This window comes from Thermobia domestica, chromosome 11, assembly GCF_964235325.1.
Source record: "Thermobia domestica chromosome 11, izTheDome1.hap1.1, whole genome shotgun sequence".
In the NCBI taxonomy this organism is placed as follows: Eukaryota; Metazoa; Arthropoda; class Insecta; order Zygentoma; family Lepismatidae; genus Thermobia; species Thermobia domestica.
The window spans coordinates 208,340,343-208,484,521 of record NC_137464.1 but is presented as its reverse complement, the minus strand read 5'-3'; the positions used below and the strand labels follow the sequence as shown (position 1 = coordinate 208,484,521).

The following is a 144,179-nucleotide window of genomic DNA, read 5'->3' as shown; positions in this document are numbered from 1 at the left end:
TAGATGATATAATGCAATGTGATTGACATACAACAGGCGACACTGTCTCCAAAGAGGGATGGATAACATAAATTGTTTCTGCACTGCTCGTTTCATGTAGTGCGAGACAGTGTCGCATGGTGATTTTTATCATGAGATGCGGTGTATTCATATGGTTTCATGATCGTAGTATACATATGTTAATATGGAAAATGATTGTTTTCTCATAATATCTTGTTTTAGTGAAGTGTGTGGATTAAGACCTCGAAATCCTCCCTTTGCACCCGTCTCTAAAACAATTAACCTACATTGTCGTGATTATTAAAATATTCCTTTCTAACCAGTTTTCTCTTAGCATTAGTTGTTTTATATCATTCTGATTTAATATTTGTTATTTAATCTAGTGCCGTGTACAGTGGAGTATGCGTGAAGGGGTTGGGGTTAAGAGTCCCTTTGAGCAGCATATGGGAAAATGAATATTTACTGTATTACAGTAAATAGTAAATCGTTTTTGTTCTTGAATATATTAGAGTCAAGTGGTTGACCCCGTTGTTCGTTCTGCGTACAGCACTGGGCATGTACACTCATGTCCAAAATTGTTGTCGCATGTCTATAGATATGCTGTAGGAACAGTGGCGTATTTACGATTTTGTTTCGGGAGGGGGGGCTTTGACTGAAAATGTGAAAATTCTGCAAGATATTTAATATACTTTACTATAGTGAGTATGATTTTTGGAGGTTAAGCCTGAAGCCCCCCTGCATACGCCACTGTGAAGGAATATAATTTGATAACGAATTCGCCCAGTATTTCTTATAATGTTCGTATGTGTACAATCAGCAAAGACGTGTATCTGCTACATTTCATGTCAAAAGAGCAGTAAATAAGAACAATGAAATGAAAAGGACATTTCTTGTCCATTTAACAACATTTTGTTTTACTCATTCTAATTTTCGTATTAATAATTTTTTTTCTATGAAATTTACCACAAATATATATTTCTCGATTATACACATAGTATCAGTATTGAAAGTACAATGCAAACTCGTTATCAAATTATATTCTTACAAGAAGACAGTAATGCTCACTTGAAGGCTTCAGTTGTTTGTTAGTATGTTTGCATGAAGGCAAACTGAGTCGGCTCCCACAGACATTATCTCTCTCTTAATGTTGTCGATATAGGCCTTGTGGGTTTTCTCGTGGCTCTCCCGCGTTATTCATTTCACCGATTTGTGCATCTTTATCACCATCTTTCTCAGCCAAGGTGCATGATCCTGGGACTTAAAATTGGGACATTTTAATTACTTTGTTCATACAGCGTTCTGTGAATAAAAGTGACAACGTTAAGATGAAGTATATTTCTATTATTATTGGTCTGTACGTTTTACTTTGACTTTTAGTTTAAAAGGTACTATTATTTTATTATTTTTGAGATCGATCCGTATTTTCCTGGTTACTTAATCCACCTTTGGAATATTTCTTCTCCTCTTTGTGATAACAGGTTTCGGAAACAAATTCAAACCTGCTAATATTAGATTTCACAGATCCCTACTCCTGAAAGATGGGGACCAATTACATTACTCTGACTGTCTCATTTGTTCAAGTAGAAATGTTTTCATCGTTTAGGCAACCAAGGAATTCTTGATTAATAATAAAACTCTAACTGACCAAACCAGTATATATATATTTATGTTACAGTTTCGGCTATGTAACATAACGATCATCAGACACATTATGAGGGACATGTCAATTTTTCCCATTTTCAAAGCTTATATGCAATGTGAATGCAAGACACGCCCACTTTCTCTTTACAAATAGAAAACATTTAATTGACTCTAAAAAGTATATTTTAATTGCTGTAATCGTAAACTTTTATTTGGATCTGAAGAGTTTTTTTTTTAAATTACTGTAGTTACTTTCTTTTCGCGCATCTGTTATAAAACTCTTAATTAGGTGTTTGCCAATTACACTTAATATTCGCATTGTCCATCTGCTGTTCTCCATAGTACACCTTCTCCGACGGCTCTTTTTGATCCTCTAATTCTTTTCTTTCTATTTTGTCTATCATCTTTTCCCACAATTCATGTATTACTAGTCCACTAGACCAATTCATCAACTTCTCCTTTCCATATTTCTTAACCCACTGGGTTTCTTTCCACTTTCTTATCACACTTGGTGATAAGAAAGAGGAAGTGGAAGTGTGAAGTTGACTTTTCCAAAGCTAGTGTCAATAATAATAATAATAATAATAGTAAATACGACTTATGCCAGTGACAAAAGTAAAAGCGCTTGAGTAAATTTCCACTAGTGTTTTCCCCAGGTTGGTTTCCACTAGTGCACCCAGGTTGGTTTGTACTTTTCTTCTTATCTTGATGTCAGAAATCAGCTCTCAAACGTTGTCGGGAACACCCTGTATGTATATTGTGTGTGTATGTGTGTTTGTGGTTTGTAATTGTAATTTCTTATCCTTCTTTTTTTTTCTTCTACAGGTGTTTGCAGGTGTGACGATATCGCCGTAAGGATTAAATGGCTTCTGCACACATGCTCTTGTATATTTTTGTATATTATATTTTTATGTTATATTTTATACTAGTATCTCTAATGTTTTAATTATCATTAAAAATATATTTCCACACAAGTGTATGTGATTTAATTTTAATGCTTCCTCCAAACTTTTGTATACGGGTCTCGCGTTATTCGTTGAAGTGCGTTATGATACAGTTCTCATTATTCATGGTTATGGCAGATTCTGGGTCATTAAACATTCAAAATTTTTTCTACACAAGAAATTTACTAGTTTGAGTAATAGTATCACATTTTAAGTTTTTTCTAGAGATCTATACACTCTTCCCAGGTACGGCACTCCAGTACTGTGTAGGGGTGGAGTGGGTCAAGGGTCAAGATTTGTGAGTGGGTCGTGGGTCAACAGGCCGTGATCTATTGTGACGCACCTACGTCTGAAATTTAGTTTCAAGGTCTCAAATTTTCTTCCTTTTTCGTTTGTTACTTACCTAAAGTGAGTGTATCTAAGTGAAAAAAGAACTTCAATCACTTTTGAATATTGATATTTATAATTGTAATAATAGCAATAGGACTTACTGCTTAGCTTTCCAGACAATCCAATTTTGCACTGTTTCGTTTTTTTTTCTTGATATGAGACTTTCGAATTTTATCCTATTCTCCACTGAAAAGTATCTGTAATTCAAAGACGAAATAATTATATCTGCTAATTAAATTTAAATTCATCATAATATGGTCCATCACAAACACTTTACCATTTTATACCGTAAAAGTCAGATCCATCGGTATTGTAACAGAGCGGTGCTTGAACGATTGACCATAGAAATTCATATTCCTATTAGTGAGCCCATTTCAGTAAAAAAAAGCGTCTACGATTAGGGGCCCTAGAAATAATATTTATTCGTATGGCTTTGAGATTTGTCAATATTGTCCCTCAATTAATTTGTCATGTATGGAATGGACCTAGGGACGTAACTGACGACCATGCAGACCTTGCCGTGGAGGAGGGCCCACAAAGAGTAAGATAAAGATGAAGAGGGGCTTAGTTTAGAATGTTGAGGGGGCCCAGATGTGTTGTTGGGGGGGCTTGCCCTCCCAGAAAACTGTAAGTTACGGCGCTGGAGGCCATCTGCGGTACTTAGCCTTAATATTCTTTAATTTTATAGTTACACAAAACAGGATACTATTAGTAAGTATCAAAATAATTTCAACTACTTTCCATGTCCACATCATATTGAATTTTAGTGCCACCGCACAGTGATCTAAGTTTGTTTTCTTTGATGCTGTGTTTGATAGAAATAGAACAAGTTCTATTTTAGAACAGTTGTATCTCTGTTGTAAGTAAACCAAACATTGCATAGTTTAGTTTATTTTAGTTTAGCGTCCCTCTCAGCAGCGAGGCTATATGAGACGTGGACCTACTGATTAACGTGGAATCCGAACCACATGAGCTCCCGCCGGGAATCGAACCCGGGTCTCCCACGCCAAAGGCGCGTACGCTACCCGCTTAGCCACGGAGGAGCTCAAACATTGCATAGAACTTGATATCGCACACGTTCAAATTCCACTTTGAAGAAATATTTGATAGTTGATACAATCTATGATGGAATGTTTGATCGTCTATAATCAGCTTGGGAAAAAGCTACACTTGGCGGCTAATGTTAGTGTTGCAGCGTTGCGCTACGACCAAAATATTTAAAAAAGAAAATAAGCAGTAGTAGTAAAGAACAGGAAAAACATACTTTCTAATACTCCCATATATACTTTAAATAACATTTTTTTTCTTCTTTAACTGTCCATTCCGTTAATCTATTTTAAAAAGCGAGAAACAATCCGTCACAAAGTCTCTAATTTATATTGTGTTGCAGCAAGCATACAACGACCAGGTTCATTCGGCGCGGGGATTGGAGCGGGAATCTCCTTTTCCCTGCTGTGCTTCTGCAACACAGCATGGTTTCTAGTGAACGAGAAGGCTTCTTGCGCTAAATAAGTGTAACGTTCCTCTTTGAGCGTTACATTTTCTCAAAGAGAATATTTGCGGAAATGTTAATTAGCTCTCAGTTAACGTTATTTCTTTCTATATTTTCTCAATTCTCGACTCTCATGAAGGATTCAAGATGGTCGACAATTAGACTAATGTGTGTAGTTATAGTATGCTACTTTCTTCGTATGTCTATGTTTTACGTTGAGCGGCTTTGGGAATAGCTCTGACTGGTTGAAATAATTTCGAATTTCGTGTTTCATGTAAATGGAAGGATTATTATGAACATATATATATAAATGTTCATTCATATAATTTTCATTTCCCCTTAGTTATATCTGTATTATTATTAAAGTTGTCATTTCCGTATTATGTTTTGATGCGCAGTATGGAATGACCAATTAGGAGCGAGCAGGCCGTGGAGCGTGCCCCTCCTTCGACTTAGCTTCTTTGTACTGAAAAGAACATGGCGGAGGTGTAGAGGGAAGAACAAATGTCCATGCCTTTGGACATAGAATTTCTACGAAGTACGCAGTAAACGACTGCCCTTTCAGTATTAATGTAATCTTAAGTTTTGTTGTGGTCGAACATTATGTCAGAGGAACGAATATCTAGTGCATTATGAAGGTTTCATATAAAACTTGCTCGGCGTGTGTGTGTCTGACGTATTACTGGGATTGGTGCAATACTTGTGAATCACTGCTGTGATAAGATCTGGAGTCTAATAGCCTTTCTTTATTGTCTCCAAACCACATTCGATTACGTATGGCTTCGTCCTCTTGAAGTTGGGAATCCTCGTCTCCTGACACAACGATTCATTGTCATCAGATCTTCTTAGTAAGGGACTTCATCCCATGTCACCGGTTATCGGTCATACCTGTTACTGTGGAATTTAAACGTTCCTGGACTGCCAATGGACAAACGGTTCTCATCCAATTTTGTTGAAGTTTCTTGAGTGATCCGTCGCCTATTCACTTACCAACAGTGTTGTGGCAACTTTGCAGCGAACTTCTGTCTACCCGAGCAGTGGTGGAAGGGTGTTTGCTTGGAATCAACTAAGGAGACGTTACCCTCTGGTCAATCTGTGCCGAATGGTGGTTGTGATTGCTGTATGGTGAGATGTTGGAGAAGTCGTCGGGACTTGTCGCCGCCCTGGAACATTGTTGCGCAATGTTTCTGCAGTGTTCCTACTAGTGAAGTGAAAGTAAGGTTTGGTAAGCTCTGGTAGCTGGTTTACAGGTAATTATGTCTACTATTCTTTATTCCGTCTTGTGAAGAAACTGATACCGTCCAGGAGGTTGTGAAAGAAATTTGTCCACCGTTTATAATCTGTCCAAATCGTTTTCTAATCACAATATTTAATGTCATATTAATATTTTCGTGTGTTCCTTCTACTGATACGATCGTTTATAAACAAACAATAATATACATTCAATAATTCTTGATTTCAGTGCTTTCATATTGTCTGCGTCAGTTTACAATGTCTATAATATTGTCTAAAGTGAGTTCTGTCCGTAACATGTCCGAGTAAACGAAAGTGAGTCTCTATCCAGTAAATCGAATCATACGCCGGCGGGGTAGTCTGATATCAACACCGTTCCTTTCTTGCTCTGAATAAATCATTCCCTAGAGATGTTTAGATGTATAACGTATCACTCGATACCATCTAGCTCATGTTCGCCCAGTAGTGGGCATTCCGTATTGTCTATTTCTAAGGTGCTTTATTTGACAAAGTGAAGTAAGCCTAGCGATGGCTAGTTTATGTCTATCTAGTAACGGGTATTCCGTATTGTCTATTAATGTCTATATCTATATATTCCACAATCTAAGTATTAAGTCGCCACACCACAAAAATTTGCATTAAATCCTCGAGTTGTTTTCATGTCATGTTTAGCTATAATGCTGCTCACTAGATCAGTGATGTACGTCGAGATGGTGGGTGTACGATACCGCTCGTACTTTGATGCGAAAGTGTCAGAAGTTGAGTTAAATTTCACTAGCTGGTCTTGTATTCCCCATAATGTGCTACAGAATGTATTGTTATTACCGCCGCTGTTAATTGTAAATTATGTTGAGGGAAATGCCTTCTTAACAGTTGGATGCGGACAAAGTGGAGAAGTTATGTACGTAAAGGGGGAAGGTCAATCGACACAGCCGTAGGTCTACTCTTCTCTGTAGTGAGATGTTTACGAGCAGTAATGTAATTGGTAAATTTCCCTTTGGTGAAGTAGCCTACCGAGAATTTTGTGCTAATGTCTAGAAAAATGTAAACATCTCTTACTGTTACTACAGTACTGTTTAACTTCTACTGTTACTTACCTTTGAGTTGTGTTGGTGTTAAAGGTTTGAGAAATTTAAACGGAATACAAAGATTTTTTTTCTTTCTTTTTCCTGAATCTAGCTGTCCATGATTTTAATTGTTAATGGGAGTTTAGTATTATACGTTATTACAACGAAAGTTAAATAAACCGAGTTGCAAGATATGTGGTGTTGTCCTAAACGATTTTTTTCCATCTCTCTTCCTCAGCATCGACGATGCCATTAGTGTACAAGAATCTGGAGTAAGTAGCGTTGTGTTTACTGGCCTATGAACTATAGCGTAAGAAGGAATAACGGCGACCCAAAATTTTTCTTTTTTTTCCTTTTCCTTTCTTTCCTTCATTCCCCGAATATCAGCTACGGATACAATTCAAGGTAATGAAAGTGTTGCTTTTCGAGTTGGCTACCCAGCCATAGAATTGGACTAGCGTAAATGGTACCTTTTCAAGTTGGCAACACTATCCAGGATTTTTAGGGGAAATAGCGCTTTTCATAAGATTTCTGGATTTTATTTCACTACCAATTAACAAATGGAATTTGATTTTATGTATTCATATTTTTAAATTACGGTACTATACTGAAGGAAACAAATATAATTAATACTAAAAAAGAAGAAAGAAAAAGTGATTTTGGAATTACAAAATAAGAATAAAAATATGTACTAGAGGAGAAAACAAAGTAAACAGGCATTTACAAGTTAATTTTTAGCTTATATAGATAAGGAAGGCTTCTTGTACAGTAATTTGTGAAACAAATATTAATAAGTCAATATATAGAATCCCCTCTTTGTGGATAGTATTTTAGTATATACTTATTACTTTTATAAAATAAGTGTATTTTATACTCTTGATAACTCTCCACATAAAACTGTTTGATGGGAAACATCACATGGAATTAGTTATTAGATTTAATTGTAGCTATTCTGTGTGTGCTCTAATTCTGTAAATAGCCTACAAGTTCTGAACGAATACTATACCATGACTTCTGCAAATAATATAATAATAATAATAAAAACATTGACGGAATATTGTTTACATTCTGAATCCTGAAAATACTAGCTATTGTGCACACCAGTTAAAATTAAGACAAGCCTCTGCTTACTTTTCCTTACTTGTGTTCTTTTGGAAGTCTCTACAAATTAATTAAATCATATTAATGTGTATAAAATGCAAAAGTAGAACTCACTTCTTCAAAAAGAAATGAGGGAACATTCCATCCTTATTTCTGTATATCACGTCCCAGTACTCCTCGGCAATTTATACGTTTGATGCTTTAATCAAGTCACAATTCTACCAAAATACAGTACATTAACAGCATTAAATTCCCAAGAACATATCTAACCGATTTAGTTTAATATTAAGAAACTCCTTTAAATTATCTATAACCCAATTAACATGAAGTACTTTATTGAAAATAAGAAAATAAGTTCTGGCATTTTTCTATATACTGAATGTTCATTTATTTCTCTGTCATCAATTTACAGTTTCTTTACTTTTAATATTGATTGCTTTTAATTACATTATTAGAAAAATGTTAATCAATCTTATTCCAGACCCATATTCCACTTACTCATATAAGCATCATAGACTATAACTACTCCAACCAATAGAACGGCATATAATCCAGAAGAAGCAATCCTATTGGTCGAATTTTGTTTTCCTTTCCCGAAAGTGCAACTTTTGCTAAAGCTGCTTCCCCCTCTGCAATCTCTAACTTTATAAAAGGTGTGACAATTTGATATGTCACACTTTGTGTTGAATAATTGTGGTGTTGTGTCGTGTCCAGAAAGTTATTGGTGTGTGAGTTGCAATGGAGAACAAGAAGCAAGTGTTTGAATTATTACATCCCGACTGGCAGCATTATCCTCACAATAATAACTTCGGATGGAGTGAAAATCATGAAAAGTTGTATGGGATACTGGTATCTAAAGTGTCAGCAGGGATAATACCGTCTCCATATTACAAGACAAGTTTAGAACATAAACATTTCTCTCTTATTGCTAATCGTTTTGGTTCTACATTTCTACCAGGTCCTAAGTTATGTGACGAGTTACTTAGGGAGTTAGACAACAACATTGATTCTGTCACTTCTTTGTTAGACAGTGTTTCGATTAGTGATCAGAATTTAGTGCGTAATGACTGTACTATAATTGTGGAAAATATTCCTGAGAATCTGAGATTGGTGGAGGTTAAGGTTTCTGTGAAAGGTGCCAGGAATCAGTTGTCAAGTGATAATATTGCTGAGAGTGATTTGCGGTCTGGACTTGAAGAACGGCCTCATGGTGTTTCCAGGAGGTTTGAAAGCAGATACTTCAGGGCACGTCGTGCTTTCTCTAGAAGATGTAGGTTTACTAGTGGTGCATGGCGGCCTATTTCATGCTTTTCATGTGGTCTTCCTGGACATGTTTCGCTGGTGTGTCCATCCTCGTTTAGTAGTGAGGAAGGTTCAGTTCTTGAAGATGAATGGTGCAGCTACTGTTTCACCCGTGGACATGAAGAATCCAACTGCTACAGGTCTTCACCATGTGATTTATGTGGAGAGAATGTCTTCTACCTTGGACGTGCTCTTCATCAGCCATGTTCCTGCTTGAAGTGAAATTTGATGGTAAGTTTTATTGAAGGTTTATTTTAAACTAATTAAAGTTCACTGTTAGATGATATAATGCAATGTGATTGACATACAACAGGCGACACTGTCTCCAAAGAGGGATGGATAACATAAATTGTTTCTGCACTGCTCGTTTCATGTAGTGCGAGACAGTGTCGCATGGTGAATTTTATCATGAGATGCGGTGTATTCATATGGTTTCATGATCGTAGTATACATATGTTAATATGGAAAATGATTGTTTTCTCATAATATCTTGTTTTAGTGAAGTGTGTGGATTAAGACCTCGAAATCCTCCCTTTGCACCCGTCTCAAAACAATTAACCTACATTGTCGTGATTATTAAAATATTCCTTTCTAACCAGTTTTCTCTTAGCATTAGTTGTTTTATATCATTCTGATTTAATATTTGTTATTTAATCTAGTGCCGTGTACAGTGGAGTATGCGTGAAGGGGTTGGGGTTAAGAGTCCCTTTGAGCAGCATATGGGAAAATGAATATTTACTGTATTACAGTAAATAGTAAATCGTTTTTGTTCTTGAATATATTAGAGTCAAGTGGTTGACCCCGTTGTTCGTTCTGCGTACAGCACTGGGCATGTACACTCATGTCCAAAATTGTTGTCGCATGTCTATAGATATGCTGTAGGAACAGTGGCGTATTTACGATTTTGTTTCGGGAGGGGGGGCTTTGACTGAAAATGTGAAAATTCTGCAAGATATTTAATATACTTTACTATAGTGAGTATGATTTTTGGAGGTTAAGCCTGAAGCCCCCCTACATACGCCACTGTGAAGGAATATAATTTGATAACGAATTCGCCCAGTATTTCTTATAATGTTCGTATGTGTACAATCAGCAAAGACGTGTATCTGCTACATTTCATGTCAAAAGAGCAGTAAATAAGAACAATGAAATGAAAAGGACATTTCTTGTCCATTTAACAACATTTTGTTTTACTCATTCTAATTTTCGTATTAATAATTCTTTTTCTATGAAATTTACCACAAATATATATTTCTCGATTATACACATAGTATCAGTATTGAAAGTACAATGCAAACTCGTTATCAAATTATATTCTTACAAGAAGACAGTAATGCTCACTTGAAGGCTTCAGTTGTTTGTTAGTATGTTTGCATGAAGGCAAACTGAGTCGGCTCCCACAGACATTATCTCTCTCTTAATGTTGTCGATATAGGCCTTGTGGGTTTTCTCGTGGCTCTCCCGCGTTATTCATTTCACCGATTTGTGCATCTTTATCACCATCTTTCTCAGCCAAGGTGCATGATCCTGGGACTTAAAATTGGGACATTTTAATTACTTTGTTCATACAGCGTTCTGTGAATAAAAGTGACAACGTTAAGATGAAGTATATTTCTATTATTATTGGTCTGTACGTTTTACTTTGACTTTTAGTTTAAAAGGTACTATTATTTTATTATTTTTGAGATCGATCCGTATTTTCCTGGTTACTTAATCCACCTTTGGAATATTTCTTCTCCTCTTTGTGATAACAGGTTTCGGAAACAAATTCAAACCTGCTAATATTAGATTTCACAGATCCCTACTCCTGAAAGATGGGGACCAATTACATTACTCTGACTGTCTCATTTGTTCAAGTAGAAATGTTTTCATCGTTTAGGCAACCAAGGAATTCTTGATTAATAATAAAACTCTAACTGACCAAACCAGTATATATATATTTATGTTACAGTTTCGGCTATGTAACATAACGATCATCAGACACATTATGAGGGACATGTCAATTTTTCCCATTTTCAAAGCTTATATGCAATGTGAATGCAAGACACGCCCACTTTCTCTTTACAAATAGAAAACATTTAATTGACTCTAAAAAGTATATTTTAATTGCTGTAATCGTAAACTTTTATTTGGATCTGAAGAGTTTTTTTTAAAATTACTGTAGTTACTTTCTTTTCGCGCATCTGTTATAAAACTCTTAATTAGGTGTTTGCCAATTACACTTAATATTCGCATTGTCCATCTGCTGTTCTCCATAGTACACCTTCTCCGACGGCTCTTTTTGATCCTCTAATTCTTTTCTTTCTATTTTGTCTATCATCTTTTCCCACAATTCATGTATTACTAGTCCACTAGACCAATTCATCAACTTCTCCTTTCCATATTTCTTAACCCACTGGGTTTCTTTCCACTTTCTTATCACACTTGGTGATAAGAAAGAGGAAGTGGAAGTGTGAAGTTGACTTTTCCAAAGCTAGTGTCAATAATAATAATAATAATAATAGTAAATACGACTTATGCCAGTGACAAAAGTAAAAGCGCTTGAGTAAATTTCCACTAGTGTTTTCCCCAGGTTGGTTTCCACTAGTGCACCCAGGTTGGTTTGTACTTTTCTTCTTATCTTGATGTCAGAAATCAGCTCTCAAACGTTGTCGGGAACACCCTGTATGTATATTGTGTGTGTATGTGTGTTTGTGGTTTGTAATTGTAATTTCTTATCCTTCTTTTTTCTTTCTTCTACAGGTGTTTGCAGGTGTGACGATATCGCCGTAAGGATTAAATGGCTTCTGCACACATGCTCTTGTATATTTTTGTATATTATATTTTTATGTTATATTTTATACTAGTATCTCTAATGTTTTAATTATCATTAAAAATATATTTCCACACAAGTGTATGTGATTTAATTTTAATGCTTCCTCCAAACTTTTGTATACGGGTCTCGCGTTATTCGTTGAAGTGCGTTATGATACAGTTCTCATTATTCATGGTTATGGCAGATTCTGGGTCATTAAACATTCAAAATTTTTTCTACACAAGAAATTTACTAGTTTGAGTAATAGTATCACATTTTAAGTTTTTTCTAGAGATCTATACACTCTTCCCAGGTACGGCACTCCAGTACTGTGTAGGGGTGGAGTGGGTCAAGGGTCAAGATTTGTGAGTGGGTCGTGGGTCAACAGGCCGTGATCTATTGTGACGCACCTAAGTCTGAAATTTAGTTTCAAGGTCTCAAATTTTCTTCCTTTTTCGTTTGTTACTTACCTAAAGTGAGTGTATCTAAGTGAAAAAAGAACTTCAATCACTTTTGAATATTGATATTTATAATTGTAATAATAGCAATAGGACTTACTGCTTAGCTTTCCAGACAATCCAATTTTGCACTCTTTCGTTTTTTTTTTTTTCTTGATATGAGACTTTCGAATTTTATCCTATTCTCCACTGAAAAGTATCTGCAATTCAAAAAGGAAATAATTATGTCTGCTAATTAAATTTAAATTCATCATAATATGGTCCATCACAAACACTTTACCATTTTATACCGTAAAAGTCGGATCCATCGGTATTGTAACAGAGCGGTGCTTGAACGATTGACCATAGAAATTCATATTCCTATTCGTAATCATTCCTATTAGTGAACCCATTTCAGTAAAAAAAAAGCGTCTACGATTAGGGGCCCTAGAAATAATATTTATTCGTATGGATTTGAGATTTGTCAATATTGTCCCTCAATTAATTTGTCATGTATGGAACGGACCTAGGGACGTAACTAACGACCATGCAGACCTTGCCGTGGAGGAGGGCCCCCAAAGAGTAAGATCAAGATGAAGAGGGGCTTAGTTTAGAATGTTGGGGGGCTTATCCTCCCAGAAAACTGTAAGTTACGGCGCTGGAGGCCATCTGCGGTACTTAGTCTTAATATTCTTTAATTTTATAGTTACACAAAACAGGATACTATTAGTAAGTATCAAAATAATTTCAACTACTTTCCATGTCCACATCATATTGAATTTTAGTGCCACCGCACAGTGATCTAAGTTTGTTTTCTTTGATGCTGTGTTTGATAGAAATAGAACAAGTTCTATTTTAGAACAGTTGTATCTCTGTTGTAAGTAAACCAAACATTGCATAGTTTAGTTTATTTTTGTTTAGCGTCCCTTTCAGCAGCGAGGCTATATGAGACGTGGACCTACTGATTAACGTGGAATCCGAACCACATGAGCTCCCGCCGGGAATCGAACCCGGGTCTCCCACGCCAAAGGCGCGTACGCTACCCGCTTAGCCACGGAGGAGCTCAAACATTGCATAGAACTTGATATCGCACACGTTCAAATTCCACTTTGAGGAAATATTTGATAGTTGATACAATCTATGATGGAATGTTTGATCGTCTATAATCAGCTTGGGAAAAAGCTACACTTGGCGGCTAATGTTAGTGTTGCAGCGTTGCGCTACGACCAAAATATTTAAAAAAGAAAATAAGCAGTAGTAGTAAAGAACAGGAAAAACATACTTTCTAATACTCCCATATATACTTTAAATAACATTTTTTTTTCTTCTTTAACTGTCCATTCCGTTAATCTATTTTAAAAAGCGAGAAACAATCCGTCACAAAGTCTCTAATTTATACTGTGTTGCAGCAAGCATACAACGACCAGGTTCATTCGGCGCGGGGATTGGAGCGGGAATCTCCTTTCCCCTGCTGTGCTTCTGCAACACAGCACGGTTTCTAGTGAACGAGAATGCTTCTTGCGCTAAATATGTGTAACGTTCCTCTTTGAGCGTTACATTTTCTCAAAGAGAATATTTGCGGAAATGTTAATTAGCTCTCAGTTAACGTTATTTCTTTCTATATTTTCTCAATTCTCGACTCTCATGAAGGATTCAAGATGGTCGACAATTGGACTAATGTGTGTAGTTATAGTATGCTACTTTCTTCGTATGTCTATGTTTTACGTTGAGCGGCTTTGGGAATAGCTCTGACTGGTTGAAATAATTTCGAATTTCGTGTTTCATGTAAATGGAAGGATTATTATGAACATATATATATAAATGTTCATTCATAAAATTTTTATTTCCCCTTAGTTATATCTGTATTATTATTAAAGTTGTCATTTCCGTATTATGTTTTGATGCGCAGTATGGAATGACCAATTAGGAGCGAGCAGGCCGTGGAGCGTGCCCCCCCTTCGACTTAGCTTCTTTGTACTGAAACGAACATGGCGGAGGTGTAGAGGGAAGAACAAATGTCCATGCCTTTGGACATAGAATTTCTACGAAGTACGCAGTAAACGACTGCCCTTTCAGTATTAATGTAATCTTAAGTTTTGTTGTGGTCGAACATTATGTCAGAGGAACGAATATCTAGTGCATTATGAAGGTTTCATATAAAACTTGCTCGGCGTGTGTGTGTCTGACGTATTACTGGGATTGGTGCAATACTTGTGAATCACTGCTGTGATAAGATCTGGAGTCTAATAGCCTTTCTTTATTGTCTCCAAACCACATTCGATTACGTATGGCTTCGTCCTCTTGAAGTTGGGAATCCTCGTCTCCTGACACAACGATTCATTGTCATCAGATCTTCTTAGTAAGGGACTTCATCCCATGTCACCGGTTATCGGTCATACCTGTTACTGTGGAATTTAAACGTTCCTGGACTGCCAATGGACAAACGGTTCTCATCCAATTTTGTTGAAGTTTCTTGAGTGATCCGTCGCCTATTCACTTACCAACAGTGTTGTGGCAACTTTGCAGCGAACTTCTGTCTACCCGAGCAGTGGTGGAAGGGTGTTTGCTTGGAATCAACTAAGGAGGCGTTACCCTCTGGTCAATCTGTGCCGAATGGTGGTTGTGATTGCTGTATGGTGAGATGTTGGAGAAGTCGTCGGGACTTGTCGCCGCCCTGGAACATTGTTGCGCAATGTTTCTGCAGTGTTCCTACTAGTGAAGTGAAAGTAAGGTTTGGTAAGCTCTGGTAGCTGGTTTACAGGTAATTATGTCTACTATTCTTTATTCCGTCTTGTGAAGAAACTGATACCGTCCAGGAGGTTGTGAAAGAAATTTGTCCACCGTTTATAATCTGTCCAAATCGTTTTCTAATCACAATATTTAATGTCATATTAATATTTTCGTGTGTTCCTTCTACTGATACGATCGTTTATAAACAAACAATAATATACATTCAATAATTCTTGATTTCAGTGCTTTCATATTGTCTGCGTCAGTTTACAATGTCTATAATATTGTCTAAAGTGAGTTCTGTCCGTAACATGTCCGAGTAAACGAAAGTGAGTCTCTATCCAGTAAGTCGAATCATACGCCGGCGGGGTAGTCTGATATCAACACCGTTCCTTTCTTGCTCTGAATAAATCATTCCCTAGAGATGTTTAGATGTATAACGTATCACTCGATACCATCTAGCTCATGTTCGCCCAGTAGTGGGCATTCCGTATTGTCTATTTCTAAGGTGCTTTATTTGACAAAGTGAAGTAAGCCTAGCGATGGCTAGTTTATGTCTATCTAGTAACGGGTATTCCGTATTGTCTATTAATGTCTATATCTATATATTCCACAATCTAAGTATTAAGTCGCCACACCACAAAAATTTGCATTAAATCCTCGAGTTGTTTTCATGTCATGTTTAGCTATAATGCTGCTCACTAGATCAGTGAGGCACGTCGAGATGGTGGGTGTACGATACCGCTCGTACTTTGATGCGAAAGTGTCAGAAGTTGAGTTAAATTTCACTGGCTGGTCTTGTATTCCCCATAATGTGCTACAGAATGTATTGTTATTACCGCCGCTGTTAATTGTAAATTATGTTGAGGGAAATGCCTTCTTAACAGTTGGATGCGGACAAAGTGGAGAAGTTATGTACGTAAAGGGGGAAGGTCAATCGACACAGCCGTAGGTCTACTCTTCTCTGTAGTGAGATGTTTACGAGCAGTAATGTAATTGGTAAATTTCCCTTTGGTGAAGTAGCCTACCGAGAATTTTGTGCTAATGTCTAGAAAAATGTAAACAACTCTTACTGCTACTACAGTACTGTTTAACTTCTACTGTTACTTACCTTTGAGTTGTGTTGGTGTTAAAGGTTTGAGAAATTTAAACGGAATACAAAGATTTTTTTTCTTTCTTTTTCCTGAATCTAGCTGTCCATGATTTTAATTGTTAATGGGAGTTTAGTATTATACGTTATTACAACGAAAGTTAAATAAACCGAGTTGCAAGATATGTGGTGTTGTCCTAAACGATTTTTTTTCCATCTCTCTTCCTCAGCATCGACGATGCCATTAGTGTACAAGAATCTGGAGTAAGTAGCGTTGTGTTTACTGGCCTATGAACTATAGCGTAAGAAGGAATAACGGCGACCCAAAATTTTTCTTTTTTTTCCTTTTCCTTTCTTTCCTTCATTCCCCGAATGTCAGCTACGGATACAATTCAAGGTAATGAAAGTGTTGCTTTTCGAGTTGGCTACCCAGCCATAGAATTGGACTAGCGTGAATGGTACCTTTTCAAGTTGGCAACACTATCCAGGATTTTTAGGGGAAATAGCGCTTTTCATAAGATTTCTGGATTTTATTTCACTACCAATTAACAAATGGAATTTGATTTTATGTATTCATATTTTTAAATTACGGTACTATACTGAAGGAAACAAATATAATTAATACTAAAAAAGAAAAGAGAAAAAGTGATTTTGGAATTACAAAATAAGAATAAAAATATGTACTAGAGGAGAAAACAAAGTAAACAAGCATTTACAAGTTAATTTTTAGCTTATATAGATAAGGAAGGCTTTTTGTACAGTAATTTGTGAAACAAATATTAATAAGTCAATATATAGAATCCCCTCTTTGTGGATAGTATTTTAGTATATACTTATTACTTTTATAAAATAAGTGTATTTTATACTATTGGTAACTCTCCACATAAAACTGTTTGATGGGAAACATCACATGGAATTAGTTATTAGATTTAATTGTAGCTATTCTGTGTATGCTCTAATTCTGTAAATAGCCTACAAGTTCTGAACGAATACTATACCATGACTTCTGCAAATAATATAATAATAATAATAAAAACATTGACGGAATATTGTTTACATTCTGAATCCTGAAAATACTAGCTATTGTGCACACCAGTTAAAATTAAGACAAGCCTCTGCTTACTTTTCCTTACTTGTGTTCTTTTGGAAGTCTCTACAAATTAATTAAATCATATTAATGTGTATAAAATGCAAAAGTAGAACTCACTTCTTCAAAAAGAAATGAGGGAACATTCCATCCTTATATCTGTATATCACGTCCCAGTACTCCTCGGCAATTTATACGTTTGATGCTTTAATCAACTCACAATTCTACCAAAATACAGTACATTAACAGCATTAAATTCCCAAGAACATATCTAACCGATTTAGTAAAATATTAAGAAACTCCTTTAAATTATCTATAACCCAATTAACATGAAGTACTTTATTGAAAATAAGAAAATAAGTTCTGGCATTTTTTTATATACTGAATGTTCATTTATTTCTCTGTCATCAATTTACAGTTTCTTTACTTTTAATATTGATTGCTTTTAATTACATTATTAGAAAAATGTTAATCAATCTTATTCCAGACCCATATTCCACTTACTCATATAAGCATCATAGACTATAACTACTCCAACCAATAGAACGGCATATAATCCAGAAGAAGCAATCCTATTGGTCGAATTTTGTTTTCCTTTCCCGAAAGTGCAACTTTTGCTAAAGCTGCTTCCCCCTCTGCAATCTCTAACTTTATAAAAGGTGTGACAATTTGATATGTCACACTTTGTGTTGAATAATTGTGGTGTTGTGTCGTGTCCAGAAAGTTATTGGTGTGTGAGTTGCAATGGAGAACAAGAAGCAAGTGTTTGAACTATTACATCCCGACTGGCAGCATTATCCTCACAATAATAACTTCCGATGGAGTGAAAATCACGAAAAGTTGTATGGGATACTGGTATCTAAAGTGTCAGCAGGGATAATACCGTCTCCATATTACAAGACAAGTTTAGAACTCTTATTGCTAATCATTTTGGTTCTACATTTCTACCAGGTCCTAAGTTATGTGACGAGTTACTTAGGGAGTTAGACAACAACATTGAGTCTGTCACTTCTTTGTTAGACAGTGTTTCGATTAGTGATCAGAATTTAGTGCGTAATGACTGTACTATAATTGTGGAAAAAATTCCTGAGAATCTGAGATTGGTGGAGGTTAAGGTTTCTGTGAAAGGTGCCAGGAATCAGTTGTCAAGCGATAATATTGCTGAGAGATTTGCGGTCTGGACTTGAAGAACGGCCTCATGGTGTTTCCAGGAGGTTTGAAAGCAGATACTTCAGGGCACGTCGTGCTTTCTCTAGAAGATTTAGGTTCGCCCGGTATTTCTTATAATGTTCGTATGTGTACAATCAGCAAAGACGTGTATCTGCTACATTTCATGTCAAAAGAGCAGTAAATAAGAACAATGAAATGAAAAGGACATTTCTTGTCCATTTAACAACATTTTGTTTTACTCATTCTAATTTTCGTATTAATAATTCTTTTTCTATGAAATTTACCACAAATATATATTTCTCGATTATACACATGGTATCAGTATTGAAAGTACAATGCAAACTCGTTATCAAATTATATTCTTACAAGAAGACAGTAATGCTCACTTGAAGGCTTCAGTTGTTTGTTAGTATGTTTGCATGAAGGCAAACTGAGTCGGCTCCCACAGACATTATCTCTCTCTTAATGTTGTCGATATAGGCCTTGTGGGTTTTCTCGTGGCTCTCCCGCGTTATTCATTTCACCGATTTGTGCATCTTTATCACCATCTTTCTCAGCCAAGGTGCATGATCCTGGGACTTAAAATTGGGACATTTTAATTACTTTGTTCATACAGCGTTCTGTGAATAAAAGTGACAACGTTAAGATGAAGTATATTTGTATTATTATTGGTCTGTACGTTTTACTTTGACTTTTAGTTTAAAAGGTACTATTATTTTATTATTTTTGAGATCGATCCGTATTTTCCTGGTTACTTAATCCACCTTTGGAATATTTCTTCTCCTCTTTGTGATAACGTGTTTCGGAAACAAATTCAAACCTGCTAATATTAGATTTCATAGATCCCTACTCCTGAGAGATGGGGACCAATTGCATTACTCTGACTGTCTCATTTGTTCAAGTAGAAATATTTTCATCGTTTAGGCAACCAAAGAATTCTTGATTAATAATAAAACTCTAACTGACCAAACCAGTATATATATATATATATATATATATATATATATATATATATATATATATACCTTAAGATTATATATTTATGTTACAGCTTCGGCTATGTAACATAACAATCATCAGACACATTATGAGGGACATGTCCAATTTTTGCAATTTTCACAGCTTATATGCAATGTGAATGCAAGACACGCCCACTTTCTCTTTACAAATAGTAAACTTTTAATTGACTCTAAAAAGTATTTTTTTAATTGCTGTAATCGTAAACTTTTATTTGGATCTGAAGAGTTTTTTTAATTACTGTAGTTACTTTCTTTTCGCGCATCTGTTATAAAACTCTTAATTAGGTGTTTGCCAATTACACTTAATATTCGCAATGTCCATCTGCTGTTCTCCATAGTACACCTTCTCCGACGGCTCTTTTTGATCCTCTAATTCTTTCTTTCTATTTTGTCTATCATCTTTTCCCACAATTCATGTATTACTAGTCCACTAGACCAATTCATCAACTTCTCCTTCCCATATTTCTTAACCCACTGGGTTTCTTTCCACTTTCTTATCACACTTGGTGATAAGAATGATGAAGTGGAAGTGTGAAGTTGACTTTTCCAAAGCTAGTGTCAATAATAATAATAATAATAGTAAATGCGCCTTATGCCAGTGACAAAAGTAAAAGCGCTTGAGTAAATTTCCACTAGTGTTTTCCCCAGGTTGGTTTCCACTAGTGCACCCAGGTTGGTTTGTACTTTTCTTCTTATCTTGATGTCAGAAATCAGCTCTCAAACGTTGTCGGGATCACCCTGTATGTATATTGTGTGTGTATGTGTGTTTGTGGTTTGTAATTGTAAGTTCTTATCCTTCTTTTTTCTTTCCTCTAAAGGTGTTTGCAGGTGTGACGATATCGCCGTAAGGATTAAATGACTTCTGCACACATGCTCTTGTATATTTTTGTATATTAGTATTTATGTTATATTTTATACTAGTATCTCTAATGTTTTAATTATCATTAAAAATATATTTCCACACAAGTGTACGCAATTTAATTTTAATGCTTCCTCCAAACTTTTGTATACGGGTCTCGCGTTATTCGTTGAAGTGCGTTATGATACAGTTCTCATTATTCATGGTTATGGCAGATTCTGGGTCATTAAACATTCAAAATTTTTTCTACACAAGAAATTTACTAGTTTGAGTAAATAGTATCACATTTTAAGTTTTTTCTAGAGATCTATACACTCTTCCCAGGTACGGCACTACGGTATTGTGTAGGGGTGGAGTGGGTCAAGGGTCAAGATTTGTGAGTGGGTCGTGGGTCAACAGGCCGTGATCTATTGTGACGCACCTACGTCTCAAATTTAGTTTCAAGGTCTCAAATTTTCTTCCTTTTTCGTTTGTTACTTACCTAAAGTGAGTGTATCTAAGTGAAAAAAGAACTTCAATCACTTTTGAATATTGATATTTATAATTGTAATAATAGCAATAGGACTTACTGCTTAGCTTTCCAGACAATCCAATTTTGCACTGTTTCGTTTTTTTTCTTGATATGAGACTTTCGAATTTTATCCTATTCTCCACTGAAAAGTATCTGTAATTTAAAAAGGAAATAATTATGTCTGCTAATTAAATTTAAATTCATCATAATATGGTCCATCACAAACACTTTACCATTTTATACCGTAAAAGTCGGATCCATCGGTATTGTAACAGAGCGGTGCTTGAACGATTGACCATAGAAATTCATATTCCTATTCGTAATCATTCCTATTAGTGAGCCCATTTCAGTAAAAAAAAAAAGCGTCTACGATTAGGGGCCCTAGAAATAATATTTATTCGTATGGCTTTGAGATTTGTCAATATTGTCCCTCAATTAATTTGTCATGTATGGAATGGACCTAGGGACGTAACTAACGACCATGCAGACCTTGCCGTGGAGGAGGGCCCACAAAGAGTAAGATAAAGATGAAGAGGGGCTTATTTTAGAATGTTGAGGGGGCCCAAATGTAATGCTGGGGGGGCTTGCACTCCCAGAAAACTGTAAGTTACGGCGCTGGAGGCCATCTGCGGTACTTAGTCTTAATATTCTTTAATTTTATAGTTACACAAAACAGGATACTATTAGTAAGTATCAAAATAATTTCAACTACTTTTTATGTCCACATCATATTGAATTTTAGTGCCACCGCACAGTGATCTAAGTTTGTTTTCTTTGATGCTGTGTTTGATAGAAATAGAGCAAGTTCTATTTTAGAACAGTTGTATCTCTGTTGTAAGTAAGCCAAACATTGCATAGTTTAGTTTATTTTAGTTCAGCGTCCTTTCAGCAGCGAGGCTATATGAGACGTGGACCTACTGATTAACGTGGAATCCGAACCACATGAGCTCCCGCCGGGAATCGAGCCCGGGTATCCCACGCCAAAGGCGCGTACTCTACCCGCTTAGCCACGGAGGAGCTCAAACATTGCATAGAACTTGATATCGCACACGTTCAAATTCCACTTTGAGGAAATATTTGATAGTTGATACAATCTATGATGGAATGTTTGATCGTCTATAATCAGCTTGGGAAAAAGCTACACTTGGCGGCTAATATTAGTGTTGCAGCGTTGCGCTACGACCAAAATATTTAAAAAAGAAAATAAGCAGTAGTAGTAAAGAACAGGAAAAACATACTTTCTAATACTCCTATATGTACTTTAAATAACATATTTTTTTCTTCTTTAACTGTCCATTCCGTTAATCTATTTTAAAAAGCGAAAAACAATCCGTCACAAAGTCTCTAATTTATATTGTGTTGCAGCAAGCATACAACGACCAGGTTCATTCGGCGCGGGGATTGGAGCGGGAATCTCCTTTCCCCTGCTGTGCTTCTGCAACACAGCACGGTTTCTAGTGAACGAGAAGGCTTCTTGCGCTAAATAAGATTTCTGGATTTTATTTCACTACCAATTAACAAATGGAATTTGATTTTATGTATTCATATTTTTAAATTACGGTACTATACTGAAGGAAACAAATATAATTAATACTAGAAAAGAAGAAAGAAAGAAGAAATAGTGATTTTGGAATTACAAAATAAGGATAAAAATATGTACTAGAGGAGAAAACAAAGTAAACAGGCATTTACAAGTTAATTTTTAGCTTATATAGATAAGGAAGGCTTCTTGTACAGTAATTTGTAAAACAAATATTAATAAGTCAATATATAGAATCCCCTCTTTGTGGATAGTATTTTAGTATATACTTATTACTTTTATAAAATAAGTGTATTTTATACTCTTGATAACTCTCCACATAAAACTGTTTGATGGAAAACATCACATGGAATTAGTTATTAGATTTAATTGTAGCTATTCTGTGTGTGCGCTAATTCTGTAAATAACCTACAAGTTCTGAACGAATACTATACCATGACTTCTGCAAATAAATTTAATAATAATAATAATAATAATAATAATAATAATAATAATAATAATAATAATAACAATAAAATAATTTGCCCAGCTTTCAACTGAATAAAAATGTGCAATTAAGGCTTAGACAAAACAAGCAAAGGGTAGTTCAGGAGAATGTTCGAAAAAAACATCGGCTTTAAACTCACAGGACATCTTATTGGAGTAATGTCGTTAGAGCTAGAAATATTTCCACAGTTTATTTTTAATTTTTCTAGATAAACTGTCAATAAAGTGTGTTCAATTTACATTTTTATATAACAATAATCTGCCACGAACTGTCTTCAGTCTACGCTGTAGACTCGGACCACTATCAGGAACATGGGAAGTGTTAACACAATGTCATGCTACGGGTGCAAGATTAAGCGATGAAGCTTATTCCAAGCTTTTGCAGGCGTTATTTATGCATTTTGGTTGTGATCCTCATGTTTTGAAAAAATGTAAGTCTGCAAAAGATATTATTGATTTATATTATGTAGGCTTCTTTCAGCAAGATAATATAAAGAATTTAGCTCGTGAGAAGTTTATGGAACTTGTGTCTGAAGGAAAAGCTGATAGTTTAACTACAGATGACTTTAGCGTGTTCATGGAAAATTTTATAAACTTTCCAAGTCCTAATACTAATTCTGTATCACAACCTAGCATGTATGGGAGAGGTAAAACAAATGAATATTTTCGTATTGTTAATAATAGAACCAAACATTATACTTATTTTGGACTTACGGGAAAGGAAGTTACAATTGAACGTATGCACACTAGCGGAATAGATGATCCTGAAAAATATATTGTTGTTATTTGAATTTGTAAAGGATCATGTTTTAAATGATGCCGATGATGATATGTATGTTGGTATAACAATAGAAAGTTCTGCTTCCACAATTAATAAACCAATATACATTTCGTGGCGTCAAAAGTCAGATTTAAGCTCCGACATTCTATTTCGTAATATTGAAAATGTTTTAAATAGTAATGAAAATTATTTATTAGCTAATAAAGTAAATGTCAAAATTCATATTGTTGATTCACGTAAAGGTAGGGGACGAACAAGGGGTTCATCAAAATTTGTTGATCTTGTAACACACCTGGAACAATGTACTATTCCTGTAGAAAAGGATGTGTATTGTGTTCCCAAGAGTATTATTCTTGGAATGGGTAGGGCTGATCATCGTTATAATTACGTATATGAATTGAAAAATCATTCTGAACGATTGATGAAACAAGCAAAGCAATTATGTGTCAGTGCTAAAGTTGACATTGTAATCCGTAATGGGTGTACTATTGATGATCTAAAAAAGTTTCAAAATAAGCTAGCACCTCATTATCAAATTGTTATTTACGAAGAAAATGGTTTGACTCGAAACTATAATGTAATTTATCCTGGAATACATGCATCAAAGAAAATTTTGATTTTGTACAGTGAAGGACACTACGAATTAATTACCAACATTACAACACTATTAAACAAACGGGGATATTGTCCGTATTGTTTAAAAGGTTATCATAATACAGATAATCATAAGTGTAACTTCAAATGTCCAATGTGTGAAAAGTATCACAATGTTTGTAATAATGATAATAATATTAAAGTCGAGTGCATTGATTGTCATAGACTGTTTTCTTCAGAAGAATGTTTTGCTAATCATAAAACGATAAATGTTTGCGGAAAGAGTTTATGCGAAACAAAGAAAATTTGTGTCCATTGTGGTACTATGATTGACATGCGTTCACGCAAGTCTGAACATGAATGTGGTGAACATTATTGTAAAACATGTTATACATATGTAAACGATGACCATATTTGTTTTGTTCAAACGGCTATGATGTACCATGTAGATACCTTTTTGTACATTATCTTTGATGTAGAAACAATGTTGCTTCCTAAAAATGAACAGGGAGAACAAGAACATCACGTAAATTTTGTAAATTGTATTCATGCTTGTTACAAGTGTAAGGACATAAAGCTTGATGATACATGCTTTGTATGCGGCGATAAAAATGGATTCCGTTCGTTTGATTTTCACAACATTGAAGAATTTGTTAATCATGTATTAATAACTCGACCAATGTTTAAAAAAATCATTGTACTTTCCCATAATGGCAGTAATTATGATATGCAATTCTGTGCTAAAACTTTGATAATAAACCATCATTTTACACCTGAAGTAATAATGTCAGGGCAAAAAATTATTGAAATGCGTTTAGGAGAAAAGATTTACTTCCGTGACACATATTTGTATATGGGAGTTAAATTATCTAAATTACCTAAGACGTTAGGTCTTTCTGCAAATTTACGAAAGGGAGATTTCCCGTACTTGTTTAATACATTAGAAAACCAAAATTACATAGGCAAAATTCCTGATCTAAAATATTTTGATCCTGATTCAAGGAGCACTGAAGATCGAGAGCAACTTATCATATGGCACAAAGAACGCGCTGCAAGTAATGAGGAATATAATTTCCAAAAGGAAATGATTGAATATTGTCGGAATGATGTTAAAATTTTAGCAGAGGCTGTCATTAAATTTTCAAACTTAATTGAAGATAAAACAAATGGTATCCAATCTTTTATCGTCGCGTCAACTATTGCTAGTTTGGCAATACTAACATATCGTACCTTATATTTACCCAAAGAAATTATTCCACCCTATGGGTTTGACCATCGTGATCGTCAAAGTCTGAAGGCAATGTACTGGGTGCGATACTTAGAACGTACTACTGGTAATAAAATTCTTCATTCTGGAAATGGCTTGGAAAAACGATTTGGGAGGTATAAGGTTGATGGATTTGAAACTAAAACAAATACAGTTTACGAATTTCATGGTTGTTACTATAACGGGTGTTTAAATTGTTATCCTACACTACGACACGTGTCCCTAGATTCTTCCTCTAAGCAAGGTAAATCACTAAAAGATCGGTATGAAAACACTACCATAAAAATAGCATTTCTTAAAAAATTAAATCTTAATGTCATTGAAATGTGGGAATGTGAATGGGACCATATGGTAAAAAATGACAAAAAATTACAGCAGTTTATTCAGACACAGTGTCATGATCTTGTCGATCATCTAATACCTAAAGATAGTTTTCATGGTGGACGTACAGAATGTTTTAATGCCTTGTACAAATGTACCAGCGAAGAGTTTGTGGCATATTATGATGTTACCAGTCTTTACCCCTGGGTAATGGCACGTAAGCCATTGCCTATAGGTAAACCTATAATATACAAGGGGCCTGACTTTCCACAAGTGCAAAGTATTCATGGATTAGTCAAATGTAGTATCTTACCTCCCAAAGACTTATATTTTCCAATTTTACCATATACGTGTAATGAACGCCTTTTGTTTGGGTTATGTCGTACGTGTATGGAACAAAGTGACAACAATTGCATGCATAATGATACTGAGCGTGTCCTTACTGGTACATATTGTACTCCTGAACTTCATGTGGCTTTAGATCTTGGATACAAAATTCTACAAATTATTGAAATTTGGGAATTCAAATTATCTGGATCAGAAAATAACCTATTTAAAGATTATGTCAATTCCTTCTTAAAAATGAAACAGGAGTCTTCAGGGTTTCCTAGCTGGTGCAAAACTAAACAAGATCAAGAAAAATATATTGCAGACTATTATGTTCATGAATGCATTCAATTAACGGAAAATAACATTGAATCAAATCCTGGTCTACGATATATTTCCAAAATATTTCTCAATTCCTTATACGGCAAATGGTGACAGCGAACAGATTTATCTCAATCTGTAATTGTAGATACTCCAGAAAAATTTTTAAGTTATCTATGGGCACCACAATATGAGGTACAAACTGTATTGCCTATTGGAGAGCAACATCTCATTGTATCATATAAAAACATTGAGAACAAAAACAAACCATGTAAATTTTCCAATGTTGTCCTTCCAGCCTTCATCACCTCGTGGGCGCGTCTAAAACTTTACGAGTTACTAACAGCTGTACATCCTAATCGCGTATTGTACTGCGACACTGATAGTATTATGTTTGTACAACGACGTAATGAAAAGCCTCCACTTTCTTTGGGTTCCTATTTGGGTCAGTTAACTAATGAAGTTCCTGATGGCTGGGAAATTGATGCATTTATAGGCTTAGGGCCAAAAAATTATGCCTATAGAATGAAAGAAGTTCAAACAGGTAAAGTAGATTATGTATTTAAAATTAGAGGAATAACTTTAAATCATCGTACACGACAAGAAATTAACTTTGATCATTTTTATCAACTAGTTCGGGATAAAGCTGAGAAAAAACAGTTACACAATCCAGGAAGAATTGTTCCTAAGCCTGGGTTTGTCATCGTATCCAAGTCTGAAACTAAAACACATCAAAAAGTTCAAAATAAAAGACGACGATTAAATCATAACAGTATTACTGACTATAGAACATTGCCATATGGTTATCAAAGTATTAAGTGTGTTAAATGATTGGTATTCTGTATGTATCTAAGTAAATATGCAAATAGTAGACTGTCTAAAGGTGCCATGATGTCATAACATAGTCATAATATCATCAAATATGTCCATAAGTTTTCACAAGACCTATCTGTTGGTACCTCTACGTATATATAATGTAAAATGTCAATAAGTTATTAAGAATATTCTAAGTATAGTAAATATCTTATTTAAATATATCTATATATGTATATAAATATGCCAATATTGGAAATAGAATATTGTAGACTATATAAATATAATAAAGCGTTACAATTTACAATATTATGTTTTATTCCTATGACTATATACAAACAAATATTGATATATTACGAAGTATCTGTATTCTATATAAGATAAAGGAAGAATACGTATGCTTCATATAAGGTTATTTATACGTATTTATCATATTTTATGTTCCTACAATAAATCATTCTAAGTTGGAAACCATGTTGACGTTATAAGGTCTTCTACAAGGTGAAGAAGCATCTTATAATTAAATAAAGGTATCAATATATGCCCTTAGAATACTCAAAACCATGATGACGCCATAATGTCTTCTACAAGGTGCAGAAGCATCTTATAATTAAGTAAAGGTATCAATATATGTCCTTAGAATACTCTAGTGAAAAGATATCTATAAGTAAATGGCTTATACTACAGTGATATCCTTTGTGCTTCAAATACCACTACGACATGTCTAACAACCATCTACGTACGTAAAAATCACAATATATACATCCTAACATGCTATTCAAGGTAATCTAAAACACATATATACAAAAGGAGTCACAATATATAAGCCTACAATATAATCGAAAAGTTGGGGGTTATGCAACCTAGCATATCACCAAAACAAGATATACAGCTCTACATTACGTTAAAATAAGGCTACATGTATAAAAAGTCCCAATATATAACCCTACAATACAAAACAATATTAATACAATACAAACACTTCAGGTGTTTGCATCCAGCCTAGTATAGCCCCTAAAGCTACGCAACCCAACAACACATGCTTAAAACACTTACGTGGAAACAAAAGATAATATGTCTACAATATGATACATATATTCCTGTCCCGATATCAAAACCAATATACATACATATATGTACTCACTTACAAACTAATCATATATTCATATATACATGTAATTTGTCATTCATCTAAGCTTCGTACACCATTAGAGCCATATAGTATCCAAAAGATAATATTCTATGCTAAAATCCCATATTAGCTACTGAAAATACCATATCAATACATAAAATACGATTCTTAGAGTTGCGCCCATTTCCTCCCCCAATTTCTGATACATTTATGTACAATCTGTACTACTCTATATACTCTATATATACCTCTAAATATACGAAAAACACAAAAAATCATTCTTTCTAACCCTTTCTTTACCACCTCATTAATATTCATTACCATCTCATTAATATTCATAAATAATTAATTCAATAATCTAGTTTTTAAAAAGGATAAAATCATTTATGCAAAAAATACCTTAAAGAAATCTTGTTTGAAGACTTCTTCCAAAAGCAAAAAAGGGAAAGTTGCCTTACGTAAAGATTTCATTCAGTCTTTTTCCCCTTTGAAACTCAGGTAAGAAGGGTCACTCTTTCTCTCCCTCTATGTGGCAAAGTCCTTAAGAAATGCGTAACAAGTCGCACGCCAATTAAAAAAGTGGTCCTTTGCTCACAAAAGGACATTACACTTCCCCCTGCAATCCTATGTCTGTTCCAACAGTATGTGGGAATGCAATAACTTTCACAAAGTGACATGTAACATTTAACTATCTGTTTCTTAAAATCTCTGTCGTTCACAATAATGAGTGCTATTTCTCCATAGGATACAAGTCAGACCCCTATTTAAAAATTTCCTTTACTCCAAAGGAGAGCATACTTCGCCTCCCCAACACCCTGGGCCACCCAAAAATACATCACAGATGCGTCTCTTTCCTTTCTTTACTTCCCCTCAAAGGATTTTCTACCTCTTTTCTATCTCCCCTACAGATCTTGGCTATCATTTAGCTGTGCTTTTAACAATAATGTCTTATCGACATTTCCCATGTTTCTAAAAGTTATTTGACATGTCTTTCTAACTTCCTGCGGTTAGACTATTCTCATACACCTATATGTCACTTTCAAGTGACACTTTCTTTTTTTCTTTTAATGACAGGAGGTTCAAATTATGCCAGTGTTACACAAGGAGCATCTGTTACGATTACAAAGGGTTTCTATTGTATTTACTTCCCCCCGTTTTGGTCACATAATTCTCGTTAGAATGTGCCCCTATACTACTCCCCTGGACAAGAAGATAACCAGCATTTGTGTTTTTAACAACTTGTGTTTGTCCTGTCAAGTGCACCTGACCCAATGATTATGATCACAAGATCATAATGTCCACATGGATACTATAATAAAATGAAATAAAGTTTAAATATAATAAAGTGCTACTTAAATGAATGATGTTCCAGTTCTCCTACATCCCATAGACCAGCTCCAATCTCCTTACTACCCCAATAATTTCACCACTCACCCCGGATAGAAGAGCTAGCCTTCGACTAGCAAAAAAAATAGTCTTGAAAGGGTCACAAAACATTTTTTTTCATCTTGGAAGGAGTTGAACAGTGTGCAACTTTCTGGAACGTCTTGCTTGCTCTCTGCTATCGCCCTCCGGTTGACATAAAGAAAAAAACAGTTTCGCTGCTTCTGAAACAACGGATTCTTTTGGACAGGGAGGGGAGTGCGCCAAAATACACGTTTTTAATGAGCAAGTTCACTGTCTGTCCACTAGAGTGCAGTGCTGCATCGGTGGAAATACCTTTCTTGCTTTCAAGAAGTTGTAATATGTACGCAGTAAATAGAAAGATTGGGTTTCAAGATTTTTTTATGACAGCTACAAGATTCATTTAACGTGGCAATGTGGCTTTAGTAACGTATGTCGACCAGTCTTAAGAGTCTTTCACCCAGTATTACGATTGACGCCACCGTCTTGTCATGGTGTTCCCAATCGAAAGCATATTATCTTCGTTTTCTCCTTACATCTGGATTTCGTTTTTTTTTTTTTTTTAGTGCATATTCTGTTAAAATACAAATAACAAAGATATTCATATTAAACACGTTGAATGCCCTCAATGTGAGTTTGTAGATAAGGACTCCGAATTTCACAAGAGCTCCTCCGTGGCTAAGCGGTTAGCGTACTCGCCTTTGGCGTGGGAGACCCGGGTTCGATTCCCGGCGGGAGCTCATGTGGTTCGGATTCCACGTTAATCAGTAGGTCCACGTCTCATATAGCCTCGCTGCTGAACGGGACGTTAAACTCAAACTGAACTCAACTCAACTTCGAATTTCACAAGCATATTCTAACTTACTACGTAAATTTGTGTAATAGTATATAACAGTGTGATTGCATAAGTGTTAATCATAGGTTTCATTGCTCTTATAAGAAACAAAAGACTTTTATACGATTCGGGAACTAGGGTTCTCAAATGTTAATTGAATGCTAAATTAATGCCAAGCGTAATACCCAAATGAACAACAAAATGGTTCCTGTCCAACTAAGTTCCGTTGATATAATAATAATAATAATAATAATAATAATAATAATAATAATAATAATAATAATAATAATAATAATAATAATAATAATAATAATAATAATAATAATAATAATAATAATAATATTTTTTTTTAAATAAAGGCAATAACGGAGTACTATTAATATTAAATGGCCCACCAATAACATGAATCGATTTCATGTTGTAGTTTGTTAGAATTTGGAATAGAGTTAATCTCTTTGTAAATTTTTAGATCATCAGCGTAAAGTAGAGACTGTGAGTATTTGACAGAAAATTATAAATCATTAATATAAAATAAAAATGATACAGGATATAAATTAGATATTGTGGGACAGCTGAGCTCCCTCTTGGCTAAATAGTTAACGTAGACGCCTTTGGAGTAGGACACATAGGTTCGATTCCCAGCGAGAGCTTATGTGATTCGGATCCCACAAAAAGCTGAAATGAAATTAAATCTTAAGTTTTACGTCCCACGAATATGCCGGCTAGGCTAAAGGGGACGGATAGGGAAAAATGAATGAAAGAGTGGAATGAAGAAAGTGGGAGGAAACGGGAGAATCCCGAGAAAACCCACACATACGGTGTTTGTCACTGCAATTTACTTGGCGCGAGCTGGGATGCACAATGCAATCCATGCAACCATGCACCAGAGGTGAACGCTCTACTATTGAGCCATCCCGGTCCCCCATTAAGCTGTAGATAAATATCTCATATACCCATGCCACTGAAAGGGATGCTAAAATTCAAAATCAAAACAATTTTGTTGAATACCATATAATGCAATGTAATGGAAAGACGATATACAATTAAAAATAATATGAAGTTAACAATTTTAATAATTTATCGGATAGGCAAAAATAATATAACTCACCCCTATGACCGTACAGCAGTGGTTTCGTTTAACTTTTTGCCTCTGTCGGAATATGATATTGTATGTGCCCTTACAATGATTTTAGGTGTATTACCAGACTCAGACGGTTTTAATTGATTAAAACAATCTATTTTATCTCTGTTATCCCAAAATCAAGGGTAGAACCTATATAATTAACAATTTGAAAAATGTTCTCGTTAGGTTTTTCATGAGAGATTTCATGAATTACGTGGGCATTAGGGCGGTCGTATTAATGCTGGTCAATCTGAGATTCCAATACTTTAATAAGTTTCTGAAGTGACATAATCTCAAATTTCAAATTGTCGAACAGATTCATAAACTTATTAATTGGCTCGTTTTATGTTTTCAAAAGATTAGAATTCTCTACCAATTTTTCACGGGTTAAATCTACGACTACTTTCCCAGCTCATCTTCGGTTGTCTTCATTTCATTTAATTCGTCTTCAATAGAAAACAATAATAATCAACTTGGAGCAAAGAAGGACAGTCACTAGGTCCAATCAGCGGAGAATTAAAAAAAAAAGAACTTAGTCTTCTTACCATGAAATATTGCTCACAACACTATTGTTGATCAGAATATCGCAAAAATTTTAGTTCTTTTTATTTTATTTTAACTTGACACATAGATCATGGTAAATGCCTTTGCAGGTAATACATGAAAGCGTTTTATGTTTTCATCGCGTTGAAGAACAAATTGCGAACGTTTTTCACAAACACGCATTCTAGCTAACTAGGTGATGGTTCAAAAAAGATAAAACAACCAAATACCAACCCTAACAGCACAAGATATGCTAGGCATGTGCCATTTAGTTGTCCGAGCTACGTTTTAGATATCCGACACTTGGCACATATGATATTCATGTGCTAAGTATCTACTTCAACTACCTACAGTTTTAGGCACTTGTTACACCTAATTGATATTTGCAACTATGTACCACACTGCGGTGAATCAGTAATAAAGCGTTCATCTCTGGTGCTTGAGGTCCCGAGTTCGATCCTAGGACTCGCCAAGTGAATTTCGTGGTGAACATACATCGTGTGCGTGGGTTTCCTCGGGGTTCTCCCGTTTCCCCCTACTTTCTTCATTCCACCATTTCATTCATTACTCGTCACCGCATCACCGTCTCCTTTAGCCTAACCGACATAACCGTGGGACGTAAAACTCAAAAATTTCATTTCATTTTAATTTTGTATCATAAATATAGCATTTATATACTATACCTGGTTTAGTTTCGCACTCTAACAGTCATTTGGGAAATATAACTGTCATGCTCCAGGTACGTCCTTTAGGTACATACTGTTTCAGATACAATAACAGCACAAGATGTGCTAGGATTTGCCATTTAGGTGTTCTAAATTCATCTCCTACATTTGATGCATTTGTTGCTTCTTGTTCTAAGCGATTGTGTACTAGAAACAATAAACGCATCAACTTTATTAGATGGCAACTGTCACCGATTATTTGAAAGTGAATATGGAAGAACCATGAAGTAAAGTAAATTGACACTCGTCATTCTGTTATAAAATTACAGATTTTATCTGATCCCAAACGATTATCGTCGAATATACGCGGTTAAAAGAGCATTCTGATTAGCCAAATTCAAAAGACTTGAACAATTTATCTCTACAAGCGCCATTCTCTTCATCGCCTCCTTGGCTAAGTCGGAAGGGCACGCGACTAGTAATCGAAACGTTGGTGGTTCGCGCCCACCCTGGGGTACATTTTTTTTTAGACTCACCTTAATGTAAAAACATTACGCATATAGGCGATTTTACATATTTTGGGGGAGTAATTTTGTGGTTCATTGACAATTACGGCACTTTTCCTGAAATTCCAATATAAATGTTCTCTCTTGGCTTTTATTAATTCTCAGTCCTTTGCTCTCCAATGCTTCTCTCCAGGTATCTATTTACTCTTGCAGTGCTCGCTTGGTTTCACTCACCAGCAATATGTCGACCTTAAATTGTATATTACAAGGATCGAACTCTTGGATATTCTTTGTAAGATGATCCATCACAACTACAAAAACGTTTGATTACATATAAAGTGGTTGTTAGGATTACATAGTGGGACTTACAGGATTGTACTGTTAGTACACCCATTCGTCTGTTATTTCACACGATAACTCTTGAACGGAAACGAATTTCTTAATTATGTTTTAGCAATAGATAGCTAGAGCTATTATCTCGGCCTAGTTTGTTAATGGAATCAACCAGTTAACATATTAATAGGTGACGATGATGTTAACGGTAATTATCCATATCCCGTTTAAAATTTATAACATCTCCTAGTTTCTACGCAATCTTTAGAGTAGCAAAGACATGTTTGTTTGCGTATGGTAAAAGGATACTGTATGTACTTCACTACTGTCTTTAACAGAGCTTAATTCCGATTGGATGCTCTGTGACGTCACCGCTCCTGTTCTAACCGAACCACAAAAGAGAAATGGAGCGAACAAGACTGGTTTTGATAAAAGCAAATGATGATGGGCAAACAAGAACATCGATGGCGTTTTGCAGATACTTTAATTATGAATCCAGAACTATTCGTTTATTGTTGACACTTATTTTATTATATTCCTCTATATCTCGTCATTTGCACTCATTTGTTCCATCTCTTATCTCTGCCTGTTCTCCGATCTTAAAACTGCCAGTTGAAATTGACTAATATAAGGAGTAGAGATGCAAAAAAGCCGGCTTTTTTGAATCGATGGTTTTTTTCACATAAAAAGCCGGCTTTTTTGGGAAAAAAACGAGAATTTTGGAAATTTTGGCTTTTTTCATTTCCATGATTTTTCTATCTAAATAGCTTTCTTATAGTATATTCTATAGTTAGATAAGAATTCCATATTTCGCTCTAAAATTCATCATCAAGATGGATGGAGCACATGTTTTACGAATTAAAGTTAACATGAAGAATGTAGTATTTGAGGGCAATTTTAGAGGCTATTTAACTTTATTTTAACTTTTGAGTTATTGATTTTTTTTTCTTTCCGGGATCATTTCAGTTTGTCATCTGTGTTTCATTTCTAAGAGCTTAGTACTCTAGCTTCTAGCGCAAAAGTTAAACTTACGTTTTTCTATATATCCGTCTAAGCGTACTTTCCACATTTCTGTTATACTGTAGCTGTGCAATGATTTAGCAATAATTTTCCGGATACAACCTTGAATACTAATTTATACAAATAATCAGTAGCGGATTTAGAAACGTACTTTGGGACGGGTTTCTCTGATTATTTCGTTTTCTAAAATGTCCTAATTTTATTTGGGAGGAGCTTGAAGTTTATGAGTACAGGCATAACTAATACTGTATTTCGTTTCGTTTATATATTTAGAGATAATCTTCCGGATACAACCTTGAAGATCATTTTATACTGAGAATCGGTGGCGGATTTAGAAAAGTATTTTGGGAGGTTTTTTTTTCTTACTAATGTTGAGTTTTTCTAAATATGATAATTTTTATTTGATGGGAGCTTAAAGTTTATGAGTAAAGCCATAACTAATAGATATTTCGTTTGTTTTAGACATTCCGTAATTTTGGGGAACAGGCTTCAGTCCGAAAGACCGTCCCCCTAACCTTCGCAAAACCGTCACTGCTGGTAATTAGTAATAATAACGATTTAAAAACAATAAGGAAAGAAGTCGGCCAACTCACAGTACACGCACTATTTCTACTTCACAGATGGAATGAAGAAAAGTTTTGTCAGAATGGTCGAATGCTGAGTTGAATCCCAAACTTCCCGATAGAAGCGCAAAAGCTTCACTCAGTCATGTTTGTTGTGCAGTTGTATTTATCTTAAATATATTTCGTAGTCCTTTTTTTTTTTTTTTTTTTTTTTGTGGTGGTGGTGGGGTGGGGAGAGTTCCATAATGATAAGGTGTGAGCCAAGAACATCGTAACTAACAAATTTTCAATTGCTGAGTTATGCAGCACCAGATAGACAGCAACCAATACCGCTTCGTTTAATCCTTCATGTATAGACTTAATGTGAAAAATCAGCATTCCGACTTTCAAAATGGATTGTGCAGCAGAAAATTTCTAATTTCTTAAAATAGTAAAATTGTGGGTTACCATGTTCTTACCTCACACCCTTCATATGTTGAATCCCTCTTGTTAAAACAGAAAACTTGAGGACTGAGTAAACGTGATGGTGCTTATATAAAACTGTAGAATTTCAAGAATATACAAAACCAAAAGCTCTAGATGTGTATCATATAAATCTAAGTATTTTTCTTGTTTTATTTTAATTTTATTTCGTTCCAAAAAGAGGGTATGGAATATTTTGAAGTAAAAATACTACATAGAATTTTGCTACTTATTTGAATATTTTTTAAAAGAAGTATTTACGTTTAGGGTTGGCTGGTTTACACCATCTGTTTTTTTTTTTTTTTTTAAATAAACAACTGGTTATAATAATAATAATAATAATAATAATAATAATAATAATAATAATAATAATAATAACGAAAAATGCGAATCGTGTGAACTTCATGGTGACGTTTCCACACATCAAACCATCTGCATTAGTTTTATTTCCTTTTCACCTTTTAATCAAGGTGTCCCATGTTCAATTCTCGTTTGAACCACAACCCTTCTTTCATGCGTAAACAAAGTAGCGGTTCGGATGTAACTTTAAGCGAAAGTCTTCTCCTCGATAACCTCGGTATTACGTAAGGATGTTAAGCCTGAACATACGAAACAAAACTAAATTGTATATTTCTGCATGCCTGAATGCCTGTTGTTTTATAAAGAAGCCAAGGTTGCTTAAATATATTGATATAGCCTAAATTGGCAAAATTTATCGATTGCCTACGTAGTTTCCAACATTAGCTTGGATTGTACTTTCAATGATATAAACGTACTAAATTTGTAATTTAATACCTCAGTTTTAGCGTACTGATTATGATACGTTGACCTTGAAATTTTACATGCAAAGCAATAACAGGATTTTCCGTTATTGTTTTACATTTAGAATAATGACGGGATTTTCCCGATTGCTAGGGCGGGAGTTTCTCAATTACTGACCGGACTTCTTTAAGCTTATGTGACCTCTTCCAGCATAACCCCGTTGTTGCATAATAACACCAAGGCGAAACAAACTTATTTCTGTCAATATGTAATATAAATACATAAAGCGAAATATCTAAATCCAAAAAAAAAAAAAAACTGGTTTAAACCAAAAAAAAACTAGTTTAAACCTCCCCCAAAAAACGGGTTTCTGCATTTTCAAAAACAACCATGGTTCTTGTCAACACTGCTTACTTTTATATGTAGGAGGTTAAAAAAAATCTTATTATATACATTGGTTAATCCTTTGGAATTCATAATGTAAATATGATGAGAAGTAAAACGGTTTGAAATATCTTTTCGAAATTCATGGTTTATTTTCGAGGTTTTATATTATTATCGGCATCAACCACTAATTAAATGACTTTTTGTGTTATAGAGAAGCGAAACAAAATCTGGTTTATCAATTTAAAGCAGAATTTTTAAAAAGCCCAAAATTTCCCAAGCGAAGCAGAAAAAACCGAGTTTTTTTTCTTCAAAAAAGCCGGTTTTTTTCGAGCCCTTGCATCTCTAATAAGGAGCCATATTTCAGTTATGAGGGGAAGGAAGGACAAGAATTCTTTGAGAGAGTGGAAGAAAACCATGCCATGGTAACTATAGCAACAATATATTTAATAGCCGCAACAAAGTCAAAGTTAGCAACAATGGTAATTCCCAGAAATCCATATGCACGTAATATTAGGATAACCTACACATAATAATAGGATAAATACTCAGTGCGTAGGCTATATTTTCGCCACTCGGAATTTCGTATCACAGCCAGACATGAATGTCAAACAGTAGAAAGAGCTCATTATTATAATTCGCTCTTTAAAATTCTCATACTTGATGACTTACTATCAAATTTGGCCAACATTGAAGAGAGTAAAAAGTTAGGAAGTGTTATTCAAACAGGAACTAATAGAAATCAACCACTTCCTGTTTTAACTTTTATAAACTACAGACAAAAAATGAAATGAAATCTCTAAGTTTAACGTCTCACGATTATACCCTTTAGGCTAAGGAAGACAATGATTAAAACAAGTGAATGACGATGTAAGAATTAGTAGAATAAGAATGTGGAAGGAAACAGGAGTATCCCGAGAAAACCCATGGGCACCATGTTATCCACCATAAACTTATTTGACCAGGGATCTCACACACCAGAGCTAGGATTCCGAATCCGGGGAAAGGTGAGGAAGGAAGCGGCCTGGAACCTGTAAGTTAGGTACCACCAGTGGCATATTTACGATTTTGTTTTGGGGGGGCTTTGCTAACTTTCGGGGGGGGGTGGCTTTGCCTGAAAATGTGAAAATTCTGCAAGATATTTCATATACTTTACTATAGTAAGTAAGATTTCGGGGGGGCTTAAGCCCGGAAGCCCCCTAAGTAAGCCACTGAGTACCACCCCGGCATTTGCTTGGTTTGAATGGGAAAGACCCAGGAAAACTTCATTCAAGATGGCTAGCCTGAAAAAGCCTATTTTACACTTTTTCGATCGAGTGCCCCCCTACCAGGAATCGAACCCGGGACCGCTCGCATCGACTATGCACCTGGGGCCACCACACCAGAGGTAAGCGCTCTCCAACATAGCCACCATGTCTTCCTGATTAAGTATAGAGCTAAAACGGTAACAGAAGCGGTTTCCTACAATTCGCTTTCGTTACCAAGAACACATTTCATCTACATTCTAATCGTCCTAAAACCAGAATGATAGAAATCTACTACCACGTCCGGTTTCAATATTGATTGAGAGAATATCATATTCAGTGGCGTATTTAGGGGGTCTTCCGGGCTTAAGCCCTCTCCCGAAATCTTAATTACTATAGTAAAGTATATGAAATATCTTGCAGAATTTTCATATTTTCAGGCAAAGCCCCTCTGAAAGTTAGTAAAGTCCCCCCGAAACAAAATCGTAAATACGCCACTGATCACATCATACGAATGAAAGTCTTTCACGTAATAAGTACGTAACAGTGCTACTTTTTTTAAACGTGCCTTCATTTATTATTGCCTCTTAACATTTTGCTTTATATTTCTTACTCCAACGAGCAGTTTTTTTTTTTTTTTTAAGAAGAAGAAGAAACAAGAAGCAAAGACATCTGAGAAATATGAAAGACTGTAAATTAATGACAGTCTCTAAAAATACAACGATCAGTTGGTTGGTAACACTGAAGTACAGATGCAACACAAGGCCAAAAACAAAGGCTGTTTTGCTCATATTTTATTCACTGAATGCAATGCGCATCCACAACGCAACGGGAGAAAAGTTGCCCACGATTATTAAATGTAAGTTGTTGTTAAATCTTTGAAGTGTTTGTTGAACTGTATGTGTTGAAAAATTATATATACGTATATTTAATTAAATGAAGTTTCAGTTCCATGTTTGGAAAGTTAGGAATGGAATTTGGACATTCCGAGATTGCCGATTGATAAATAGGCCTGTGTTTACTGTTGATCATGCACGCAGTTAACGGTGATAGAAATGTGCTGTTGTGCAAATGCGAACTGTCTGCTGCTGGCGCATGATTTCTACCAGGCGTTTGAGAAAAATACACGTGAGTAGCATCGATAAAAACAAATACTGTATTTCATGTTTTATAACGCATGTAGTTGTTTTTCTTATCAGCAGTGTTTCTTTCAGAAAAAAAAAGTTCTAGGGGGCGCAATTAGTGTTTGGAGGGACACTGCTGGTACTATTCTATTTATTATTATATTACAGGCGTATTAGTTTGGTCTCCTGCACGGGGCAGTGGCCCCCAAAAAACATGTTTGGAAGAAACGCTGTTTATTAGTTATTCATAATTGCTTGCAGTACAACAACAACAACAAAAATCTTTTAAATTATCTCAAATCTACTGTAGAAGATGACACAGACAAACGTCTCTTGACGGGTTTATTATTGTAAGAAGTATCGGGCATTTGTGCCCTTGGCTTCTATCTGTGATGCATCTTGACTTGTGATTGCTGCGTATGGTGTATGTGGGGGTAACTTCTATCGCATAGCCCATTGTTTAGATCCTGCCTTTAGGGTTGCCAGACGTCCCGGTTTTCAATGAAATAATTAACTGTCGCGAAAAAGGCTTTCGGGACGCCTGTTTGTCCCGGTTTTCCTTCTTCAGATTAAAAAAAAAATATTAACCTGCAAGAACTAGTATGTCGCACCTAAAAACGAAAGGTTTTCGGAAGATATGTGTAGCTTCCAGAGGGGAAAAGAAGGATGTAAAAAATATTCAAGAGGGGCATATGTTATAGCAATAATTTCTTGAATAACCTTCAATAGAAGAGAACGTCTTTTCCCCGGTGACGAGCTTTAACAACTAGTTATTTTATACTTTAATCGGTATCACAGAACTGCTTCATTGTAGGAACTTGAATTAACAATGGCGATACTGTTCTTAGTCACTACATGTTAACCGACATTTAAACTGTTTTGTACTACCTGAGTGTCTGTCGCAAATCGATCCGTAAACTTACATCTAAGTTTCATTTGAATTTTCACTTCAACAATTACAGAACTGAGTTGCCTTTAATATACTTTCACATGTTTGGATAAATTTTTCTAAAGATGCTGTGGACGCATTCAATAATTTTGGATTTATACGTATTTTTTTTTCCTGTATCCGATAAAATTTTCAGTGATTTTCCAGTTAAAATTCCAAAATAACTTATTCTAGCACAAGAGGTGGCAGTTAAACACATAAAGGTATGTGTCTTGTTTAATTTTGGTCAGTGGTGTATTTACGATTTTGTTTCGGGTGTAGTTTTGCTAACTTTCGGGAGGGGAGCTTTGCCTGAAAATGTGAAAATTCTGCAAGATATTTCATATAATTTACTATAGTAAGTAAGATTTCGGGGGGGCTTAAACCCGGAAGCCCCCCTAAATACGCCACTGATTTTTGTATTCGATTTTTTTCCTTCCAAACTTTTGGAGAGACTGGATAAGTTTTTAAAGAGATTTACTTTTTGATTATCTTTCTGAATTTAGCGTAAATGCATTTTCTCTTGCTAAATGGTAAGTTTGTACTTCTTTTACGGTAGTGTTTCTAACTCAGTTGATTATACAACAAAGAAAAAAGTCTCTCTTCAATCATAAATGGGAGCTTGTCATAATTGGCGCAATATTTAGGACCCGTTAAAAATAACAAATCGGACTTCGGAATAAGGGACGCCAGGTAGCTCTTCTTATGTTACGTTTTCACATTCTTTAAACATCGCTTGTGGGGCTTCATTTGTGTTGGCTGTGTATAGAGTGAACTGGAAAATTATGAGTATGTAGTAACTTGGAAAAGACAGGTAATTAACTGATTCTGATCAAATGAGTAGGAACCCTGACCTTATATATAGAACGAGATTGGTGTCCCGGTTTTTAATTTACAAAATCTGGCAACCCTAATCCTACCATCCAGGATATTCAAGGACGTGGCATTGAAATGTAAAAGGAGCAGTGACGTCTCCAGATTAGGGATGGCCACATTTTCCGGAAAAACAGAAAACGGAAAGTATTTTTCCGGAAACCGGAAAATTGAAAACGGAAACGGAAAATTTTCCGGAAAATCGGAAGACGGAAAATTTTCCGGAAACACGGAAACGGAAAATTTTCCGGAAAAACGGAAACGGAAAATTTTCCAGAAAAACGGAAGCTGAAAATTTTCCGGAAAATCAGAAGACGGAAAATTTTCCGGAAAAACGGAAAATGTGATTTCCGGAAACCGGAAAACTCTTTTTCTGGAAATGGCCATCCCTACTCCAGATCTTCTTACGTGTTAGAGGTATGCTTAGTATAAGGTAGCGTTTCCCAACCGGTGTGCCGCGAGGAAATCGAAACAAAATTATTAATTCTATAGCAATCAAATTGCAAGACATAGGGGAAAATGTATATTTGCATGTTACATTACTATGAACATCTATTATAAATCTACAATTTTAAGTTTTCATACCGTCTTACTTTTCTGTACATTTTTAATGTTGAAAAAAATATTTGTTATCATTGTTATGACCATTATTGCTTCTTTACTGTTGCAAACTATTTCGTAACTTGAAATTTTAAAATATCACTCATTCCTTTCGACAAAGCAAACATGCATACAAATTACCTACATTTGTGTTTTAAAAGTAATAGACATTTGTTTGTTCGTTCGTTATTTAGTGATGTTCCTTCTTAGCAGGGGCGGATCCAGGACCGACTTCTGGGGGGGGGCGGTTTGTTGTCATACTGCTACTTTTAAGGGCTCCAAACTTTGGGATGGGTTTTATTTATATATATAAAATAAGAAAGTTTATCCTTCTGGGGGGGCGATCGCCCCGATCGCCCCCCCCCCTGGATCCGCCCCTGCTTCTTAGTGAAAGGTTGGATACAGTTTTCGAAAAAGAAAGTGTATTTTTAATAACCTGAGTCCAATATTTCACTATTTTTAAATTAAATTGAAAATACACTTTCCTTTTTCTATTTTTAAAGGCCGATCTATCTTTAAATTAAAATGAAAAAAAAAGCATAATAATTTACCACGGGGGAAAACCAGTGATCGACCTTTCTCCTCTGTGAGAAGGAGGTTAGTAATCACAGAAAAAAGTACCACGAAATTTTATATTTACAAATAATAATATCTATGAGTGTGCCGCGAGAATTCAAGTTACGCCCATAGTATGCCGCAAGTTGAGAAAGGTTGGGAAACGCTGGTATAGGGTTACTTACTTTTGAAGAAACGAAGCAATATTTAACAAAATATATTTTGTGACGTAGTTTCTACATATTGTTCGCCGTACCTTAACTTTTTTTTTTCTTTCTTCAGGAGATCTGTCAAAAATACGATACGATCTTAGTAATTTGTACAGTACTACGTTATGTGTTTGAAGTTACACAAACACAAATTTTTCAGTGTTAACGTCCGAGCTACTTCTGTCCTTTATTTCTTTTCAAGTTTATTTTTCTTAAAATAGAAATTGTGGAATAGTAGCGATGTTCACGAGACGAGAAATAAAGTTTCCTCCACTCCTCTGGATTCTTGAAAAAAAAAATCCCGTTTCGAATTCTTACTCGTTTCTGTTTGTAAACTCACGTACAAAGTTTATTCTTGATTTTTTTTTCTTATTTTCGTGTAGAAGTTGTCAGAATTCTTTCGCGTCACGAGTAGAGGGGTTGACATAGGGTATGATATAAGATCATTTAAACCGTATTTTTTATTTTACTATATTGTGCAGTGGCGGCTAACGTTAGTATTGCAGTGTTGCGCAACGACCAAAGTATTTCAAGAAAAAAAAATGTTATTGCCAATAGTAGTAAAGAACAGAAAAAAATACTTTCTAATACTCCCATATATACACTTTGAATAACATTTTTTTTTTTTTTTTTTTTTGCTTCTGTAACTGTCCGTTCCGTTAATCCGTTTTAAAAAAGCGAAAAATAATCTGTCACAGACTCTCTAATTTATATTGTGTTGCACCGAGCGTACAATGACCAGATTCCTTCAGCGCGGCAATTGGAGTCTCCTTTCCCCCTATCTCAGAAGTTAAAAGGACTGGTCCTTGCAGTGCTTCTGCAACACAGCACGGTTTCCGGTGAACGAGGTTTTTCACGTTAAATATGATTTCAGAATTTTATTTCACTAGCAATTAACAAATGGAATTTGTTTTTATGCATTCATATTTTTAAATTACGGGATCATACTGAAGCAAATCAATATAATGACAATTTAAAAAAAATGATTGCAGAATTACAAAATAAGAAAGAAAATATCTAGTAGAGCAGGAAACAAATGAAAGTAGACCCGCATTTATAAGTTAATTCTTAGCTTATATTGATAATGAAGGCTTCTTCTACAGTAATTTGTGAATCAAATATTAACAAGTCAGTATGTAGAATCGCCCCTCCCCCTCTGTGGATAGTATTTTAGTATATACATATTTCTTTTATAAAATAAGTATATTTTATATTCTTGATAATTTCCACATAAAACTGTACGATGGGGAACGCCACATTGAATTTGGGACTAGTTGGCAATGTTCAGGGGCGTAGACATGAGGAGGGTCCACCAGCTCCGGACCTCCTAAAAATTTCGAAACTTGACTAACATTTGTAGACTTTCCTAACGAACTATACTTGTTTAACAGAGAAACGATTGATGTAGACTGAATATTTTATTTTACGCCTCATCATGTACTCTTTCTTTTCTTATAAAAATAATCATTCTATCATTTTTTCTAAAAATATAGGTGACAGTAATTAAGAATTACTTATCGTCTTTTCGGGTGCAGTATAAGACAGGTTCGGTGTAACGTAGACGTATTGGACCTTCCTCAAATACTTTGGACCCCTCCCAGTTAATATTTCTGGATGTAGAACTTTCAGTGCTGTTTGTTTTGATGTTCTTTGATTTTTGGCTTCTGTTACATGCTGATCCTACATCTGGCGGGTTTCAAGGTTTCCTTTCCAGAACGTATCACATTGATAAGCATTGTTTCGCCTCATGTGGAAGTATATTGTGTTCATCGTGCATTGCGTAACAACCAAGACGGATAATTGGGAATGTAGTTTATTTCTTTTACGCACATGTGTGTGTGTTGATGTATCAGTATGTGACATTCGGAATTCATATACAAGTACGTCTCTTGTATTAGATGTTTTGGTTTTTAATTATTAGATTTAATTTTAGTGTGTGTGCTTTAATTCTGTAAATAACTTACAAAATAAAAAACTTGCCCAGCTTTCAACTGAAGAAAAACTTGCAATTAAGGCTTAGACAAAACAAGCAAAGGGCAATTCAAGAGAGTGTTCGAAAAAAATCCAGTTTGAATTTACAGGATGTCTTATGGCAGTAGTGTTGTTTGCACTAGGTACATTTCCTCAATTTATTTTAAATTTTCCTAGATAAACTGTAAATAAAGTGTGTTCAATGTACCCACATGCGCAAAAAAAGTTGCGCGTATACTGTAACTCACGATTTTTCGCATTTATTCCGTTTTCCTTACGTTTATGAGTAAAATTCAGTTATTAGTATGTGGAAATGATAGAAAGCTATCCATCTAAGGAGATATTTCCAAAAAAAATACAATAAAATAAAAATAATTAAGCAAAAAACAAAATTACGCTCGGTTTTATGTATACTGGCAATCATACTTTCGAGGGATTTTCAGTAACAGAGCACGATTGCGAAGGGAAATTGACAACAGGCAGTGAACGAGGCGCGATAAGCGAAGGAACTGGAAAGTGAAGTTAAATATTGAATTTATTGGTTTAAACCTAGTGTCTAGATGGTTTGGCAAATATAAATTAGCTTCTCTAACTAAGAGGTCGTACGAAAATATAGGATTAAACAGAAAAACTCTTATCTTAAGGTTCGAAGCGATACGCACCATGGTTATAAACACTATTCGTTAAGAAAAAGAGAGTCTTCGTGGTTATGTGGACAGAGTGGCGGACTAGCAGTTATTTTATTATTTTGACACGAGATCGAATCCCATCCCATCCCATATATTTCTTTTTTTACAAAACATTCTAGGAAGTGTATAATTTTGATGTTAATAAGAACCGAAACAATATAATAAGGAAATAACTTATTGATAGTATCATTTAATCGACTATTTATTCGATATTAGAATACGTGTAGGCCTACTATTAGAAACAGCGATTGCTTTCAGTTTATGGTCTTGTATATTACACCTCCCATGCCCGTTCTTGAACAGCAGACAACTCACTTCGGATTTGTGTATCAGGAACAGGAAAAAGAACATACACGACCTTGACAATCTTTCTAGTCTTACCCCTTGTTACATTGACCTGATGTCAAATTATTGTTTATGTGTGTGTGTGTGTGCTTTTTTTTTTTTTTTTTGCTTTTAAGAGTATTACTCTCTCTTTTTTTCATATCCACAAGTGCAAGAATGCTTTCGTCGAACGTAACTAAATTTTACAGATCTATGTATGCGGAACACGAATATTTCCAAAAGATAGCATGAATATGAACTATAATTATGCCATATTTCTACATTATATAGTAGCGTGAAAAACTGATATTAAAATGATATAACAAACAGCATAAGCTTTTTTTCTAACATGGCAACACATTAAATGTAAATTATTAAATTTTGGGGATTACAAATTATTACCTTACGTGTCGTTGTATTCCTATTCGTTTTCACGTTCGAGCGACGAAAGAAGAAATTGTAGTGATAGTGATAAAAATCGAATTCGAGATTTCAATGAATTCAAGTTTCACGCCCCCACATATCGAAAAAGTGATTTTGAAGTCTGTCCCTCTGTTCGTCTGTCGGTTCGTCACGCTTTTACATGCATTCAAATAGAGGCCATATTCTTCGACGTATCTGGACCGAATTCTAGACATGAAGTTTTTATAAAACTTTATCATTTCGAATTCTATATCCCCCAACACCTAAAAATAACGGTAGTTTACTGAAGGATGAAAATTTAAAATAATTGTCTCAAAAGCAGCTGTAAAGATTTTGCTTATTTTTTATAAATATATATTTTATTAATGACCCTTCACCGTAGTATGAATCATTGCTCTGAAAAAATACATAAGGTGTAATTTGCTGTATGGGATGCGTTTTTTCGAACAATTTTCTCAATCACATTTCATAAATGTATCATTAATAATCTAATAATATGACACAACCCGTTCGTCCTGTAAACATTCAGAAGGGGTAGTTTATTCTTAGTTTACTATTCTCCGACGATTTTCTCATTAACGCCTGACGCAATTTTGTTCATATTTCATAAATAAATGTTACATAAATAACCTAACGATATGGTATAATTCCATTCTCCTAAAGAGCTAGAGGTGGTATATTACTTTTCGGAGTAAGTTTTACCCTACGATTTTGTCGAGAACGACTCAGGCATTTTGTTCGTATTTCATAAATAGCATAACTCGTTTATCCTTCGCATTTCCCAAATAAATGTTTCACTAATAGCTGCAGCCTAACACGAGTCAGTTTAAGAAATTCGAGCGAGAAAATTCAGTGCGTTTCATCCGTACCTATTCTTAAATATATTTTTAAATCACAATTTTCCTAACAAAATCGAAACTTCTTTTCAAATGTGCCTCGTTGTGGCCAAATGGTTCAAGTGCATTGGTTCTGGATTTGATTCCCGGTGAGAGCTAGCGTATTTTTATCCAACTTTAAGGTATAGATAATAAGTAGGTGCAAAGAGAAAAATGTTTAAACAAGCCTAACCAAGCTAATGAATAATGCAAAGAAATAATACATCTTTACGAAGTTATAGAAGAAACGTTGTTAATGTTAGATATTTGCATGTGAAATGTCCAACCGATGACTCTCAGCTCCAAAGGTAGAAAGTGAAACATCCAATACCAGGTTAATCTGTGGTCTCTAGGTAAAGCTATCCTACTAGGAAGTGATTTAGATACAAAAAAATGTAGTAATCGCTGGGAGACATGTTAGGAGAATACAGTGGGTGAGAGAGTTTAATACTGCAACTCATGAATAGTCTGCATCTTCGTTGAGTATTGAAGTGAGTAGGCCTATGTAGGTTTGCACTGAAATGAGCATTAATACACAATATCTGTTGAACATTACGGGGGGCTTGCAGACAAGTTTGCAGTGCATTTCACGGGGTTCGATATTGTAATGATCCTAGCGAACTCCTGAGCCTTCCCCACTGTACACTATAAGTTAAATTCGTGCTTAATTAAAACTCTATTTGTTTAAATTTAACACTGTTAACCGTTGTCACCTGTGCACTATGAGCAACAATCCGCCAGTAATTCTTTATTTTTTGCCCTCTGTTTTAGCGCCATAAATGTCTTTGTTCATAAATATCTTTGTATATAGTTTTGCATATACGTAGCGTCAACATTAAATTTTGACTTCTACGCCATATGCATTTAATTACAAACACACCTATAACACGAACACAACAAACTTGGCATATACAGTTTGTGTATGGAAAATCATACACGAGGCGCTGCACGGAAGAGCCCCGTGCATACATAGGGTAGTCACCTTCCTAAGAAGTTAATAATAATAATAATAATAATAATAATAATAATAATAATAATAATAATAATAATAATAATAATAATAAACAGAAAACGAAACAGTTATTTACATAATTTATTTATTTAAGCATGGAAGTGCAATGGACTTAAGTTATTTCTCTCTCTCTCTCTTTGAAGGCAACAACCCTTAGGGTGCCAAGACGTAGAAAAGGACTTGTGGCACTCATGACTATAGGTTGGTGTGTGGTTGGCACATCGGGTTCCTTTGTTGTTAGTTCCAGCCTCCCGGTAGAAAATACAAGAAAATATACCTTTCTATTACTATTAAAGTAAATAACTACACTCATTCCCTCAATGTGATATTGTTTGTTTAACTGTATACAGACAGCTGATCCGTGGAAGAATCGTTGATAATAATAAATAAAATAAACTCGACAAATATTCTCGTAAATAATAGGTAAAAGTTTGCGTTACACTGTCCATTTTGCTGGGCACGCCAGTGTGCCGTGTTATCTGGTTGTGGCATACTGGAATATAGGGTATGGCTTTCTAATTTTTCCCAACTATTTTAACTGTCTCAATTGAAATGAATCTATAATAATAAGAGAGTAAATTTAGTCTTCTTACCCCTCGATTTAGAAATAAGGTTCGCTAGAATTGTATATATAAAAAATAATAATACTCAGAATTTTATAGAGTAGTTTGTTTTACTCGAAATGACATACTTTCTGCAACTGTTTGGGTTGGAATTATTTGAAATTAAATCTTTAAGTTTTACGACCCACGGTTATACCGGCTAGGCTAAAGGAGACGGTGATGATGAGAAATGAATGAAATGGTGGAATGAAGAAAGTGGGAGAAAACGGGAGAACCCCGAGAAAACCCATGCACATGGTGTTTGTCCATCACAAAATTCACTCAGTGCGAGCTGGGATCGAACCAAGGATTCAATGCACCAAAGGTGAACACTTCATCACTGAGCCACCGCGGTCCCTCTAAAATTATTTATAGGAGAGAGGGACTACTTCATGAAAACTTGATATCGAACACGTTTGTTTAAAAATACCAGCCTTTTTTGTGAAATATTGATTAATATTCAGGAAAACTTAAGTCAATAAAATAATAATAATAATAATAATAATAATCGTGAATTAAAAACTCTCTGGACCTAATTCATTGGCACAATTCCACGAATTAAAAAGAATTTGTTTACTTCTCATGTACTAAGTGTAGAAGGACTTAATCCCTGTTGCTTTCAATGTACGAAGAAAGTATTGTAACCATTTTCCCTCTCCACCCCCACAACCCACCCAAGACAAAATTGAATAAATCCAAACCTGTATTGGAAAGCAAGTCGTAAGGCTAGAGAGACAAAACCGCTACACATCTGGATGAGTTATTTAACTTCCCGAGAATCTAATTTGGTTTCTGGCCAAAATACGTATATGAATTCTATACTATAGAGGTTATACTGCTGATTTTTAGAAATATTAAAAAAAGTCAATAATTAACAATTGTGCAAATAATCTTTAATTATCAAAAATATTCAACAAGAAACTAAACGCAATTTAGTTTTGTCAACTCTAAGTTGTGGATATGTAATATTTTTAGTTTTATTCAAAATTACCTTAACCACGAGGACACAATAGTCCTTCTTCTTTTTGTTACAAAAATGGCGTCAGCCAAAAAATAAAAAAAAAATGACAAATAATTATAATTATTATGTATGAAAAATATATGAACTAATACTCTTAAGATTCACATAAATATATATATGTATATATTTTAAACTTATCTGCAATACATATATTACTGGCAAGACTCGATTATACTGTCACAAAACTATAAATAATTGATGAGCTATAAAAAATGAAGTTAACTCACCAGGCAATTACGTCAACTGAAGCATCCGAGAATTAGTACATGGCGAGCCAGCAAACTCCCAGCATGCTCCAGTTGATAATAAGTGAGAAATTAAATTCGTAAAAACAAAACTACAATGCCGTGAAGTAAAAAAAATAACCAAAGCAAGGGAACAATAACATAATAATAATAATAATAATAATAATAATAATAATAATAGTAATAATAATAATAATAATAATATTTTATAAATGACTAGATTCTGAATACATTACATATCACCCTCCTCCGTCTGAAAAAGTTCAGGTGATCAGGCTGAACTTTTTCAGGCCCAGAATGATACCAACCTTATTCAGAAAATAGACCATTAAAATATATAAACCATAAATACATATATATAATATATAGTAAATGAAACAACTACCAAATATATACAAATGAAATAAGTATTACATATAGGTAATTTTGACGTTTTTGTGGCCACAAAAAACAAATTATGAAGTGCAATTAACACAACAAAACCAGAGAAACATATTTATATGTAAATATTATATATCTAGTAGTCATGCCAGACCTTCTTAAACCTTAAGGATCATTAACATGCATCCGAGGTAAGTAGCGTTTTAATAACGATACATGATAAGGAAACTTCCTATTTTGAGATTCATTGAATAACAAAGCTGTATTTTTACTCAAAAACGACTCAATAACCACGGGCCCAACCCATAAGGGCGACAAGGATTTATTAATCGCATCTTTCTTAGACGACAGAATATGAGAGCGATACAGCACTTTATCCCCTTCTGAAAATGTTACTGGATTTACTCGTTTATTATAAATACGTCTTCGTTCATTCCATACTTTTTCCATATTGTGAAATACCTTAGACCAAATATCCTTGGCCTCTTGAGCTACAATATCGTTATCAGAAATATCCCACCTAGCCATTAAGGGATCAATGGGTTCTCTTCCCATATATAAACGAAACGGGCTATATTTAAGTTCTGAATGAACTGCCGCATTAATGCCAAATTGTAATTCTTTCAAATAACTCGACCACTTGTCTTGTTTGTCATGAAAATAACTTCTGATAGCCGTTTTCAAAACCTGCACGTACCGTTCCACGGCGTTTCCCCCAGGAAAATAGGGTGAACTGCGTATATGCTTAATACCTAAGCCATGCAGGAAAGACCTGAAGGTATAACTTGTGAAATAAGAAGCCCTGTCCGTAGTGAGAGAAAAGGCGAAACCAAATTTACAAAAAATGTTATATAATTCGCGTGTAATAATAGTGCTATTGGCCTTCCGCAATGGAACTAAATGCAAAAAACGTGTACAGTTATCAAGTACCAATAACACATAAGAATAGCCAGAACTAATGGGCAAAGGACCAGCCAAATCGGCAAATAGATGCCCATTAGGAATCTTATTATATTTAGATATTAATTCCCCTTGAGGTTTGGCTAGTCTAGGTTTCGAAATTTGGCAAGTATGGCAAGTGGTTACAAAAGACTTGATATCAGCCATCATATTAGGCGAAGTGAAAAGCCTACGAATTTTACATAAAGTTTTAAAATAACCAATATGATTGCCCGTTAGCTGAAATTCGTGATAGTAACTCATGATCATATTTCTCAAACACAAAGGTAACAATATTTTATACTGAACATTACGAGCTTTAGTTCGCTGGTAAAGAATACCATTTTCTATTCTATAATCACCCAACTTATTTCCATTATTAGCCACTTGTTGATATATGTCTTTCGTATCAGATTCAGTTTTTTGATAATTCCTAATATCGCCATAGGCTAGAGGCAAATCTCGCAAACTACATATAAAATTCTTAGCATAAACATCTTCATCCAGTGGTTCATCTAACACATCATACAAATTGGTGTCATATATACGGGTGAGAAAATCCGGTATTAAATTCTGTCCCGAGGTAATATGTTCAATTTTAAAATTGAACTCAAAAAGTCTCTGAATTATGTTACCATAACGAGATACTTTCTTAGGATTGCGTAACATATGTACCAAACTCATATTGTCAGTAAGGATAGTAAATTCATTTACCAAGAACTGCTGAAATCTAATCACCGCATTAAAAATACTAAGCAGTTCCAGTTCAAAAATTGTACGATTAGCGTCAGCCTCCTTTAAACGTTTAGAGTAGAAAGCAATAGGGAGCATTGAACCATCAGTTGTCTTTTGTGAGATTGTCGCAGCCAGGCATTTTAGAGATGCATCTGCCTGAAGATAAAATCTCTTATTAAAGTCAGGAACCTTTAGTATTATATTTTCTTCAAAAGCTTCCTTTATTCTTTTAAAGGCATCGACCTGCCTAGGCCCCCACTCAAATTTTTTCTTAGGAGATTTTAACTCCGTAATAGGAGACATTATTTCCGCATAATTAGGACAATGTTTCGCATAATACCCCAGAGCTCCCAATAATTTCTGAACCCCTCTTCTACAACGGGGGGGTGGCAATCGACGGATCGCCTCAATACGCTCAGGGAGTAATGAAACATTACCATCAGAAAACAAAAATCCCAAATACTGAATAGAAGTTTGAAACAGCTTACACTTTTGAGGCGAGACCGTTATCCCTCTAGAACGCAACCTAGAAAATACCTCAAGCAACAAATTCTTGTGAGATTCTACATCTGAAGAAGTTAGGACAATATCGTCAATATAGAAATCAACACCCTTTCCTTTTAGATCACCCAGCACATCATACAAAACACGAGTAATTGCTTGACTTCCTATCTTTATTCCCATAGGGATTCTATTCCACACATAGGTTTTCCCCTCAAAAGCAAAGGCCGTGTAGGCCCTACTACTTTCTGCAAGGACAATTTGATGAAAACTCCGTTTGGCATCAATATGTGATATTATCTTAGCGTTAGCTAATGAAGCCATACACTCTTCTACATTAGGACAGATCATATTGTCGCCCATTAAATGCTCATTTAATTTCGCGTAATTTAAAACTACTCTACCTTCACCTTTAGAATTTTTAACAATGAAACAAGGAGAACGGTAATCAGAATTCGCTTCTTGAATGACCCCATTACGCTTATATTCTTGTATAAATTTTCTCATCTCATTTCTGTGAGCTTTCGACAGCGGATACTGCTTTTCACAAACAACAGTGTTATCCTTTAATTTTAAGTGATATTCAAAATTGGTAACCTTACCTATTTTGTCTGTAAGAACTTCTTTAAATTCATCACACATATATTGAACAAACGAACTTAATGTAGGATTTGAAACAAGCAACTTTTTATCAACACCATTTATAATACTATTCATATCAACACTAGGAGCCAAGTTGGCTGCATTATCAACACTACAACAGTACATTTCATATTCCACTGGTTGAATGTCTGGCACAAACAGGTGTATAGGAAAACAGCTGTTATTTTTCTTTTGTCTTTTTGTTGATAAACATTCATTTTTCGCTGGCAAATGATAAGCACTCGCTGAACGTGTGGACTCTCGATTCTCATAATTATTAATAGATAAAGACCTCACCTGCTGTTTTTGAATGTCAGTGGCGTATCTTACCGGGACATCCACCTCACCAGAAACGCCAGGAATCAGGTTCCCCTCAGATAGCCGAGAATGAGAATCCTTCCACTGTGCCCCAGCAACAGAATAAACAGATGTAGCCTTAGATCGACGATCCTCTGCATTGTTAAACATTCGAACAGCGCAGGAAGTATCTGAGGTGACAGCATCCCCAAAAAGAGCGTGTATTGGGTGCCCTTCATCGACAGACTTCCTGCAAGTAGAATCAAAGGCACCAGTATCCATGTTGGAAAAAGATCCAGGGGAGGGTGGGGGGAGTTGAGTTGTTATTCCCGTAAGTAGGGGAATAGACAGTTGATAGCGTTGAAGTTTTAAAAATTTACTCTTAAAGTCCATGTAGCACTGAGCATCATTCAAAAATTCCAACCCCAATAAAACAGGAAATTCAAGTTCTGGATAGACAAATGAACGCACACTAATAAGTTTGTTTTGTATTTTAAAACTGAATCGTACACACTTGTCTAACACAAGTTCGGTATTATTAACTGCCTTTCCTTTAAATGTTTTAGGAATAATTTTTAAGTTCATTTTTGTTTTCAAAAACTGAAACACCTCATTATTTATTAAATTGATTGAAGATGCTGAGTCTATACAAGCATGATATTGTCTATTAAACAGCTTAAGCAAAACATAAACACCTCTATTAGTCTCTTGTGAAATGGTACTGAAGCGTCCCTGGCCTTCGGTATTATAGGAATGTCCTTTTATGTTCATAGAATTAAAGGAAGACGAAGGCAAGCGCGCAGCACTATTTTTATTGTGAAAAGTTCTACCACCTTTTGGAGAAAAATAATGCCCCGATCTAGATTTATGAAACGAGGGGGAAGCACTATCAGTAGCAGTTCTCGTAGAGGACGATGTGGGTTGAAACGAATTATTGAATTGCAGAGAATAAAGTTCATGCTTCATATACTGTTCCAATAATTGTTCAAAGTCTCTCATGGATTTAGGCATTCCAGCATAGAATAATTTCTCCCTAACACTGGGAGTAACACCCGAAGCAATTGCACGCAATATACTTTCTTCACCCACTGTAAGATCTAAAATTTTTACACTAGTACACACCCTCTTTACATAATCCTTAATACGTTCACGTGGAGCTTGGGGACGATAAAAGTTAGTAACCATAAGGTGATGTTGAGCACAGTCAGAAATTAACTGCCGAACAACGTGCCTACACACAGGGTCCCAAGCGCTAGCTAAAGAACAGGCTTCAGTAAAAATATCACTAAGAGGATTTCTCATCCTGGATCTCACTGCCAACATTAAACATTCAAAAGGAAAAATGTTCAACTCGTCCAATTCACTCAATTGGACTAAAAAGGCATACAATTGGTCGGGCACTGTGCCATCGCACATCGGAAGTTGATTCACATACATATCAATAAGTTTCAATTGTACATTTTGTTCTAATTTGCTATGAGGGATTGAACCCGAACTCTCATTCATATGAGGTAGCGTTTGTCCACCTTCCATATGTTTACTAGTCTCACTATCACCTCCTGACACAATATCGGTTTGAGTAACTTGTGACTTCGCCTCGGGTTTTGAACCCCATACCTTTCCGGAACGAGTAAGGTGCAAGTCCTTATCTTCTTCAGATTCTGACATTATGAATTATTACAAATATTTGTTTGCAAAACAAATAAATGAAGTTTGTAAGACCTTAACAGAATATAGCTGTCGCTTTTTTTTTTCCTATTAAATAATAGCACGTACCTGTATTCGTAAGTTCAAGGCTACACACAGCAATCTACACCTGTTGTTTATAATCCAATTGATAACACGAAAAACAGACAGGTTTCTTTCATTCACTATCAAACAAATACAAGTAATAGCAAAGACTAAATGCCCCCGAGCTAGTTCGATTAAAGGCCAGAAACAAAAACATACGAGAGTGAGTTGACATAATCTATTATATGTAACCATTTCCTCTCTCCGTCCCCACAACCCACCCAAGACAACATTGAATAAATCCAAATATGTATTGGAAAGCAGGTTGTAAGGCCAGAGAGACAAAACAACCACACATCTGGATGAGTTATTTAACTTCCCGAGAATCTAATTTGGTTTCTGGCCAAAATACGTATATGAATTCTATACTATAGAGGTTATACTGCTGATTTTTAGAAATATTAAAAAAAGTCAATAATTAACAATTGTGCAAATAATCTTTAATTATCAAAAATATTCAACAAGAAACTAAACGCAATTTAGTTTTGTCAACTCTAAGTTGTGGATATGTAATATTTTTAGTTTTATTCAAAATTACCTTAACCACGAGGACACAATAGTCCTTCTTCTTTTTGTTACAAAAATGGCGTCAGCCAAAAAATAAAAAAAAAATGACAAATAATTATAATTATTATGTATGAAAAATATATGAACTAATACTCTTAAGATTCACATAAATATATATATGTATATATTTTAAACTTATCTGCAATACATATATTACTGGCAAGACTCGATTATACTGTCACAAAACTATAAATAATTGATGAGCTATAAAAAATGAAGTTAACTCACCAGGCAATTACGTCAACTGAAGCATCCGAGAATTAGTACATGGCGAGCCAGCAAACTCCCAGCATGCTCCAGTTGATAATAAGTGAGAAATTAAATTCGTAAAAACAAAACTACAATGCCGTGAAGTAAAAAAAATAACCAAAGCAAGGGAACAATAACATAATAATAATAATAATAATAATAATAATAATAATAATAATAATAATAATAATAATAATAGTAATAATAATAATAATAATAATATTTTATAAATGACTAGATTCTGAATACATTACAGTATCCAACTGTCAAATGGTATGCTACATAAAATGCCCTATGCAACATAATGTAGTATAGAGTCATCATTGCTAGGTTGTCTAAAGACACTTTTATTTTACCAAGAAAGGAAGAAAATAGAAACTGCTCAGTTTTAACCTAGTAGAAAGTTTGCAGATCTAAGGGAAAATGCACATAGTTGTTGGATATTAAATGTAGTTCGGAGTAATGGAGTAAGACACCATAGTTTATTGTTTGAAATATACTGGGAGTGACCAAGCCATTACCTATGGAAATATCGAAAGAGATACGTTAATGGTGTTAGTTGCAAACTGTTGTAGAAATGAAAAATTTAAGGAAATCTCTAAAACTCTCAAATCACAGATCCAAATTGACTGACTGTTAAGTAAAACTGCTAAATCTGACCAAAGCAAAAAAAAAAAAAAAAAAAAAGTTTTAATGTTCTATGTTACAATTTCAGACATATCATTCTCATATCAAAACTACGATAGAAGTAAATTATGAATAAAGGTGTGGAATACCAACAAATAATTTTTCTAAATGTAAATATTGGGAAAACTTTTTTATAAGGTTTTAGATTTATTTATTGGTTTGTTTGTTTATTAGCTTCTCCATGCCGTAAACGTCGCCAACACCTAGTGACTCACTTGCCAGTAAATGGCGATCGTCGATATAGCGACGCCTCGAAGGATTGTCGCTAGTGTGCCACTAGTGGCAGGGATTCGTCAAGTCGAAGCAGATATCTAGAATCGGGGGTATTGAAGTTACCATCAAGTAACAGTTAGGACTTTCATTTTGCCCCGCGCTCCTTTGATTTGTCACGGAGAATCGCAAAGGGACCAACACGAAATATCGCTCGTCATGTGCATGCGGTTATCATTATAAATTATTTTTCCCTGACGAATTTTTATTATAAGGACAATACTTGAGCTCCGGGGGTCAAGAGTAACTCCTGTCTTTACATCATGAAGTGAAAAATCTTGAGATGGGTGCGTATAAGTGTATGAATTTAGATGTCAACTGTCGCCGATCACTAGCAAGTGAATATGGGAAAACTATGAAAAAAGTAAATAGACGCTTGCCGTTTTCTTATAAAATTACATGGCGAGTGCATTTGATCTGATTCCAAACAGTTATCGTCAACTATACACGGTTAAAGGAGCACTCTGATTAGAAATATTAAAAAGACGTCAACGATTTATCAATCTACAAGCTGTGTTTTCATAATCGTCTCCGTGGCGAATTCGGAAGTACACGCAACTATTAACCCTAAGGTTGGTGGTTCGCGCCCAGCTCAGGGCACCTTACTTTTTTAAAAATGTTCTTAGACTCACCTTAATGAAAACAAATTACGCATATAGGCGATTTAACGTATTTTAGGGGAATAATTTTGTGGTTCGTTGGCGTTCCGTCGCTTCTCTGCCGCTGGTGGTATAATTTTCAAAACGGAAGTGGGACCACCGCCGATCGTCGCTGCGGGACCGCCAATTTTTGGGGACATGTCACTAGTTGCCTAAAGGTGATCTAACGACGCTTACGGCATGGGGTAGTCCCCTCACAAGTGAGGCAGATTGTAATCGACCAAGAATGTTTTGCAAAAATGGGGAACATCTTCCGACTTCGACTTCCGAATAATCCGTTTAGGATCAAGTCGAATCAAGGCTGCCCCACGGGAAGATAGAACAAGTGAGGCAATCGTTCGAAGCACTACGCTCGACACCCTCCGTCTCATTCAAGACTTAGGCTCTTCACGAAAAGTAACAAGTTTATTACTTGTAATTTATTCTTTGAGTCAAAGTATTTTGCAATAAGCCATCGTTTTGTAAGATATTTTTACGATCGTATACTATTACTTTCGAAAATTGTACTCATAATATAATTTCCCATCATGGATTTGAAAAAATCAAAGTTCGAACAAAGAAAGATCTCCGATCCACATGTCTCTTCATGTTTGATATGGAAGTCTCATCTTCATTATTGACCCTTAACTTATTTTAGTCCTAGGCAACGCGAATCGACGGGATGGCTCTAAGTGAAAATATTCATTTAGACGGTTAAGTAATCAGGAAATTCCTGCTGCTATTTCACGAAACCCAACAGATCTTGAGAAAAAAATACAATTTTGCTTACCAGGGGGAGGGAGTAAATCATCTGCTTACGTTTGCTTAACTAGGAAGAAGGCAAGGGTGCCGGTCCTGGGGGGCGGGCCCCCCAAAGCTCACGTGGCCTCCTTTGTATTTATGAATATACAATATTTGCCATAATTTGAGTGCAATTTGTCTCAAAATCCTCAAATATATATATCTTCTGCATTTGAGTGCCCCCTCCAACTCAAATTTACAGAGAAATCGGCGCCCTTGGAAGAAGGTCTAGTGAAATGAATGAAAATGTGGTAACGTAATACTTGAATAACTGGCTAATGGAGGAAAGTAAATTAGTATTCAACACTTCTTTCAATTTTAAGCATTTCAAAGATTATCGTAATTTAGTAGCATCCCGGATTTGCATTTTTGAAATATGGGAACTCTACCTATACCTTAACGTTGGAATCGGTTTCGGACCATGCACTTAAGCCGCTTTGCCACAAGAGGCACATAGGAGGTTTTCTTTCGATTACCTTAGAAATATTGCGAATGGTATGACTTTTAAAACTTTGTTTAAAAAAGAATACACATCGACACACTAAGATGATAATCTGATACCTAGGAAATATATTGAATTGTTTTTAATTTGTTCTCACGCTACCAAAACAGTACTTATGCTTCTTTTTCTTTTTATTCCAGCCTTTTAATATAAGCATTTCACACTATTGTCTGTTCTAGAACGATACAATTCTAGTTCATGTATATGCTAGCTTTGGAAATACAGTCGAGTTTCGCTTATCTGACATAAACAGTATAGCGAAATTTATTGATTCCTAAAAAAAAAATAAAAATAAAAATAAAAATAAATAAAATAAAAAAAAATAAAAGGGAGAGAACAAAATCTTCAAGCGTAGATTATTCTCCGTTCACTCTAGGCATTGAGGCTATGAGAGTTGTAGACAGTTCTATCTATTCGTAGGAAGCCACGCCCCTTAAAGGACTCGTGCGTGCTTCGCGCGATGACGTAAGCAGCCATCTAGCTGCCCGGCTGCTACGAATGTCCCGCGGTAGTGCTCGTGGTATTCATTCTAGTAACCTTGGTGGTAGTGTAAAACAGGTAATAGTAAGGGAAAGTACGAAATCAGGGTTTTGAGTCAAAATGAACGTTCGTTACTTAGAATTCTTGTTGAAACATGTTTTTAAAAAAACGTAAAATTGAAGTCACTGATACAGTTATCATTATAAATGCTATTTGCGTTTATTTAAGACTCAAAACTACTGGTTTTGTGGCTGTTAAAAAAAAATAACACAAAAGTGTAGAAAAAAGAAAAAACACTAAAAAATGTATATGAAAGTAATCACCAACATTTGTTCGTTAATGCTTTGCTCTATTTAAACGCGATTATTACGAAGTGGGAGGGTTACTTTCTGTTCGTCTTTATTAGTTGTTTTAATACACTAAAAGGCTTCTTTAAAACGGGTACAATTTATAACTGAGTGAATGATTTTATGGTTATACATTATGGGCGAGAGGTGACTGGTTACGTCTTGCATTTGAATGATAGTCCTGGGTTCGATACCATTAATCACTATTGAATATTAGTCCCAGAATAAACGATAGCACATTATATATATATATATATATATATATATATATATATATATATATATATATATATATATATATATATATAATTGGAAAGAATAATTTGGGCTATTTGTTACTGTGAATGGAGACTGGTAACGTATTTAGTTTGATGTGCACGGTACTGGATGCGATTACATATAGTCAGTTCATGGAATCTCATAAATAGTACGTATGTGTAAGCTTGTATATATTTTTTCTAAAATACTAGGTACTAATAATATATTCCATTTTATTGATTAGCTAATTAGCAGAAAATGTATTAAATTTAAAAATTGGTGAGCAGACCATATCGCGTACTAATCCTTGGAGGAAATTAAGTAACATATGTGTATATTTTCAGAGCCATAGACTCGCCTTGTCAAATATTTTTCTTTCTCAGTTGCTAATAAAAAAAAAATCAGCCAGCCACAGACGTTAATTGTAATAAAATATTGTTTTTTAACAAATTGTTTGATTTCCCTGGGATTGCGGTTTATATATATAATTTCCCGGTATTACTTCTAGTTCTTCAACTTAATGTCTTTATAACACTACTTAGAGTAATACAACAGGCAGGCAGAACGCCGGATAATATGAATGTGTTAAGAGCTATTAAAAGTAAAACTTGTGATATAATTTTATAACTTGTGATATATTAGTAAAACTTGTGATATCTAATAATCACGTTTTATAACAAATAAATGCACTGCACTGAATCAGGGATGTATCCAGCGTGAGGGCCTGAGGGCTGTCCCCCTCCGAAAATCGAGCACTTTTTAATAAACTTGCTTTTACTCTTTTCAGGTTCTTTTATATCAGTTTACTTGGAGTAAGTGTTCAAACTTTGGGCAATTTGTTGTCTTATAATTCTAAGAACATACCATAATGCCAATATACCGGGTGGAATTAAAAAACAGTTTTAAATAGGATTAACATTTCGTTTCCTATCTGTTTTTAACTTTAATATATTAGAACGATACACTCAATGTCTTCTTGCTATTTTTCTTGTGTGATATACGTAGCAGACAGTTTTCTTTAGTTACATTTCTCTCGAAAATGTTTCATTTTGTTTGTGCTATAATGCAGTTTCCAAAGTAAACCGGTTTATAAATAAAAAGTAGGAAAAAGTTTAAGAGAAATACAGAACTGTTGCATTATTGTTATTATTATTATTATTATTATTATTATTATTATTATTATTATTATTATTATTATTATTATTATTATTATTATTGATATTTCTAAAACATTAGAATTACGTGCTTACGAGGATTCGTGTTGGGGCCCCCTCCGAATAGAAAACCTGAATACATGTCTGTACTGAATGATAGACATATGAGTCAAGGTGTAGACGGGCGCGCTAGGCGATAGACTCCACAGCATGAAAAATAAAGACCACAACTTGCCGTTCTTCTTGCCGATTGGTGCTATCTGCAATATGTCGGATCATACGGTATGTGGAACAAAGAAAGGTCAGATAAGCGAGACCATGGTGTATTGGTGTTTCACGCACCTAAATCTGTAAAATGTTTGTATAAACAATTATTTTTCACTCCCTAGCTAAATTTGTTCGTATGATTACACACCTTGCCTTATAAAGTATAGTCTTATAAAGAAAATATTTTTAGCTAAAAGCTAAAGATAAGCCAACTTCAATAATTTACTTAGTTTTTTAATAATGCAAACTAGTCCATTTCATCACGATAAATCATGTTTGGTACTAAGATGTCTTTTCTGTCCGTATATATCCTTCACACTTTGTTGGAGACAAAATTGTTCTTTTCCCAAGAAAACAGGATGAGAGAAGCTATAAAACAGCATGAACTGAAAACAATAGCTATAACCAATAGTACTCTAATACTGGATAAATACATCATTACAGAAAAATATCAATAGGTTATGTCCTTATTATATTGCTTCGATTCTTATTAACATGAAAATTATAATTTGTAAAAAAAAAAAAAATGGGATTCGATCTAGTGTCAAACTAGTGTAAGAACAACTAATTCACCACGCTACCCACTTAACCACGGAAAGTACTTTTTGCTTGTTCTTTTTCTTAACAAATAAATGCTCATATCCATAGCGCATGTCACTTCCAACCTCAAGACAGGAGATTTCCTCTGTTTCTATATTTCCATACGACATCTTTGTTACAGAAGCTAATTTATATTTGGCAGACAATCTACACCCTAGATTTTAACCAATAAATGCAACATTTTACTCCATTATCCAGTTCTTGATCCAACTCCTCGACTTCCCTACTGAATTTCGTCCGCAATCGTGCTCTGCTACTGAAAAAATCTCTAGAAATCATGATTGCCAGTATACACAAAACCGAGCATAATTTTGTTTTTTGCTTATATTTCTATTATTTTATTATTTTTTGGAAATATCTCCTTAGATGGATTGCTTTCTATTATCTCTAAATACTAATAACTGAATTGTACCCATAAACGTAAGGAAAATGGAGTGAATGCGAAAAATCGTGAGTTACAGTATACGCGCAATTTTTATTGCGCATGGAAGTACTTTTATATATATATATATATATATATATATATATATATATATATATATATATATATATATATATATAATAAAAATCTCTGCTACGAACTCTCTTCAGTCAACGCTGAAGAGGAATTCGGGTCAATGTCAGGGACTGAGTTTGCTAGAATGAATCGTTCGCAATAATCTAGAAAAAATATTTAGTGAATATGCAAAACTTCTGAACTTAATATTAACTGTACTTATGGCATCAGAAAAGACGAAAAGCTTTTTCCACATCAAAAAGAATTGACACTTTCAAGGAATTAAATGTCCCAAGTTGATTAATCAGATAAAATGTTCTGCATTTTTTTTTAAACAGAATTTTATTTAATTTCATATGTCACATAGCATTTGCATCTAAAATTATGCAGATTAGTCAATGAGTCCACTTTATATCTTCTGTCTCCGATCGTTCGTACTGCAACACCCGATAACACAATTCACCGGCCGCCACTGATATTGTGTAGTGACTTCCGTAGTTTTAAAATGTTGATAAGTGCTCTTTGTGTCCGTACAATTTCTTTATTAATTTTTAGACCTCATACTGTGAATTAGGATATGCAGTACTCGAAGTGAAAAAAAAAAAAAAAAAGCAAAGGTGGTATAATTACGATTTAGACTCGGCATACCTGCTATATAAATGTTGACATACAGTGAGGATGTGTTGTCTAAGATTGCATTTCTATTTGCATAGTGACTCAAAACCATGAGAGAACTTTCCGTAGTTACGGGTGGGGCACGGAGAGGCTTTGACCCCAGCCCCCATCTTTTTTTTGAATAATAAAAAAAAAATCCCCTTATGTTGTATTATAGATAGGGTTGCCATATGTCCGTATTTTGTAAGGATTGTTTGTATTTTTGGGTCTGTGTCCGTATCGTACAAAGCATGAAACAGGAAAATGTCCATATTTAATAGTTTTTTGAAGCTGCCTGAAAATTTGTAAGTCGTGAATCGCTAAAATCTCGAAGGCGAAAAGAATTGTTTTCATCATGTATGGCAACTTATATTTTAGTAACTATTTATAAAGTAGTTTGTATTTTGAAGCCTTTTTTTTTTTTTCATTTGAGGGTTCTTTTGGTTAAATTTAATATACGTGATCTAATGGCATGATTTATTATATTTCTGTTAATGAAAAAATTACAAAACACGTTAGTTTTCAATACTGTTTTAAGTATTACACTAAAAATTTGTGTGATAACCTAAAAAGGTGATTTTTAGGTACCAAATTTCAAAATAGTGTTTCGCACCGTATCTGGGGGGACGTGGGGAGCGGTGCCTCAGTGGTGAGCGTTCACCTCCGGTGCTTTGGTTCCCTGGTTCGATCCCAGCTCGCACCGTGTGGACTTTGTGGTGGACAAACACCGTGCTCGTGGGTTTTCTTGGGGTTCTCCAGTTTCCTCCCACTTTCTTCATTCCACCATTTCATTCATCAGTTTCCTTTAGCCTAACTAGCATAACCGTGGTACATAAAACTTGGATTTTTTTTCACCGTATCTTTGATGGGTCGTCATTTTAAGGCTTGTCCGTATTTTGGATCAAAGAGTTATGGCAACCCTAATTATAGAGAATTATACATGAAAATGCCCTAAAACCGATTTTTTAAAACTATATATATTACCAATCTTTAAACAGTTTTCCACGGTTAAACTACCAAACTTCCTACTCAACTGAGGGGTATTCCAGACCCTCAGAAGGTTGTTATCCAATTATTAGAAAGATACTTAATAAAAGTATATAAGCTCCATCAATTTAATAGTTTTGGCACACCGCATAATAAACAAACAACACCTAAGCAAAATAAGTTTTTTGATGGCATAAACTGTATTTTTTCTCGTAAATACTGCACTCAGTTATGTATTTCTTTACCATTGTAGGCACAAAAGTAGTACCGGCGAACTCATTACAATACTTTCCGATTTTAGTTTAAACCAGTCGCCTCAATATACTACCTTTTCTTTGGATTGGGTTCATGACTCATTTCTTGGTCATGTGACCTCAACTAACAATGATGCCAACCCGTGGGGAAAATCTCATTTTGTGGGATTTTTCGCCATTAATTTCTGTAAAAGGTATAAAGGGGATTTTCGTAGAAATAGGCAGCATATATGGGATTTTTCAAACATTTACTTCATCGATACCTATAATCTCTATGGGTGGAAAATATACTAATAAGTCTTCAATAACGTGAAATTAGGGGTAATTGTCAAGTTTTGTTGCATGCTAGTATGGGACTGATTTATAGTGACTTGAGGAAAAAAGAAAGAAAAGAAATAAATATGGAACTTATTAACAACTCTGGCCAAGAGAAATACCAAACGGGAAGAAACAATCTTTCAAAATATTCCACATGAAATTACTAGAGAATAAAACTTCTCTCATCTAGTTTCGTTAAGTTTCATCAAAGTTTACGACACAAATGCGTGATGCAAATACTAATTTCTAACAGTACAAGGTACTTGTCTTCGTCAATATTGTCAATTCTCTCCTTTCATTGCTTATTCATAAACTGTTTAAGATAGAAAAGCTGAATTCACTCATATACGGAAGGAAGTGAGTAACATACTGTAGCTTCACGTTTCATATTTTATAAATTTTAAATAGTTTTTAGAGCGTGGGAAATTTAAGAGTAAAATGGGAATTTCTGCCTCTTGAGATGGGATTTTACGACGTTTGAGGTTGGTATTACTGAACACAACCAACATTACTTCTTACGTGTAGCAAATGTGAACTTCATTGTAGATACCTCACTTTAAAAACAAAAGATAGAAGAAAGAAAACAAAAATGTTGGTATTTGCAACTAAGAAATTATTTCTAAATAAGAAATAAAATCTTCGATGTGCAAAGGAATTCGTCAGTTATTGTGTATAAAAAGGGATTTATTAAAAGCATATTGGTATCCAGTTTCCAGTGACGGCATGTCTTGATCACTGAAAAACCAAGGTGTTGTCTCCATCCATGGGCGGCGATTAGGAGGGGGCAAGAGGGGGCAGTTGCCCCCTCACTTTTTTGAAGTGAACCTTAAAGTATATAGTTTCATTTGGAAATGTAAAGTTTGTGTATATTACTGCTTCATAGAAAAAAATGGCGCCATATAATATTTGCTGTTGCGTGAGTACGTATGGGTTATTTGTCTTCCCGTGGAGTTAAGAAAGCTACAAGAATTGCGTTTCAATTGCCACGGAAAATGGCCCCAAAACAGCGCCGTAACTTAATTTTTTTCTGGGAGATCAAGCATTAATACGCGTATTTGGGCTCCCTACAAAAAGTTTTTCTAATTTTTGCCCTCCCCCCTTTCCATCTTTCTCTTACTCTTTATGGAACCCCGAAACCTGTGGGCCCTCCTGCACGGCATGATCTGCGGGGCCGTTAGTTACTCCCCTGAGCCCGTTCGATACATGACAAATTAATTAATGGGACAATATTGACAAACCTCAAAGCCATATGAATAAATATTATTTCTAGGGACCCTAATAGTAGACATTTTTTACTGAAATGGGCTCACAACTTATTTTTGCTTTACTTACCTTTTGTGCACTGTTTAGTTTATGTAAAGTAGTGAACCTGTTTGATGCTTCATTTATATTTATGTTCGTACCATGCCTTAAAATGGGCCTCCCTCGAACGGCGGAGAGCTTCTCTAGGCAGTCATCTTCCACAGCCCTCCACAAGTTACGGCCCTGCCCAAAATTTAACCTATTGGAGCGCAACAATTCCTTCTTACAAGGACTCGATATGTTAGCCGCTTTAAACTGAGAGAACATTTCGCAAAAGAGAAAAAAGAGTCTTTGACAAGTTATTCTTAAATTGCACAAAAATCGACAGTGCCTAAAATGTTATTCTTTATTACTTTAATTATCCTTTCCATTTATTTGTTTTGCAAATTTGTTATTAAATAATCTGATCACACACTTTTCCAGACAGAATTTTAAGATGTTCATGAGCAAAGAATCAAATCTCTTCTTAAACCTTTGTTGTTAAGACTACAAAGGGCTAGTACTTATTTGGGTTGCCCTTGCCAATTTACTTCATAAAATATGAAATGCAATATACTGTATTTTAGTTGCTAAAAAGAAAAATAGTATCCTATTAGTTATACAAGCTTTCGGCAAACAAAGTATTAGAAACAACCTGGAAAACTAACGTTGATATATAAATACTCAGATCAGATCTTGCCCCCCCCCCCGCACTTTTGAAGTCCAAAACCGCCACTGTCTCCATCACTGAGAAACCAGAGGCGGTATGGCATACCATCGCATACCGTCTCACTTCGACCAGTGAGGATATGTAACATTAAAATACAGTTTTAAGATTTAAAACTTGCATGAACTAGTGTTACCCACAAGACTTATAACTTCTAGTCTGGAGTAGATTTTCTGTTCTTGAAGTTTTATTCAAACCTGAAGCGGCTAAAATTAACCATTGCCGGTTTGAACTTTTATCGCCATAGAACGAAAACAGATAACGAAAAGACGTCTTTTAATAAACAATTCAGCGGCTCAAGACAAGATAACATGACTATCGACAACACTCTAGCAAAACAGAAAGTGTTTCAAACTTACTATTATTACCAGTTTCAATACTTATTTTTTTTTTAGAACAAAAACGGTAAAAGATATCGAGATGAATTTTTTTTCAATTGATTTAGCTTACCCTGAAAAGATTCCATCTTTTACATTAACCCTCTGTTGAAACCGGAAGGAAACATTATTTTTACCTTGCAATTTTGCAACTTTTAAGCACGCCAATGTAATTGTAAGCATTTATAGAAATAGATATTACTATTACATTGCCAGTCCTAAGCCTGGATAAAGTGTGAAGGAAAGCTGACATAACACCTAAGTAGTTTTTTTCTCTCTCAAAATTACTAGTCGTCTTGTAATACTAGTACCAAACTTTTGAAAACCAGACATTTTACTATTGCATATAGAAATACCATAAAATCATGATAAATTAGATGTATTAACATTAGTATTTAGAAAAGTGAAAACATATTACAAGAGAAATACAGCCAAGGTTGTACTTACTAGGTCTTATTAGCCCTAGACGTGAATAAATCTAAGGTGAAATGAGCTGCTACAGTGTCTGCACATTTCGGAACATTTTTCATATAATTATCATCATTGTATGTCATAAATTTTTATATATAGGGTGTCTCAAGTCACCTGACATATGGTATCTTAGGAGGGAAAGAGTCAACCTCTCGCTCGTGAATTAAACTCAATGTACTGGAAAATGCTTCTAAAGCTTTAATATCAACTGAATACGGTATTTTCCGATTCTCCTAGGCTCAGGGCACTCACACAACGCGGAATATGGTGGTGGAAATTACACCTCTGACCATACTGCATCAAAATCGAATCATATTGGCAAACTTCATCTAAGAAAATTATTTTAAAAATAAACATGAAAGTTGAGTACACGCCCCTTTTTATGTGCTAATTCTCTACTGCAACCAATGGGAATTGTCACAATACGATTAAAGTAGAGAATATATACGGTATGTCACGTTTATCAATCGGTACATATGAAAAAATACATTTCGGGGGTGGATGGGTGGAAACGCTTTTATGTGAATAATAAACACTTCTGACCAGAGTATATACACTCGTTTATTAAAAACTAAATTCCAGTGTAACAGTTTCGACAACGTAACGTTGTCTTCATCAGACAGTAACTGACACACTGTTACACTGTAATTTAGTTTCTAATAAACAAGTGTATATACTCTGGTCAGAAGTGTTTATTATTTCTTTAGTGAGTTCCCGAGTCGTGATGGATAGACTTTTATGGGGCCTCAAATTCAGTATGAGGATAAATTATATTAGAATTTGTGCAATCATGCCTAAAAGTAGACTAAATTTATATAGAAGTCGAGGTTTCGGGAAGAAGTCCGGACCCGAAGACCACACCATACGTACGTCCCTCCTTATCAAAATCAAATACTTTATTCACTGGGTAATTGTATGAACATGCTCAGGTGGCTTTTACATCTTTAACTCGGTGGATTGAAACTCAAAATAATAAGCTATTTCTGTAAATTATAGGAATGCATATTCCAACTTTCATTAAAATTAGAGACGACTTCTGAGAGTTATTATATCATAGACGGGCGAACATTCAAATAGATACAATCTACTCGAATATCAATCCATTCGAATGACTGAAGCATTGCTCATTTCAATTGCTTTGATACATGTCCTTGTATTGAAGTTTCTGCAGGACAGTAAATAAATAGTTTTAGAAGACTAAATAAGTTTTCCCGAATCAAATGTCAATTATGCTGCAATATTAGACATAGTTGCAAATCACGAACTTATTTAAACATAATAAAACTTTCCAATGCATTATAGCATGAAGAGTTTGTCGTCCGGAGACTTGTTAGTGTCTATTAGCACTATTATAATTAAGTATTCTGCCTTTTTGCAGGTTCTGGGACTGAGTTTTAAGGCCTGAAATTATTTCTCCCACATTTCTCAATCTTCAGCTTTCTTTTTTAACTTCTCCAATTAGCATAAGTAATTTTTTTTGGGTAATGTGTGGTCATAATCAGGCTCGTATCCAGGAGAGTCTAGGGGGACCGGCCACCCTAAACTTTTATTGCCCCCCTAAAATTTTCATGGTAGGCTTGCAAATGAACTATAATATAGTGATGAACTATAATATGGTTGGATCGGGCCCCTCTAACTTCTACCGCTCCTCCCCCTACATTTTTGGGTTGGCTACCGGCCTGGTCAGAATAGTGGCTTGGTTCAAATAGCTACATACTTAGATTCTAAATCTGACACCAAATAGTCCATCAGGCACCGAGAATCAACAATTTGACTGTCTTACTCATATATATATATATATATATATATATATATATATATATATATATATATATATATATATATATATATATATATATATATATATATATATAATATCGGGTGTTGCAAAATAAGTGTTACAACTCTTGGGAGGTGAATCCTGCCTCTGAGACAAGAAAAAAAGTTCTGTTGAACTTTTTGCTATCGGACATAGTTTCAGATCTACACGGTGCCGAAAGCGTGGGAAAATGACTTTCGGACGCCAATAGTTCGGAAACTATCCAACGTAAAGAGGGCGGGTAAAAAATTCACTGAAGAAATCATACCTGCTCTATTGAATTTTGTATGTTTCACAATCCTACCATGCACGCGCAAGGGATTCCCCAAAGAACGTAGGGAGTCCCGGATAATCTGCTAAATCAAAGTAGGTCTAAATGGATATGAATTGATGGGGTTTCTACCAGGTAACAATAATTCGTTTGTATTAAGTCGATATCTGGAACAAATACAAAATGGCGGACACTTTCATGTTCGTTGTGTGTGGTTGCATAATCGCTAGGTACGCATGCTGGCCAACAGTGCAGTTCTGAGTATTAAGTGTAGCGAATTTGTACTCAGATGCTCTAGAAAGACATCTGGAGTGTCGGTAGAGCACAACAGATGGAGCAGGGTGATTCACATGTGTGGAAACACGTAACAAAAAATGCCTAGAAATGCACTCACTCAGTAAACGTGAATTCAAAGCGTCGGAAATGTAAGGATTAGCGTCAAGAACATGAAAGTCAATTCACCAATAATATTCCCTCAAACCGACGCAATATGATGTGCACAGTTGCATATCAATAAGGATGCAACAACTGAGGCCAAGTTGAAATTGTGCAAAGGGACTCACTAAGAAACTGGGTAAACTAAATAAATGTCTCTAGTTGGATAACATGATCGATATTGAAATGCGGAAAATTTGTATGTTGATATCGATAGTGGAAAAATGTCAACATGTGCCACTACTGCTGGGACACCGTCTCACGTGGGAAAAATAGGAAAATAACTACTCGGGTCTTGAATCTGAGGCCGTGGGCTCCCAATAGGATTGGAAACTGCGACCACGCGAGCGAAACCGAGCTCTCTAGCCCTGAGGCTCGAGGGAGCCTGACTTTTATGTATACATTTCTTTGAAGAGTACCCACTTTGTTTGGCAAGCGCTCTTGTACAGCCTCCCGACATGCTTGTGTGTTACATTTTGTTACTCCTACTGCACAGCTGTAAACAATCAGAGCTTTAAGACGTTTCTTCCTATTTCTCATGTCGTTTTATTTTCCATGTTTATGGTGTTCCAGCTGTAGTGTTACATGTGCCAAATTGGTTCATTTTCATCTTTGTCTTGGCATGTACTGTGTGTAAGATACATATTTCTGGAGGTATTTTGATATCGAGTACGTCATATGTCCCAGAAGACGTGAGACATGATACAAGTTTGTTATTTTCACGCTTTATCACAATTTGAACCATGGATTAAGATATTTCTTTTTATATGTGTCGACTGTGGGACAATGTCCCAAACAAAGTGGGACATTGATACAATCTTGTTCTAGTTACGTTCTTCCAAAAAGTGCACCAGATGTAATAGCAGAATGTACAACGTTATCTTCCTAGTTTTCGCATGTGAGACGGTGTCCCAGCAGCAGTGGGACATGTTGACATTTGTCCATTAGCTACATGTCGATATCAACACACACATTGGTCACATTTCAATATCGATCATGCGATTCCACTAGACATTCATTTAGTTTACCCAGTTTCTTAGTGAGTCCCTTTGCACAATTTCAACTTGGTCTCAGTTGTTGTATCCTTATTGGTATGCAACCGTGCACATCATATTGCGTCGGTTTGAGGGAATATTATTGGTGAATTGGTTTTCATGTTCTTGACGCTAATTCTTACATTTCCGACGCTTTGAACTCACATTTACTGAGTATGAGTGCATTTCTGGGCATTTTTCGTTACGTGTTCCTTACATGTGAATCACCCTGCTTCATCTGCTGTGCTCTACCGACACTCCAGATATCTTTCTAGAGCATCTGAGTACAAATTCGATACACTTAATACTCAGAACTTCACTGTTGGCCAGCATGCGTACCTGGCGATTATGCAACCACACACAACGAACATGAAAGTGTCCGCCATTTTGTATTTGTTCCAGATATCGACTTAATACAAACGAATTATTGTTACCTGGTAGAAACCCCATCAATTCATATCCATTTAGACCTACTTTGATTTAGCAGATTATCCGGGACTCCCTACGTTCTTTGGGGAATCCCTTGCGCGCGCATGGTAGGATTGTGAAACATACAAAATTCAATAGAGCAGGTATGATTTCTTCAGTGAATTTTTTACCCGCCCTCTTTACGTTGGATAGTTTCCGAACTATTGACGTCCGAAAGTCATTTTCCCACGCTTTCGGCACCGTGCAGATCTGAAACTATGTCCGATAGCCGAAAGTTCAAGAGAACTTTTTTTCTTGTCTCAGTAGCAGGATTCACCTCCCAAGAGTTGTAACACTTATTTTGCAACACCCGATATATATATATATATATATATATATATATATATATATATATATATATAATAATTACCAGTTACAAGATGAGAATACAGCATTTGAAAATTTCCATGAAATTGTATATCGATATTTCTTGGAAAGAAATTTGTCATCATGCACCATTATTAAAAGCTAACTTTTTGCTTTTAATTACTGAGATTCATATAACTGTCCCTCCACTCTTATAGTTTATATCTAACATAAGGAAATTTTTGTCATTTTATTCTACAAGTGATACATACTTGAAATTTAATACAATTTTTAATTTTTAGGCTCTGCATGTAGAGTATCGGAACGACAAACACTGGTTTAAAGGGAAAACAAAGATAATGTTAGGAGTAGTACAGTGAAGACTGTATTCTGCTTGCTTAGAGAATTTGAATTTTCAGGCGATTGTGATTTTTTTATTTAATCATAATTCATATGCGTTCAAACAGGGAAGAAACAGCTCCCAACTTGCAAATATCGAGTCTATTTGGGAATAAAATTTTATCGTAATACATAAGGTTGCAATGCTGATGTGAAGAAAGAGAAAGCTCATTTAGCCACGAACTACTAGTTCTGAAATGTGAAGTGCGATAGTGACTCGTTGAGGGGAAACCTGACTAATTATTTTCAGGTGTACTGGAAGATTATAGAGATTATAAGGTCACACATATATAGCATTTATCCTTAAATTTGAACCACCGCCCGCTGGAAGCACTTTCTTCTCGCTCGCTATATAGAGGATGGAGCGGGCGATGATTTGAACATTTCCTGTTTTGGTAATGTTGGCAATAGTGATGTTATGTTGTCCTGAGACGCTGAATCGTTTAAGACATGTTCTGGCTATCTGTATCCGTTCTATGGCGATAGTGATGAGCAAATGCAAGACCAAGACCAAGACCGGGGTGGTCTTGGTCTTGGTCTTGCACATCCAGTCTTGGTCTTGGTCTTGCACACCCGGTCTTGGTCTTGGTCTTGCACACCCGGTCTTGGTCTTGGTCTTGCACACCCGGTCTTGGTCTTGGTCTTGCACACCCGGTCTTGGTCTTGGTCTTGCACACCCGGTCTTGGTCTTGGTCTTGCATGCAAGAGTCTTGCAAGTCTTGCATTTAAGAAATCTCAAGCTTTTCACAGGTAAATTTTACTATGGATATAAGGAATAATAAACTCTACAATGCACCCGTAGTAACGGAAATACAAAGTATGTTTGTAAATGTAATATAATTTAACGTCGTGTAAGTATGATGATAGTGTACAACATAGCTGATGACCTTTATTATTTTTTTTTTAAATGTGTGCCCACGCTTCACTACTTATAAGATATGCCTAAATCACAACGTTTCGTAATCTGTTGATATTTTTTAGCAGATCCAACACTCCACTGGTTCCCAAACTGGGGAAGTTACCCCTGAGGTGCATGAAAGAAAATCAGAAGGCACAGATTATTGAAATACCATGAATTGCAAATTAATTTTTACACTCTAAAGTCGTCAGATTTTTCTTTTCAACCACGATTAGCTAATCCTTGTATTAAACAAACTTCCAATTAAATATTGAAACTTTGTTTTACTGACTCTAATATGTACTCTATGGAGCAGAAACATTCACATTACGCAAAAGCGATGAAAAAATTGCAGACTTTCGAAACATGGGCATGGAGAAAAAAGGGGAGAATTAGCTGTGTTGAACGAAAACGAATGAGAAGGTGTTAGAAATATTAGCAGTAGGAGCAAAAAAGAATTTTTGATATTAAGAGGAGGAAGAGGAACTGGTTAGGATATTGGCTTAGGAGGAACTGTATTATGAGGGACGTGCTAGAGAGTATTGTGGAAGGAAAGAGAGGGAGGGAGCGAAGCAGACTAGTGGATGGAAAGTATTAAAACAGAAAATTGCTACGTCAAGACGAAGGGACTACCTGAGGACCACCGAACGTCGAACCTTGTCTGTTGACGCAAATAACCTGCCAATAATAGCAGAATAGCTATTATGATGATGAAGATATGTTTAGCAGTATTGACCAAAAAAAGAGGGAAAGAAAATTAAAATAATAATTATTATAATCAAACCTCTTAATATTTTAGAATAATTTGAGTGAAAACTGAAAACGACTCAACTGTATAGGTCTTTTGTGTAAACTCACTTTATATAAATATTGTTGACATGTATTAGAAATACAAAATAACGGCATCAAACTCCAAGTTATTTGAAGTCTTGTGAATATGAATTACTAGCATTAAGTACCCACTTCGTTGGGTTAAACTAAAATAATAATATATTTCGTTAGTCAATCACTTTTTTACTATTAGTAAAGCGCTCTCCAATATCAGTCATTTTCGATTATTTTTGTTTCTCTCTCCTCTTCCTCTCCAAGTTGCGGGGCTGAATTTGGATTTAAACGGCATCACAAGTGTCACTGTTCGTGTCAGAGACCCCGAAAACTATGGATTCGGCACTAATATTTGGTCATTTTTTATCATTATTATGTGTCCCTTTCTCCCAAGTTACGAGGCTGAATTTGGTCGTAAACGGTATAGGAAGTCTCAGTATTTAGCTCAGCGACCTCGAAAACCATGGATTAGGCACTAATATTCATCATTTTCGATCATTTTTATATATCTCCCTTCCCTCCAACAAGCTACGGGGCTGAATTTTGATTTAGACAGCATCGGAAGTGTCACTGTTTATCTCAGCGACCCCCAAAACTATAGATTCCATTTTAATATCAGTCATTTTTAAATATCTTTCCCCTTCTCCACCCCTAGGTTCCACCATCAAAGTGAAACACTCTAAAAAAAAAAAAACTTGCCGGGAAAGAACCTCATACATGTTAAAAATTTGAGATTGGTTCAAGAGTTATTGAGTCACAAACTTAGTCACTTTTATTTTTACTCATATTGATTTTTGTACATCATCTTCTCCCCTACATTGCTCCGTCAAAGTGAACTGACATATAACATTCCAGGCTTGAACCTCATCTATGTTAAAAATTTCATCGAGATTGCTCGTTTGGTTCAAGTTATTAAGTTTTATTTATTATTTTATAATTCACCCTCCTCCCCTCCCCTAAGTTTTACCGTCAAAGTGAAATGATGAAAACACTCCCAGGCCCAAACTACATCTTATGTTGAAAATTTGATCGAGATCGGTCGGGTAGTCAAGAGATTAGGAGTCACAAAAATAGTCACTTTCAATTTTATAATATAGATTTATTGTTCTAATATAATGTTATATTGCTCAATCCTCGATGTGCCGTATACCTAAGGAGGCTAAAAGTTATATTGATAAACAATTATTCAACGTATAAGCATCCGCCCATGAAATCAAACTTGCGGTCACATGTACTAAGTTTTTGTCAATGTCATGAAAATGTTATTTCGATATTAATTTTATGAGCACACATTAAAAATTTCCAACGGATGCTTGAGTCTCGGAGCCAAGGCCATACCCATGTAGTCGACACCTATGGTGTACGGTATTACCAATGTTCAATACTACATTTCTCTTCAGTTTTGAAAAAAAAAACACTAATATGTTTTGAAACGAAACGAAATATCTAATTTAACGTCCCACGATTATGCATCGAGGCTAAGGGAGACGGTAATGATGAGAAATTAATGAAATGGTGGATTGAAGAAAGTAGGAGGAAACATCAAAACCCCGAAAAAACCCACGTACACGGTATTTGTCACCCAAAAAGTTCCCATGGCGCAAGCTAGAATCCAACCAGGGACCTGTATAACCACACGTGACTGCTCTACCACCAAGCCGGTACTTGTGCAAGACTCTTGCGCAAGAGTCTTGGTCTTGGTCTTGCAGGTATGGTCTTGGTCTTGGTCTTTACACCTTGGTCTTGGTCTTGCATCGGGATTCCTGGTCTTGGTCTTGGTCTTGCATGCAAGACTCTTGCAAAAACTGCAAGACCAAGAGTCTTGCGCTCATCACTATATGGCGATAAAAGTTCGAAACGTCAATTGCTAATTTTAACCATTTCTGGTTTGAATAAAACTTCAATGCAGAGGATGAAAAGTATTCTTGAGATGCTTCATCGAATGCAAAGAACCGCTTTCTGAAATCTTTTACCCTTTTTTGTTTTGCGGAAATCAATATTGTAACCGGAAGTACTAGTAAATGTGAATCACTTCCGGCATTGATAGAATGTGGATAGTAGTGGTATGTTGCCTTGAGACGCTGAAATCTTGTCAGAAAACCGCTTCTCGCTATCTGTTACTGTTTTCGTTCTACAGAGATAAGCATTGAAACCGGTATTAAAACCGGAAGTAATAGTAAATTAGAACAGCAGCTGGTTTTGGTAGTGGTTTAGTCATGGTATGTTGTCCATAGACACTCAATCGTTTGTAAAAAAAAAAATAGATTCTCGCTATCTGTTACCGTTTTGTTTTATGCCAATAAAAGTTGAAACTGGAAATAACTCATTTGAACAACTTCCGGTTTCAGTAGAAGGTTAACAGAGGAAATGGAATCTTTTTCGGAAGCTGAAATAATTACAAGGAGACGCATTTTTAAAGCATTTACCGTTTATGCTCTACGGAAATAATTATTGAAACCAGAAGTAAAGTAAATTTGAATCACTTAAGCTTTCGGTAGAACATTTTGGATAATAGTGACATGTTGTCTACAGACGCTGATTCGTTTGCGAAAAACTGCTTTTTGCTATATTTTACCGTTTTTATTCTATGGCGACAAATGTTGAAACCGAAAATTGATAATTTCAACTAGTTTCGGTTTGAGTAGAGGGTTATCAAATATAATGGAACCTATTTTAGGGACGCTGAATTAATATCAAGCAACCTTCACGGAAGTCAGTTTTGAAATCAGAAGTAATACTAAATTTGAAGTGCTTCCGGTTTCGGTAGAGTATTCTGAATAATTTTGAATGTGTCTTAATACGCTGAATCGTTTGTTTCCTTTAAAAAAAAAACTATTACCATTTCTGTTCCATGGCGATATATGTTGTTATTGAAAATGGCAAATTTGAACCACTTCCGGTTTGAATAGAGATTTTAAGAGGAGATAAAACCTATTCCTTGGTCACTGAAACGACTGGAAACACTGCTTCCGGATATATTTTACCGTTTTTGCTCTGATATCTGTTGACAAGCGGACAGAAGGACAAAGCAGTTCTACAAGACTTCAGTTACTTATGCACAGCATAGTCTAAATGTTTATGAAACCAAAGATAGGTGTATAAACATTACAAACAATAACACACTAAAAAGACTTCTGTGTATACTTCAAAACATCAGCTGTGATATTATGCTAGACTCGAAACCAATTGTGATATGCCCGCTTTCTCTTTAGATAGTGTAATAGATCTGTGGACGTGTAAAAACAATATAAATTTTAACACACAAACTTTCCAATTTTCATCGGGATAATAATGCGTAAGTCATTTCTCACACAGCAGCTGCTACACTAAGAGTATCGAAGACTCGACTTTACAGTGTTTACGCCCAGAAAGCTGATACCTCCGGCACTAACAGTGAGTAAGGCTTGACTTTGTGGTAGACAAGCATGATGTTCCTTTATGATGCATTTTATTGTTTTCCTTTTCTTTGCATTAATTCTTATTTCTTAGAATTTAACATGAATGGAATTTCTGCCTATCTATGTTTCTCTAAATGATGCTAATCCATTCCAATAAAATAGAAGCAGTTCAGAGACGTTTTCTACGTTATTTGTATTTCCGGAAATACCACATCTCAGCTACAAGGCATAGAATATCATACCAGCATGTGCTAAATGAATTTGATTATACTAAATTATCTAATAGACAAAAACTAAATGAACAAATATTTTTATACAAACTGATTAAAGGTATATACGATAACAGTTCGTTTCCGGGACTATTAAAATTTAACACAAAAATGGCTAATACTCGACAGAGATGCTTATTATATGATACACCTAGAACGGAGCATTATTATTATATGATACACCATTAATCCGAATGTGCAAAACATATAATATTATATCAGAAATTGCCGTATTTAGATTTTATGTCATTTCGAACCTATTGTGAATTGTTGCGACAAAATGTTTTATGAATTCCTAAAAGTGTATTCACATGTTTATGTATAAGCGTATTAATTTCATGTATTTCTGCTACTGTAGCTATTTCTGTTTTAAATAGTTTGTTACAAAATTAATTGTATATATTTATCTATATTCTTATTACTTTTTTATTCTTTTTTTCTTTTAAATCTATTACAATAGTAAACTTGTAAAATATATTGTACAGGTCTTCTGTAATTGGAGAATGTATTCTCTGTTGAAGACAATAAATAAATAAATAAATAAATCTTTCTTCTTCCAAATGGAGAAATAGCCTGGCATGTCATATTTTGGGTCATGTCTGTACTGTCATGTTGGTTGTCCACCTATTAGGCGCTCAATGAAAAAAAAAAATCTGATACAATTGTCCTAGAAGAAAGAACTACCATTTCTTATAACTTCAATCTCCAGTTAATTCTATTAGTCACTCTACTTCACTTTTCAATATGCTAGGTAATTTTATTCATCATCCATCTCTTCGTCTGGTTCAATCTCAATATCTTTGGGGATGTTCTTCTGATCATACAAATCTTTTATGTATTCCTCCCAAATTCTAAGGATTCTGACATATATCAGTGCTTTATACAGTCTCCTATATGTCGGGGTAAAAGGAGGAATGTAATGCTCTAGAGGAGGCCATATTCATCTATATACAACACCTATATCTTTAAAAAATTGGAGGAGAATTCTAGAAGTTTAGGGGAGATATTTTCTCCCCTAACATGTCTGCATAAAACTGCATGATGCTTAGCGCAATGCTTTGTCCGTATAATGAATGAAAATCAGAAAAAAAAGCCATGGCAGCAATAAGTCAATTATCGAACATCAAATGCAGAGAAAATTCAATATAGGCTGCGATACATACTGTGTGGATTAGCATACACATATTTGGGCCAAACACAATTCGACTCGATACGTATAGATCTGATTTGGCGCGACTCAACGCCAGTGATTTCGCACTGATGAAATGTGCTGACTCGAGTCAACCCGTGCTGGGGTTCAAGCCAAAACGGCCTAAGATTCGAGGTTTTTCTGTGCGTTACTGGACGCTATTTTGGACTAAAGGCAGCAAGTTTTCAGTGAAGAACAACGAACACCGCCAAGTTCAAATAAATAGTCAACCTGCTTTTATCAAAGGACACCACAGTTATAGTAGATGTTTGTAGAAGCAGTAATATCAAAAGTGCATTCACAAGCATGAAACTACTAATGTGAGCCTACCCACTATTTCTTTCGGCATGGCATGGCGTTTTACGCCCCTTTGGCAGTAGCGCCAAGGGCATATGCCCTTCTTGTCCCACCCTAGATGCTATTCTGGTTTCATCCCTGTTCCTCTTTGAGACAGTTGCGGTGGACTTAGCATAATTTGGAGTTGTGAAAATGGTTTATTATTTAGCTTAATTGCTCCAAATACATAGATTGATGTACTCGGATATAGGCTATTATACAGACAAATAAAATAAATATAAAAATATTGAAATTTATCATATTTTGATGCAAAAGAAAACTAATTTTGATTCTTACCCTGTTCTCTTTTCCTTCTAGATTCATTTTAACGTTTCTAGCGGTGAAGTCAGAGCAACATGGAAGACATTCATACATGGGTTGTCTCTTTGGTCATTTTTATAATTTATGGTAAGTGCTAGATATCAATTACAGTTTTAATTATAATCACTAAGTTCAGTGCGTCTGATGCATTACTGCATTTCTTTTTGTACTGAAGTCACTGCTGTTGTATTTATCCTGTGTTGAGTTCTAGGAAGGAAGATATGAATGGTTTTCTGGATTATTTTATAGCGTTGCCAGAATATACGAACATTGAAAGTAAAACACTTGATTTTAAAAATGAAAATAGAAACGCCAGAAAAATTGTCACAAACTAATTCGGTCCGAAACTATAAACAACATAGTTTTCAATTTCGATTTCAATTCAACACTTGTGTAGAGTATTGAAATCCTGTAGACAAGATAAACCCTTCATTGTAGACGTATTAATCATAATAACTTTTAAATATGCTTGCATGTTTAAAGTTCTTTTCTTCATATAGGACAATTAACAGCTTGCGCATCAGTAACGTCTATGCAGATGTCATAAAATACTCCACTGCAAAATACCAGTGACATCCATGCGGATGTCATGAAAACGTATCCCTTATTAAGCGTTGTATTAATTGTGGAGATGATGAATCTTTTTAGTGGCTACAAGATAAAAGTTAGCTCTACTATTTCACCTTAGGTGACAGCACTTACTGATAGAAAATAAAATAAATATGTTTCAGTAGATGGCAGGCCTAAGGGAACATTCAATTATAACACAATGTTTGTTTTGACGATAAACGATTAGCAACTTCGAAATCACTGTTGCCACACTTGGTACAATTGTACCAAATTCAGCCCTCTTTAACATTCATCGTCCCATTGGTACCACGCTGGCATTTTCAGCCCCTTTTGTGAAAAAGTTGGTACAATTCTATCCAATTCAGCACTATATTCGTCACATTTTCAAAAGTCTCAGTAACTTTTCCCCACATCTCACGTTACTCATACTGTGTTCTGGACTCTAGGGAAAAAATGCTGTTGAACATTCATTCTGTGACGTTGCACTGCATAACGCTACGAACTTTGTGTGGAAAATTCGTAATTGAAACTATACCGGGAAACAAATGACACAAGATGGGTACATTCGCGCAGCGCATGAAGGAGATGAGAAAGAAGCAATGTGATGGAACTTTTAGCTTGAAATCTTTTTGTGTGTGTGTGTGTGTTGAATATTCTGAAGACCAGCGTGTGCTCAAGTAAATCTATATTTTATGTGTCGTTGCAAAGATTCTAGACCAAAACGATAATAGCACGAAAAAAATACATTGACTTAGTTGCCGACTTACCGGACTAAGTTGTTTACTAGTGACGCCATATTGACGAACATAAAGATATCCGAACATTTCTTTTGTATAGATCTATCTCGACGCGTTGATTTTGACTCCTGGAAGATGGAAGGGGGAGTATTCTAGAGCTTTACCTCTTTTAGTTTCGTGTTATAGAGCCATGTATTACACTGGTATAAAATTATGAATTCAGCCCTTTTTGTTTCAATTTGGTACTATTTTTCAGCCCACTTCTGAGCTAGGACTGTGGCAACACTGTTCGAAATCGTATTTCCAGATCGAAAATGAAAACTTGTATTTTATGTCCAGTCAGTGTTGCTAATCTGAAGCAGCAAAATATCCTTTCAAAACATCAAAAGTTCCCTTTCTCAGTTCAAATGTTTCACAATGCAAATAATTGTTGTTGTTTTTTTTTTTTTTTTATCACTAATGTGAATGCTCTCATCACGTGTGCACAATAACTATGTCCTATATAACGGTCTAGACACTCTTTCAACGGTAAATGAAAACCTGGTATTAAAACACACACACAGGAAAATAACACCTAGAGCGCAAGGGGTTGAGTTAACGAACACATGGAAGGTTTAATGTTGAGTGTTACAAAATAATTTTACGTATTCAACGCAAAAATGACTTGAAGTGTATTCACGACTGCTCACACACAAATTTGATTAGATTCAACTTACTCTTTTTGTTTACTTAGAAAAAATATATATGCTAATGCAAGAAATCCACATTAAAGCAATGCGTTTCAACATTACCATATGTTTGACGTCACTTATAAACAACAAAATTATTTCTCAAAATTACTGCCTGTACATCCTCAAACGCGTACGTAATTCCTTTTAATTCTGCTAAGCGAGAATACCATTTCATTAAAGTCCATTAACACTTATGGCGTTGTCTTCAAAAAATATTTTTTTAAAAATATTATTAAATCGCTAGTTGAAGAATTCGTAATAATGTTAAATTAATCTTTATTTTTTAAAGTAATAAATAGTAAGGTTCACTTGCTAGCGTCTCCTTTAGGGATGGGTTAAACTTTTTTTTAATATATAAAAACCGGATATCAGTTTCTAGAAAACCAACATTTCACTTTTCTCCGAAACCGGTTCGCTTTTCGTTAGTTTTCCTTAAAAAAGTTTTTCACAAAAACTAATTTCCTTTTTCTCCGAAAGAGTTTTAGAATTTCACTAAAACAAGTCTGATTTTCATCGAAGCCGATATATATCTATTCCAGTCTCAAAAGTCACCGAATATATACCCATATATTGAAATTGACAGAAAAGGTACGTTGATGAAGTCTTACAAACATTGGACATTTGTATTAGAGCTATCCACAAAATCCATGTTTTTACAATGTGAACCACGCTGGCAACACTGCTGCTGTCAAGTGTCACTAACAGATTGGTTTGACCTGTAGCTAGCACACTGAGGCATTTTTAACGAAAAAGGAGAAAGTTGATTATTTTTTATATATATATATATATATATATATATATATATATATATATATATATATATATATATATATATATATATATATATATATATATATATATATATATATATATATATATATATATATATATATCTGATAACGTACGTACATCTTGCAACCCGGAAATCTAGAGATTAGTTTTTCATTTGTGCTTAGAATAGTTGTTATCCAGTTAGCTGTTCGTTGTTCGATACGTGATGGTGTCCACTTGTACTGAAGTGCTTTGTTTTTTAAAATGAAATTCTCTACGCAGGAATGAGTGTATATTGTGGAACAATACTTCCAAACAGTGTCTTATTTTGGTGCAAGAGAAGCTTTTAGTGTAAAGTTCCCAAACACGCCTTTGCCACAGAAGTCAACCATTTTTTCCTTAGTTCAAAGGTTTGGCGAAACTGGATCAGTAGTAGACAGGTTACGTTCAGGACGCCCTTCTGTTTCGGTGGTTGACGTTATGCAGTGTGTTGAACAAAGAATCGTGGCATCACCAAAAAAGGAAGCTCGCCTCAGAATGTGATTTACGCAAGTCAACTGCTCACAGGGCTGTACGGAAATTGAAATTTTATCCATACAGAGTTCATATTGTGCATGAATTGAAAGAGATTTTCAATCACGATCGCGTTACTGTCGTTGGTTCCAATCATTAATCAGAAGTGGTGTCAATGTTCTGATATCTTTTTTTTTCTTCTTCTTTCTTCGACGAAGATTGGTTTCAATTAGACGACTATGTAAACAGCCAGAATTCGAGGTTCTGTGCCGCAGAAAACCCACACCAGTTGTATCGACAACCCTTCCACTTTCTTGAAATCGGAGTGTGGTGTGCAATATCGAGGCGTCGTAGGTCGGACCGTTATTCTTTGAGACAACAGTGGATAGTGCTGTGTACGGGGATCTCATAATGCAATTCGTTGCTCTCCTGGAAGAAGTTGAACGTGATGTTTGGCTGCAACAAGATGGAGCAATTTGCCACTCATCCAACGATTCATTTCGTATGCTGCGCGAATTTTTTGACGGTCGTCTGATTTCCAAATATTTAGGGCCCAGTCGCTCTCCAGATTTGACGTCTGCTGACTATTTCCTGTGGAGTTAGGGAGCCGCGGTGGCTCAGTGGTAGAGCGTTCACCTCTGGTGCGTGGGGTCACGGGTTCGATCCCAGCCCCCGCCAAGTGAACTTTGTGGTGGACAAACACCGTGTGCGTGGGTTTTCTCGGGGTTCTCCCGTTTCCTCCCACTTTCTTCATTCCGCCATTTCATTCATTAATCATCATCATCGTCTCCTTTAGCCTAACCGGTATAACTGTAGGACGTAAAATTGAAAGATTTAATTTCCTTTTTCCTGTGGAGTTACTTAAAGGGGAAGTAACCAAAATAAACCAAGGACCTTGGAGGATCTGTAAAGAAATATTACACAGGTAATTGTGAATATCGGTGCTGTAACCTCTGAAAGGTGTCCGAAAATATGCTAAAAAGTACAAACTTATGTATCCAAGAAAATGGACATTTTGAGCACTTACTTTGAACATTTTATGTGATTTGTAATCATTTGTCAATTTCAGTGTTGCAAGGTGTATGTACGTTATCAGATTTTTCCTTTAATGAAAAAGGAGAAAGTTGTTGATTTTTTAAAAGTACCTTACCTTAGTGTGCTAGCTGGAGGTCAAATCCATCTGTCAGTGACACTTGACAGCAGTAGTGTTGCCAGCGTGGTTCATATTATTGTAACAACATGGATTTTGTGAATAGCTGAATAATACACATGTGCAAGGTTTGTAAGACTTCAAGGTACTTTTTCTGTCAAATTGTTCGTTAGTATTGAGAAATATTGAAAAATTTACGGGTATGGCTTTCGTAATTCAGTATAATCGATTTGAAAAAAAAAAATCCGACTTTGGCAACATTTTTAACGCTTATTATTAAATCATGCATGGCAAGAAACACGTTTGTATCTGAAATTTTTCTCAATATATAGGGCATTCTGTTGCAAAATCGTTCCTTCTCATTCCATTTAGTTTTATAGTTATAAGTCAAACATCGGGTTCGGTGACTTTTAGGACACCAAAGTTATCGAAGAAGCAAAAGAACTATTTTATAGAACTGCAAACTAGGTTTTCGAAAATTAAACCGGTTTTAAAATCGAAGCCCGTTTCTGATAGAAAGCCGAATAGATTTGAAAGAAACTGAAACCGGTTTGAAAATTGGATTTTTGTGTTTGAAGAACCTTATTTCGGTTTAAAAAAAAACAACGAAATAACGGCTTTTGTGACCAGCAGAGGTGCAACCACGCAGACTGTCCGCCAGATTCGGACCACCACCTAAAAATTTCGTAGCTCGACATACATTTATACACTTTCTTAATGAAACTATATAATGTTTAGCAGATAAATTATTGGTGATCTTACACTTCATCTGTACTTTTTCTTATGAAAACAATAGTTACGTATTTTTTATTGAGAATATGGATGACAATACTTAAAAATTACTTATTGTCTTTGCGGAACTAGAATAACATTGACTTAATACTACATAGATATAGTCTTGTAGTATTGGACACTCTCCTCCAAATTTGGGCTCTTCCCAGCATAAATTTCTGGCTGAGCGCCTGGTGACTACCACTAATCTCCTTTAATAAGTAACGGATCATTGCGCTCAGATAATGAGGGATTAGGGGAAAGACAATGTTATGTCATATTTTCTAACTTTTGAGTAAACTGGAAAATAAAATTCAAAATTTTCATGCAATTCAATGCAATGACTCATACCAAACAAGCTTCCCCTCCATCTGCAACACATTTCCGAAATAAAACTACCTACATATTGTTCTGCGGTCCGATCCCAAGTTATATCACCTTATAACTCAATTCCACCTCCATTTCCCAAGTGGCGCTTACCATTGTCTTCTCCAGAGCAGAGATGGAATGGTTCAATAGGTCGTGGGTGAAGTGGGTCAAGATTTGTGAGTGGGTCGTGAATCACAAGATGTGACCCAAGTGCGACCCACCACCGACCCACAGTGGGGCGAAAACTCAAAAAGCTGGCCAAAATATAACTAAATTCAGATTGAATGAAATTTAGTATTAAGGGGTTATTGAGGTTGCTGATTACGATTCTGCAACTAACGTAGAAAAGAAACAAAATGGCGGATCCAAAATGGCGGAATAAAATTTGCAAAAGTCGAAAAAGTCGTAGAAATGTTCTCAAAAGTGGCGATAAAGGGGTTATTGAGGTTGCTGATTACGATTCTGCAACTAAATTTGAAAAAAAAAACAAAATGGCGGAATAACAAGAATATCAACGTACTTCATAATTTTCACAATGTATCTTTAACAACATTCACTTTTTTCACATATTTTGATGAACAATTACTTGTTACTTACGTTCTTATTTATTAGAAATGTATTATTACTTAAATGACACAAATTATTGGTATTTGATTCGGTTATAACTGCAACGGCTTGTCACTGTAACATTAATGAGCAATAATTAACATCAACACGCTTCGTAATTGGCACGTTTTGGCAGCTACTTTTTTGTCGACAGCATTAATTAATTTTCAGACTACCATTCTACAAAATATGAACCTGGTGCACGAGGGTGCACATAATGTTTTCAACGCTTTAAGTTAATAAAATATATAAACAATGTGAAAATTTTGCCTGACTTGCGATTCAAATTATAAATTATTACATCATTATTATTAATTTTTCACTTCATACACTTATTCTACTTACCAGTACGATATAGGAAAACTTTTCAGATTTAAAAACTATGAACGCGTTCGAAAGTTACAACCGTTTAAACGGACGCGTCACAATTCTTCTATCGTTCTCTACGCATTTGATCTGCTGAAGGGTCTATTTAAGAGTGGCTCAGGTAGTCGCAATAAAGTAAAAACCCTATTCTATTTATGGATTTGGGCCCTTCTAACATCACTCTAGCCAACTACATAAAAAATTCCTATATTTCTAACTTTCGTTTTTACTTTTGGCCAGCTTTTTGCGTTTTCGCCCCACTGTGCGACCGTGGTCCACTCTGACCCACCGTGACCTACTCTAATCTCCTACGACCCATCGACCACTCTGCTCAGTGCTTTGTAGACAGAATGTTCTGAACACTGGTGAATTGTCTACGTCTTACTTTAAGGGCCTCTATGTTTCTTCCCTTTTCATTTGTTTCTGTTTACTTACCTGAGATGAGTATATCTAAGCGAAAAAGAATAATCTTGAGGCATTTTTGAATATTGATATTTGTAATTGTAATAGTAGCAATAGGACTTACTACTTGGCTTTTGAGACAAGTCTAATTTTTCATTTTTTTATTTTTTATTTATTTATTTATTTTTTTATTTTTTTATTCATTCCTTTACACTGGCCTACTTTACCTTCATTTGATACTTCCAAATTTCATCCTATTTTCTTCTTAAAAGTATCTGTACTTCAAGAAGGAAATAATTTTAGGGGATAGTTAAATTGAAATTGATCGTAATATAATCCATGACAAACACTTTACCACTTTATATCATAAAGTTCAAATCTACCTGTCTTGTAACAAAGCGGTGCTTGAGTGAGTGACCGTAGAAATTCAAACTCTGATTAATAATAATTTCAGTGCATTGTTTTATTACAAGGGTAAACTCCTTAGTCTGAGGAGAGGTGAGCGTGGATCATGGATAAGAGATGATGAAGATGGGTTCTGGTGTGATGGGTCAGTGAGTCACGGTGAGTGGTGGGACATGGTGGGTCAGAGTGGGTCAAAGTGGGTGGTGAGCCGGTGCGCCCGAGCCTCTCATGTAAGGATGTCGAATGTTCAAGATGTTTCAACCATGTGCTCTAAATGATAAAGTGAATCTGATAAGTTTTCAATTTTGTTATCTCTTTGTAACAAACAGTCCATCCGTAGCATAGTTTGGTGATCAGACACATCCGTTAATAACGCTCTGCTCCAACCATATTGTTCCCTGCCATAGTATAGTAGTTGATGGAATCCGAACAGCATAATGCGTTCAAACTTTTTAAATGCTCTCCCATCTGGAATCGAACCCGTCACCACGTGCACCAAAAAGGCACACTCTAGACACTAGACCAGCGGAGAGGGCTGTCATAATACAAGTATCATAGAAACAGTGTTTTCGTATGGTATGTCATTATTACGGTGTCGTTCTTTTTGAACGATTTATTGAAACATACCCATTAACATTCAAAATATTCCAAAAGCAATTGGACATCTGTTCTATTTCTTAAAAAAAAAGAAAAAGACATGCCTCTTTCTATATAGCGGATCAAAATCGAATCTTCTCACAATGGTTCTTATCTCAAAAATTATCTGCAGACAGGACTAACGAGGACGGTACGTGACGTTTGGGCGCCGCCGTTTGGGCGCGGACGTTTGGGCCCCGCCGTTTGGGCACTGGACGTTTGGGCGCGAGTTAAAAAGTCGTTATGTTAGGCGCTGAGTACTAAGTTCGAATCAAGATATCACAAGGTGTCTACTGTAGTGGAAGTCCTTGAATTATACTGGATTTTGTTTTACATACTAGAAATACTGGAATTTCAAAATTATAAAAACTGAATTAACAATTAAATTTTGTAAATTTAAGTTTCAACGAAAGTTAAGTGTGCTTTTTATTTGATAACTTTTCAAGTCAAATGTAAGTCGACCAGACTACATATGATTGACTGCATTACATACATAGTGAGCCTATTCCATTAAAAAACTTAAAGCAGGCCTTCTGCTGTAGTTACGCAATAAGTGTGAATGTCAAACACATTTCTAGTGGCTAAATGACCAATATATGTACACTTAACTATTATTTTTCACTTTGAAATCGTTGTTTTTTTTTTCTTTCTTTCGCCACTTTCTTTAATGCAGATTAAATGCATACAATGGGACGAAAAAAATGTGTGTTAAGTTTTGATTTTTATATTGGAATGTTAATAAAAAAGTGATACCAGAAATACGGCATACTACAGTTCCTAAACTCAATGTGTTAGACATCCTGTATGCAAAATATGTCTTAGACACCATGTATGCAAAATATCTTTCCCTCAACTCGATTAGGATATAGGATTTTTAGATTTCTGGGCTCTCGGCATCTAAGGCCATTTAGCCCGTCACGTTTGAGGGAGCACACTATCCGGGGAAAGGGAAGGAAGAAAGGATTGGGGAAGGAAGGAAGCGGCCTGGACCTATAAATTAGGTACCACCCCGGCATTTGCCTGGTGTGAATGAAGAAAACCCAGGAAAACCTCATTCAGGGTGGCTGGCCTGAAAGAGCGTGTTACACTTTTTCGACCGAGTGCCCCCACTGGGAATCGAACCCGGGACCGATCGCACCGAAGGCGAGAGTGTTAGCGACTACGCTGCAATCTTTTATTGGTAGTTCTTTATTGGACTTAAGGAAGAGAAGAGTTTGGCAAACGTAATACGAAAGAAAACAAATTTTAATATTCATAAATATGTAATTATTAACTTTCTTTAAAAAAATACAAAAATTAAATCAATATGTTTTAATTAACATTAAGAAAATTAACAGTTCGTCTGATTCCTTTATTTCCTAGCTTTCTTATATAATACAAAAATTAGATCAGAAGTACAAGAATCGTGAACAAGCGAAAAATCAATCCATGACGAGGTTAGGCAACAAATGCCACAAACGCATTAAACTATTTAATTTAGATGAATAAATAAGATAGAGATAGAAAATATACAGATAAATGAGGTGAGATAAAGATAGAAGTGTAGGAAATGTATATATCTTGATTGGCGCTTAGTTTTCAGTGCCTAGCTTAGTTTATATGTCGTAAATTGTGATTTTTACTATGTACCTCGCGCCCAAACGTCTGGCGCCTAAACGGCTTTGCGCCCAAACGGCAGCGCCAAAACGTCCGCGCCCAAATGGCGGCGCCCAAACGTCCTGTCCCGAACGAGGAAGGGTAATTTTATTACTTACACATTTGCGAACCATTGGAATGTATAATTTTCTGTATATCCTGTATTTAAGTTGTACACAATATCGTTATTGAAGATTTGTTTCCTGTGCTTCTCTGCAGGGCCAATAGCGAGTCCGATTTCTTAGACTGAGTACAAATTAATACTGAGGGGTCAATGACAGACATCGAAACGCCACAAAACTGTTTACCTATCTATTACTAGCAGAATACCCCTTCTTCACACTAGAAGAATACTTTTCATTTTGGACTTAAAGGGGTGGATTTAGATTTAAACGGCATTGGAAGTATAACTGTTCATCTGAGCAACCCCGAAAACTATGGATTCGACAGTAATATGTCATTGCCTACTCCAAGTTGTGGAACTGAAGTTGGATTTAAACATCGGATGTGTCATTGATCTCAGTGACCCCGAAAACTATGTATTCTACACTAATATCGGTCACTTTCCATCATTTTTATGTATCTCTCGCTCCCCTCCCCTAAGTTGCGGGGTTGAATTTGGATTTAAACGGCAATGGAAGTGTTACTGTTCGTCTCAGCGACCAGACAACTATAGATTCTATACTAATATCGGTCAGTGGGCCGCGGTGGCTCAGTGGTAGAGCGTTCACCTCTGGTGCTTGGGGTCCCGGGTTCAATCCCAGCCTCCGCCAAGTGAACTTTGTGGTGGACAAACACCGTGTGCGTGGGTTTTCTCGGGGTTCTCCCGTTTCCTCCCACTTTCTTCATTCCACCATTTCTTTCATCACTCATCAGTCTCCTTTAGTCTAACCGGCATAACCGTGGGACGTAAAACTTAGATTTCCTTTCATTTTTACTAATATCGGTCATTTTCGATCATTTCTAAATATTTCTCCTCCCCTCCCCTAAGATGCACCGACCAAGCGAAATAATAATAATAATAATAATAATAATAATAATAATAATAATAAAAATAAAAAATAATAATAATAATAAAAATAAAACAAACATCCCAGGCCCGAACTTCATCTATATTGAAAATTTGATCGAGATCGGTCGGGTGGTTCATTTATATTTATTTATGGAATCTGCATCATAACTGTAGATCCTTTGACTCTTATTTTTTTCAACTCTAAACAGTTTAAGTAAGTATTTATAAAAGTTTAAGTGAGGACTGAGGAAAGCCAAGCTCCCCTGGGCATTCCGTAGCTACGAGTCTGCTCTACAGGTTGGTGTTTGTAGGTTGATATTCTACACCTTTCGATGGAACTATTCTTTGGAGGTGCATCTAATCCCACGTTTGTGATGCTTACCACGGTGCAAATGATACGGAGCTTGAGTTTGAAATTTTTAACATGTGAAAAGGCCGATGTGAGATGTTTAGTCCATCTAGCAAGAAGCTTATTTTACGTACAGATAAGTAAAATGTGCTAAAATTGAATTTAATTTGATAAAGACAATCACAAGAATTTCATATCTACCGTAGTTTTGGTTTAATTTAAACATTCTCTACAACCTTCTGTTATAAAGGGGAGGAGGGGCGAAAGCTAATTTACGGCTGGCAATGTCCGCCCTACTCCTTCTCTTGCTACGGGCCTAGTTTTCTTTCTATAGTCATTATTTAGATGAACATAGTACCTGTGTTAATTTTTTAAGAAGTCTCAATTTGTACTGATTGTGAGTATTAATTGATTGAAATCCTAACATAATTCATATTAATTGTTGATCCCGAACCCGATTCCCGCTGTAAATTATGAAAATCGTGCTTAATTAAATGGCGTAATTGTTTACATTTAAGAAATTTATTATTATTATTACATTTACTTTGCTCACCATTCAACTTGCTGTTACGCAAATATTATTGCATAAATCCAAATATGTATTTTTAAGTTGCAATTAAATGGTCACAATAGTCTCAAATCGACGCTAACGACATCTATTAGCGTCATGTAACGATAACCCAGGTAGTAACATCTATTAACATGGATATTAATCATTATGAATTAGCGTTAAACAATGAGACCTTTGCTGTATACTTAGCATGAGCTTCGGGTGACTAAACATTAATTAATGGTTTATTATATTCAATGTTAGAGCTTATAGGAAATTGCAGCGGAAGCAGTTACGGTTGGAAGGTTCCCAGTGATGGCAGCAAAAGTAGTAGCAGCTCATCCAAGAGCGGTGGAAGTAAATATGGATGGAAAGTTCCAAGTAAAAGTGGATCTTCTAGCAGTAAAAGTAAGAAAACTTGGACTGTTGGTGGTAGTGGCTCTTCATCGTCACATCGTAGCTCCTGGAGTTCTATACATACGGCGAAGCACACAAAAAGTGGTTCAGGTAAGTAGGTGTAGCTTTTGTGTCATAGAAATAAATAGCAAATATTCTGCTCATTAGAGATAGGAAGTTTCATTTTAAGATTCATTCGTTCATTATTGTGGAACAGTAACTTCTAACTGGCCTAATTTATGACGAAGGAGCACTCTTTTGTGATTAATCTCTAATATACCTGATTTATGATTGGAGGAACACGTTTTTACAATTAATTTATAAATGATCTGATCTATGATTATAGGAGCATGCTTTTACGATTAATTTCTAACTAACCTGATATATGACGCAAGAGTATGCTTTTATGAATAACTTCTAACATCTACCGGTAATACCCTAATTTATGATGCGGGAGCACTCTTTTGTGATTAATCGACCTGATCCATGATTGAAGGAGAACGCTTTTAGGATTAATTTCTAACTGGCCTAATTTATCGTACAGGATTACGCTTTTTATGAATAACTTCTAATTGGCCTAACTTATGACGAAGAAGAAAGTTTTTATAATTAATTTCTAATTCTTTTGATTTATGACGCAGGAAAACTTTTAACCCTGCTGCTCTGTTCCCATCTACTATACACATATATTGTTCGGGTCAATATGACCCATAATTAAGTTGCATTGGAAAAGGGCCAGGTCTTAGAACAGTGACTAGTTTAATAGACTAGTGCTAGGAAAATATTTTAATTGTCTTTAAATATTTTACAATACATTACATGTACACTCATGTCCAAAATTGTCGCATGTCTATAATTGTGTTGTTGTAGAAATATAATTTAATAACAAATTCGTCCGGTATTTCTTATAATTTCACTATATGTATAATCGACAAAGACATGTATGTGGCAAATTTCATGTCAAAATAGCAGTAAATAAGAACAATAAAACGAATATAAAACTTTCTTGTCCATTTAGCAACATTTTGTTTTACTTATTCTAATTTTTGTATTTATAATTCTTTTCCTATGAAATTTGACACAAATATATATTTCCCGATTATACACATAGTGTCAGTATTAAAAGTACCCTGCAAAATCATTATTAAATTATTCTTACAAGAAGACAGTTATAGATATGCGACAATCTTTTTGGAGATGAGTGTTCATACTTTCCCCGCTGGATGAATGATTACACTCGTTGCTTTATAATTTAGGGGTCCCGGCTTCGATTCCCGGTGTGGAAAAAAGTTTTTCGGATCCCACTTTGAACTGTAGATACTGTCCTTAGTATGTCATCATCCCACGGAAGGTAATAGCAAACCGTTGTGGTTTTACCTTGCACAGGGACCTTCAGGTCACGATCTGCCTTCGGGCAGAAAATTTCATCATCATCAACATATGTACATTCTTTTCATGAAAACAAAATGTAGGAAATTTTGAATTAGACATAAATATTGGACAATTGCTAATGGTTTACTGTATTTTAACGTGTAGCTTCTGATGCACCACTTCCTTGTGCTCTGGTTACAATCCTTGGAGACTCGTCACTTCTCAGCATATATTGTCTAGATTGTATCTCAGGTAAAATGAGAGACTTTCTAAGTTCTTCTAAACGCAATATTCTCCTCAAGAGCTTTCTATTTGTCAGGAAGTCCACAAAATAAATCCATTGTAAGCTGATACATCGATCATATTATACAACAATATCATGGGCCATCTGTTGGTTTTGCGTTTACATGTGTATGTGTTCACAAGTTGATATGAAGTGTTTACAGCTCATTTAGTTGAATTACAATTCAATATTATGTTGGGTTTCTTGACAACTTGGTTGCTGATTTCTTCTGTGTGAAGAATAATCATGAGCACAACCTTTGTAATTTTCTTAGTGATATAATTTACAACAGTTGGGTTGTTTACAAAATAAAACGACGGTGAATGCACCTCTTTGTTTGACAAAATCTTTTGAAGTTCAGGTTTGTTTTTTCGTAATAGTCATAAGCATAGTTATTTTCTTTTCAAGAAGAGGCTGTCCTAAAGTGAAAGAGATGAAAATATTATCACAATTAACATTATCGCCAATTAGTTCGGAAACAAGATCACTAACAACACGCACGCCTTGGTTCATCTCAGGCTGTGCAGTTTTTTTTTTTTTTTGTTTTGTTTTTTTTTTTTTTTTTTTTTTTTTTACATGTATATACATGTTGCTTGATTACGTAAGATGTTTTGCTATCATATACACAGTCCAGATTTTTATACCGTATTTTGCCCGTTTACTGGGAATATATTGCTCGAAAGGGCAACGCCCTCTAAATTCTCAATCGTTCATCAACAGTGATGTTTTAATCAGAATAATATAGCTTAAGAAGAATTTCCACCCAATTTTCCATACATCACGAAAGTAGATACACAAGTTCTGCGAGAAATATAAGACAGCAGTTGAAAATTCACTTACACAGCACAGAAAAACTTCTTCGGGTCATATTGACCCGAACAGTACATTAGTAATAGATAGGAAAATTTCGAAAACCGTTAATAATAAAAGTTTGAGATTTTCAGAAAATATTATTTGGATTGAATAAAGGAAAGTCACAAACTTGATACACACTACGAAAATTATCATAAATTTTATGAGAAATCAAAATCCATTTCGGGTCAAATAGACCCGAACAGAATAGCAGGGTTAAGATTAATTTCCAACTGGCCTAATTTATGGCGCAAGAGTTCGCTTTTATGAATAATTTCTAACTGGCCTAACTTACGATGCAAGTGCACCCTTTTATGATTGATTTCTAATTGGCCTCAGTGATTTATAATGCAGAAGCACATTTTTACCATTCATTTCTAACTGTCCCGATGTCGATGCAGAAAAAGGTTTTTATGATTAATTTCTAACAGGTGTCGTGATGAAGGATACTCTTATCGTAACAGTGAAACACTTAAATAAAATCTTTAATTTTACGTCCCACACTTACTCTCTGGAGGCTAATGGAAATCGATGATTAATGAAACTTTGAAACTGAATGACTATGAAAGAATAGGTGGAATGAAAATATGAGACCCCCTCAAGAATACCCACTTGCACTGTTATCCAGCACAAATCCATACGGTCTGGGATCGTACAAGGGATCAGTCATAATAGAGGTGAGCGCTCTACCACTGAGCCACCATACCGCATAAGTGACAATAAAAAACATGGATTCACGAGAAACGTATCTTCAAATCCATCGATTTCGCTTGCGATGTTTTTAACTTGCACCGGAAATATTGAAATCAGTATGGAAACCGGAAGTAATAGTAAATTTGAACCACTTACAGTTTTGGTAGAGTATTTTGGATATCCGTGATGTGTTGTCTGAAGACGTTGAATAGTTTCCAAAAAATCGCTTCTCACTATCTCTTGCGGTTTTCTTCCATGACGATAAAAGTTGAAATCGGAAGTAATAGTAAATTTGAACTACTTCCAGTTTTGATAGGATATTTTGGATGACCATGGTATATTGGCATTACATACTAAATCATTAAAAAAAAAAAAAAAAAAAAAAAAGTTGCTCTCTGTATATTATCATCTATAGCGTTAAACGTTGAAACCAGAAATGGCTAATTTGAACCGTTTTCGGCTTGAATAGAGAATTAACGATAACTGAGATGGAACCTGTTCTGTGTAGGCTGAATCAACTGCAGGAAAATTGTTGCTACCGGCTCTTTCAAGAACTAAGAGTAGTTTCGCAGATTTACGAAATTACTGTATTAATTCTATATATATATATATATATATATATATATATATATATATATATATATATATATATATATATATATATATATATATATATATATATATATATATATATCGGTGCAACAGTGAGTTCTCAATATTGTGGATTATTTCATGTTTGATCTTGATCTACAGATCAAATGCTATTTTATGAAATCTGGAGAGCCTGAAACCTAGACGCCTAAACCCGTAAATAAAATTCAAACTTGAAATGGAACCGGGAGTAACTCGCTGACAGTTTCGAGTTCAATAGCTGATTTAACAAGAAGCCTGAAATGATCTGTGTAGCTAAATGGACCGTGTGTGAGACTCTCATTCTGGAGGTTTTTGCTTCGATTCCAAGTCTGGATTTACAGTTAGTTTTTCATGGAATTAATCATTGTAAATGATAGTCGCGATTGCTACTGAAAGAGATTTATCTCGTAAAGAGAAAAAATCCCAAGATAAAGGGGCCAGGGGTTTATTTGTGCCCTTGTGTTTTGCTCTTTTCTTTCCCTTTTTGCTTTTTTCTCTGTTTCGCTCTTTCTATACTTTCTCTGTCTCTGCAAGATGCATATTATTATTTTTCTTTTCTTTGCATTAATTCCTATCTCATAGAACTTAACGTGAATGGAATTTCTGCCTGTCTATCTCGTGGTTCTTTATCCAAGTGATACTCAACTACTAATTCTTCTTGGTCCAAATGGAGGAATATCTTGGTATGACACGTTTTGAGGTATGTCTGTAGTGTCATGTTGGTTGTGCAGTTATCAAGTGTACATTGAAACCATTCTTCTGGAGGAAAGAGCTATCATTTCTTATAACTCCAACCCCCACATAATTATGCTCGCCACTTTACGAACCCATATAAGCACGTTATTATACAAGGAGTTCTAATAATAAAATATGGTTAAAATGTTATATCACACCTTTCGTTACTCAGGAGTATTCTAATCAAATTAACTAAAAAAAAAATCAGCCTAAATTTTGATTATAAATTTCGAAAACAAGACTAGAAAAATTTCGAATTGAAATGAGCAAATCTTTTGAAGACGAGACGAGACGTGAAAGAATTCTTTAAGAATCGAGATGAGCTTCCTACAAATTTTACGAGATAAGACTAGAAAATATTTCTTCTCTCGTCTCATGACTAATACTGGCATCCAGAAGGAAATGACTGTAAAGCAACCATATTTCCTACTGGCTGACGTATGTTACTTGAGGGTACGATTTCATAATCGAAGAAAACAGATAAGGAGTAGAATAAAGTAGGACAACGAGCTGGATAAATGGAAGCCAGTGTACAAGTAGCCGTGGGTGTATGAATACGTCATCGTCGTTCTTATTTACCCCTCACCACTATTATTTTTCTTAACGCCATATTTCCTGCTGTTCTTAGTTCTTTTTAGGGTGTGGTTTCAAGAGATTGGAAGAGGATTAAACTTAGATGTCACACACTTAATTGGCTTTGAAATGACGCTGGATTAGATACAACCACGATGATCTAGTACGCAATATTTCAAGCGGACGGCCTGGGTTAGATACCAGTGGGAACGGGATTTATATGTTCTTATAAGTGTGTTTTCATAGGAAAGTACACTTTCCTATGAATTAAAAGTGAGACCCTAGAGTATTCCGTGAAACACTTAATTACATCATTACTTTCTGCTCTGTTTTAAAGGTCATCTGGCAATACAATATCTGTCCACTAACAAGTTGAAAAGGACGTCGTGGTTCTTCATAACTGTTTTTTGAAAGTTTACAATAAGAATCATTGAAAGTATTATGATTCGACCTACTAAGGGTTATGTTTTTACTTTTTTCTCGCTATAATCAGTAAATAAAAACTCAACATTTTGGTCTAAACTATTATAAGTTCAAGACAAGCCAAAATTAAATGGAATTTATACCATGGCCTTTAACATGAAACACAGCTATAGATTTATTATTCGAAGAAATTACTTTCTATTCCGATATGGAAAAATAGAATGTGTTGAGAATTCGGGAATATACATCTTTCGAAGATTTTCTCCAATTATTGACTTCCAAACTTTCTATGTATAAGTATAGGATGTGTTATAGAACGGTTATGTTGGTGTACGTCTGTTGGCAGGTATCAAAGCAAAAAAGGGATATCGACTAGCGGTTTTCTGGAATTGATTCAGCGTCTCAAGAATAGGTTCCACCTCCTCCGTCAACATTATTCAAATTGGAAGAAGTACAATACTGTGTAATATGGGTTCCTGTCACCACGGCATGACTCGTCCTTAGATTTCGGATCTAGGAGGTCTCTTAGATATATCGGATAGCTGCGAATATATTAAATAAGCAGTCGTGGACAGACAAGGGGTGGTCCTTCAGCTTGGGGGTTTCGCGTAAGGCTAACAACCTTATTTTGTAAAAAAAAATTCAGAAACATTCGCAGAAGCCTCGGACCAGGACAACCTCAGCACAACTTTGCACAGCCTCAGCAAAGTAAGATGGGTCTCGCAGAAATAAGAGTACAAAGTAGAAACTGGATACAGTTGGCTAACAAGGGACATCACTCAATTGTCCGGCTCCGATTTCAATGAAATTTTTCTAGCTGATAGAGGACATATTACAACAAAATACTTTGGTTTGTGTAATATTTACCTGTACCTTGGGCAGAAAGTACTCATACATATGCACTATACTTAGTAGAATGTTCATTTCATATTAACAAAAGAAGAATGTTTTTAATATATGTAAGTGATTATTATGGGATAGTTGATGATATGGACATGTTTTATGGTTACCTAGTCAGTGAGTTTGTGTACTTAACAGTTTAAAGAAAAGGATATTTAAGTTATATCAAATAATAAACCAGTTTAACACCATTTATAGACGTTGTCATATTTATTAAAAAGGTGAGATTAATGGTATTTACATATCGAAGCTAATTTTTACATGAAGAAGAAATACTACCACTTCAAATTTTTATTTTAGCAAACGAACCTGGTTTACGATTATCTTTTTGATAAGTCGTTGTAAAAATTTGGTTTACCTCACCCGGGATTTTGTAAATTCAGTTCCCGAAGAAGAAGAGTAAGGTTGAATTTACTTTTATGAATACGAACTTAACCATATTGCGAAGTGGTAAAGTAATCATTAGAAAAATGGACAACGAAACAATGCAGCAGGAATCAAATACTAGTGACAGTGATGAGACTAGTGTAACACCAGGATTGACATCAGAGGATCGACTCTTGTTAGCTTTACAGCGACAATTAATGCAGATGTCTACCGAGATAAAGAAGCAAAATGAAGAATTAAAGCAAACCATGGAACAGAAGATAGAACTGAAGTTTGACGAAATGGAACAGAAGTTTGACCAAGCTAACAAGCAAAATGAAGAATTAAGCAGACGATTGGAACAAAAGTTTGACGAAATGGAACAGAAGTTTGACCAAGCTAACAAGCAGAATGAAGAATTAAGTAGACGAATGGACCAGAAGTTCGACGAATCTAATAAGCAATATGAAGAATTAAGTAGAGGGATAGAACAGAAGTCAGATGAAACGAAACAGACAATTGTCCAAGTGGTGAATGACATGTCCTCACAGTTCGAGGAAAAGTTAAAAAGGATATCCGATGATTGTCAAGAAAAGCACAATTACCAAAATCAAGAAATTAGTGCTGTAAAAAAAAGATTTAGAAGTAATAGAATCTTCCATTAAACAGCAAAAGATCCAGGTCAGCAACAACTCTAATAACATACGTGTAAATACACAGTTGTTAGCTACTATTCAGGAAGAGATTAGAACGTTACAGGCTAAAGACAACATTTACCGTAATAACTTGGGTAGTGATCGCTTTGAGTTTCCCCACTCACCAGAGATGAACTCGCCTTCGCCGGGGTCTGATGAGGATATTATACTAGAAGAAAGTTGTCCGAAGAGTACTGATGAGCGAAACATAGATGGTGTCACGACACAGCACGTCACGGATAGGAACTATCACTCAACAAGAACAAGGAATGAGAAAAAGAAGGTAAAACTAAGTGTTAAGATGAGTGAGATCCGAGCTATGAGCAAATTCAGTGGTAAGTGTAATGAGAATGCTACTTCTTTCTTAGAGAAATTCCAAGACGAATGCAATATAATGTGTATCGATCGATCACAGTATATGAAATTAATACCCCATGTATTACTCCCACCTTGTTCCTTATGGTTTAAAGCAATACGTGATCACATTAGTTCATATGAGGAATTATAATTCGATTTATAATTAATTAAAAGCAAAGATTATTTATATTAGATTGATTTGTGTTGAAAACTTAATTGTCAAAGATTATGTTAAGTAGAAGATCTATTCTATAAAACTAATTATTCAACGACTACCTTGAATGAGATTCTTCTTTATTATAATATCTTAGTGCTACGATGTATATCTTTAAAGGTAACATCTAACTTATTTATTATATAATGCGCTCTGACTATTTATAACCCACGTTTGTCCTTTACATTCTTTGAAATCGTACCTTTCATCGACTAATTAAATAAGCGACGATATTTTAATAAGAAGATATATTAATAATATAGTGAATAATAATGAAATAAATATAATTAATGTAATTAAAGATAAATATTGATGAAATGTAAGATTTGTTTAATGTATATGTGAAATGTAATGAATAAATATACAAGGTGCGATCAAAATATGATGGACATATGTAATGTAAAGAACACTAATGTAAACGGACCAGTGGTTCTTGAAGATAAAAGCCAAGGCTACTCATGACTTTTATATTCAGTCCCTTTGTCGAGCGACATTTTTATACAACAAAATACTTTGGTTTGTGTAATATTTACCTGTACCTTGGGCAGAAAGTACTCATACATATGCACTATACTTAGTAGAATGTTCATTTCATATTAACAAAAGAAGGTTTTTAATATATGTAAGTGATTATTATGGGATAGTTGATGATATGGACATGTTTTATGGTTACCTAGTCAGTGAGTTTGTGTACTTAACAGTTTAAAGAAAAGGATATTTAAGTTATATCAAATAATAAACCAGTTTAACACCATTTATAGACGTTGTCATATTTATTAAAAAGGTGAGATTAATGGTATTTACATATCGAAGCTAATTTTTACATGAAGAAGAAATACTACCACTTCAAATTTTTATTTTAGCAAACGAACCAGGTTTACGATTATCTTTTTGATAAGTCGTTGTAATATATGTATTATTTGTGATGACAGAAATTTTTGCCATGGTGCATGTTTTCTATTTCTTTTCTTTCTTTCTTTTCTTTTTTTCTTTTTTCTTTTTTTTTTTTGTTTATAATTTTTAAGAGTTGTGATGTGGTTATTAGAGATTACTGCAGAGGTCCCTTACTAACCTTTGTAAACGGAACGTTCATGACAGAACAACCATGTACATACATATAAGGCCTAGAGGTAAGTTGTATGGTAGGTATGACCTTGACGGCAGCCATCTTGAAATCCGCCATTTTGAATTAAGGTCAAGTTTTTTTAAAATAAGAATAGGGAAATATGATACATAATTTCAGCCTAGAATTTAATCAGGAAAACAATGGTGAAGCTAGTTTTGAGATACACCCATTTGGGAAAAAGTTACAGGCATTTAACTGTTCACTTACTACGTGCGAAAGTCCCTTGCCTCCGCTCCTAACCCACATATTAATGATAATAAGTGGATAAAAGCTTTGGTAATACATATTATGCCTAGAGGGAAGTGATACAGTAAGGGTATCCTTGACGGCAGCCATCTTAAAATCCGCAATTTTAAATTAAAGTGAAGTTTGAAAAACGAAAACCATAGCATGTGACACCTCATTTTAATAGTAAATTTTCCCAAAAAGCCAATGATATGCTTATTTCTGTTCTATAGTTAATCAGTATGAATTTAGGACTGCTTCTAATGTGCACCAAACGTCCATTATTTGATCTTTCAAATTGGCAACACTCCTAATTTTCACCCCCGGCGTCGGGATGTGGCGCCCCCATCGCCCAGTTCTTCGGAACTGCAATTAGCCGCTGGTCCTCCAGGTTGGGGGTTGTGCTGGGCCGATCACCCGGCATTTAAAACCTGCGATCGAGCGTCGAAAACACATATAAGCCTCGGATATGGACTGCTCTCCTTAGAAAACAACCTTGCTATGGACTGGTTTTGCTTTTTGATTTGCTTGGATGACTCTGAACCCGGGCCGTGGGACGGAGGAGTGAAGCGCATGCGCACCCAGCAGGACCGGAAGGAGTGATACCCTCAAAGGGAATGCTGGGAGTCTGCGGTGAGGGAATCTCCAATGAACCATTGGTTCCTCCCCTTACACGGTGGGACGTGGGTCCTCTCAAAAGTACCCATCAGTCGGCGGTATAAGTGGCTCTGCCTCCTTGTCATTTTGACTTGATGTCACAGCTTAGCTTGCTGACAAGGGTCATGCAGGTAGGACCTGCTAGCCTCGTTGGCCGCTTCGAACCACGACGGGGAAGCTGAGAGGATTTTGGGCTTTCTTTAACTATGGCTTTGCATCAACCACCCACCCAGGATAGAGAGAGAAAGAGAGAAAAAGCTTGGTCTTGCACCAAGATATTTAATCATCAAAGACAAATCAAATGACAGTTGGAGCCTTAAGTAAATTGTCTCCATTTATAGTACATCGTCAGCTACATCATATTGCCACAGGAACGTTTCCTCCTGGACATATTCGCAAATTACGCAATGGGACGTTACTTGTCCAAACGACCTCCGATAAACAGTCAAAATTACTTTGAGCTAGTACAGTTAGGGCCTGTTGCTATTCTAGTTGAGCCTCATCGACAATTAAATACCAGCAAAGGAGTTATCACATGCTTCGACTTGAGAGTTACCAGAGGCGGAAATATGTGCTGAACTTAAGGATAGCCATGTGACTCACGTCCATCGAATTAACACGAAGCAAAATGGTACGGTACAGCCCACAGATTCCTACATCCTTACTTTCGGCCTACCTAACCTTCCGACGCATTTGAACGTTGCTTACCAGCGTTTGAAGGTCCGGCCGTACATACCGTTACCCTTACGGTGCTTTAACTGACAACATTTTGGCCACTCAGCCCCTTCTTGTCATGTCTCTGCCATCTGTGGCAATTATAGTTCCGCAGCTCATGGTCAGGCTCCATGTGCTGCCCCATCGAAGTGCGCTAATTGGCAAGGTGGCCACCCAACTTGGTCACGTGACCTACTTTTATGGCTGAGAAGATCCGTGAACTCATGGTAATAGAGATGATCTCCGCAGCTGAGGCTAAACGAAGGCTACAGCCGAAGGTTACCTTCGGCACTAGTTTCTCTTCTCTTCTGAAGACCAGCAGATCACAAGGTACTCAGACAGTAGATTCCGCTACCCAGACAGAAGTTGAGGTTTCCAGTTTGCCAGTCTCTTCCAAGGCGTCCTGTACCTCTGCTTCTGCTGTGAACTCAGGACTATTCCATACGAAGCACAGATCATTTTCCGCTTCGCAACCTAATCCTCCATTGACAGATCCTTCGCCTTCACGAATCGTTAAACCAATTTCTGCTTCTCAGCCTCCTGCCGCTTCGGCTGCTGGCTCTACCTCGTCTGCCCCTAATCAATCCATACCCCAGTTTTTGAAGCAGTCAAACAACCAGCCTCCTACCAAACCCCTTACTAAGAAGGAACGAAAAAAACAGCTCCAGGCTCAAGCTTCCAAGGATACCTCTACCTCCTCCACAGCTTCTGCTACCAAGGCACCGAAGAAATCTTCACGCACCCAGTCTTCTAGCCCACCTGGGGCGAAGAAACAGAAGCATACGTCACGCAGTCCACCTAGTGATGACGAGTCTCTTATGGATATGGTGGAGGAGATCGATCATTTTACCCTTGTGGAAGGCCGTGAAAAAGGCAAGCGCAGTACCTCGCTTCTTGTTCTCGACGCTTGTTGAACATGTCTCTTCTTCAATGGAATTTAAATGGCTATTCCACTCACTACGCGGAATTTAAGCAGTTGTTAACATTGTTTCATCCTATCATATTCTGTCTTCAAGAAACGCATTTTACCTCTACTAGCAACTCAGTTCTCTCTGGTTATACTGTATATCGTCATGATCAGCTTACTGCAGGTCGTGCAGCAGGTGGTGTAGCAATCGGAGTCTCTGATGCCTACCACTCTGCTCTCATCCATGTGAAGTGTTTTCCAGCTTATCGCTGTTCGTGTCTTCTTAAGACAACATATTACTTTTTGTTGTATCTACCTTACGCGTCATGACATCTTTACTGCTGTCGATCTTGAACAGATTGCCCGACAGCTTCCATCCTCATTTCTGTTTGTTGGTGACTTTAACTCCTACCATGCACTGTGGGTCTCTCCTCGTACTGAGCCGCGAGGTCAAGAGATTGCCACTTTCCTTGAGAACACAAACTCATTGCTCCTCAATGATGGCAGTCCCACACATTTTACTACTACTACTCGTACCTACTCTCATTTGGACCTCTCCATTTGCAGTCCTCAACTTGGTCCCCACCTTACTTGGCGCGTGCATGACAATCTCTGTGGCAGTGACCACTTTCTTATTATTGTCAATGGCCTTCCGATAATCCCTTCTGCTCCGTTCACTGCCTATAATTTATGTCAAGCAGACTGGGATCATTTTTCCGCAACTTTTCATTTCACTTTAGAACCTCGTTTTATTGTTGCTGGTCATTGTGAGGCCTTTCAGCAGAGTATCCTGGCAGCTGCACACGACTCTATTCCTATCTATGCTGGTTCCCGGTGTAAACGCACCGTTCCCTGGTGGTCTGAGGAGATTCGTGCCGCTATTCTGGCCCGACGTCGAGCACTCCGTAGTTTTCATCGTGCTCCTACAGCTGATAAATTGGCTCAATTTCGTAGTCTTCGTGCTCGCGCCCGCTACCTGATTAAGCAAGCTAAGCATCATAGCTGGCGCACTTGTTTCCTCTCTTACTGCTGGCAGCTCAATGACAGCGGTCTGGTCGCAGATTTGTCGTCTCTAGGGCCATGTTTCCTCCGTTGCAGTTCCATCCCTTATTATCGATGGTGTAATGGTCACCGATCAGGACAGAATTGTTGCTGACTTAGGTCGTCATTTTGCGGATGCATCCAGTTCTACTCACTACTCAGCTGAATTCCTTACTTATAAACAACGCACCGAACGTACGCCACTTCAGTTCCGCTCTGCAACCGCTGAAGCTTATAATCTGCCTTTTACTGCTGCTGATCTTGCTGCTGTTTTGGCTTCTACGAAGGACACGGCACCTGGCCCTAATGTCATCTGTTATGCTATGCTCCGGCACCTTCCTGATGATGGCAAGCAACATCTTCTTGATCTGTACAATCGCATCTTGCTTGAAGACTCCTTCCCTGCTGTCTGGCGTGAAGCATACATTATTCCTATCTTGAAGCCTCCTAAACCTGCCACGTCCAGTGGAAGCTACCGCCCGATCGCCTTGACTAGCTGTCTGGAGATGATGATCAATACCCGCTTAGTCTGGTTTCTTGAACACCATGGCCTCATTTCCAATCTTCAGTGTGGCTTTCGGCGCTTCCGTTCCACTACTGATCATTTGGCGCATCTTAAAGTGTTATTCAGGATGCCTTTCGTCATCAAGAACATCTGATAGCCATCTTCTTCGATCTTGAAAAGGCCTACGACACTGTTTGGCGTTTTGGCATTTTACAACAACTAAATCTCTGGGGCTTACATGGCCACTTGGCTCTCTTCATCCAGAACTTTCTTGCACAACGTACTTTCCGAGTCAAGCTGGGAGCTATTCTTTCTGCTCCATTTCCACAGGAAAATGGTGTTCCCCAGGGCAGTGTGTTAAGTGTCACATTATTTACTGTAGCTGTGAACAGTGTGATGTCGCAACTCTCCCCTACAGTTACTGGGTTGCTTTATGTGGACGACTTTACTATCTACTGTCGCTCACGTGACCTTCGTACTGTTACTCGCCAGTTGCAGTTAGTGCTTAACCGTCTTCACCGCTGGTCTTCCACTACTGGTTTCTGGTTTTCCCTCACCAAAACACTGTGTACATTTTTGTCGCCTACGTCACTGTGCTTACGATCCTGAACTGTTCCTTGGCTGTTCTCGATTGTCCTATGTCGATCATGTTCGTTTTCTGGGCTTGGAGTTTGACCGCAGACTTACATGAGTTGCTAATGTTCGGGAATTAAAGTATCGCTGTCTTCGCTCCATGAACTTACTACGTATGGTGTCTCTTTCGTGGGGTGCTGACCGTGTGATGCTGCGTTTATACCGTAGCCTCATCCACTCACAATTGGATTATGGCTGTGTTGCCTATGGTTCTGCTCGACCTTCCATCCTACGTCATCTGGATGCAGTTCACCTTGGCCTTCGTTTGGCGCTTGGAGCTTTTCGAACTAGCCCTATTCCTAGCCTCTATGTTGAGGCTCATGAGCCATCTCTTTCCCACCGTCGAGACTGCCTGCTTCTACGATATTACATTCATATTCAAGCCTTACCTGCCCATCCTTCGGCCTTTGCACTTGAGGCTGGTCGCTACGCCAGATATCAAGCACGACCCACTGCTACTCAGCCTTTTGGCATTCGTGCTCTAGACCTTGTGCCTTCATTAGGACTGGAAGTCCCTGCTATCTGTCCATTGGGCTTCCTTCCTATTCCTCCGTGGACTGTTCTTCCATCGGTTGTCACTTTTCTTTTCCTGGAATTTAAGTAGTCTCTTACCAGCAATTAACAATTTTGTTAGGAATTCTTCTCTTTTCTGGAGGAGTATCGTACCTACGCTATCTTCTACACAGATGGTTCGAAGCATGATGATTTTGTTGGCTGTAGCTTCATCACGGATGATCATAGCGCTGGCTTGAAGCTACATCCTACTTCCACTGTGTTCACTGCTGAATTGGTTGCTATCCTGGAGACCCTGCATTATATTCGGCGACGCCATCTTCAACAGGTTCTTGTCTGCTCTGACTCCAGGCTTTATGTAGTCTTACCGACGTGTCAACTGCGCACCCTATCGTTCAGCAAATTCTCCTCCTGCCATTCCTTACGTCTTGCAGGTTGTGACGTCTAATTTTGTTGGGTGCCTGGCCATACTGGTATTCCAGGTAATGAGCATGCTGACCGTGTTGCCAGAAACGCTGTCCTTACAGGACCTGCCTATCCGGCACCGCTCCCCAGCTCTGATATTCGTCCTATGATCGATCGTCTTCTCCTTCACCGCTGGCAGACACACTGGGATGAGCACCTTGAGAACAAATTATACGCTGTGAAGCCGCGACTTGGTGTTTGGCCCACGAGTTCTCGTCCCTCAAGATGGAAGAACTAAGATTGGCACGCCTACGTATTGGGCACAGTCATCTGACCCATGGATACCTATTACGTCGGCAGAACCCGCCTTCCTGTTCGAATTGTGGTGCATCCCTGACCATCCGCCACCTTCTCGTGGAATGTGTTCCTCTTGCTCCTGGGCGAGCTCGCCTTGGATTACCAACCGATCTGGCAATCTTGCTTGGCGACAATGAATCCATGATCCAGAAAGGGTACACGTATTTGCAGAATCTGCATGTTCTGAATACTCTGTGAGTGTATTTCTCACGTTACTGTTAATTAATTTATTTCTGATTTTATCTAATTTTTTCTTAGCTTTCATGATGATTTTATGCTTGTCATGGCATTTCCTTGCTTTTATTATCTTACTGCACTGTTATATTCAGTATTAATGATGGGCTGCCCTACGTGTGTTCGTCTATTGCCGAGCTGCCCCGGCAGAGAAAATTAACCTGTCTTTGTGTACTACCCAATCCTAGTATTTGTGTATTGAGTTTGCACATTTTCTAAATGCTATGACATTTTACTTCATCAATGCCTTAACACTTTAGCATGGTCCAGATACCTCTTTTATTTTATTATGTCTGCGCTACTATATTTTTCTTTGATACTTTTATTTTTGTTGCTGTCAAAGAAGGGTCAAAAGACCCCGTTGTCGACGCGCCCACCCAAACCATTTCAATCAATCGAGGCTCATGAACCACCTCTTTCTCACTGTCGGGACTGCCTGCTCCTGCGCTATTACATTCATATCCGTGCCGTACCTGACCATCCTTCGGCCTTTGCCCTTGAGGCTGGTGCTCGCTATGACAGATATCAAGTACGACCTACTGCTACTCGGCCTTTTGGCATTCGTGCTATATACCGTAGTGCTTCTCTTGATGTCCCTGCCATCTATCCATTGGGCCTCCTGCCCATTCCTCCATGGACAGCTCTTCCACCCGTTGTCAGCTTTCATCTAACGCAATTTACGAAGTCTGTCACCAGTAGTCAACAATTTTGTCAGGAGTTTTTCTCTTTTCTGGATGCGTACCGTACCTACGCTGTCTTCTGCATGGATGGTTCGAAGTATGGCGATTCCGTTGGCTGTGCCTTCGTCACGAATGATCATAGCGCTGGCTGGAAGCTCCATCCTGCTTCCACTGTGTTCACTGCTGAATTGGTTGCTATTCTGGAGACTCTGCATTATATTCGTCGACGCCATCTTCGACATGTTCTCCTGTGCTCTGACTAAAGCAGCGCTTTACGTAGTCTCACTTTTGTGTCAACTGTGCACCCTATAGTTCAGCAAATTCTACTCTCCTGCCATTGCTTACGTCTTTCAGGTTGCGATATCCAATTTTGTTGGGTGCCTGGCCATGCTGGTATTCCAGGGAACGAGCGCGCTGACCGTGTTGCCAAAGAAGCTGCCCTTACAGGACCTGAGTATCTGTCTTCGCTCCCCAGCTCTGATCTTCGTCCTGTGATCAACCGTCTCCTCCTTCAGCGCTGGCAGACAAACTGGGATGAGCACCTTCAGAATAAATTGCACGCTGTCAAGCCGCGACTTGGTGTTTGGGCCACGAGTTCTCGTTCTTCCAGAGTGGAAGAACTACGATTGGCACGCCTACGTATCGGGCACAGCCAACTGACCCATGGCTACCTGTTACGTCGGCAGAACCCGCCTTCCTGCACCCATTGTAGTACATTCCTGACCACCCGCCACCTTCTTGTGGAATGTGTTCCTCTTGCTCCTGAGCGAGCCCGCCTTGGCTTACCAGTAGATATGTCTACCTTGTTTGGAGACGATGTTCAGATGATCCAACAAGTTTTCACCTACTTGCAGCTTCTGCATGTCTTGACTGATTTGTGAGTGCATTTCTCACGTTTCTTTTAATTAATTTCTGATTTTATCTACTGTTTCTGTGTTTTCATGGTGGTTTTATGCTTGTCATAGCATTTCCTTGCTTTTATCTTCTTTACTGCACTGTCATATTCATTACTAATTTTGGACTGCCCCATGTGTGTGCACCTATTGCCGAGCTGCCCCGGCAGAGATGATTAACATGACGTTGTGTACTAACCCGTCCTTGTGTTTGTGTATCGAGTTTGCACATTTCTTCAATGCTATGACATTTTAATTCATACATGATCAAACACCTTTTATGACTTTGCTTTTAATTTATTATACTTTGCTTTTGATTTCAACTGACACTTTGCAACTGTTGCCTTGGCTCGTTTTCTAAATTTATTACATTTTTTAAGAGTTGCGATTAGTCAGTTCGTGAATAGTGTTGGGATAAGCATCCAGCAATCTTTTTGAATTTTGAAGACGTGCAATGTAATTATTTATTTTAAACGAGAATACATGAAGAACCTATGAACCTATGTGACGTAAAGAAATGTAAATGAAATTATAACAAATTGGTGTTATACAAACACAAAATTATCGGGAAATGTAGCCTACAGGTTGCGCAAACGACAAGCAATAAAATATTTTTAATAAGTACAACTTTAAAGGAACAGTAGCAATGATAGAAAATATCAGAGGCATAATATGACTGTTCCCTAAACATTGTTTGTACCATGAACATATGAAAACAGGTAACTTGTTTATAAAGAGCTGTAACTTGAGTTCCCGATCAATACTGATTATAAATTTTACAATCATGAATCATCGACAGCAATCGCTAAACAACGAATGACTTTTGTCTGACTAGCTAAAAATTTCCATAGAAAATAAATAAATAAATAAATAAATAAATAAATATACAATAAAGAAATAAATATAAAACAAAACAAAAGACCCTTGATGTACACCACAATTTTCCTTTTTGAAGTGAATTTTCATTTGATTTTTCGTCTCATCTACTATACAAGCTACGTCTTAGGTATTACCTGAATGCAAAGTTGGAGTTGTTTCGTTGTACGATGATTCATGTCAGTAAACGAGTTTTTGAAGGACAGGTATAGGAAATAATTACATGGCAAGTCTTCAAATTCAGAAGGACAGCTGGATGCTTATCCCAACATTATTCATGAACTGACAAATCGCAACTCTTAAATGTAATACATTTAGAAAACATGAGCCTTGGCAACAATTGCAAAGTGCCAGTAGGAATCTTAAAACATGCGGTGAAAATTAGGAGTGTTGCCAATTTGAAAGATCAAATAATGGACGTCTGGTGCACATTAGAAGCAGTGCTAAATTCATACTGGTTAACTATAGAGCGGAAATAAGCATACCATTGGCTTTTTGGGAAAATTTACTATTAAAATGAGGTGTCACATGCTATAGTTTTCGTGTTTTAAACTTCACTTTAATTCAAAATGGCGGATTTCAAGATGGCTGCCGTCAAGGTCATACCTACCATAACGCTTACCCCTAGGCCTTATATGTATCTACATGGTCGTTTTTTCATTAACGTTTCGTTTACAAACGTTAGTAAGAGACTTCTGCAGTAATCTCTAATAACCATATCACAACTCTTAAAAATTATTTAAAAAAATAGAAAACATGCACCATGGCAAAAAATTTATCATCACAAATAATACATATGTCCTCTATCAGCTAGAAAAATTTCATTGAAATCGGAGCCGGACAATTGGGTGATGTCCCTTGTAAGGAAAGAAATCAATGGAGAGCTTTTGTGAACGCGGCAGTGAACCTCTGGGTATCTTTCATGGAGTTAATTACTGTATTTAGTAGTAGAAATTAACAATTTCCGGTTTCAACTTCAATCGCGTAGAGCAAAGACGGTAAAAATGGTAAGAAGCGATATTTTGGAATCTATTTTGTTTCAAGAATAGGTTTCATTTCCTTCGCTAAACCTCTACTCAAAGTAGAAATGATAAAAAAAAATGACAACTATCAATTTTTAACGTTGATCCCATAGAACAAGTACGATAATAGATAGTGGAAAGTAGTATTTTGAAATCTATTCAGCGTCTAAAGAAAATATACTTTTTTCACCAATGTCCCTTGCTAAAACCGGAAGTAGTAGAAATTCACTACTATTTCCTCTTTCAATATTAATCTCCATAGAGCAAAAACCGTAAGAGACGGTAAATAATGGATTTTTGATATGGATTCAGAATTCAAGGAACAGGTTCTATCTTTGATATTATACCTCTATTCAAGTAAACATAGATGTACTACTTCAAATTTACGTGTTGAAATTGCATAGTCTGCAATTTCATATGGTAGTTTCACACTGTAATACGAAACACTTTCGTTTTAGTCACGATTTAATACAGAAGACCAAGTCAGAATGGGTGCGCAGAATATTGTCTGCAACACACACACACACACACACACACACACACATACACACACACACACACACACACACTGGTATTTACAATAAGAAAAGAAGCTACGCGGCAGCAGAACTGACGTTTGATCTGAGCTAATAAGCTCACAAGCTGACGAATTTTTTCAGAAGGCGAATTAAAGATCTGTCGACAAGGTAGTCTTCTTACTAACGTGTAACGTATCTGCATTCCGGAACGGATTCTCATATCACAGTGTAAGCAGAGTCATTGTGAGCGAATTGGTTGGTGCTAGAACAGTGAGGAAGGGCAACCTCCAATTTAGTTACGCGTACAATTTGTAAATATAATAAAATTTTACAAAATGTGGGAAATCTTTGCTTGATATTTTTTCAAGAATGAATATTATCAATATTTTTCCAATGTTCAATGACTATATACTAATACTTTTCTTTTATTCTTTGCAGGAAAGGTACTTCCTACACCTGCTATCATAATACTAGTAATCGTTCTACTTTTAGTGGTTATCTATATAATATACAAATTGAGTCAGAAAAACAAAAAGAAATCTATGCCTGCGTCTGAATCCAGTAATGTTCTTCCAACTCCAGAGAATGAAGTCAAGCTTCTGTTAGATGATGAAGCCTATGATCCAAATTTGGAACATCCAAGACCAAATGGACCTGTGGCTCTTCCTCCATTACCACACTGTGACCCAGTTATATATAATCCAGTTGAAGTAAGCTCAAATAGTGAACTACCATATCCACCAGTTGACACAAATCCCATGTTATCAATTAACTCGAAGTACGATCGTCAATATCCAACGAAATCATCAAGTGGTGAAAATATACTTCCGTGTCCTGTGGCAAAACCAGAGGCTAATAATGTTCTTTCACATCCATCAATGGCAAGAGGTACTGAAGATATTCCTCCACCATCATTTAGTGAAGCTACCGATCATAATGATTCAAAATTACCGGGGTCATCTTTCACTGACGGACCTACAAATGTTGCTATTCCAACGTGCCCTCCTGTTGAACTAATAGATAATGAGGTTACATCTATTCCTCCTTATTCTACTGATTCTCAAAAAAATATGAACAAATTCTCACAAGGACGGAAGATTAATGACGAAAGTACTGCGGTAGGGTGGAAGCTTTAGTATTATATTTCATAATTGACAAACAAAGATAGGTAGAAACACTATCCTTTCTTTTTGTGCTGTTTGATACATATCTGGCTTCAACATATATTTGGACAAAAGTAGACTTGCATTTAAGTATACTACAGTGTTATGGACTTTCTACAATGTTACGAGGCCATCGATAACTTTTTTGTAGAAACAGAAAATTGTATCATGATAAATATATAATAAAAGGTACTTAGGATTCAACACACAGACGAACAAAGAGAACTTGGGTTGAAATACGCTATGATGTTATAAAGACTTCCAACAATGTTGCGAGCCCATTGAATACTTATTTATAGTAACAGGGAATCGTATCATGATAAATATGGGATAGAAGTAATACTATTTTCTTATTTTTGGTACACCGGTATATATCCAGTATCAACATATAGTGAAACAAAAATGAACTTAGATTTAAGTGTATTATGGCATTATGAAGACTTCCTACAATGTTGCAAGTGCATAGAATACTGTCTTATAGAAATAGGGAATAATTTGATGATGAATATGTAACATTAAATACTGTTACTCTTTCTTCCTGCCCTGATTCTTTGATAATTATTTTGTTTAATGCACAGTGATATTCTTTGTGTTACATGCTTGAAGTATTTTGATATAAGAAATGTGCTGTATTAATTAGCGTTCCGTTCGAAATATTTTTTACGAAGTTACGAAAAGATAATTTTATATTCTGACAATACTGTTGAATCAAGTTATACTTTTTTACCCTTGAGGTTAGTCCTCTTTGAAACTAATTTTATTAAGAACCAGTATTTTTTGTATATTTTGTAATAAATGTATCAAGGCTGTAGCAATAAATGTTCTCAAATTATTTTAAAGTTCGCAACACTGCTATGTATTAGACATCTGTTTTTGTTCACCCTATTTAAGTAACAGCTTGACGTAGTACTATTTGAAAATAAGAAAGCACATACACTGGTATTTTTTTTAGTAACATTTCGTTACTTACAGCATTGATGATAACGCTTTTGAATAGCCTCGTTAGTATAAGTATGTATGGTGCTACGAAGATGAGATGGGACAAACCTCTCTCAATAGAAATAGATGCGCTTTTCCAAGACGAGAAATAGTTTCTAAAGCACTTACTCAACACACGATAACCGCAACTCTTATCCTGTAGGAACTGAGGAAATCTGCAAAAGTTTTTTTCGTAATACGTGATTCAGTATAAGCTCCGTTATGGGTTTATCAATTCTGATTGGCTTAGAGATGTCACGTGACCTGATCGCGTGATATGACATCATAGGAGTCAATGGCGTCTTGATTTTTGCACGTGTGCATTTTCCAAACTCCTAAATTTTGGGAAGGGTACACAGGACACTTTTCTTAAATTTTGGAAATGACCAAATTTTAAAAGTTAGAATGGTGGTAGTTAGGACGTAGCATGTACGCTCATGTCCAAAATGATTGTCGCATATCTATAAAACTGTCTTCTTGTAAAAATATAATTTGATAATGATTTTGCAGGGTACTTTTAATACTGATACTGTGTGTATAATCGGGAAATGTATATTTGTAGTAAATTTCATGGGGAAAGAATTATAAATATGGAAATTACAGTGAGTAAAACAAAATGTTGCTAAATGGACAAGGAAGTTTTTTCGTTTTATTTTTCTCATTTACTGCTTTTGACATGAAATTTGTCACACACATGCCTTTGCCAATTATACACACACAAACATAAGAAATACCGGGCGAATTCATTATCAAATTATATTCCTACAACATATTTATATACATGCGACAATAATTTTGGACATGAGTGTACATCCAATTCCAAAAAGGATTATTATGGCTATATTGAGCTGAAAATTTTCAGTTCCACTACGAGTATCAAACCAACATCGGAAACAACTAAAGATGCCAAGAACCCCCCCCCCCAGTCAATCTTTACAATCGGGAGAAATTGTGCAGATGCGTTTTTATTCTTTTAAGTGTAATAAGACAAGTTTAAACATTATTAGGTGTGAAAAAAGTAACATTCATTGAAATACGTAATAATACAATATTTTGAAATTATGGACACATGTGAGCACATTCTGGTTTTGTCACCTACGTTTTCAGACATTAAAGAACACTTTTAATGAAGCAAAGTCAGAGAACATAGTTATCACATCAATAGTAAAATCAGAGAGACAAATGAGAAAAAGCAACAGCAATGGATATGAATAACATTGTCTTGGAAATTCACCTACATTTCTTTAGAAGGACCTAGGGTGGTTGAGTGTTATTCAGTGGTAAAGCACGGCTGCTATTCGAAAGGTTATGCATTTGATTCCCATTTAGGTCACTTTTTTATATGTAATGATATTTTCTAATATAATATAAAATCATTTCAAGTCATAACTATTTATTAAGATATAACATCTGAGATGTGGTGTATTATGTCTCAATGTTAAACACAAATTAAGTAAAACGTGCGATGGTAATACATAATTGTGTGTTGTGTATTTAGCTACAGCTATGTCATATGAAAGTTACTTCTCAATGTTCTTGTTACGGCATGGGATTTTCATTCTTAAAGATAGTATTATAATTGCTAAAGTAGTATCGTAATCGACATTTGTATCTGGCATTTATTTAATTCACTGCTAAAGTTGAGTATAATCATATTTATATTCACTTTAATAGTCTAATGCATTTTAAGAGCTATACACAATAAAATGTACTGTTTGTTGTATAATTTGAGCAAAGCGGTTTGTTTTACTCTTGAAATTATTAGTATTTCTCCTTACACTTTGCGTGAGAAACTGAAACTTGTTATATTTCGTTGAACACTTCCAACTTAAGATATCTTGCATGAGAACCAGTGGTGGCCGAATAAATAGTATTAGAAAGTTGTTCATTCAATTTCTGAATTCCAGGAAGTCGAAATTTCGGAATTGAGGAATTTGAAACTGTAAAAAAGTAAAAATCACAGAATCAAAAATATGAAACATGATATGCAAAGTTGAGAGGATTGTAGGGAAGCAACTGTATAAATCCAAGCTTACTCTGAGTAATTTAAGTGTTTTCATTGCAATTTAGTGCTTAGGTGTGTTCAAACATTTGCTAGATAGACTTCGGAGTTTCGGAATATCCCAAGTTTGATACAACATCTTCAATAAATGAGTACTATTATCATCGAACACCGGAGATTGTCATTTTATTCAGAATGGGTTTGTAAGTGTTCATGTTAGCTCACTGGTCAGTTGATCGACAGACACTGTCCTGTTTACACCGTTGTCTCGGAAAGTGTGGTAGTAATGAGTGTGTTTCCTTTCAACTCACCCTGCATCGTAAAGTGGAGTATTTTCACCCATCAAATACTTACAAGGAGACTTATGGAAGTGTCACTCACCGATTTAAACGAAACTTTGCATACTTGTAGAATATCGAAAAATAATCGACACGTTTCTTTCTTTTTTCTTTTTCTTTTTTTTTTGTTTGTTTTGGCAATGAAGATTTAAGGGTGGAAACCACTCTTTGAACTTTAGGGGTGGTCTCTAAGAATAGACCAAAAACAACCATTTAATTTAGAAGAAAACATACTGCCAGGGAGGGGGGTTAGGACAGCTGATTCAGAATCTGTCAAAATTAGAAAATTCAAAATGGCGTATTTAATATACTGATTACAATTACAAAATGTCTTCTGGTTTGAAATTCTCTTTAGTTAGCCAAGAACAATTATAGTTGGCAGAGATTACGGCGAGGAGGTTGCAGACCAATTTGAAACCCCCCTACTCATTTTAATGGGATGCTTGAGTCAAGTGAGTCTCTTCACCTCTCATTATAGCGTTTAGAGACACAGAGTAGAAAGTGTGGCACAGTCAATAAATTTTATGACTCACAGCTACATCATACAGCCTTTAGTGGTGTTCTGTTACCACCGTTGTTAATTATTTTGTAGGAAAAGAATGAACATTTGGCCCTATAGTCCAAAACAACCTCTTTTAATCTGACAATGTCCTTGTGAAAGCATCAAATTCGGGAAAATTGACATCAGGTCTTGTGAGATCATGTTTTCAAGAGGCTTTTCTCCCAGCATCTAATGCAAAGTTAATTTTGTTATTAGATTCGTGGAGTGGTCATAATGAATCAACTTTTCAACCTATTTTACGAACAAAAGAGTACCTCAAAATAGAAACCATTTGGCACTAACAATTGGTAGGATTCAGCCTTTTGATGTGCTCGTCTTTAGGCCATGGAAAAACTTCTTGAGACATTTTACTGATATTGTCCTCTACAACTATAACATAAATTTACATCTCCGTAATATAATTTATATCCAAATCACTAATTCATAATTTTCTTCCAGAATTGCAAATCTTATTAGATATGCATAATACAAAAACAGTTATTTGGAAGAATATTGTGCTGCATTTTGCGATTTGTCACAGTTATTGCTGTAATAAGGTAAGCTTGGTGTAAATAATGTTGATGCATCACACAATTTGTTTTACGAACTGTCCTTACTGTGAAGCGTTTTCTCAATAAATTCATAACTATAGCAATTGAGGATATGTGAAGTTCTGACATAGTGAGAGGCGAGGGGACTGACTCACTATATGTAAGCATACCGAATATAGAGAGGTGTAGAGACTTACTTTAATCAAGCATTCCGTTAAAATAAAGGGATTTCAAATCAATAGAAAAGGATTTCAAATCGGTCTGCAACCTTCTCGTAGTAACCACTGCCGACTACAGTATAATTGCTCTTGGCTAACTGCAGAGAATTTCAAACCAGAAGAAATTTTGTAATTGTAATCACTATATTGGATCCGCAATTTTGATTTTTGTAATTTTGACGTCAAATTCTGAATCAGCTGTCCTAAACCTCCCCCTGGCAGTATGTTTTTTTATATTAAATGGTTGTTTTCTGTCTATGCTTGGAGACCACCTCTAACGTTCAAAGGGTGGTTTCTACCCTTAAATCTTCACCATTGCCGGAAACAAACGTGTGTCGATTATTTTTCGATGTTCTACAAGTATACAAAGTTTCATTCAAATCGGTGAGTGATACTTCCGTAAGTCTCCTTGTTAGTGTTCTCTATTTCCTCGTTTCATCATATAGTGTAGTGTGAAGTACTGTTTTACCTTCTAAGCACACCATGTCTCTTATTCGATGAGTACTTTACGTTTTCATTCCAAGACGTAGTGAACAAGCCTAATACGTTGCTCTTGAACGAATGGATTCGCAATACTTCCATCTGCTTCCTGATTAATTTTTAGTATTGAGTTTGATTATAGTCGCAAACAGTTATATCTTAACTTAATATCGCAAGTGCTTTGTGAAAAGAATGTGTCAAGTGAATCTAAAAGTTACTTATTCAGACGATCTAAGCACATATAATATTCTAATGGATTCTGCAAGTTTCAATCTTATGACTGTTCTTTTACATTTGGTACCCACGGAGTTGGATAATCAACGTATTCCTTGTGTTCTATCCCAGCACGATGGTATAAAATCAATTGCTGAAATGTATTCTAGTGGACATATTACGGAATAAGAATTAGAAGAAAGATAATACGTATATGTGTTAAGCCACCTATACTTTATTATGTGACTATCTGCGGTTTACGTTTGTGGTTAACGAATTGAGGTCAAGTAAAAACCTGTGCCACTTGTGACTCACCGAATCATTTTTTGATGGAATGTACTCCCATGCGCAAAAAAGTTGCGCGTATACTGTAACTCACAATTTTTCGCAATTATTTCATTTTCCATATGTTTATGGGTAAAATTTAGTTATTAGTAAGTGGAGATAATAGAAAGCAATCCATCTAAGGAGAGATTTCCAAAAAATATAATAAAATAATAAAAATATAAGCAAAAAACAAAATTATGTTCGGTTTTGTGTATACTGGCAATAATGTTTTTGAGGGAATTTTTGGAGTAGCACAGCACGATTGCAGAGGGAATAACAAGATTGGTAGGAGAAGAGCTGAACGAAGGAACTGGAAATTGGAGTAAAATATTGCATTTATTGGCTTAAGTCTAGGGTGTAAATTGTCTGCCAAATATAAATTAGCTTCTGTAATCAAGATGTTATACGGAAATATATAAACAAAGAGAAAAACTGTTGTCTTAAGTTTGGAAGTGACATGCTCTATAGCCATGAGCATTTATTTCTTAAGAAAAAGAGAGGTAACAAAAGAAAATCTGTGTGGTCAAGTGGGTAGAGTGACGGACTAGTAATTCTTATACTGTTTTGACACCAGATCGAATCCCATCCGGTCCTGTTCAATTTTTTTTCTTTACAAAACATTGTAGAAAGTGTATAATTTTTATGTTAATAAGAAACGAAATAATATAATAATGAAATAACTTTTTGTTTCCTCTGATGACGTATTTATTTAGAATTAGTGTACTATTAGTAATACCGATTGCTTTCAGTTTGTGGTGTTGTATAGCTTCCTTTATCATCCTCTTTTCTTGAAAAAAAAATTGTCTCCAATAAAGTATGAAAAATATATATAGTCAGAAACAGACATCTTAGTATCAAACGTGATTTATCGTGATGAAATAAACAAGTTTCCCGTTATTAAAAAAGAAAACTATAGAAAATCATTGAATTTGGTCTTAAGGTTTTTATTGTGCTATATATATTCTTTATAAGACTATACTTTATAAGGCAAGATGAGCGATCATACCCTCAAATTTAGCTAGTGAGTGAAAGATGTTTTCGGCACAAATATTTTACAGGTTTAGGTGCATAAAATACCAATACGCCATGGTCTTTACCTTCGTTTATTTCACATTATTATCCGACATATCATAGCAGGTAAAAAGCAGCATCAATCGGCAAGAAGAACTGCAAGTTGTGGTCTTAGTCTGTTTTTGATGCTCCGGACTCGATCGCCTAGCACGCTCGTCTATACCTTGACTCATACGTCTATCATTCAGTGCAGGCACATATCCAGCTTTTCTTTTCGGAGGGGATCCGACACGAATCCTCGTAAGCACGTAATTCTAATGTTTCAAAAATATCAATAATAATAATAATAATAATAATAATAATAATAATAATAATAATAATAATAATAATGCAACAGTTCTGTATTTCTCTTAAACGTTTCTTACTTGTCATTTATGAACCGGTCAAACTTAATTCTAACTCTCACGAAATCAAAAAATATTTTCTAGAGACATGTAAGGAAAACTGTCTGCTACGTATATCACATAACAAAAATAGCAAATGGCAATGAGTGTATCGTTCTAATACAGTAATGTTATAAACAGACCGGAAACGAAATTGTAATCCTATTTAAAAGTGTTCTTTAATTCCACCTGGTATCAATGGCATTACGGTATATTCTTACAAGTAACACTTCCCAGTTGTAACACTCCGATTTTGATAAAATTTGACAGGCAGATACTACACATAAAATAAACGAATACATGTTTTTTTATTTTCTGCGGAAAAACTGTTTTACGGGGGCAAAAGCACTCACCCAAAATTTTGAAAGTTGACGCCCGAAAGACAAAAACAAGTGGACCAAAGTGTACGAAATTGTGCACAGATATGGGAGACGTAAAATGAAGGAATACGTGTTTTGTATTTTCCTGGAAAAAACTGTTAGGTGGGACGCAGACCCCTCCAAACCTTTGATCATGAAATATCAAAAGTGCTAGTAACAATATGTCTGATGTGTGTAAAGGACGAAGAATTCCGGTGACACTTTGTGTATGAAGAATACGCAAAAACTAAACGAATACCTGTTTTAGGGGACAAAATCCCCCATCCAAAATGATGAAAGTTGACGCCCGAAAGGCAAGAAGTGAACCGAAATGAATGAAATTGTGCACAGATATTGTAGACGAAAAATGAGGGAATATGAGTTCCGTATTTTCCTGAAAAAAATTAAAACGTTTCGGTGGGACACAGACCCCTCCAAAACTTTGATCGTGAAATATCAAAAGTGCTAATAACAGTATGTCAGAAGTGCTTAAAGGACATGAAGAATTGGAACGACACATTGTGTAGGGACAATACGCAAAAAAAAGTTTATTTTCTGCGAAAAATTGGTTTTAGGGGGCAGAATTCCCCACCCAAAATTTTGAAATCGTGCACAGATATTCTAGACGTAAATTGAGGTAATTGTGTTTCGTATTTTCCTGGAAAAAAGCGATTGAGTGGGGGCACGGACCTTCTAAGCTGTTGATTAGGAAATATCAAAAGTGCAAATAAGTATGTATACGTCAGAAGTTCTTAAAGAGTATGGAGAATTGCAACGAAACTTCGTATAGGGACAATTTGCAAAACAATAAATGAAATGCATTTTAATTTGTATGAAAAAACAGTGTTGGGGCCTAGAGCCCCTCCAAAAAAAAGTTAATATTACCGTAAAAGTGCAGGAAGGAGTGGACCGAAGCAAATGAAATTGTGTGTAGATATTGTATAGACTGTATGTAAAATAAGGACTTTCGTGTTTTAATCCTATCGATTTCCTATCAATTTTGGCACATCAACAGAAAACAGGAAATAAATCGGCACGTGTTTTTGTTTATGCGGAAAAACATTGTAAGGGTTAAAGTTGCCTCGTGAAATACTACAAAATACGCTATACTGTTTGAGCTTCTTGTTGATCTGCCAAATTTGAAGAAATCTGATGGAGACACTTGTGAAACACGAGAGGCTTTATTTTTCATATCCAATATCTACAGACAACTTCATTCGCTTCGGTCCTCTCCTTCCGACACTCAACGCCTCGGTCCACTCAAAAGGTTTTTTTCTCTTTTCAGGAAAATACGAAGCACGTATTTCCTCATCTTACCTCTACAACATTTGTGAACAATTTCATTCAGTTCGGTACATTTTTTCTTGCCTTTCTTGCGTCAAATTTCAAAATTCATGGGGGGACCTTTTGTCCTCTAAAACCGTTTTTTCGCAGGAAATAAAAAAAGCCGAATTTGTTTATTTTTTGCTTATTGTCCTAACACAAAGTTTTGTTCCAATTCTTCATGTAAATTTAGGCACTTCTGACATACTGTTATTAGCACTTTTGATATTTCATGATCAAAGGTTTGGAGGGATCTGTGCCCCACGTAACCGTTTTTTCCAGGAAAATACAAAACACGTATTCCCTAATTTTATGTCCGCAATATCTGTTCTCAATTTCGTTCACTTTGGTCCACTTGTTTTTGCCTTTCGAGCGTCAACTTTCAAATTTTGGGTGAGGGCTTTTGCCCCCTAAAACCGTTTTTCAGCAAAAAAAAAATAAAAAAGCACTTATTTGTTTATTTTATGTATAGTATCTACCTGCCAAATTTTATCAAAATCGGAGTGTTACACTTGGGAAGTGTTACTTGTTAGAATTATAACAACAACGCATTGTCCACAGTTTGGACACTGACTCAAAGTAATCTGACATAAAAAAAAACCCTCAAAAGGGAAAAAGTAGGTTTATTAAAAAGTGCTTGAGGTTTGGTAAGGGACAACTTCCAGGACCTCACACTGGATACGTTACTGAGTCAATGCATTATATTTGTTTCTTGCAAAGATGATAATTAGATGCGTAAAGTGTAAAATTATATCATAGTTTGACTTTTAATAGGTCTTTCCTTAACACATCCATATTATCCGGCGTTCTGCTTGCCTGTTTTATGTCGGATAAGCGAAACTCTACTGTATTTTCAGACAGCATATACACAGGAGCTAGAGGTCTGCACGGGCCGGAATTTTTAGAACGGACGCGGCCCGTCCCCTTTAATTTATAATCTATAGGCATTAGCGGATTAAGGGCGGAGCCAATGGAGCCCAGGGCCTCCAGATCAGGGGGCTCTTTAAAATCCCTCTGTTTAATACTTACGCTCGCGGTATCGCTAGATTTAAGTCTTTGCATCAGCAGCATTTACCTGTTAATAATGAATGCAATTATTTAATTGTTAATAATGAATTTAACTAAACTAATTATTGTAAACTTGGAGCACATTCAAATATTACAGCATAGTTCTCGGTAGTTCCATAAGTAATTTCAGAGACCACGGTGTTTCAGTGGTAGAGCGTTCACCTTTGGTGCATGGAGTCCTTGGTTCGATCTATGCTCGCGCCAAGTGAACCTTGTGCTGGACAAACACTGTGTGCGTGGGTTTTCTCGAGGTTCTCCCGTTTTATCCCACTTTTTTCATTCCACCATTTCATTCATTTCTTATCACTGTCTCCTTTATTTAGCCTATCCGGCATAATCGTGGGACGTAAAACTTAAAAATTTCATTTCAAATCATTTCAACCAAAAAACAGTTGCAGAAAGTATGTAATTTCGAATAAAACAAACTACTATATACAATTCTGAGTATATTATTCTTTTATGAAATTCTCGCGAACCTTATTTCTAAATTGAAGGGTAAGAAGACTAAATTCATTCTCTTATTATTATAGATCCATTTCAATTGAAGCAGTTGGAATAGTTGAAAAAAAAAAAAACATACCCTATATTCCAGTGTGCCACAATCGGTATAACGCGCCACACTGTTGTGCCCAGCAAAGTGAACAGTGTGACGCAAACTTTTTCCTATTATTTGCAAGAATATTTGTCGAGTTCCTGTTATTTATTATTATTATTATTAACGATTTTTCCATGGATCAGCTGTCTGTTTACGGTTAAGCAACCACAAGTATCACATTGAAGGAATGAGTGTAATTATTTACTTTAATAGTAATACAAAAGTCTATTTGCTTGTATATTCTACCGGTAATAACTGCATCCGTCTAGAAAGCTAGGACTAACAACAAAGGGATACCAAGTTGTGACCACACACCGCCCCAAATCGTGGGTGCCACAAGTTCTCTTCTACGCCTTAGAACAATAAGGGCTGTAGCGTTCAGGGAGAGAGAGAAACAACTTAATTCCATTGCAGTTATATGCTTATTAAATGTTAACTTATATTTATAAATTATGTAAGTGATCGTATCGTTTTCTGTTTATTATTATGATGATGATTAATAATAATAATAATAATAATAATAATAATATAATAATAATAATAATAATAATAATAATAATAATAATTCTTATTATTATACATTTCTTAATACGTTGATTGCCATGTGTATGGAATTCCATACACACGGCTGTCATGTACAGTAAGTAGAGCGTGATTATTTTCCATACGCAAACAATGTAGATATTTCAAGTTTGTTGTGTTCGTTCTATAGGTGTGTATGTAATTAGATACATATGGCGTAGAAATCAAAATTTAATGTCCATGCTGCCACGTATATGCAAATCATACACAAAGACATTTATGAACAAAGACATTGAGTTTGAGTTTAACGTCTCGTTCAGCAACGAAGCTATATGAGACGTCGGCCTACTGATTAACGTGGACTCCGAACCACGTGAGCTCTCGCCGGGAATCGAAGCCGGGTCTTCCACGCCAAAGGCGCGTACGCTAACCACTAAGGAGCTTATGAACAGAGACATTTATGAGCTAAAACAAAGGCGAAAACAAAGATGTGTGATGTGATTTTGAGTTTATCGTCCCTTTCAGCAGCGAGGCTATATGAGACGTGGACCTACTGATTAACGTGAAATCCGAGCCACATGAGCTCCCGCCGGACGAAAACAAAGACCTTTGGAATTGACAATTGTTTGGACATTCCAGTCGAACCTACCTAATATTAACAACGTTTCTACGATAATTTCGTAACATTGTATTATTTCTTTTGTTGATTAGCTTGGATAGGCTTATTTAAACACTTTCTTCTTTGCACCGACATGTCACATCTCTTGGATGAACATACACTAGCTCTCACTGGAAATCTAATCCAGAACCAATGCACTTGAACCATTTGACCACAACAAGGCACATTTAAAAAGAAGTTTCGATTTTGTTCGGAAAATTGTGATTAGGTGTAACATTTAAAAATATATTTAAGAAAGGGTACGGAGTAAACGCACTGTACTTTCTCTCTCGAATTTTTTTACACTGACTTATGTTAGGCTGCAACTGTTATTGAAACATTTATTTGGGAAATTGCGAATAAAATAATGTTTTGGAAAACTTTGCTAGAAGAAACTTCAGGCCCAAAAGTAAAGTACCCATTGGTCATATTTCCGTTAGAAATAACTTGATCCATATATTAGAATTATAAAGGATATAATTGTATGTGAACTATAAGCAAAAGCGTCTGAGTAATTTCTGAGAAAATTATGCAAAAAGTCACCCCCAAGAATAATTATCCCTTGTGGATCTTTTCAGTACAAATGAGCTATGCTATATTGTTAGTGTTTTCATAAAACATTTATTTACGAAATACGAACACAATCGCCTGAGTCGTTCTTGAGAAAATCGCAGGGTAAAACTTACTGTCAAAAGTAATATACCATTTCTAGATTTTCCGGATGAGGGAATTATACCATATAGCTAGGTTATTTATATAACACGTATTTATAAAATATGAACAACAAACATCTCCTGAGTTGTTTTTAGGAAGGTCATCGGGAAAAGCTTACCCCCAAAGGTAAACTCTTCTATCTGTAATTTTGACAGTATATCGAGTAATTTTTAAGCAAATCGTCGGAAAAAATTTCACTGTTAAAGTAAACTATCTCTTTTGGATTTTTCTTTTCGGAACAAGCGAGTTATACCATATTGTAAGATTATTACAGAAAATATTTTTACTGAAATTAGAACAAATTTGTCTCAGTTATTACTGAGACAATTGTCCAAAAAAAATCAACCCTTGAGAAAACCACTTCTTCTTATGTTATCGGAATAAACTATTTATGCTCTATGTTAGTTTATTAATGAAATATTTCTTTACGAAATATGAACAAAATTGCCTGAGGCGTTAATGGGAAAACCATCGGACGAAAGCTTACCCTAAGATTAAGCTACTCCTTCGAACGAGTTGTCATATTGTTAGGAAATTAATGATACGTTTATTTATAAAATGTGGTTGAGAAAATTGTGCAAAAAGAACGCATACCATACAGTAAATTACACCATATATATTTTTTCAGAAAAATTATTCATATGTGGTGGAGATTTGTTAATAAAATATATATTTATCAAAAGTAAATAAAATCGTCACAGCTTTTTTTTTATTTGAGAAAATTGAATTATTTTAAATTTTAATCGTTCAGTAAATTACCCTTGCTTTTAGGTGTCGAAGGACATAAAATTCGAAAGATATTATGTTATTAAAACGTTATGTCTAGAATTCGGTGCAGATACGTTGAACAGTATGGCCTCTATTTGAGTGCGTGTAAAAGCGTGACGAACCGAGAGACAAATAGATGGGCAGACATCGAAAAATCATTTTTTTCGATATGTAGAAGCCATGTAACTTGAATTTATTGAAATCTGGTATTCGGTTTTTATAACTATCACCACACTTTCTTCTTTCGTCGCTCGAATGTGAAAACGAATAGGCCTACACGACACGTAATGTGATAATTTGTAATCCCAAAAATTTAATTTGTTATGTTTAATGTGTGGTTACTCTAGAAAAAAAGCTTATGCATGTTACATCATTTTATTATCAGTTTTTCACGCTACTGTATAATTCGGTACGATTATAGTTAATATTCATGGCATCTTTTGGAAGCATTCGCGTTCCTCACAAAGAGAGCTGTAAAATTTAGTTTTGTTTAAAGAAAGCACTCTTGATTTTTTTTCACACAGACTTGCATTTGTTGCACTTGTGGATATGAAACAAAAGGAGAGAGAGAGAGAGAGTCAATACTTTAAAAAGAAACACACACACAGAAACACTAGAACAGTTTTTTTTCTTCATGACAACGAGCTATCGCTGTGACTGTGTTCCTCACGCTGTGTGTAAAGCTGCAGGTTGCTCTTGTTTTGTTTTTTTCCTGTTCCTGACTCACAGACACTCGCAGTGAGTTGAAGCTGTGTATAAACGAAGAGGGAACGGTTAAGCATACCATACCATAAACTAAAAACTATCTCTATTAGTAATAAATAGTAAGCTAATTCTGAATAAATAAGTCATCAGAGGAAACAAAAAGTTATTTCATTATTATATTACTAGCAGCGTTCACCCCGCTTCGCTGCGGTCACCCCGGAACGCAATAAACTTTGTTACTTAGATAATTTTTACTTTTTCGCTTTCAAGTGATATGATAAAAACCATAGAAGATTGCAGTAAATCTTAACATTATATCGCCTGTCATTTATGTTAACCCGCCCCGCTTCGCTGCGGTCATCCCGGTGCTGGCATATTGTAAAAGTGTCTGTAAAAATAAGCAAATCAATTAAAAAATTTTAAACAGAAGATTCAAGCTATTTTCCGCTGTATATCGCCTGTCATTTATGTTAACCCGCCGAGTGACACGGTCATGCGGGTTGCATATAAATACGTTTATTTTTACCTATGATGAACTAATAACAAAGGATTTGTACGTTATGGACACTTGAATGGTCAATTATCTCAAGACACTGGTAATTAAAAATTAAAGTGATATGATAAAAATCATCTAGGGTCCAAATCCTAATAACCCCCCAAAAATGAAAGAAATTGGTTCAGCCGTATTAGCGTGATGAGCGGACAAAGGATTTTGTACGTTCTCTTTTATATATATAGATTTCGTTTCTTATTAACATAAAAATTATACACTTTCTACAATGTCTTGTAAAGAAAAAAAAATTGAACAGGACCGGATGGGATTCGATCTGGTGTCAAAACAGTATAAGAATTACTAGTCCGTCACTCTACCCACTTGACCACACAGATTTTCTTTTGTTACCTCTCTTTTTCTTAAGAAATAAATGCTCATGGCTATAGAGCATGTCACTTCCAAACTTAAGACAACAGTTTTTCTCTTTGTTTATATATTTCCGTATAACATCTTGATTACAGAAGCTAATTTATATTTGGCAGACAATTTACACCCTAGATTTAAGCCAATAAATGCAATATTTTACTCCAATTTCCAGTTCCTTCGTTCAGCTCTTCTCCTACCAATCTTGTTATTCCCTCTGCAATCGTGCTGTGCTACTCCAAAAATTCCCTCAAAAACATTATTGCCAGTATACACAAAACCGAACATAATTTTGTTTTTTGCTTATATTTTTATTATTTTATTATATTTTTTGGAAATATCCCCTTAGATGGATTGCTTTCTATTATCTCCACTTACTAATAACTAAATTTTACCCATAAACATATGGAAAATGGAATAATTGCGAAAAATTGTGAGTTACAGTATACGCGCAATATTTTTTGCGCATGGGAGTACAAAGTGCCGTATCCCCTCCAGCCGTAACAGTTTCACTGTCCAGTGCCCCGACATCCAGATACCCGCTCACGCCCGGTACTTTGAACAAAGTTGATCATTTAGCGCACATTCATTCGTTTACCAGCTTTCCCACATTAAGTGAGAAACGTCCTCCGACTTTACAGGAGAACTTGCCACCTCCTGTTGTGATTTCTGGTATCACACTTACCAGGGCATACGTTCGATGTTCCTCCTAGTTTTAACTTGCACTTATTACCAGTTGCCTCGCCACTGCCTCCAAGAGGACCCTTGCCTCCTCTACAATATTTCAGTGACTCATCAAATTCCGCTACCTGCTTCGCGTTTTCCACAACAGTCATCTCCAGAATCGGAATATGTTATCTGCAATCGTGGTAAGTAATCCATCGTTAGCGATTACCGATGACTCCCACAAGGAAGTGTGTGTTTTTCTCGATATGGATTCTCCATCTACAGAAGCATCCCAGTTTACTTCTCTACCCGAGAAGAGGAGTTGCAAAGGCCGATCTCAGTCTACCCCTCGTGATAAATCCCATCAAGCGAATACATTTCAGAAAACTAAGACTGCTCCCCCAGTGAACAATAATTATGTGTCTGATTTCACAAGGAGACGAGCAGATCCCCATCAAATTAAAACAAGGGCGAAGGCAAATGACATTGCTGTCCCCCGACAAGTGATCATATCGCCAATCAGTTTAGGATGGGTCATCCGTCTTGGTTTTCTCAAGTGTATTGTACCATTTCCGTGCGTAGTGTTTATTTGGTGTATTTCTGAGGCAACAACTATGTATGCAACACGTATAGCCATTATTAATATCAACGATATTTCTAGTTTTACCAGCCGATTACACCAATAATCTCTTCAGTCATTGGATTTTGTGTGCGAGGATGATGGCACGTGGCGGACTTTTCGATAACGACATACGCCAATGTCTGTTGGCAGAAGGGGAGGATTTTTCTGCTGATTTGACAAATGATGGAGAACTGGACTGTGAATTATTTGAGTTATCTGCAAGTGAGAGTGATTTTTCTGATGATAATGACAGCGATGTGCAAGATGAAGCAATTTTCCGCTCTAGAAGTGGCTAAGAACATTGGAATATAGTACCCTTCACTACCAGTCGCGGGCGTACTGGTGCTGCCAATGTAACTAGAAAGGACCGTGGTATGCTCACAGGGAAGTTGATGAGAAATATGCTTTTTGTCTATTTTTTGTAGGAACATTCTTGAAACAATTTGCAAGTGGACTAACAAGGAAGGTAGGATAAAATTTCCTCGTGAGTGGAAACCTGTTAGTGTTGAGGAACTTCAGAAATATATCGGCGTGCTAATATTTATTGGGGTATACAAATCAAAGAATGAAGAAACTAGGCAGCTCTGGAGTAAGGAAAACGGTCGACATATCTTCAATTTCATTATGAGCAGGAATCGTTTTCAACAAACCAATTCCGCTCTACGTTTTGATGATGCAGAGCTCAGGCGCCAGAGAAGACCTGATGATAAACTATTCTCAATTCGTGCAGTGTTTGAAGACTGGGCAAAACTCTACAGGACGCTTATATTCCCGGAGATAACATGACGGTGGACGAACAGCTTGTAACTTTTCGTGGACGTTGTCCCTTTCGGCAATGCATACCAAGTAAACCGGGTAAATATGGAATAAAGTTCTGGGTTATTTGTGATAGCACCACAAACTTGTGTGGGAGATGCAACTATATAGCGGAAAAAGTCCAGAACAGGGAAGAAAAGTCAATCAAGGGGAAATAGTCGTTCTTCAACTGGCAGAAGAAATTACTGGAAGTGGTAGAAATATTACTGGGGATAATTTCTTTACAAGTCTTTCTCTTGCACGTAAATTGAAGGAACGAAAACTCACCTACGTCGGAACTATACGGAAAAGTAAGCCAGAGCTCCCAACTTCATTTATGAAAGCGGATAAAAGTAGGGCTGTTGGAAGCAGTTTGTTAGGATTCCAACAGGATGCCATAATAGTTTCGTACTCTCCAAAGAAGTACAAAACTGTTACTCATCTGAGTACAATGCATAATTATCCTGAAGTTGATACTTCTACAGCAGAGAAAAAGGCAGAAGTAATCCTTCACTATAACAAACAGTCTGGCGTGGACACTATGGACCAGATGACCCGCTGTTACAGCACAAAGCGAATGACAAGAAGATGGCCTCTGGTAGTATTCTTCAACATGATTTATATAAGCGCACTCAAAGCTTATATTCTTGTCACTACAGAAGAAAGATAAGAGGCAGCGATTGAAATACCGTAACTTCCTGATTTCCCTCGGCAAACAATTGGCCCATATTGAAGACTTTCCACAGAGGAGAACCCACACAAACTGATCAGCTCACGGAAAAAGTCATCCAAAAAGAAAGCTCGATGCGTTATCTGCCCATCAAAACGGGATCGCAAGACAAGAACCTCCTGTACCAAATACAAGACAAATGTGTGTTCTGAGCACAGCAGACTTGTTTGTAAAAAATATTTCGTACACTAACCTTAACAAATGCAAAAGAAAAGGCAAAGGGATCGTAATTTTCAGTTTTTTTTGGAAGCAAATATTTGCTACTTGTAATCAAATGTTGTTATTACGTGTATGTAAAAGGTTGACTATTTCATTATGCCTAAAAATTAGAACTTCTATTTGAGCTCATATGAAGAAATAGTAATACTGTTAAGTTACCATATTTCTAGTATACGATATAACTACGATAACTACGAAATGTATTAATTCGTCATAAATACATTGCAAAAATGACATTGTTTAGTGTCTCGTTGTTCATTTTCTCCCAATAATTTAATTATATGGCTAGAGGTTCTCAATAAATTACTGTGGGTCCATTGGACCCGACTGGTACACAAAGGTATAAAAATATGGCTGGAGTTCCAGGGTTAAGTATTTAATGCAGTTTTAAAACTCAAAAAGAAAGTTTATTTTCCTGGTCAATCTGTAGGCATCTTTCCGATCAATCTGTAAGCAGTACAGTAAAGACAGTTCCTCTCTTCTTAATGAGCAATATAATTATTACTATAACTTATCCATGTTCCTATTACAAAAAATCAGCCAAGTGATAACCGTGCCTCGTGCTAAGGAAATTGACACTTCTACTTACTTCGCATCGTAGAAAGATTCAAGGATTTTTTTTTCTTGTGAGAGGTAAGACGGTGTTCCAACATGAAGTTCTCTCTTTACATACAGTTACCTGTGAAAGGCCGAGAGGTAAACAAAACCTTCTTTTCCAGGTCACTTTTAATAACTGTGAAGTTCCCTAAAATTATCATGTACTCTCAGCTCTGTACGCTATGTACCAGCACCTATATTCCTCATCTTCAATTCAGTCTTCTGCCCCTTTCTTTGAGCATCCGACCGGTTATTTCACCCCAGAGGCTCACACATCCTCAATACAACCCTTTACAGAACTCAAAGTTTATGAAGTTAAGTAAATCTCCCGGACCAGATGGCCTTACACTATAACTTTACCGCCAATTTCAAGGTATTGTCATGCTTTTCCTCGCAGAACAGTTCGCCAAATCCACATGTATGTTGGAATTTATTAGGACCATCTGCCATTACTTCCGTAATATTGAAACAGGACCATAGAATTAACTATAGTCGATAGTTAAACCTGAATCAGAAAATTTCGTTTACTTTCGTCAATTACGTTGGATACAGTTTCAGCACAGAAGTCAGAAATACAAGTAAAGCCGTGGAATCACTTTGTAGAGTCCATTCGGTAAATGAACGTTTCCTTCTTCACTATTAAGACTTTCTTCTACAAGATTGATAAACTGATTATTTTGTGTCGTAGGATGTATTTATCGTATTGTAAAGATACTGAAAACATCAAAACGCTCTGTTGTACCAGAGAGGAAATACTGAGATTTTTTTTTAAAGATTCAGACTCTGGGTGGTGTTGCTGAAATTGACTTCAATCATTATCATCGTCGTCGTGTTACTTCTTGATGACAAATTATTGATGACAATTCAGTCACAAGTTTATCATACGCTGGTCTTTTTTTTTTTCTTCAAAAGAATTCATAGTAGTGTTAGATACGCTATTACCTTATCTAAGGAAAATCTGAAGAAATACATAGAAATAATCAAAGCTTTTCTCGATTTTCAGTATACCATTGAAGAAAGAAAATATTTGTATTGTCCGTGTTGAAGAAGCAATCTCTTTATATCCAACAGCTTTAAAGCGTGATACTTTTGCAGTCCTTTCCGAGTTGGATATATTCAGTGGTAACTACCTGAGTGAAGTATCATTATCAAGTATTACCAAACAGCATTTGTCGCCTTACTCTTACAGTTGTACCTAATAAAAGAACGTTCGGCTAATTAAAGCAAGTTAAAAATTACTTTCGTACGATAATGATGGACAATCGACTAAATTCCCCTGTATGATACTGTGTACCGAGAATGATATTGTAAATAAAATGTAATAATAAATATTGTAAATTGTCTTGATATAAGTGAGATTGTTCACAGATGAACACTCTTCAAACAACGTCGTGTTCAGATAGTTTCTGCATGATTTTTTTTTTCTTGTTTATTACCGGACTTCAACGAAAACTATTTTCTTTAAAGCGTTAATTTTGTACGGTACGTAAGTCCCTGTTTAGATCATGAATTTGAATGAGTGTGTATTCAACTATGAAAACTTCTTTCGCTACAGTTCAATAATGTGATATTTATTTTTGCGATTAGATGTGTGTTATTGTTACTATTAACTTACTGCGAGTTACCAGTTAAAAGTAAAGATAATTTCACACATAAAAGATACTCTTTTCAAATATAAGAAACACAGGATGTTTATTCTTGTAAAAGTTTTATTGGTACTAAATATATAAAACACTGCAAGAAGTGAGTATTCTTTTAAATCAAAGGTCCTTAGTAAATTCAAAATAGAGTTGTCATATCTGAATTTTTACCCAGTCTTCATGTATGTATTAATATTTTTACATTAGCAATTAAAATTAATTACAAATCACAAGAATAACGAAAGACGTCAAACTTAGCTTGCTACTAACTTTAAATTTGCAATACGTTTTCCTAAGTTCCTTATCCAGTAAGCTCTTTAAATGTGAATTTTGTTGTGAAAATGTATTGAATTTTTGTAGGGATACCTCTATCTATATATATAAAAGAGAACGTACAAATCCTTTGTCCGCTCATCACGCTAATACGGCTGAACCAATTTCTTTCATTTTTGGGGGGTTATTAGGATTTGGACCCTAGATGGTTTTTATCATATCACTTTAATTTTCAATTACCAGTGTCTTGAGATAATTGACCATTCAGGTGTCCACAAATCCTTTGTTAGTTCATCATAGGTAAAAATAAACGTATTTATATGCAACCCGCATGACCGTGTCACTCGGCGGGTTAACATAAATGACAGGCGTTATAATGGTTTTTATCATATCACTTGAAAGCGAAAAAGTAAAAATTATCTAAGTAACAAAGTTTATTGCGTTCCGGGGTGACCGCAGCGAAGCGGGGCGGGTTAACATAAATGACAGGCGATATAATGTTAAGATTTACTGCAATCTTCTATGGTTTTTATCATATCACTTGAAAGCGAAAAAGTAAAAATTATCTAAGTAACAAAGTTTATTGCGTTCCGGGGTGACCGCAGCGAAGCGGGGTGAACGCTGCTAGTATTAGAATACTTAAAATATTATCTTTTCAGTAGCGTTTTATAAAAATATATATCGTGTCATGTAAAATAGTTGTCCTATTCGAAAATTAAAAAAAAAAAAAAAACATGGGTTTATGAAAAGTATGTTCCGTATGTATATAAATCTGTATAATTAATTAAACTTTGAAAACAGTCTTTAATCTTAAATTGAATACTATTGAAGAATCAAGTGCAAGACTACTGACGTAACTGCAGGCAAGTGGAGAATAGTGGAGAAAGGCTGAACTGGGGATCGAATCCGGAATTTAACTGTTATAAGACGACGTAGTTATCTGATATTTCATCTCGTTATTCGGTACATCATACTTATCTACTTGGCACATTAACCCACTATCCTTCCACCTTATGAACATTGCGGAATGCTCCTGTTTGAAATTAGGTGACCAGAATTTTGACTTACCAAAAGGAAAAGCATATAAATCTCCTGGAAAGTGTAAAATTCCCAGATTGCATTTTGAGACCCAGCAATGTTTTCAAATTATAACATACAAGGTGGTTCTGCCAAGAACGGAACAATGGTTGAAGAAAAGGGACTGCCCTAGTTAAAACTGGATCTATTTACTGACTATACACTCATCCAAATCAAACACTCGCTATTTAGCAAATAATGATATTTCCTGGGATTTTAATATAACTTATTAGACCAATTTATATTGAAATCATAAAAATGAACGAAGAAAACAATGGAAAACGTATGAGAAAAATGTCGACCAAGGCGTGTATTGAAAAGTACTATTCTGGAATTTGCTTCGTGGAGCTGAAAAGAAAAAAAAAACTTGAGTTATGAATGGCTGGGCAAAGGGTTCCAACCTGAGACCTAATTTCGAAGTGAAAATGTTCAAAATTAACCGTTTATTATTTATTTATTTTTGGCCATAAAACATGTGAAATGGATATTCTGTAAGGATATCACTGATATGATATATACTAATTAATTTTACTAGATATACATATATAGACAGAAATTTTTCGTAATAATAGTTTCCTACGTCCTTAAATTTATCTACAACGCAAAGCAGTTCTTATCATACAGACCTAGTAGAAGAATTATTTGTAATTTTCATTTTAATAAAATAAAATTGAAGTTAATTTTAATTTTGACCGTTACTTTTTTAAGAATTAATTTTTAATTTAAACAATTATTTTTTCATACCCTTATTTTTTTATTTTTTTTTATTTTTTTTTTACTTTAATCAGTTAAAATTTTCATTCGTTTTTTCGAACTTTGAGAATTCTACCGGTAACTACTCAGCTAGGGCGCTGTAATTTTTAATTTATTTTGTACTTGGCAAGTGCTGCGACGAGTATAACAAAATTGTTTCTTTAGGCATTAGCCTTGCTCTTCAACAGTGCACTCATCTGCCATCTGTTCGGAAGTACTTGCCTATTGAAAAACGTATGCAACGCCAACAACAAAGAGTGGCGAACGCAGCATATAAATCAATCATTGGGAGATAGGGGCGTCCGTGTAATTGAACTTCACGGGCAGAAGCTAAAGGAAAACGAAAGAAAGGAAATCAAAGATGATAGAAAAGGAGAAAATGAAATGTTTGAGTTTTACGTCCCACGGTTAAGCCGGTTAAGCTAAAGGTGACGATGATGATGAGAAATGAACTAAGTGGGAGGAAACGGGAGAACCCCGAGAAAACCGCTACAGGCGCTATTTTTTTGTGACTGGTTCCGGAATTGGTTTGTTTCTGAAGTTGAAACTTATTTTTTTAAAAAAAACAGAATTTAGACTTTAAAGCAGTTCTAGTTTTGGACAATGCACCAGGTCATCCTCGCGAACTTGAAACTATGCATCCAAATATAAAAGTGACATTTTTACCTCCCAACACGACGGCTTTGCTTCAACCTATGGACCAAGGAATAATCCAGGCCTTTAAGCTTTATTACATTAGACGAACCTTCAAAATCGTATTGGATAATATGGAATGTAATCCTGATATGAATGTTATGGAATGCTGGAAGAAATTTGACATAGCAAAGTGCATCGTAAACATAAAAGAATCATTGGAAGAACTGAAGCCACACACATTGAAGTCATGCTGGAAAAAACTGTGGCCTGCTCTGACTACGGAAAATGACGAAGAATGTGTACAAATTCAAACTTTGACTGCAAACATAGCCGAAATTGCGAATGGAATAGGACGAGATGGGTTCGAACAGATAGAATCAAGTGGCATTCAGGAATTGCTTGTATCGCAAGATGAAGATTTGACTGAAACCGACTTGGAGGAAATGTTAAATTCACAGCCCATTGAAGAAGAGGCTTCAACAAGCACTGGAAACGTGACATTTAATTTGAAAAATCTTAGTGAAGGTTTAAGAATGGCAAATGAGCTTTGTAATTTTTTAATGAAAATCGATCCGTCTATGGAACGAAGTCTTATTTTTAAGAGGCAAATTGCTAATGCCACTGCTGAATATCAGTCTGAATTGAAGGAGCTTTTAAAAACTGCCAAGCAAGAAGAAATTACAAAATTCTTCAAATCATTGCCTAAGCCTGAAAATAATAATTAATCAATATGGTCAAAAACTTCAATTACAGTAAATTGATTTTTTTAATTTTTTTTTTTTTTTTTTTTTTTTTTTGGTCACCTAGGAACGTATCCTCTATAATTCCATATAAATCACCATTCCGTATTCACGGTTTCTGTATTCACGGCATATTTATGGAACATATACCCCGCGAATAAAGAGCTTTTACTGTATTACAAAATTGAAAGAAGCTCAATTTCCCATATTAGGCACACCCCGCTCCTAATATGGAACACTACCTGTTCTTAAAATGGAATATACCTACTAGAACAAAATATACGCGTCTGCTTACAATGTGACATTTGGATAATTCGAGAATGGGCAATGCATTCGAGTGTTCAAGGAAAAGAACGAAAGAAGTGTTCGAGCTTCCAACTTCGAGATCACATCGGCTCTTAAGATAAGTCGCATTGTAGGCATTATGGTCTACACTAGCGTATCTAGGGGGCTTCCGGGCTTAATCCCCCGAAATTTTATTTACTATGTTAAAGTAAGTGAAATATCTTGCAGAATTTTCACATTTCCAGGAATAGAGTTAGCAAAGCCTCCTTCGAAACAAAATCGTAAATATGCCACTGGTGGACTATATATCATATTGGTAGGTCTATAAAACAAGCGAACAAAAAATACATAACATTCTTAGGATAATTAAAATATTCAAAAATTTCAGAAATACTAGAGTTTTACGTAGTACAAAGGTAATGATCGAACTTGATTGTATATACTTATTCATTATTAGGCCTATGTTTATAAATTACTGTAATACGCTGTAATAGCTACTTATTTTAACTTTTGGAAAAGCTATAATTTCTTTTGCCTTGGTATGCCAATTTTATGCCTTGGTATGAGGTATCCTAAGTTAATCTCCGAACCTATAGAGGGTTCGTCCTTGCCTCTTCAAGGCATACATAACATCCATAGCTGTTACTGTCCTCTTCTTAGTGTGTTCTCTGTACGTAACAGCATCTCTGATTACGTTCTCCTGGAATACAATTTCAATACTCCTCGGGTCTCCACATAAATGAGATACGCTTCACATCACCACGGCGAGCAAGACGTCTAATATCGGGTTTGGTGTTATCCTGAATGTTTTCACCAAGAACTTTACGGTGGCGCTTGGCACCTCCTTTTCCAAGACCCTTGCCTCCTTTTCCACGTCCTGTTATTTCGATATGTTACTGCTTCGCTCACTACACACGAGAAATACCATGTTTACTACATACAACTAACAATTTAAATAAAAAAAACGAAATATTCGGGGAAGCAAACCACTTACGACAAATATAGTAAAAAAAATTCCCTGTATAAAATAAAAAGTTCAAACATACTGGATTAGCGTGTCTTGAGGCGTCCAAATTTTGATTCCAGTTTTACTTTTCAAAACAATGGCCATACATTTATCCATCTTTCATGGCATACGTTTCGTGGGACCATCTTTTACAAATTGTGCATTTTAAACAATCTCTCGTACCCTGCATTAAGCGACCACAATTTAGCATAAAGTCCATATTCCTCGTCGTCATCATCATCATCAGTAAGATTATTTAAACTGTCACGATCTTCGTTCAAGTCAACTCACTGATTCTTCAGATTCACTTTCTTCTTTGTAGTCGCGTGATGTCTTTTCTTTGGCTATTTTGATTGGATATTCTTTGGCTGTCGTTGGAAGGCTAAAAATTCTCTAACTACTTGCGAGGATGAGGTAAATGACCGTTGTGATGAAGTAGAGGCTTCGCTGACGCTCGGTCTAAATAATATGCCAGTTCTAATATAACTTACAATTAAGTTATTCCACTTCATTTCTAGTTCACATACGTATCAACCTATTTAGGAATATTCCATATTAGGATCCTGCTAGTATTCCATATTAGGAAAATCGCCATTTTGGATAGTTCTCTTCCTACACACGCTTACGAAATTCTCTGTGCACTGAATCTTTACACCTTTGTGGTACACTATATATGTAATCTAAATATCACAATGTCAACAATAATACATATCCATTTGCGTATATTCAGAGCCTGGAAAGGTACGTCCGGAAAACTCAAGTTGCTCAGAAAAATATTTTGTAACAAAAGAACATGTTTTGTTATTGTTCGGCAGCAAACCACTCATATGCAAACTGAGGGCTAAATGGTCTACAAGTTTACGTACAGTCCACTCGGTCGCAACACATAGTAGACAAAATAATCTGGCATTTCATATTAGGAACGTATTCCATATATGGCGCACCCACCCTATTAATATACCTCCTAGAAAGACTAGAAAGAGAATATAGGAGAATCAAGGTGACTCTCTTATAGTAGAAATAACTAAAGAAGTGATAATAGTATTAATAATGAGTATTAAACCTATCGAGTGAGGATGGGATATCTGAGTTAAAATTAAGATTGCTAAAATTACAAGTAATGTTAAAGTTATTTTAATTTCAAGAGGTAGTTTATTAAAATATTAGTTTTGGGGACTGAAGATAAGTTTAGACTTTCTCTTGATGCTTTTAGAATTAAATTCATTAATGGTTTACAAGACCAACGTTAAAAAAAAAAAAACTATGAAAGCTTATGAAAATATTATTTACTTTGTTTTCTTGTTTCTTAATTATTTTGGGTATAACGTGTTTTGTTGTTCAACGTAAGCATTTATTGATAGTTCTGTTGAGACTTGAATTTGTGGTGTTAATAACTTTTTTTACTATTGTCTTATTGTTTTTGAGAATTTTTTTTCTATTTAACTTTTAGTGTTTGTGAAGGGAGATAGGTTTATCTATTTTAGTTTCTATCATTCAAACTCATAGGGGAGATTACTTGAATTCTTTAGTATTACGATGTAAAAGTATTTGATATTTATATTATTTTAATATTTTTTGGGTTTTAATCTTAAATTATGGTGAGTTGTTCAGTTTTGTCTTATTAGAGTTTGTTTTCTATTTATAATAGGAAATAGTATAGGACTTGTACCATGAAGAGTAGGTTACTATTTATGCAGAGATGGGCTAAGATATCCGGTAATTTTATTAAGTATTTGAATTGTTATGCTTATAATTATGGCTAGAGAAGGAGTACTAAGTAGTTTATTTTATAGAACAAGTTTTATTAGTTTGGTTTTAGTACTACTTGTGTTACTTTAATTCAGATTTTCTTCTTCTAGATTATTTATATTTTACTTCTAGATTATTTATATTTTACTTCTTTTTTGAAGGGTCATTAATTCCCACTTTATTTTTAATTTTGGGTTGAGAATATCAACCTGAACGTGTCCAAGCAGGCATATATTTATTATTTTATACTTTGTTTGCTTCTATACCTCTTTTGATTGGTATTTTCCATTAAGAGTATGTTAAAAGTAGCTTGTTAATAATTAGTATGGAGAATGTTATAAAATTAGGAATTAGATATTATATGTGATATTTTGCTTTAGTAGGTGCTTTTTAAATTAAGATGCCTATATTTTTAGTTCATTTGTGATTACCAAGGGCTCATGTTGAGGCTCCAGTGAGTGGGTCAATAATTCTGGCTGGTGTTCTTCTAAAGCTAGGGGACTATGGTTTGTTGCGCATTATATATTTTATGGAAAATGTAGCTGTAAATATAAACTTAATTCGGTTTGGAATTAGTGTCGTAGGAATTTGACCAGTGAGATTGATTTGTTTACGCCAGGCTAATGTAAAATCTTTGATTGCTTATTTTTCTGTAGCCCATATACAGTAGGTTTAGTGTTGATAGGTTTGATAACTATGGGACTGTGATGATTTAGAGAGGCATTAACATTGATGATTGCACATTGTTTATGTTCTTCAGGTCTATTTTGTCTTGCTAATGTTTCGTATGAGCGCCTAGGAAGTCGAAGATTACTAATTAATGGAGGCATACTATCTTTTATACCTAGCATAAACCTTTGGTGATTTTTATTGAGAATTGCTAATATGGCTGCCCCTCCTACATTAAATTTATTAAATGAAATTAGTTTGTTAAATAGAATTGTTGGTTGATCGTGAACAAGTATGTTAGATTTGTCATTGCTTTCTTTTTTTAGTGATGCTTATAGATTGTATTTATATTCATATACTCAACATGGCATATCTTACTGTAATTTATACTCTTGGTGAGGTGGGAGTGTACGGGAGTATTTATTATTAACACTACATTGACTGCCCTTAACTTTGTTAATCTTTTTTGCTGGTCCGAGATTGTTGTGAAAATAGTTGCTTGGGTAGTTTAGTAAAAATTTTAGTTTGTGGAACTAAGGAAGGCTTTCAGGTGCCTACAGGTTATGATTTGATCTTTCTCAATTTGTGTAACTGGATTTGTATTCTTAAATAGCATAAGTTTTTTTTTATTGTTTGTGGTAGACCTATTTTTTTTAATTAAACGGCGTGACAAACATCTTGATATTTGAAGGTGGCGCTCCAAGTTCCCTTTAAATGCTGCTAGCAAATGAGAGGCCAGCGGTAATGCCACATTTATTTTGTACACATTCACGTCTATCCCCTGCCACCTGATCGCGCTGTAGTTCGTCTACTTAGTCATAGCCACACCCATTTACCACTTGACAACGTCGCGTCAGAGCTGGCGTTTTATTCGTTTAGTTGAAATGTCAAGATGTTTAATAGATATAGTGTATTTGTTGAATGAGAAGTCATTTCTTTTAATAGAAATAAAATTGTTATAACTCTTTTGTTTGCCTGAATATCATTTATGTTCATAAGATTTTTTCTTTATATTTCTAGTATGGTAATTTATTATAGTAAGCAGTACATAGGTTCTGAGCAATATCTTAACCGTTTTATTATACTAGTCTTAATATTTGTTCTTTCAATAGTATTATTAATTATTTCCCGTAATTTAATCATAATTCTTTTTGGTTGGGATGGATTAGGATTAGTTTCATATTGTTTAGTTGTTCAGTATGAAAATGTTCGGTCTTATAATGCTGAAATGTTAACTACACTTTCTAATCGAATTGGAGATGTGTCAATGTTATTAGCTATTGCTTAAATGTTGAATTATGGAAGTTGAAATTATGTTTTTATTTGCATACAGTTTTAAATAATAGTGAAATGGTAATTATTTCTTGTTTAATTATTCTAGCTGCTATAACAAAAAGAGCTCAAATTCCTTTTTCTGCTTGGTTACCTCCAGCCATAGCAGCTCCAACTCCTGTATCTGTCTTAGTTCATTCTTCTATCCTTGTAACTGCTGGTGTTTATTTGTTGATTCGGTTTAGAGATGTTTTATTAAACGTATATGGGGGACGTATTTTATTACTGTCAGGGCTAACTACATTTATAGCTGGTATTGGGGCTAATTATGAGTATGATTTAAAGAAAATTATTGCTCTATCTACTTTGAGTCAACTTGATCTTATAATGACAATTTTATCATTGGGATTCCCGGTATTAGCCTTTTTAAATCTACCTACTCACGCTTTATTTAAGCATTACTTTTTTGTGTGTGCTGGTGCAATTTTTTCATGGTGTAGGAGATACCCAAGATATTCGCAGAATAGGAGCACTTGTGAGACAAATACCTCTTATCTTATCACGTTTGAATGTAGCTAATTTAGCCTTATGTGGTATGCCGTTCTTAGCGGGATTTTATTCTAAGGATTTAATTTTAGAAGTTTCTTCTCTTGCTTTAATTAACGTGGTATTTTTTTTGTCTCTTGTTTTTTCTACTGGATTGATTGTCTGTTATTCTGATGGTCTAAAATTTTATTTAACTGGTAGGGGATTTGGAGGAGATATTATATCCTCTCCTATTCTAACACTTGTTGTTTCATATATACTCGTAAGTTAGTTATTAATTTTCGATCTTTCCGTTCTAACCCGATCTTCTTTAGAATTCTCAACAATTATTCCCAATTTACACAGTCAAAAGCCTTAACCTTTTCTAGATGAATAGAAACAACATACTCCTCTTTCCTTTTTCCTATAAACTTTTCACCGATTACCGTTAATAATCCAATTGCATCTCTTGTGCCATTACTTCTCCTGAACCCGAACTGTTTCTCCTCAACTTTTTCATTTGTTCTTCCATACAAACTTCTGTTCAGAATTCGAAGCAAAATTTTTGCTGCATGCGATATGAGAATTATAGTTCTTTAATCTTCACAACTCTCTGGTTTCGATTTCTTAGCCATCGATATCATGATGGTCTTCAGAAAGCCTTTTTACCACTGTCCTGTTTCATATATTTCATTGCAGAGTTGGAACATTTTTTTCTTGACGTTCTCTAAAATAATCTTAGTGAATTAGGTTGGTATATGATATGTCCCGGTTGCCTTTCCATCCCTAATTTCGTATATAGCTCTTCTCAAGCTCATCCTGAAGAATGCAAAACCCTTTATTATCCTCGCGTACTTCAGAAATGGAAGGATATTTTACCTCCGGAAGTATGTTTGACCTACGAAAGACCATTGTACATGTATTCTCTTTCTGCTGTCAGCAAACTACGAGAAATTAAGTGGTGGTTTCGCGTTGTCTTCCGCCCCGCAGTGTACCAGCCATTAAAGTCACTCTTACCATATCTGCAATTAATGTCCAAAAATGAAAATGAAATGAACTCTTTTAGTTTTACGTCTTACGTTTATGCCGGCTAGGCTAAAGGAGACAGTCATGCACACGGTATTTGTCTATCACAAAGATTACTTGGGCGGGAGCTGGGATTGAACCCAGGATACCATACACCAGGGGTGAACGCTCCACCACTTTTTTAAAAAGTTAACTGACTCACTGAACGTGTCTCAGTAACTTACTTGAACTACTTATTACTAATTTTACTTGCTTAACTTGCTTTTCCAATCACCTAGAATGACAGGGACACGAACACAGAAACATCGCGGACAGTTAAAATCACAAATGCTCTACCACCGGAAATCGAACCCGGGACCCTGTACACCAAAGACGCACGTGCTAGCCACTAGACCAGCGGAGAGGACACTACTGAGCCACCACGGCCCCACAATTAATGTGCAAGTTGCCATATTAATCACTATGATTTCTGCCAACTTGGCTACTGAAGAACCTAGAAACTGCTGCATTCTCGCAGAACACTCTTCGTATGGGTACTCCATTTAGACCAATTCAATAGGTGTGTTCCTTCTGGTAGTGAACTACCGCCGACATAGCACTAAATTTCACTGTAACAAGCAGTCTTCCCCATCCGATACTTCAGTGTCTTTGTAAAAGTGGTATTTACCAAAGAAGGTCAGAATATCATATGAACAATATCGCTTAAGTCGTTTTTGAGAAAATCGTCCGAAAAAACTCACCCCCACGAGTGAACAACCTCTTCTTGTTTGTTTTTTTTTTCTAAAGAAATAACTTGTATATTGTTATTGTAAAATTGATTTATGAAATATAAACAAAATCACAAATTTTGATTTTTACCCTTCAGTTGACTACTATTATCTTTAGGAGTAGCAAGAAAATTCGAGAAATCTCCTAGAGAATCACATAAGGACCGTAAGTTTAAAATTTGGTCTCTAGTTGAATATACACCAGGACGAGCGGACGAACAGAGAGACAAATGAGAAATATTTTTTTTTTTTTTTTTGTATGTATGAGCAATGAAAAGTGTAAATCCGTTGTAATTCCGAATTCGATTGTTTTCATGATCATCAGGGACGTACGGAAGGGGGGGGACACGGGGGTCCGGACCCCCCCCCGAAATTTCGACTTTTTAAAAATTTAGCCTAATTTTAGGGGCAATTTTAGCAATTTTAATATAAAATAGCTTCATATTTAGTTTGAACCCCCCCCGAAATAAATTCCTGGGTACGCTACTGATGATCATCGTACATTCTTCCCTCTCTTCATCGATCGAAAGTAAATCGCATTGCATCAGATTGTCTTCACGCTGTTGCTGTTGTTTGCAAAGGGATTAGGTTGTACAAAATTTAAAGCTACCCTAATCATATCTTGAGTAGCTCTAAAGTCGTCATTCAACTGCTGTTTTATTTGTGGAAAAAGACATTGAACTCCCCAAAAGGTTAGTGTTCGTTAAAAGGTGTGTACCTAGTGTGGTTTTTAAAATCAAATTCTTTTGTTTTGTGTCAGTGTTTTTGTGAACTTTTCATTCAGAACTGTAAATAGTGACTTTCACACTACGAAATAAGTTACTGATTTTCGCAGGGCTATTTTTCAGAGAGCTGTCCTGCATGTTGCGAAGACGCCTAGAAAATCGAGAAAGGTCCTTCTTTTCTAAAAATGTCCTGCGAAATGTCCTAACCTAACTTATTTGCAATATTTTAATGTTTCATTCTTTATTCAGAACATTTTGAATCACATGCAGTCTTTTCCTGATGATGAACTGTGTTTTTTAACACTCCTCAAAAGATTAGGGATGGAGAACAATCAACAAACCATTGTTTTATAATACATTGTTTTTAATTTACTGAGAATGGCTTGTTGAGATATCGATAAGGTTACTTTCGTATATCGATAAGGTTACTCAAGTATATCGATAAGGTTACTTGAGGAAAGGTTACTTTCTCAACTTACGATAGTGATGCTAACCAAGTTAAGTAGAAGTTCCCTCGTGCCAGTCTAAATTTTCCCTCATTAATTAAAATAATACCCCGCTCCGAAAATCGATTTAAAAAAAAGTATTTAGCCCTGCACGAAGTTTCACTGGACATTCATAAAAATAAACCACATTGTCATTCATCAAAGCACTTGGAGTTGTGTTGAATTTCATCAATACTTTTGTTAAGTATTTTACAATTTTTTTTTTTAACAAAAATAAATGACTAGCTTATGGTTAACGTTAAATGAAATAAGGAC

The 144,179-nt window shown here is 35.7% G+C and overlaps 2 protein-coding genes across 3 annotated transcripts; both read left to right on the top strand.

The window, feature by feature from the left end:
- Positions 1–4,931: 4,931 nt before the first annotated feature.
- Positions 4,932–9,466, top strand: LOC145663734 (uncharacterized). The gene is made up of 2 exons (XM_081729813.1): positions 4,932–5,717; positions 8,350–9,466. The coding sequence occupies exon 2, from the start codon at positions 8,607–8,609 to the stop codon at positions 9,390–9,392; it is 786 nt and encodes a 261-aa protein (XP_081585939.1). The 5' UTR covers positions 4,932–5,717; positions 8,350–8,606; the 3' UTR covers positions 9,393–9,466.
- Positions 9,467–39,264: 29,798 nt separating this feature from the next.
- LOC145664686 (uncharacterized) lies at positions 39,265–112,755 on the top strand. 2 transcript variants are annotated; one of them, XM_081731543.1, is made up of 4 exons: positions 39,265–39,421; positions 79,381–79,470; positions 91,221–91,463; positions 111,192–112,755. In XM_081731543.1, exons 2-4 carry the CDS (start codon positions 79,419–79,421, stop codon positions 111,887–111,889), a joined length of 993 nt encoding a protein of 330 aa, XP_081587669.1. In that variant the 5' UTR covers positions 39,265–39,421; positions 79,381–79,418; the 3' UTR covers positions 111,890–112,755. The 2 variants fall into 2 exon arrangements, with proteins under 2 accessions (XP_081587669.1, XP_081587668.1); XM_081731542.1 differs by lacking the exon at positions 39,265–39,421 and adding an exon at positions 59,173–59,302.
- The last annotated feature ends 31,424 nt before the right edge of the window (positions 112,756–144,179 follow it).

What these genes read in the sequence shown, in the direction of transcription:
- LOC145664686 (XM_081731543.1), top strand. Translation starts at nt 79,419, where the DNA reads ATGGAAGACATTCATACATGGGTTGTCTCTTTGGTCATTTTTATAATT. An exon ending in GGTCATTTTTATAATTTATG is followed by an intron (nt 79,471 to 91,220) that starts GTAAGTGCTAGA and finishes ATTCAATGTTAG; the next exon opens with AGCTTATAGGAAATTGCAGC. An exon ending in GCACACAAAAAGTGGTTCAG is followed by an intron (nt 91,464 to 111,191) that starts GTAAGTAGGTGT and finishes TATTCTTTGCAG; the next exon opens with GAAAGGTACTTCCTACACCT.
- LOC145663734 (XM_081729813.1), top strand. Translation starts at nt 8,607, where the DNA reads ATGGAGAACAAGAAGCAAGTGTTTGAATTATTACATCCCGACTGGCAG.